Source organism: Bidens hawaiensis, unplaced genomic scaffold (assembly GCF_021521415.1).
Source record: "Bidens hawaiensis isolate Kalapana, Puna unplaced genomic scaffold, B.hawaiensis_p1.1 tig00024239_1, whole genome shotgun sequence".
In the NCBI taxonomy this organism is placed as follows: domain Eukaryota; kingdom Viridiplantae; phylum Streptophyta; class Magnoliopsida; order Asterales; family Asteraceae; genus Bidens; species Bidens hawaiensis.
Window position 1 is genome coordinate 75,438 of NW_027493813.1, and position 122,143 is coordinate 197,580.

At 37.7% G+C, this 122,143-nt stretch overlaps 7 protein-coding genes, 1 long non-coding RNA gene and 2 pseudogenes across 9 annotated transcripts; 7 read left to right on the forward strand and 3 right to left on the reverse strand.

Annotated features, from left to right (window-relative positions):
- Positions 1–8,086: 8,086 nt before the first annotated feature.
- On the forward strand, positions 8,087–14,592 carry LOC143568884 (two-component response regulator-like APRR3; annotated as a pseudogene). Its single transcript, XR_013141641.1, has 9 exons — positions 8,087–8,133; positions 9,215–9,680; positions 10,377–10,538; positions 10,649–10,782; positions 10,999–11,169; positions 11,363–11,486; positions 12,171–12,610; positions 12,968–13,223; positions 14,126–14,592. The product of XR_013141641.1 is annotated as a two-component response regulator-like APRR3 (transcript).
- Positions 14,593–15,795: 1,203 nt separating this feature from the next.
- On the forward strand, positions 15,796–19,556 carry LOC143568865 (CDP-diacylglycerol--glycerol-3-phosphate 3-phosphatidyltransferase 2-like). Its single transcript, XM_077054908.1, has 7 exons — positions 15,796–16,142; positions 17,223–17,320; positions 17,410–17,460; positions 17,554–17,667; positions 18,896–18,952; positions 19,054–19,139; positions 19,412–19,556. The coding sequence occupies exons 1-7, from the start codon at positions 15,866–15,868 to the stop codon at positions 19,533–19,535; spliced, it is 807 nt and encodes a 268-aa protein (XP_076911023.1). The 5' UTR covers positions 15,796–15,865; the 3' UTR covers positions 19,536–19,556.
- Positions 19,557–33,778: 14,222 nt separating this feature from the next.
- On the reverse strand, positions 33,779–39,431 carry LOC143568879 (uncharacterized). Its single transcript, XM_077054919.1, has 8 exons — positions 39,354–39,431; positions 36,945–38,418; positions 36,670–36,859; positions 36,046–36,149; positions 35,835–35,937; positions 35,423–35,730; positions 34,657–34,962; positions 33,779–34,210 (listed from the first exon to the last, which is right to left on the reverse strand). Exons 2-8 carry the CDS (start codon positions 38,400–38,402, stop codon positions 33,863–33,865), a joined length of 2,817 nt encoding a protein of 938 aa, XP_076911034.1. The 5' UTR covers positions 38,403–38,418; positions 39,354–39,431; the 3' UTR covers positions 33,779–33,862.
- A 1,453-nt stretch (positions 39,432–40,884) lies between these two features.
- Positions 40,885–43,166, reverse strand: LOC143568866 (ABC transporter G family member 16-like). Its single transcript, XM_077054909.1, has one exon. It carries the CDS (start codon positions 43,148–43,150, stop codon positions 40,970–40,972), a length of 2,181 nt encoding a protein of 726 aa, XP_076911024.1. The 5' UTR covers positions 43,151–43,166; the 3' UTR covers positions 40,885–40,969.
- A 15,243-nt stretch (positions 43,167–58,409) lies between these two features.
- LOC143568867 (LOB domain-containing protein 1-like) lies at positions 58,410–59,549 on the forward strand. The gene is made up of 2 exons (XM_077054910.1): positions 58,410–58,696; positions 59,032–59,549. The coding sequence occupies exons 1-2, from the start codon at positions 58,430–58,432 to the stop codon at positions 59,362–59,364; spliced, it is 600 nt and encodes a 199-aa protein (XP_076911025.1). The 5' UTR covers positions 58,410–58,429; the 3' UTR covers positions 59,365–59,549.
- A 9,708-nt stretch (positions 59,550–69,257) lies between these two features.
- On the forward strand, positions 69,258–70,389 carry LOC143568868 (LOB domain-containing protein 1-like). Its single transcript, XM_077054911.1, has 2 exons — positions 69,258–69,544; positions 69,872–70,389. Exons 1-2 carry the CDS (start codon positions 69,278–69,280, stop codon positions 70,202–70,204), a joined length of 600 nt encoding a protein of 199 aa, XP_076911026.1. The 5' UTR covers positions 69,258–69,277; the 3' UTR covers positions 70,205–70,389.
- Positions 70,390–74,799: 4,410 nt separating this feature from the next.
- Positions 74,800–78,127, reverse strand: LOC143568869 (protein IQ-DOMAIN 3-like). The gene is made up of 5 exons (XM_077054912.1): positions 77,976–78,127; positions 77,476–77,859; positions 76,591–76,818; positions 75,567–75,686; positions 74,800–75,491 (listed from the first exon to the last, which is right to left on the reverse strand). The coding sequence occupies exons 1-5, from the start codon at positions 78,054–78,056 to the stop codon at positions 74,913–74,915; spliced, it is 1,392 nt and encodes a 463-aa protein (XP_076911027.1). The 5' UTR covers positions 78,057–78,127; the 3' UTR covers positions 74,800–74,912.
- Positions 78,128–78,617: 490 nt separating this feature from the next.
- Positions 78,618–80,073, forward strand: LOC143568870 (uncharacterized). The gene is made up of 4 exons (XR_013141639.1): positions 78,618–78,785; positions 78,878–78,909; positions 79,546–79,644; positions 80,005–80,073. It is a non-coding gene; the product is annotated as an uncharacterized LOC143568870 (long non-coding RNA).
- A 116-nt stretch (positions 80,074–80,189) lies between these two features.
- LOC143568885 (THO complex subunit 6-like) lies at positions 80,190–81,383 on the forward strand (annotated as a pseudogene).
- A 35,885-nt stretch (positions 81,384–117,268) lies between these two features.
- On the forward strand, positions 117,269–121,046 carry LOC143568871 (serine carboxypeptidase-like 27). The gene is made up of 9 exons (XM_077054913.1): positions 117,269–117,785; positions 117,872–117,964; positions 118,099–118,191; positions 118,283–118,368; positions 118,695–118,940; positions 119,033–119,160; positions 119,331–119,426; positions 120,251–120,356; positions 120,802–121,046. The coding sequence occupies exons 1-9, from the start codon at positions 117,398–117,400 to the stop codon at positions 120,949–120,951; spliced, it is 1,386 nt and encodes a 461-aa protein (XP_076911028.1). The 5' UTR covers positions 117,269–117,397; the 3' UTR covers positions 120,952–121,046.
- The last annotated feature ends 1,097 nt before the right edge of the window (positions 121,047–122,143 follow it).

Sequence of the window (122,143 nt, forward strand, 5' to 3'; positions counted from 1 at the left end):
ATTAGCATAACAACATTATGCATGTGCTTTATAGCTTTATGAAGATTAGGATTAGTTATCCAATAATGCATAAGATTTACACGGTAATTGTTTTCCGAAAACAATATTCTCTTTGTTGTTTGTGTCCGAAAACCTTAGTATTTGCTTACATATTCATACAGTCAGTGATGCATCATCGATTGCGATCATAACCATAGAATCATAGATGATTTCCAACAAATCATGTAAAATTATAAAATAAAGAGATGAATATATAATCATTCGTTTCCAATCTTTTTTCAATTTTGTTAAATCTTAACATTGGATTGCCTACTGCTAGTTACTTCATGAAAATACGTTGAAGCCAACACAAGTACTAATACCTACCCTCACCAACCCTCCTAGTTAGATATATGTCATTGTTGTACATACCTACGCTTATCATAACTTATTCTATACTTTTTTAGTTTTTTAATTCCATAAATTATTATTTCTTTAATTTCAAAATACTTTATATTCAAAATTGCTTTTTAACAAAAATAAAATTAACAATAAGTTGATGGACAATCTATTAGTGAATGATCATAGAATCCGTTGGTAATTTATTGTTAATATGAGAATTCTGAAAGCTTAGAGCATTAATGGAGGTGTTGTTTAGATGTCTTAGCATTGTCTACTTGTCTACCTCACGAATGAATATGAACCCCTTCTCTCTCTCTCGTTTTTCATTTGTGGTGTTCATCTTCATAGATTTCTTCCACTCTTTGTCCGGATCCCTCCATCCCTCCCTGTATGGACCACGAATTCTCACAAGCGTCATGTTAGGAAGCTCTTAGTTCTTTTTGTAAACTTTTAATGCTAATATTGTCACACCCCGACCAAAGGCGGCGGAACATGCCGGGGTGCAACGATTGCTCATAAGCGCATAACACTATTTAAAGCGACAATATTTAACAAACTCATTTCATTTCACAACATCGAAAATGTCACATAACCAAATATTCATAACTCAAATACAACAAAATATAGCAAATCAAATATTGTTCATTTTTGCAAATATCCTAACGGTATTTGTGACGTTTTCTTCACCGAACTCCATAATCAACCTAGATGCAAACCTGTAACATTTCATAAAATAAAGTTTATCAACACAAAGGTTGGTGAGCAATTCATAAGTTTGAACAATAGATATATAGTATGAAAAGCCACAAAACTATTATACAAAAACCATAAATAATAGCTATAAACTTGGATAAATAGTTATTGCTAACAAGTTAGCGACAACCCAACTATAAGGGGTTGCCAAATAGTTTAGGATTTTATAGTTATCGTTAATTGCATTACGTTAACGACACCTTGCCATGAGGGGTTGTCAAATGGTCTAGGATTTATAGTTCCACCATCCAAAAGCGATAAACGCATAGTCAAATAAGCATAGAACACCAAATCGAGCAATTATTCAAGTAAGGTATACAACAACGTTTGTGGTTTAAAACCCAAGTATAAAACATTTAGTTTAGATAAGTTGAAATGTCACCCCCAAAATAAAAGATAGAAAACGGGGTATGAAGTTACTCACGTTCAAGTAATAAACTTGAAAGATTGATTATTTGGAGATTTGCCGGAACGACGAGTTTAACGTATAAAGCCTAAATAAAAGAAAGTCTTAGATTTAGAAAGGTTGTCTTGAAGATCTTTAAATAAAATAATTGTTGCAAAAACTAATCAATTAAAGTTCAAGGTTTAAAATGTAACTATTTAAAAATTTATAATAATAACCCTTTTAAAAAATGTAAGTTTGCTCAAAACCGGGTTAAAGTATATAACCTTAATATTTACTTAACCAATGTTAAGTAATAAGGTGGAGAAAATGCTAAAATGCAAATTCCATTAGGCTAAAGATACTAAAATGGGTTTTTAACGAATGTTCGGGTTGTCGGTTCGGGTCTTGACAAATGGTAAAACCCAAAGTCAACTTTCCAAAATATTAATTGTTATGTGATAACTCATTAAAACATACTAACACTTAACCAAGTATGTAGATCTATTGTTTAGAACTAACAACGCACGTTAAGCGAGTGTTCGGTTTTGTCGGTCCAAACTATGTTATGAGATCAAGTTGGATCCAACTATTCCAAGTACTTAAGAAAATAATTAAAATCAGTTTGTAAACTATTTTTTAAAGAAATATACAAGTCTTGATAGCTAAAAACACACTTGTGTGTCTTAAGCGAGTAAAAGTCGGTATAGTTCAGTTTGGTTCGGTCTCCATCTCACAAATAGTTCATAGATGGTTTCTACATGCCCAAATATCATAGAACTTGTATATTGGTTTATAAATGAAGAAAACTTAAATTTTACAACAAAAAAAGTTAACTACAAGTCTTTTAAGCAAAAGTTTCGGTTTAGTTCGGTTTCCATCTCCCAACGAGTTCATAGATGGATTCCATATGCTTAATATCAAAGAACTTGTAAAAATGATTTTTGAAACTCAAATCTAGCAATAAACATGTTTAAACAACTATTTTAACAAAACTAGTAAACAAAAGTTCGGTTTCCGGTTTGGACTAGTTTCGGTTAAACCGAGGTTAGTCTTATACAAACCCACACCATGGAACTTGTAAATAAGATGAACAAACTAAAGGGTTAGAAGTTAGTCATAAGTGATATGTATAATAAGTTATGTGTGTGTAAATATATATCAAGAACACAAAGTCCTCCATGACGCCTTGCCTTATGACATTCGAAACTTAACCAACCGTAACAAATAAAGGAAACAAGGGGTATGTATTATATATATGTTGTACCACCATATTCAATAGTTAGTAATGTTAGATGAACAAGTTAGAATGAAAGACTATAGTTAGTTTGACTTGAGAAGTCAAAACTTCAAGAATACATAAGAAATAACAACCTTGAATCTATGGAGCTTTGAGAGAGTTTTTGGAGATGTAGCAAGAGTAAAATGAAGAAGATGGGTGTGTATATATAGGGAAGGAGTGAAGGGTTGGGTATAAAGATTCTTTTATGGTTTGCAAAAAATGGGTATGTTTAAATGGTCAAACAATGCATAATATAAAAAAAACCAATATTTTTTATATTTTATATATTTTAAATGACAAGATCCAATATTTTATATATTTGAAATGTTCGGGTTACAAACAGGTTGGGTTTACATAACAAAAGTGACTCGAAATTAACGAATTTCACAAATACCATCGAATATTTACTTATTGTGCATGAAATCCGTCATAAATAACTTTTCAAATAATTCACCCTCTTTATATCAATTTTTTTTCTTCTCTTTCTTACATTAATTTTTTACTCACATCAATAAATTAAATAGTTTCTATCAATGTATCCACAAGTTCTCACATCATAAACCACTTATAAACGGATTATAAAGATGGTGCATACCCCATGAAGCCTCTCTTGTATGACTATCGCTTTGTTTCCGAGTTCAACTTAAGGAAGAAAAGGGATGAAAATAAAGGGAGACTTGTGTTCCTGAGTTTCATTTAAGGAATGAAAGAATAAAAATAGTGTTCCCGAGTTTCATTTAAAGAAGAAAAGGAAATGAAAAGAAAGTGGGGGCTTTTGTAGTGCAAATTCTTTCTTTCCTTTTTGGAAGGAATCGGATGGAAGGAAAGGAATGGAGAATCAGAAAGGAAAGGAAAATGAAAAGAACGGAAAGGAAATGAATAAAAATGTTTTCATTTCCTTGATTAAATGAGCTCGGGAACACAACGTATGTGTTGTGATTTGTGAAGGTGGTTCATTAATCAAAATGTGATGTCACGTCACTGTCACACAAGCAATGAAACATTAACCAACCAACCTAACAAAACAAGTGTGATTTATTTAACCAAGATATTTAAAAAAAAGGTAATTGACTTAATTGGGGGGGGGGGGGGGGAGGTGGACCTCACCTTTTTGAGCCCTCTTGGGCGTTACCCGGTTAGCGAGAGAAGGGATGCAGGTTTGGCATCTACATTGTGTTGTGGTATGGTGTGGAACATGGTTTTTGGCTGAGGTGGATGGGAAGTGGCATCCCCTCCACCTACACAACAACTAGTCTAATGTTAAATTGTTTTATCCAATCCTTTTCTCGTTATCGATATATTGCATATGTTTAGGCACAATATGTGGATGATTATTGGTTGACATGCAATACCTCTTAGTACGTTTAAGCGACCAATATGACTAGCCAGCACAACATGCATGGTTTACCTATGCACATGATGCAATGATAATTGAGATATAGCTAATGATAAATAATAAACAAGAGATGTGTAACATCAGGGATAAAATGAAAGTATTAACAATCATGGGCTCATGGCAGAGTTTTATGAAATTAACATCTTATATGGAGAAAGTGGTTCATGACATGTTACCTGTGTGGTTAACCGTTAATCTCACTTGACTTTCGTAGGTGGGGTGGTCACCTAGGAACCATGGCCATGCAAACACCACGCCACCCTCTCATTATGTGGCCGTAAATGAGTTCGTCGTGAAAATTTCCATGAGATTATATTATTTAAGGTGAAAGTGTTTTTTAAATATAACCTTTAATTTATAACATTCCTAGGAGCAATCAAAAGGTTACATGTTGTAGAATACCTTTTAACTTTAGGAAAATTGGATTTTAATAATCCCAACTTAATGCAGTTGGCTGATAATAATCCCAACTTTGAAAGTAATTGTTACTGGTCCCAACTTTCACACTATTTATTTTCATTAGACCTCCGTTAAAAAAACTTAACGACGTTATGTTTTTTTTTCCAAATTTCAAATTGATATTTTAGGGTTTTTGATCGGAATAAGAATACGAGTCGATTGATGTAAAACTTAAATCAAAACGACGCTTCAAACAACTTGATTTTTGTTAATTAAAAGTTTAAACACCGAAATTGAAGCTTCCTTTAGTCGTTTGGACCACCGTTTGGAAGTAAGTTTTACATCAATAGACTCGTATTCGCATTCCGATCAAAAGCCCTAAAATATCAATTTGAAATTTGGAAAAAAACATAACGTCGTTAAGTTTTTTTTAACGGAGGTCCAATGAAAATTAATAGTGTGAAAGTTGGGACCAGTGACAGCTACTTTCAAAATTAGGATTATTATCAGCCAACTGCATTAAGTTGGGATTATTAAAATCCAATTTTCCTTAACTTTATAATAATTTTTTGTTTAACATACTTTAGACTGAATTTTTTCAAATAGATTATGCTCGGTAATTATTAATGTAATAAAACACTTGCTACGTTGTCTTCATTATTATTAGGACTATTGGTTTTTATTGGTCCCAAGTATTTAATTTTTGTCGGCGCTGGTCCCAACTATCACTTTAACTGCCAACGGTCCCAACTTTCACACATGTGTCTGCCACCAGTCCACGACTAACCGAGTACTAACTCCGTTATGTTTTAGCTGACGTGTCCATCCTACGTGTTAAAAAACGTTGACGTGGCTGCCTGCGTGTATATTAATAACAAAAAGTCCTTCTCCTCCTTCACAAATCCACAAATCTGCAAATTAAAGTCAAAATCAAACTCATACCCACAAACCCTAGACTCCTTCGTACCATCACCTCAACACCGGACCTCCACAAACCCGAATCCGCAGCCGAACCGGATCTCCCGAAGCGGACACCGATTGCCGGAGCCAGGGTTGTCTCGAATTGGGGAAACTGCAGCCGGAGCCTCCGTGGTGCCTTTCCGACTCGAATTAACCGATCCTAAAGCTACCGAACTTGTTCCTAATCCACCGCCATGGTTTCCGGTAACCGAACCTGAGTTATTAACATTCTGAGCTTCAGTGGCGGTGGCGGTGTGTATCGATGTCTGTGAGGAGTTGTACGGTGGTGGATGATTGTTGGATCCGTCAGGAGATGAGGTATCGGATGATGATTGCATTGTGGTGCCGATGTCTGTGAGGAGTTGTACGGTGGTGGCAATTCGAGATTTGGTTGAAACTGTGGATTCTCGTTCTCTGTGCGACTTGCCGGGATTCGTAACCGCGGTGGTGAGGCCGACGTTCTGGAGCGGCGGCGACGGCGTGGTTATTAAGGTAGGCCGGAAACTGAAGCGACAGAGGGGGGGGGGCTGCTGTGGTTGCAGGTGGCCGGGGAGTGGGTGGCGGCGGCGGAGTGGTGGTGACGGTGAGTAAGAAACAGGAAGAAAGAAGGAAGGAGAAAGTTAGGTTGAATGGATTTGGTTTGGGGGGAAACTTGTATATAATAATAATAATAATATTGTTTTATTAGAAAAAGCCACGTCAGCAACAAAAATGACACGTCAACGTTTTTTAACACGTAGGATGGACACGTCAGCTAAAACATAACGGAGTTAGTACTCGGTTAGTCATGGACTGGTGGCAGACACATGTGTGAAAGTTGGGACCGTTGGCAGTTAAAGTGATAGTTGGGACCAGCGCCGGCAAAAATTAAATACTTGGGACCAATAAAAACCAATAGTCCTTATTATTATTATTATTATTATTATTATTTATTTTTGTAAACATTCCGATATAAATTTTTAGAAAACATTTTTTTTTCTTTTCTTAAAAATATTTTTGTAATGTAAGCGGTTTTGACACGTATATGAACTAACATTTCGGATGACAAATAACTGTTTAAAAATAATTAATTAAGTACATTAAGAAATAACCACTTACGTTTCGGTTTTCACTATCACTATTAGTAAGCATAACAAAAATACTGATACTAATAATGAAATAAATCTTGTCCATGTGACATTTACATGACATGGTTTTCATGTTGTCTGTCACTAACCATAGGTTTAATGTGGTGGTATGAATTCTTATGTGTATACTATCCTTTGTGAAAATGAAGTGACATTCAACATGTAATTCAAAAGAAGCGACGATTTTAATTCAATGTTTATTACGGGTCATTTGTCCATTACACATTTTTATATTACGATAATGTAAACGATTTAAGTCGAGTTTGTACATGATTATGCTCGAGTTAAGTTCGTTTAACTTAATATAGCTTGAGTTTGATGCATTTTGAACTTTATATATAAAGTTCAAGATTGACTGGTGAGCAATGATTTAACTTGAGTTGTTTTGGGGAGAACCACGACCAAACAAACGTCGTGCCACCCTCCCATTACGTGGCCGTAAATGAGTTCGTCGTGAAAATTTTCACGAGATTATTTGACATGAAACTGTTGTTTGAATAGTGATACTCAGATGAATGGTAGGGTTTGTTCTAACATTCATAGCTGAATGGCGGGTTAACCAAAGGTCGGTTATAACTTGGTTTTGGTTAACTACAGTTAATCATCCAATCTAATTAGTATTTCTTTGTTTCAGTTGAAAATGACTCTGTTATCGTGTTTTAAATTCAATTATAAAATTTCAAAGCTAAGAAATGATGGTTCCAAGCTTGGTTATGGCGTTTCAAGCTTTGTTATAAACATTTACAACATAAATTTAAACGTTCGAAGCTGAAAATGGAGATACAAATTTTGAAAATACACAAACATACAAGGTTCAGTTCGATTTCAGTTCACAAAACACATTAACCATAAGTTCATTATCATAGTTGAATGACCGGTTATTCTTATTCACTTAACCATAACCATCGCTTTTATTCGGGTATGATTAACTTCGATTAGCACATACATGCTCCTCATTTACTTTGAAAAACCACACTATTAACACAAACCGGGCTTGAACCGTTTGTTGTTAACTTCACCGGTCCAAGCCTAGATATTTTCATGCTGACATGTCAATTGTCAACACATCCGTTACAGCCAAGGGCATTTTCGTAAATAACATCTCACAATTTTCAGGTCCACAAATTAATAAAGCAAAAGACCTTTAACTGATCTCACAAGGCGCCACGTGTCCACCCAAATCGGATCTAAAACGATCCTACAATCCATCAGGATCCGCAATCCGCCCGAAACTAACTCTCAGCCCGTATATAGATCTCACACGTGTCAGTCCACGTGTCGTCCGACGTGTAGCCCCTTCCCGCCTTTGATATATCCACGTCAGCAAAACGAATAATAATATCTTGCTCTCTCTACGATCGGCAATAGATACGGTTATTATACGAAACTCCTTTTACTTCATATTCAGATTGTTTCATTTCATCGATGAATTCAATCGGATTAATTAACGGTCATGATTTGCTGCTGTGAGGTGACTTGAGTTTTGTGGATTTGAGCTTTGAGATTCCGAAATCCACGCTAATGTGATTATTGTTGACTAATGGAGTCTAATTGAAGTGTTGTGGACGTTTGATGAGCTGACAAGTGTTTAATTTGTGTTACTGCTTATAAACTGGTTGATTTTTTTAGGTTTGTGATGGATTTTGTTGAGTCTCAGATGAATATTAGGGCTTGTTTTGGAAGAAATATTGTTTTAATTGGTTATTACGAGTTTCATGAAAGTTTTTAAAGTTATATTCACAGGTTTTTTATTTGGAAAGTTTAACGTACAAATTAAATTAACGTGTTAATTGTGAGAATATGTAATTATATTTGCAAGTAGTGTAATTATGTAGTGTAATTACACTATGCTGTAATTATACTACACTATAATTACACTATGTTGTACAATATTCTCATAGTTTGCACATTAATTTAATTTGTATTTGATCCAAACCAATTTTTTTAACTAAGTTTGTAAAATAAAGGTTTTCAGTAAATTGAGATGTGTGTGAAACTGTGAATATTCAAGGGGGAAGCTTGTATTGTGGCCCGAGGTGGCTCCGGCCACCCCGTTTTTTTTTTTTTTTTGCTAAGGAGTGTAAATTCATGTGGTTTTGTCTGAAAGTTCTTATGTGCAGTGTAAATTTACCCATTTTCGTTTGAAACTTTTGAGCTTGGTGTCCCAGGTTTATGAAAGTTTTTATACGTATTGAGTCCGACCACCCCGGTGTTTTCGTCCAAGCTTCGCCACTGACTGCGAATATTAGAAAATCTGGTATTTATATGCCGTTTGAATGTTTGATGATGATATACGCATCCACTTGCTTTGGGCTTTGATTGGTTGATCTTGGCAATTTGTTAACGTTTATCATTAAATGACCTTCATGTCATCTGAGTTTTTGTTTTGTTTCGAGGAAGTTGTTGGATTTATTGTTTGATGATAAAATAAATCTATATGTTTATTTGATATGTTAATTATTTATTGCGGATTAGTCGTTATTGGCAAGTGTTTTTGGATGTCCTCTAACTCTCTCATGTTGTTTATGTAGGATTCTTTGAAGTATTTCTCAAAAAAGCTTTATGATTTGGAGAAAAACATTATGCTTCACATTTCAACCGAGAGAACTTGTTTTGATTTCCCAAAATCTATTTAAATATTGTTTATGAGGAGTGTTGGGATGAAAACACATGTTCAGGCATCTAAAGGGTTGGCAGAAGTTAACCACCATGACCGGGTTGACTTGAAGGAAGTGAGAAATGAAGCCCAGTTTGATGATGGGCAAGGAATCTATGTAGAAGACGAGTCAAGAACTAATGAGGATGTGAATAGTGTTAGGCCCGCAGAGTTGGGCCAGCCCAATGGTGCTTTACATGGACAACATCAGCAACCTCAAGGATCTGCGGTTCAGTGGGAGAGCTTTCTGCCTGTTAGGTCTCTCAAGGTTCTTCTAGTTGAAAATGATGATTCGACTCGTCATGTTGTTAGTGCTCTGCTTCGTAATTGCAGCTATGAAGGTTTATAACAATTTACCTTGCTAATAAATGCTTTTGCTACAATATAATAAATATGCACACTAAATGGAAAAACCTTTTATATTGTGGATGCAAATCATGATTTACTCACAGTCACAGAGTCACAGTGTCAGTTAAAAAATAAACTCATCACATGCATCATATCATCATATGTAGTTTGTTCAAATTTTTCTTTAGTTTAACATCTCGAGGGGCAAAATAGACAATTAGCCATATTCAATGTCAATATAAGCTATCAAACAGTCCTAATGATTTGTGTTAAGACCTCATATCATGCCTTTTAGTATTTAAAACCGGTATCATATCAAACAGTCAAAAGAGGTCTTTATAGTCAACCACCTCTATTTGACTTATTATGCAATCATTTTATCTTTCAAAACTTATGCAAGTCTTTCATTTCTTTGACATTTTGAGTGGCAAATGGACAAATGCTCATATTCAGATGTCGATATAAATGATCAAACTGTCCTAATGACTTGCATTAAGACCTCAGATCATGTCTCATAATATTCAAAAACTAATATTAATATCATCCTTTAACAGCCAAAGAAGGTCTATATAATTAACAACCTCTATTTGACTCATTATGCAATCATTTTATCTTCATAACTCATGCTTATGAGGTGAAACTAACAATTCTTACTAGATGCTAACTTTATTAACATATAAAATTTTCAGTTACAGCAGTAGCAAACGGTGTAGAAGCATGGAAACTGTTGATTGATCTAAACAAGCAAATTGATCTTGTTTTAACCGAGTTAGTGATGCCCTATTTATCCGGTATTGGTCTTTTATCCAAGATAAAGAACCATGTTACTCGCAAGAATATCCCAGTGATAAGTGAGTGTATCTTTCCCGTTCTTGAATTCCTTACAGTTTCTTCAAGAACTTTTAGTCTTTACAAGGTTCTCATATCTTTGAGTGTTGTGTTTAATGAGTTTAACATGCAGTGATGTCATCCGATGACTCAATGGGTATAGTCTTTAATTGTTTATCCAGTGGTGCAGTTGACTTTTTAGTCAAACCTATTAGAAAGAATGAGCTTAGAAATCTCTGGCAGCATGTCTGGAGGAAATGTCACAGTGTGAGTTAATTTAGTTTCTATGGTTTTATGTATCATAATAAACAGACCCGTTTTTGGACTTCAGCTTCAGGTGTGTCTGATTTCATATGTTAGACTTTTTTATATGCTGGAGTGATCTCCAAATGCTTATCTGTCCATGTCAAATTTGAGAAAAAACTTTCACTAATAATCTAAAAAATGTTCCTTTTGTTTTGCTTTAATTTCTCATATTTTCAGCAGTCTAGCGGTAGTGGGAGTGGGAGTGAGAGTGGTATACAGGATCATAAATCTACCAAATCAAGAAGCATTGAAGAGTCTGATGATGACAGTGACAACAGCGGTGAAGATGATGGAGTCAGCATAGAATTGAATGCTAAGGGCGGGAGCGATAATGGAAGTGAAACTCAGGTAATTTTTCAGTGTCTTTTATGATTATCAAAACTTTACTGTTACAATAATAATATAAGTCTTTAAAAGGTTACATGCATAGAACAGGCAACGTTTAACCCATTTGACCCATTCTCTTTCTAGCTAAACCTTAAATAGGAGATTCAAGTAGTTATGCGTTCAGTTAATTAACTGTTTTATTTGTGTTATTAAGAGTTCTTGGCCAAAGAGGGTTGTAGAAGTTGATAGCTCTCAAGCAAATATTTTGTGGGACCAAGTATCATATTCTCATGATATCACTTCTGCTCACGTTGCAAGGCCTGAAACATCTAAACTAGGTAATACATTAGTCTTTCTTTAATTTTAGCGTTAATTACCAGAAGGGCAAACAATTTGTAGGTCGTTTGTTGGTTTCTCAATATAAAAGTAACATTAGTTTATTTAAAAGTATACCCATCCCCATTAGCTAACTAAACTATTTTTCCAAAACATGACAGTGTTCAATAATATATAAGCATTATGGCACAATTATATTTTTATGGCCGATTTTGGTATAAGTATTTGATAAATTGTTTACACTTTTATCTACAACTGGAACCTATAAAGTTGTTACTCAAGTTAAATGCATAATAGTGTAGAGGTGGCACAATGAGCGAATTGAGCAATGTCAAAACAGGTTTGGGTCTGGGTCGGAGCCAGTAAATATCCGAGTTTCGGAAAATTCAAATTAGCCTATTAGCTAAACGTTTATGACTTTTACAGATTTTGACTTGTTAGTCGGTAAACGTAACCTATATCAGAGTATTCATAAGTAAATTGATGAAATTTGTCACCTCCAGAATACCAATATAGTTTTATGATTAAAAACTAGAGTTTAGGCCTCAAAAGGATAGTAGGAGAAAAAAACACAATAAAAAAAAATCTAATCTGTTTTAGAAAAATATATATGAGGTTGGCCTTTCTAGAGATTAAACATATTACCAGTTTACCACCTCTATAATTGTGTTAATATTTTCTTGTAGAAATTATTGAAATGGGAAAAGACTTGAAGATTGGAGTCCCTAAAAGTTCAAGTTTTGAGGATGAAGACACAGATAAGAATAAGAATGGCAATTGTGAGTCAAACATGAAGAAAGCGGGTGATAAGTTAGATATCGGTATGCAACTCGGTTGTGAAAATGGTGCACCGAGGATTGAACCGGTTGGTGCCACCAAGACAAGTAATGCTCACAAGGAAACCCCAAAATCAAAGCACTTGCTTAAAAACATTAATATTGAAGATAAATCTGTATATTATTCTAAGGAGTCACCCGCTCTTGAGCTCAGTTTGAAGAGGACCAGAGATGTGGATGATGCTGATGTTAGTACCCAAGGACGAAATATCTTGAGGCATTCCGGTCTTTCAGACTTCTCAAGGTATGTTATGGGTACATGTGTTGGGCGGGTCGGTCAAAATATTCGGGTCAGTAGATAGGTCAACGATTCAAGTCAAATTGGGCTAAAAGATTTGGGTCAAAACTATTCGAGTCAATATGATTCAAAAAGATTCAGGTTAAAATGGGTCAAAACAATTTGGGTCAAAATGGGTCAAAATGATTCGGATCAATCAATGGGTCAAAAACATTTGGGTCAAAATGGGTCAAAGTGATTCGGGTCAGTTAATGGGGCAAAAAGATTCAGGTCAAAATGGATCAAAACGATTTGGGTCAGCCAATTGCTGGCCTACAGGCTACAGCTTTCAGTTTATTTTTAGTAAGAGAAGAATTACATTACTAGAACTATATTACTACAAAAATAATACATATATGTATTAATAAAGCTGTTTAGGAGGTTACATATATTAAAATTAGTCTACCGTTTTGGTGGTAATTATGGTAGTGGGTCAGGAAGTAATAATAATAATAATAAGAGTAATGTTGAAAATGGAGGTAAGGTTGAGAATGAGAATGGTGTTGGTAAACGGTGGGGACGGGAGTGGAAGCGGGAGTGGTGTGGATCAAGAACGTTTGGCTCGGCGAGAGGCTGCGCTTAATAAGTTTCGACAGAAGAGAAAAGAAAGATGCTTTGAGAAAAAGGTATTCAATATTCATTTTCTTTCAAAATCATAGTCCAGGATTATAAAACGGGCATTTTTCATGAAGGCCACCGAGCTATTGAAACTACTTTATAGGCCACCAAAGTACACATTCAACTCTTTTATACCAAATCATGGGAAAAACAGGCTGGATGACATATAGCATCAAACCTTTTGAAAATCAAAAGATTTTTCTGTGTTGTAAAGTTAGATACATACTTGTGGCCTATAAATTAGTTAAGTAGTTGCTTTGCCTTTAGATAATCATTTTCTCTTTGTTATAATTTAAAACGAATGTTTTCTTAACCAGACCGGTCGTATGGTCAAACCAGTTTCAATAACTGGATTGCATCATAAATAGTTTAATAATCAAAAGTATATATACATAACTAATTTGAAACAAAATGTGGAACACGTTTATCTTTTTGTATGATTAACAATGTTTACAAAATAAGAAGCCTGTAATAAACAAATTGTGGAGCGTGAATTAGTGAGTGGGTAGGTAAAGCAGTGAAGGAGATTTTGGAAGGACAAGAAAAGAAAATAATATAAAATTTCAAATTCAGTCTAACTACTCAGTGTGATTCGCCAAGTGAACCATTCGGAATGGTTTAAATATAGGCGGATCAAATAGACTCAACAGCACTGGTTATGTAGGGTCCGATCTGAAAACGTTGTTCAAAACTCATTATTTGACCTCTAAATAATCAATAGGTACCGGATGTGACAATGTTGAGTTAATTTTCTTACCGATTTACTCTTTAAATTTGTCAAAGAACAATCTCTTCTATTAAATTTCCTCAAATTGAAAAATTTGGATGTGTGGTTGCTAGTCATCCCCAACATTTCAAAAGCATAATCTATTTATGCAAACACTAAAATCTAGTTTCTTTGGTTTTGAAGGTGAGGTACCAGAGCAAGAAGAAGCTAGCGCAACAAAGACCGCGCGTTCGTGGGCAATTTGTTAGACAAGCGGTCAACAATGAGGATGCGGATTCGTGACGTTGCCTTTGACTTTTAACTTTGACTTTGTTTCTGATGTTAAATAATTAAACAAAGAACTTGAAGGGTACATCTCAGGATACACAGGACTGCAACAAATGATTTTAGAAAGATGATTTTCAACGGAACTCGATTTAAAACGTAGTCCCGTGTTTCTAGCATTAAGGTTTTTTTTTTATAAATAATGTTTTGGCAGTTCTTGTTTGTACGCAGTTTGTTGCTTTGATGTTCTTGAACATTTGTCCAAGTTTATCTTTTATATGAGCAATTTGCCTTGATCATCTTATTACAAGTTTTTAAACTTTTGCTGTTTGAATTATTTAAATCAATGAGGTTCCAGGTTGACCCGTTTAGCAAGAGCTGACTTATGACCCATCCATTTATATTTGATCAAATATACATTCTTAAAGCTTAACCCACTGGTGCCGGGGTTGCATGGATGAACGAGATATAGAGAAGTGAAGACGGTACGTTTAGCATGACCCTAGTTATTTCATATAGCATCGTGTGCTCTTTTTATCAGGTTTCTATACATGGGTAATTTTGTTACTTTTATGACATTGTTTATAAGGCCATCCGTAGTGGTCGAATTGTTTGGGCGACGACGGGCTACAACACCGCCCGCCCGGGCGATTTTAGGGGGGGGGGGTTCTCGCCGTCTCTTCCTTTACTTTTATTATTATATTCATATGTGAGTGCTATATATATATATACATATATAGGCTACAACATCACTACACTCCTAAAACAAAAACTCACCTTTTGCTGACTGGGCGTCACATGACGCAAAACGTTCAATTTTGTAGCCTCTTCACTACACATAGCCTAATAAAACACGCTTTTATTTTTAACTATAAAATTAGAGCATTTGAAAAGGGTTAATCCTCAAACTGGACACATTTATGAGTCCATTAGAAATTAATGATGCATTAATTGACTAATTAATAATTTACTAAAGTCACTTTATTTGACAGTGGAGTTTTTTTTCCCAAACGGTGACTTTCTCAGTTAAGGGATATCACAACTCTTACGAGAGAAGCCCCGCCACCCCACTCAGGCCAGACTATGTTGTCTTAACCGGGCCACGCTGGCATCCGAGTTTGGTTTGGACGTGCCCGGTAAACCTGACAGCCCCAACCCGTCTTAAGACACGACAATCGAGTTAACAGTGGAGTTCATAATGAAACATATTTATGTACCATTTTTTAAAATGGATAATATCTTTTTTGTACACCAATTTAACACCATGTGATCAGAAAAGCTTCATTTTGTCTTTATTTTACTAAAAGTAAAAAAAATATGTATTAAATGAAAAATTATATATATAACAATGGTACTTGGCAGAAGAGATATTTTTTACAGTTTACTACGAGTACTATTTTAGCAACAAAAATGGTAACGTAAGCCGTGTAGGCTAGCTAACATGAACGATGGGTGCACATACATCCTATATAACCGTCCCACCAATCCATGCCTTTCAACCTCCTCAAACTAACCAACCATCATCATCGTCATCAATTCATCATATCTTATATTATTATTATTATTATATTTTTATTCGTTCACCTCCACCAACGGCGCCGGTACTGGTTGCTCGGCTCGGCTCGGCTCGGCGGGAGATCTAGGACGCCGCCGGCAGCAATGTGCTCGAGCTGGCGGAAGACAACAACAATAACCTGTACGGCCTCAGCGCACGATAACAATAACAATAATAATAATAACAGTAATAACGGACTAGGGTTTCGTGGCCACAAAAACAAAGCAGTGGCTATGGGATCCGTTAACGGAGACGAGAAATTGACGACGGATAATGACGGCGTTACGACGGAGCTGAAACCTCCTCCGGCGAATAAGTTGCTGACGTTGCCGACGATGTTAACAATCGGACGCGTTTTCGCCATACCTATTATTGTTACTAGTACGTCATTATTCATCTCTATGTGTTAATGTTGATTATTGTTCTGGACGTATTCTGAATTTTGTTTGATAGATATGCATATAGAATATAGATAGAAGCAATGTATGCGGAAATGTTATAGATTAAGAGGAATTGAGGCTGAACTGTGTGTGATTGTTATGTTTGATTTAGGTTTTGTAGGTTCGAATGATTGATTTATGTTTGTACATTCAGTCTGATACGAATAATTCGGTTATATGTTATAGAGTGGTTGTGATTGTGAGTGGAGGAAAGAGAATAAGTTACTGGTTATTAGTAAATTTGGTAAGACACCGTTGATACTCTATAATTTTTTAATATATATTTTTTATTTATGTTTGTACATTCAGTCTGATACGAATAATTAGGTTATATTCAGTCTAATGACTCTAATACGAATAATTCATCTATATATTATTGAGTGGTTGTGATTGTGAGTAGAGGAGAGAGAATAAGCTGCTGTTTATCAGTAAATTTGGTAAGACACTGTTGATATTCTATAATTTTTGTTATTTTGAAAGTGGTTGTGAGTGAATGAGAGAGAAAATGTGATGATAAAAGTATAAAAAAATTATCATTTAATTGAAAATGAGAGAAAAAATGTAGTGATTTTTAATGTAATTATAGAGATGGAGTGACTACCGGGAATGCCTCCTATAGATTATGCTGCATATATTTCACAATGTGTATGAAACTTATTACCCTAGTTTATGCAACTGGAGACATTTTGTGCAGTGTGCACCCTATTTTCTACGCATACATGGAACACTACATCATATTATTGTAGGAAAGACAGTAAACAGTTTAAGCTGCGGTATTCTTATAAGTGGTATGAATGTCTTACCTCTAAAACCTGGTATTCAAATTGATGCATGTTGTGACTTTCTATCAACTGTTTGCCTGCTCTGTTATTATAATTGAAATCGACATGGGGTATTTACATCACACATGTGGTTTTGTTGTGAGTGGAATAACAAGAAGGAACCCGAGATTATTGTTTATTACTTCTGTTATAGATTTATAGTGGATACTAACAGACCTTTTTTTTTTAATTTTTGTTAGCTTTTTATATGAATAGTCGGCTGGGGACAGCTGTTACCACATGCATCTTCATTGCTGCAGTAATTACAGATTGGCTTGATGGCTATCTTGCACGAAAAGTATGCAATTATATATTATGAAGTTTGAACATTTTTAAAGGCGTCAAATTTAGTTTCTAAATTTATTTTTCTCCTTTGATGCATTTTAGATGAACCTAGGGACTGCCTTTGGTGCTTTTTTAGATCCTGTGGCTGATAAGGTATATATAATTATATATACCTTTTAACAATATATTGTATTTTTATAACTATTGTTTTATCTTTGTTTAATTAATCATGCTTATTTGATGCAGCTTATGGTTGCTACTACCTTGGTGTTGTTATGTACAAAACCTCCTGAAGCTGCCATGCTTGGACAATGGCCGTGGTTATTGACTGTACCATCAATTGCAATGATTGGCAGAGAGGTAATTAACATATCATTCTTTTTAGCTTAAATGAATCGTTTTGGTTTGTTTTCTTTAAAAAAGCCTTCATCATCAGTTAATGAATTTAATGATGCAATATAAGACTATTAAGGTGAAATAAGACGTACATAAAAATCACTGGTAAAATTATCGTGATTAACACATTGTTGATGCAGTTATGGACTTTGGTACAGTGTAAACTTTTAATTGGAAGACATTTCTAGGTGTATAATTTGGTCATCTTTTTAATAATATCATTCACTTTTGTTTTCGGAAGCTTGTAAACCAGCTTGCAGTCAGATCACTAGCTAATTATAGACAGCTAACTTGGAATATATATACACAATTGTCTTACTTTGTAAGCATTAATGATGTTAGCTAGAAAGTGTGCTTTTAGCTCAAAGCTTCCAAACACAATGTGATTCCTTTTCTTTTCTTAGTAATTGTAATATGATACATTGATGTTTTCATGGTTCTTCTTTCGTTCTCTTTGAATTGATTGATGGGAGTTTAGCATTACAAAAATGAATTCTGGGTTAGGCTCTTATTTGTATATTGGTGCCAAAAGTTATGTTTTTAATAACAATACTTATCATTAGCATAAACAAATCATTTCCATCATGTATGCTTCTATATAAAACTCAATTTTGTCCAAACAACTTGTTGCATTCACTCGTTGCTTCTTCATTGGTTTTTCTTTTTTTGGCCATTTTGTGTTATGTTGACCTGTAGCAGGTCTTACGCTTTTACCAGCAGTTTTTCATTATCAACAATATAGCACTCAGTAATGTCTGAAGTTTTACACCTAGATGTTTTTGAATTTGGTGTTTTATTCTGTTTTCATTACTTGCTTGGTTAATGTCTCATTCCATTTGTTCATGAATTTTATATTCATTTATGAAATTCAATTTTATGGTGCTTTTTTGAGGGTATGTTGTCCCGCATTTTTTAAGCGACTCAGGCTACATAGTTCATTCAAGCATGCTTCCCTCGCTGTTATTTTTTTCATATTTTATACATTCTTTAGACTAGTAACTAATCATAGTTTTGTTGTTGCTTTCTTGATCTTAGGGTTAAAGGTATGCAATGTTCGACTTGACACGTAGTTTATAAACATGTGTGGCTATTGATCAAATGTCTAAAATGCTCCTTTATATGTGGACCAAAGTTACAGTAAAATTGTTATAAATGTGCAAGTATCTGATGAACAGTTTACATCCTTTTCCAGATAACAATGTCTGCAGTTAGAGAATGGGCTGCTTCACAGGGTAGTAAACTTTCAGGGGTATGCTGCTCTACACATCTCTTAAATTTTATTTTAGTTTTACATTTACTACTATTATCTTTATAAATTATTGTTATTTACATTATTGCTATTATTTTCAGGCTGTTGCTGTAAATAGTTTGGGAAAGTGGAAAACAGCAACACAAATGACTTCCTTAACCATCCTTCTCGCTATTAGAGATCCGAGGTTTGTATGCAATCATAGTTTTGACTTTCTGATCATCGTAGTTTGACTTTACAACTCAAAAGACGATTTTACTTTTAAACGGGTGTTTTTGTATCTATATCGGTCAAATACTAAGTAGCTAAAACGAGAACAGGCCATGAAACAGGCCACGATTTCCTTATAAATTATTCATTCAAAAATTCAATGTATTATCATTATAAGAAAATTGTAAAATCTGACAAAAAGTGCTTACAAGTGAAATGAAATGTTATTAACCGTGAACAAATATGCAGTTTTACAAAGGTAGGTATACTGGGAGCATCGGGTGTTGGTTTACTGTATGTGTCAGCCGGGCTAGCCGTATGGTCATTGCTTGTGTATATGAAGAAGATATCCAAAGTGCTACTTCTGGTGTAACAATTTTTTTCTATTTTTTTTTAAAAATGACAGCTATTTTTTGAGACATGAAACTGCCATTTTTTTGTTTTTAAATTTGTTGATACTATATATGCTATAGATTTCCTTTGGTAGTTCAACTATAGATCTGTCGTCCTCGTGTTTGTTTGTTGTACTGAGGAAAACATTACATGGACTGAATGAATGATAATTTGTTGTCTGGGACGTGAGGTTCACCGACCCTTTGATACATGTATAGAACCGGATTCTTCAGTTCTAGACTTTAGTTTCAAAGGAAAGTTTGTGAAGGTTTATGAAAGACAATAACAAACGAATGAACTCTGTTTTCAAATGAACATATATGATTCCTATGACATTGAAGAAACACTAACCGGACCCCGGGCAGATTATGGGTGATCTGGGGGCTAAGTAATGTTTCCCACGAAGGTTAGGTCCAGCAGAGTAAGTTGTACTTCAAGGAACCTGCAAAACAGACACCGTAAGCTCGTCACTGAGAAGGGGGGGGGGGGTTCCTCCTTGTGACCACCCTCCGGCGTGAGAATCAGTCTATATTGCTCTTTAGATATAAAAGTATATGAATACTATTAGAGCAATTATCAAGTAAGTTATACGAGATAGTAGATGATGAAATGATAATACCATTTGCTGTCTTTTATAGCCGAAGGTGGGTTTCCAAGGGGTTTAGCCGGCCCAACACGCTACCAACTGTAACCTATGCACGTGCCCTACCTGTGAGTGGTGGATAGGTAGCGGCTGACACAGAGCAGGCGTGCCGTGCACTCTTCGTCTTCTACCAACTGCAGGCTAGGCACGTGGTCTGGCAGGAGTTGGTGGGCAGGCGGCGGCTATTGGTCACAGTGCTGTGGCGTGCTGTCTGCCACGCTGCTGTCAGTGAGCTGTCGCATTCTTGGTCAGATCTTTTGTCTTTACCTCGTCAGGTATCACGCAAAAGATCCTCCATCATACAGACTGGCCCATTTTGGCGGGAGTTTTCCCCCTCCCGCCTCTGCTCATTCTTTCAGGTGACACTGAATATTTAAGTGTTAAGCCTTATGCGTGTAGCTATGCTGTGCGGGTAGCCTTCCCTGATGGCTTGTATCCGCAACTGCGGGAACAGGCGGGTTACTTTACCATTGGGAGGCTTTTCCCTGCGTATGCAGCTTGCATACTGCGCGTAGGCTTCTCTGAGCATGGTGGGTCCTGCGGGAGTAGATGGTCTTTGCGCAGACATCCCTGTTCAAGGTGAGTCATGCGGGACCAACTGAGCCCTGCTGGGACCTACCTCTTCAAGTCCCCCCAGTCCAATGTTCTTTTCACGAATGTCTAATAAAGTGAGGTGAACTTTTGGACTTAAGCAAAGGGTTTTGAAAAGGGGTTTTTGTAAGGTTTTCCATGGGGGTTCTTCCCGCGGAAGTCCTTGTCACTTGCAGAAATTCCCGAGTTTCCTGCTTGGTCTTTGGGTATGATGCGGGTAGGTCTGTAACCTCCTCGCAAGTCAGGAGCATTGAGTCTTAGTTGTGCGGATTCTCCCTGTGGTTCTGGTAGTTTTTTGAACATAGTGATCAATTATGTTTAAACCACCAATTCCATCTTGGAGCCTCAAACAACGTAGTACTCGATGTTCCCGCTATGCGGGGATATTATTTCCGTTTTCACAAGCATTGCCCAGAAGATCCTTCCTGGTTTCAATTCTCAGCGGGTGCTAGGTATGTGAAGGGTTTTGCCTTTACACTGTACCTGCATCCGTCTTATGGTTACTTTACTTCCAAGGTATTCCTGGCGTCCATTCCCTGCGGGTGCTAGGTATGTGGAGGGTTTTGCCTTTACACTGTACCCGCACCCGTCTTATGGTTACTTGGTTGCCAAATATTTTGGCTTCAATTCCCTGCGGGTGTTAGGTATGTGAAGGGTTTTGCCTTTACACTGTACCCACACCCGGCTTATGGTTACTTGTTTGCCAAGGTAAGGGGTATTTTCCCGCTTACTTTTTCGAACCTTAGTCTTCAAAAAAAATTTTTTAAATTTTGAAATTTGAAGAGTTGGTGGATGGATAACAACCCAATACCTCAAACGTCGTGCGACGGTTTCTTCTGACTGTGTCAGGACGTGTCAGAAGTTATGGCGACATGACATTATGTGGTCATTCCAGTTGCTTTTTCAGGCGCGTGGGCACGGGATTCCGGGCGCGTAGCCGCGAAATCTCTGGCACACGTCCTTTTGACAGCTGTTGCCAGCTTGCCTTTGCCACGTGTCATAGTTTCATTGCACCTTTGACTTCTCTCTCTTCCGTATTAAATTCACCGCATTAATTGCGATTAGTATATAAAGGGGGAGAGGGTTATTTGCAATTCACACTTTTCACTTTCATATCTTCTTCTCAAGTAATTTCCGGCGAATTTTTCTGTTCAGTAAAGCATTACCCTGAAATCTCTTTTCATCTTTCTTCCACCATGCCTTCTCATGATGCTGATGACCAGAAGACTGCTGGCGAATGCCAGTGCTCTCTTCCTGTCGATCTGTACCAGTATATTGTCAGGAAGTTCATGCTCGAGTCTCTCGAGCCTGAGTTTCCTGAACCCCACCATACTGTGTACGATGCCCCTAGTGGCAAGATCGGGGTTTATGCTGCATTCTTTGTCTACGGAAACCTTAGGTTTCCGTTGACAAAGTTTGTGTACCGTGTTCTGGAGAGGCACGGTGTGCACCTGACAGAGGTGCACCCCATGGCCATTGCCAAGGTCCGGCACTTTGAGTGGGTGTGCCGGATACTGGGCCTTGAGCCCCTCGTTGACCGTCTGATGACCTTCTACACTTGGAGGTGCATCCAGGGGTGGTACACTCTTACAACCCGTATCAAGGGTTTAAAGATTTGTACCACCGAGCGGAGTCTTCGCTCGTGGAGAAGAGAGTTCTTCTTCATATCCGCTCGCGCCATCCCCATCGCCATGAAGTTCAAGAATGGCCAGGCGCTTCCGAACCTTCCCGCCCTCAACTACGAGGAGGCGGAATGGTTCTCGAAGATATCCCGGGTCCAGTCCCCGGTTTTCCGTTTTCCGGAGTCGGCGATGGTGATGCTGGGGATGAGCCGGGTGTGGAAGGCGGCGAATGCGGATAAGGTTCCGATCGTCCTTGAATATGGTTCGAACTCTGTCCCTTATGGTACGTCTTGTTTCATTTTGCTGACTTCGATTTTTTCTAACTTTCTTGTTGATTTCAGAGGGGAACGATCTTCAGTCGCTCCTGAACCCGCGGGAGGAAGATGGTCCCGCGCGGATGGGTACTCGTGCTCTGGACGAGAACGAGTTGCCCATCTTAGAGCAGACCGCGGGTCGGTTCGTGGAGGTTTACCCGCCAGGCCAAGAGATCCTGAGCCACCGACGGCCAGGTAAGCCTATCTTCTACCCTGAACCTCTCAATGCTGTGCCTGCTGCTGGAGTTGACATTTCTTCTTCTGAGGAATCCGCAGAAGGTCCTCCACTGGTGCGGAAGAAAAAGGCTGCCGTCGGGAAAGGCAAGGAGAAGGTGGCCTCTACGGCCGACCCGGTAGTCCTATCTGACTCGGAGTCAGATAGTGCAGAGGTGGCGGGGGAGCCCGGTGGTGAGGAGACCACCGCTCCGGAGGCTGTAGCTGTTACCTCCGGGGAGGCAGCGACGACGACGGTTACCGGTGTCAAGAGGCCGGCTCCATCGGGTTCGCCCCCGCTCGTCCGTACGTTCAAGCTCAAGAAACCCCGTAAGTGCCCCCATAATTCTTGTCTAGATTTGTTGTTTCAAATAAATTTTTCTAACACTTTTGCTTGTGCAGGTGTGGATGTTGACGCATTCCAGGGTGGAGTTGGAGCAAGTATTCCCCCGCCAATGAGGGAAGGCTCGGTCAGCCTTCCCGAGGCGTCGACCCAGGCGTCTGTGCCTGCTTCCGCTGGTTCCAGCCTTCCTGAGGCTGTTCCAGCTGAGAAGTTGTCTCCGCCGGCCGTGAGTGCAATTTTTACAGCATCTTTCACGGAGCCGGCGGTTACTGTTGCTGAGGAGGTGGCGCCAACAATGGCTACCACAGCGGCTGCCACTATACCTGCGCCACCGGCACCGATGGCCGGACCATCAGGTACGCGCCGGGCTTCCCGCCGATCTATGCCACCTTCCCGTCTACCTGACCTGTTGGATGGATTTCCTTTAGGTTCAGGTGATGGGTTTGGCGGCTATCGGCCTGTTATTGACCCTACAGGTACGTAGGGTTCTTTTTCCTTTGTATATTTTTATCATCTTTTCCTAACTGCCTTTGTTTCTTTTGCAGTGTCGGATTCCAATGAAGTGTATGTTCCAAGATGGAACATACGCCGAGGAACAACCCTTCGTACCCCTGTGGAGTGCGTGGACTGGGCTCGCCACGCTGCTCCTCATGGTGCGTTGGGGGAAGCCATGGCTAGCTACCAAGAGGGTAGGCTAACCAATGAGCTTCGGGTTCTCCAGGCCCGGACGCAGCCCCGCGTCGAGCTGCTTTGTCGTGAAAACGACAAGTTAAAAGCAGCTCGCGCCAAAGATGTATCTGAAGCGCGGGCTCTTCGGGAGGAGAACCGGCAGTTGGCCGCTGCCGCAGCCGAGAAGGAGAAGGCATTCAAGGCCCTCGAGGTTGAGGTCCAGGCGCGACTCGAGGCCCGCTCCAAGGCTGCCCAAGCTGTGAATGAACAGCTTCGGCTGGCTAAGGAGACTGCGCGAAACTCAACTGAGAGGGCTGCCAAGGCTGAAGCTGTTGCTGAGCCGCTTCGCGAAGAGAATGAGCAGCTTAAATGCAAATTAAAGGCTCTTCAGCATGCTCATGACGCCTTGGCAATGGAAGATGCCAAGAAGCTGCAGGAGATCCTTGACCAGAGGGGGGTGCTTGACCGCACTGAAAGGAAACTCAAAAGCGTCGAAGAGGCTGCCGCCAAGGAAGTTCAACTTGCCAACCTTGATAAAAGCGGAGCCGAACGTGCTTACAAAGAAAGTCAAGCTACCCTCCAATGGCTGCTTCGAGAAGCGTTGCCTCAGGTATCTTTATCTTTTTCTTTACGCTTTCCGCTCGTAATTAGAAAATGTTCTAACTTGTATTCTTTTGTAGGTTGTGCGTCGGGTCCTTTCAGAGACCTCTTATGACGATGCGATGAGCGCAGCCCTCAACGCTTCTCATGAGGATGGGGAGAAGACTGGCTTCCTGCTTGGTCTAGGGTTTGCTGAGAGAGGCTTTCCGCCCTCCAACTTCCCTTTATTCAATGTTAATACTGAAGCTGCTTATGACCAAGCTGTGAACCAGTACGCTTCCTTCCCGCATCCAGTGGTGGAAAAGGTGAATGAAGCTGCTGCTGCTGATGATGGGCTAAACATCCTTAAGGCTTTCCTTGGGCAGCCGCGCTCTGACGGTGCTGGTCCAAGCGGAGGTGGCCCTGAAGCCTGATCCTGAAGATCTTTTCCCACTGCTAGGATAGACTTGGCTTTGTATAGATTTCTTTTAGGCGGGTAGTTACCCAGCCATTCTTGTAATAGATTGTGAAATATTAATCTTTTTGCGTATAAGATTGTTATTTCCTTCCTTGGGTTCCTTGCTTTATAAACTTATGACTTGCATACTTAGTTTGAATTAGCAATTTTCCAAGTGTTTAGAATAAGGACCTTTGAACGTGGTTGATGATGGGTTAAAGTTTTGCCTCCTCCTTCGTGATTGTGCGGGTAAAACCGTCACTTGCACTTGGTAGGATGGCTAATCTTTACCCTCTATCTGACCTGCGTGTAGGTTTTCCTTTTCGAAATTTCTAAGGCATTAAGTTAAACCTTTGAACGTGGTTGATAATGGACTAAAGTTTTCGCTTCCTCTTTCGTGATTGTGCGGGTGCAACCGTCACTTGCACTTAGTAGGATAGCTTTAACTTTAGACCTATATCTGACCTGCGTGTAGGTTTTTCTTATCCTTTTTTAAGTGTTCATAAGTTAACCTTTTAACGTGGTAGATGGTAAGTTAAGTTTGGCTTCCTTGTTTGTGATTGTGCGGGTAAGACCGTCACTTGCACTTACAAGGATGGCTAAACTTTACCTACATCTGACCTGCGTGTAGGTTTTCCTTAGAACTTTTTAACATTTTGGCGTTGTGTTTATGCGGGTATTGCCGCCTTCCACACGCAACTACTTCTTCCCGTAAGGAAAGTTCATAGGTTACAAGCTATCAATACATCATGAAAGGAGAATCATTTCCATTAGAAGTGGCTCTAGGCCTTTTCTTTACAAGTTGGAATTGATCTACATATAACATTTGCGTAATTGAGCTCCATTCCATGTTCTAGGGATGGGAGTGCCATCGAGCCTTTCGAGCCGGTATGCGCCCTTTCCCAGAACTTCTTTGATAACGTATGGCCCTTCCCAAATCGGGGCCAACTTTCCTGGGCGTTGTTGGTTCGAAGCCTCGTTGTTACGCAGTATGTAGTCTCCTTTATTGAAATTGCAGAGTTTTACCCGCGTGTTGTAGTATTTTTGCATTTGTCGTTTGTAGTTTTCTTCACGCACGGCGGCTAAGTCTCTGCGCTCTTCGGTTAGCATAAGGTCTAACCGTCTTTCCGCATCATTGTCTTCTGGTTGGATTAAGACCCTTGGTGAGGGTAAACCGATTTCGACTGGGATCATGGCTTCAGTGCCATAAGTGAGACTGAACGGGGTTTCTCCCGTACTGGTCTTCTTCAGCGTTCTGTTTGCCCAAAGGACGTGTGGAAGCTCGTCCACCCAACCGGATCTATGTTCCAAGAGTCTTCTCTTTATGCCTTCGACGATGCTCTTATTTGCTCTTTCCACCTCACCGTTACCTTGCGGGTGTGCCACTGAGGTAAAGGTGTGGGTGATTTGAAGTTCTTTCAGCCACTGCTGTAGCTTCTTGTCAGCAAAGTTGGTGCCATTATCGCTTACCAAATTCTGTAGAAGTCCAAAACGACAAATAATAAATTCCCAAATAAATTTTTTGATATGCTTTGCGGTTGTTTGGGCTAAAGGTTTCGCTTCTATCCATTTGGTGAAGTAGTCAATGGCTACCACTAGGAACTGAACATTCCCAGCTGCTGTAGGAAATGGGCCTGTCACGTCAATGGCCCACTTCTGAAATTGCCACGAGGAAGTGACAGGAACAAGTTCATTTTTCGGGCGATGCGTGTTGGGTGCGTAAAGCTGGCAAGATCTGCATTTTCTGATGTATGCCAACGCGTCCATATGCATCCCCGGCCAGAAGTATCCCGCGTTGTTTAGCTTGGCTACCACAGCGCGGGGGCCTGCGTGTACTCCACAGATGCCTTCGTGAACCTCCCTTAGGAGGTAGTCGGCATCTTGGTTGTCCACGCATCTTAACAATGGGCCAAGAAAGTTACGTCTGTAAAGGATGTCATTGACCAGCTGATAATTCAGTGCTTTACAGCGTAGTTTTCTTGCCTGTGACTTCGACTCTGGTAACGTTCCTGCTTCAAGGTATTTTATTATTGGGGTCATCCATGTTTCTGTACCGGTTTGGATGACACAGATTTCCTTGTGCGGGACTGATGGTGTTTCGAGGAGTTCCACGCGGATGTCCTTTCCCAAGTGGGTGAAGGCCAGTGATGCAAGCTTGCTTAACGCATCCGCAGATTTGTTTTCGCTGCGCTTGACGTGTATCACTTTACAATCATTAAAATCGCGCATGATGGCTTTGGCCTGGGCAAGGTACAGGGCCATTGTGTCGTTCACAGCCGTGTACGTCCCGTTTATTTGGTTTGCCACTAGCATGGAATCTACATGGGCTTCCAAATTTTTTACACCCATTTTACGCGCAATCCTCAATCCGGCCAGGAATGCTTCATATTCAGCCTCGTTATTCGTACTTGGAAAATCCAGCCGAATAGCATAAGTATATTCCTGGCCTGCTGGATTTGTTAATTTTAACCCTGCGCCTGAACCCTCGTTACTAGCTGCTCCATCAGTGTAGAGTCGCCAGACCTTATTGATTTCGTGTGCTGGGGAGGGTTGAACCTCCTCCTGGCACTCTTTCTCCCGTGAAGCGGGGACTTCTGCAATAAAATCAGCCAGGACCTGGCCTTTAATGGCTGGTCTCGGCTTGTATTGAATCGCATATTCTCCCAATTCAATTGCCCACTTGGCTAGACGTCCCGATAACTCGGGTTTGCCTAGAACATTTGAGAGTTTGAAGTTGGTGAGAATAGTGATTGGGTGACCCTGGAAATATCGTCTCAACCTGCGTGAAGCGTGAATAAGTGCCAAGACCAGTTTTTCCAGGGTAGAGTACCGGGTTTCCGCGTCTGCCAGCACGCGGCTAACATAATAGATTGGCATCTGGATGCCTTTTCGTTCTACAAGCAGGACTGCCCCGGTTGCTCTATCTGTTGCGGATAGGTATAGGATTAACTCCTCCCCCGCTTGTGGTGCTGTGAGTGTTGGGAGTTCGATCAGGCGTGATCGAATCTCCTGAAAAGCTGCTTCCGCTTCTGGTGTCCAGCGGAAGTGCGTTTTCTTTAAACAATTTCTTAGTGTTGACACAAATGGGAACGACCTATCCGCATGGTTTGCCAAAAAGCGGTTAAGCGCGACTAGTCGTCCATTCAGTGTTTGAGCCTGTTTTATGGTGGTAGGTGATTCCATTTTGACAATGGCTTCGACCTTTTCAGGGTTCGCTCTGAAGCCATCTTTAGTAATAATGACTCCCAAGAACTTCCCTTCTTCCACCCCAAATGAACACTTGCTCGGGTTGAGCTTCATGTTTATCTTTCTAAGTGTGTTGAAAGTTTCCTCAATGTCTTTCAACATCGCCTCTGGCTCGGGGCTTTTGATGACCAAATCATCCATATAGACTTCCAAGTTTCTCCCAATTTGGGCGTGAAACTCTTTGTCCATTAGTCGTTGGTACGTGGATCCCGCGTTCTTAAGTCCGAATGGCATCATTTTATAACAAAATGTGCCATCGGGCGTCCGAAAGGCGGTTTTGTCCTGGTCATCTACAGCCATGTGGATTTGATGGTACCCCTTATACGCATCCAAGAAGCATTTAAGGCGAAATGGTGCCACCGAATCCACCTTGAGATCAATTTCTGGCAACGGATAACAATCTTTGGGGCATGCTTTATTCAAATCTTTGAAATCTATGCACATGCGCCATTGTTTGTTATTCTTCGGTACCATTACGGGATTTGCAACCCACGTTTGATATTTGCTAACGCGCACGATGCCCGCATCAAGGAGTTCCTTGACTTGGGTTCTGCACGCGTTGGTTTGCTCGGGCCCCATTACTCTGCGCTTTTGTACGATCGGCGTAACGGCCGGATCGCATTTGAGCTTATGCTCTGCCTTACCCCGGGGTACACCAGTCATGTCGGCTGGTGTCCACGCGAAGATGTCTGCGTTTCGCTGCAGTAAGCGCTTGAGTAAGGTGCGTGTTGGATCAACAATTGTCGGGCCAATGGTAACGGCCTGATCGGGATATTTCCCATTGAATGCCCACTGTTCAGGTTCAGTGATGGTTTGTTTGGCCATCTTCGGTTTGGGTTTAGAGGAGACAGATGCGATGCATACCTGGGGAATGCCCGTGATCATCGCTACGCCTTCAGTTGTTGGCCATCCCATCATGCCGTGGACTGAGGATACCATGGCGTTGAATCTTGCCATCCCGTCTCTCCCGAATAGGATGTCATACGTATGATGTGGTTTTTTCATTACAACAAAATCCACATCCTCCGTGCGTGAATAATTCCCATCGGTGAGAGTGACGGGGAAAGATAGGATGCCCAAGGGAGTGTTCATGCTGCCGTCAAACCCTTCCATTGAAGCGTAGACCGTCTCCAGGCGTTCCTTGTCTTCATCGTCGAGCTTGTCGAAGAACTGCCTGTACATCACTGTCGACGATGCGCCATTGTCAACGAGGGTGCGGGAGGTGATGTAGTGCCCCAGCTGGCTTTTAATGACAATGGGGCCTTCTTTGTTTGGGCCTCCCGGCACTCGCGGGAAGCGCACTTCTGCTTCCTTCCATGCGCATGGTTCGGTTATCGGTCTCTTTCTTCCTCTGACCTTACCATGGACCATGTTGATGCTAATGTCGACGGGCTTTCGTCCGTTACCCCTGTACCTGTTGTCGTTCCTTCCTCCCTTCTTGATAGATGCCACGAGGTGTGCGAGCCTCCCATCCTTGACGAATGTCTCGACGATGTCCCTCAAGGATGTGCACTCCTCAGTGCTATGGCCCTTTGTCCCATGGAAGTCACAAGACTTGCTTTGATCCGCATTGGGTTTCTGTCGGATCGCTGGGGCTTTTGGCCACGGCAGTTTTTCCGTGGCAAATATCTCCGTGACGCTCTTGGTGAGTGGCGTCCAACGGTTTTTCCGGTTCGAAGGGTGCGTGTTGTCCCTTCCGCCAACCAGAGGGCGAGAGCTTGAGGGGGTGTCAAAGTTTATCCTTGACTGCCAAATACCTTGCCGCCTCTTTTTGTTTAGCCGGGCGGTTCTCACATTGTTCTCCCTTGTCCTCTGCGTGTAGAGGTTTGTATTCTGGGGGAGATCTCTTCCCAGCTGTTTCTCCGTTTCGGCAAAGCGCTTGGCTGCCGTCATTATGGCATCCCACGTGGATGGCATGCCGTCTTTACCCGTCAGAGTGCGGATGAGTTCTGGGTATTCAGCGCCCTGAATGAAAGCGGCGCGAACGAGGTCTTCACTGATGTTGCCCAGACTCAGCTTCTTGGAGTTGAAGCGGGTGATGAAGTCCAGTAAGGATTCATCCTCTTCTCTCACACAGTTGAGGATCGTCCACTGCTCCTCAGTGTGCTTCCTCTGTTGACTAAACTGTTGACTGAACTTGTTCTGGAAGTCTGCCCAGTCATAAATGTGGTGGACCGGTAAACGGTCGAACCATGCTCTGGCTGCTCCTACCAGAGTCATCTGGAACATGTAGCACCACGTGGGTTCCGTCCAGTTACTGACGGTTGCCCCCGCAATGAACCTGTTCAGATGGTCATCTGGGTCGGATATACCATCGTATGTGCCAATATTGGACATTTGTTTGGCACTCCTCGGGGCGATTGCTTCTGCAATGTCCCTTGCAAATTTTGACCTTCCTGCGTTTGTGGCAGTAGGTCTAAAGGCCTTGGAGAAGTCACGCGAGCTTTTTTCCGTGACTGGTTGGAATGCTTCCCCAAAATTCCTTTTTGGCTGGGGATCCGTTTCCTTACGCTTCCCTTTCGCCCTATGGCGAGGGTTCGCGTCGGTGTCGGAGTCTTCCCTCTCGGCGTCTGAGTACTCGTACTCACTACTCATGTTGAGGTGCTGGCGAGTACTACCGAATTCCTCAGCTTGTTGGACTGAACGCAAGCGTTCGTCCAACTCAGCCTGAAATTCTCTTTGACGTGCCTCGGCCCATGCCTTCACTTGATCAAGTGTTTGGCGAGGGGCTCGAGTTCGTTTTTCCAGCTGGGCATCAGTGAATCCCAGTGGAATATTTACTCCACTTGCCCCTACATGAGTGACTGGGGTAGTGTTCGTAAAATGTACTTCACTTGCCCCAGCTTGGGTGGCTGGGGTAGTGTTTGTAAACATTGTGTTGCCGGTGTTTACCCCAGTGGCTGGGGTTGTGGTTACCGGAATTTCTCTAGTCATCTTGGAAGTTTTGAAAAACTGGAGAAAGATGTAGTTCTAGCTTTACCCACGGATGGCGCCAATGAAGAAACACTAACCGGACCCCGGGCAGATTATGGGTGATCTGGGGGCTAAGTAATGTTTCCCACGAAGGTTAGGTCCAGCAGAGTAAGTTGTACTTCAAGGAACCTGCAAAACAGACACCGTAAGCTCGTCACTGAGAAGGGGGGGGGTTCCTCCTTGTGACCACCCTCCGGCGTGAGAATCAGTCTATATTGCTCTTTAGATATAAAAGTATATGAATACTATTAGAGCAATTATCAAGTAAGTTATACGAGATAGTAGATGATGAAATGATAATACCATTTGCTGTCTTTTATAGCCGAAGGTGGGTTTCCAAGGGGTTTAGCCGGCCCAACACGCTACCAACTGTAACCTATGCACGTGCCCTACCTGTGAGTGGTGGATAGGTAGCGGCTGACACAGAGCAGGCGTGCCGTGCACTCTTCGTCTTCTACCAACTGCAGGCTAGGCACGTGGTCTGGCAGGAGTTGGTGGGCAGGCGGCGGCTATTGGTCACAGTGCTGTGGCGTGCTGTCTGCCACGCTGCTGTCAGTGAGCTGTCGCATTCTTGGTCAGATCTTTTGTCTTTACCTCGTCAGGTATCACGCAAAAGATCCTCCATCATACAGACTGGCCCATTTTGGCGGGAGTTTTCCCCCTCCCGCCTCTGCTCATTCTTTCAGGTGACACTGAATATTTAAGTGTTAAGCCTTATGCGTGTAGCTATGCTGTGCGGGTAGCCTTCCCTGATGGCTTGTATCCGCAACTGCGGGAACAGGCGGGTTACTTTACCATTGGGAGGCTTTTCCCTGCGTATGCAGCTTGCATACTGCGCGTAGGCTTCTCTGAGCATGGTGGGTCCTGCGGGAGTAGATGGTCTTTGCGCAGACATCCCTGTTCAAGGTGAGTCATGCGGGACCAACTGAGCCCTGCTGGGACCTACCTCTTCAGACATGAAAAAACGAGGTTTTCAAAAATGAATGATAATGAGCTGGGTTTTTTTGGTAAGGTTAATTTCAAACTCGGTTTTATTAATGTTAACAAACGCCACAGCTACATTATAAGCTCTAATAAACCACACATTTACACTCTAATTTAAATAAAACTAGTAAACTTCCCCGCGCATTGCGGCGGATCTAACAACTTTCGAATAGTTACTTACATCAGTTACTGTTTGTTTCTGATGTTTCAAATTGCTTTGGTCCGTTCATTGACGTCTTGCTGCCTTCAGTGCTGCCTCTTTTACGCCTCATTAACAGTTATAAGACTTTTATAGCGGCAGTAAGGGCGTTAACGGTACGACTTTGACGATTTTTAAGTCAAACTATGAGTGAAACCGTTAGTACCAGTTTTCTACTACCGTAAACCAAATCGAAACATTACAAATAGTTTGGTTCCGGTTTAATTTACGGTTTTAAAAAATCCTACTACAAATCCTCAAATTCTGGTTTGGTTTCCTTGATAATGGTAAAAGTAGAGATAAAAGTCTCCTTTAAATTAAAAAATTTTACATGTACTTAAATCTCACAGTCCGGTTCGGTTTACGGCCGGTTTTTTGTATAGATCGTAAACTAAATCATTCGCTACGGTCTGGTAATTTTGAAACCAATGGACCGAATGTAAGAACCGCGAAAGCACATCAATGACCGGTTTAAACGGTTTTATACTTTTAGGTAGACTCTAAACACCTATAAGTTATGGCACTTTGAATTTTCATTATGGTTCCAAATCATATATATCAAGAATTAGACAATAACACTATAGTTCTTTATATATTACCAATAATTATTTAACTATATCTGATTTAAACTTAGTAAAAATTCAAAACTAAAAATTCTAATTAATTCATCACATATGTTAGCATAACACTAATGGCTAAAAGCAAGGTGCATCTTCCTTCCGGCTACAATTTTTATTATATAAATATTATTGCTTTGCCGAAGGATTTGAAAAATGACATTCTTTGTGCATCTTTTTTCTTAATTGTTCGATCTGGTTTAATTTTATCGTGATGCCATCCTTCCGTGGCTCATCCGCATCAACACCATCGTCATTGATGCTAGATGTTGACGGATCTGCTACTCTGCGAAATCAAATAACTCCATCACGAACGTAAAGTTAGGGTCTCTGCTTAGAACTGAAAGTGACGTGGGGATGAGAGGAAGGAGATGGCGGTTGTGAGTGAAGGGGTGTTGGTTGCCGGCAGCGTAGATGGCCGGAGTTCTGTTTTAATTTTGTAATTTTGTAATCTATATATATATATATGTAGAAAAGCTGCACAGTAATAATAACTACCAGTACCAGCTATGAAAATCGTGATGGTTTGCACATGTGTTGTGTCAAAAGGTAATTCGATAAACTAATGAATAGTAGGCTTCTGTGAGACAACGGCAATCTGCCTTTTAACACATATAATATAGTTTGCCGTAAAAACATCGAGCTTATGAACAAGACAAACTAACATTCTGATAAATTAAAAGAAAACATCTATAATCTCCAAGACACATTAAACACTTAAAACAAAATCATTACAAAAGATGCTTGATTAAAACGAATCAAGCGAAAGTTATCTAACCACAAACAACAATAATCCTGAAACCAACTCTTAAACAAAAACACCATCTTTCACATAACCGCGGTTTAGAACCAAAAACCTAGCGTCGTCTTCTGCGCTTGCTGCTCTTATGATCACTTTCACTCTCGCTACTTTCACTTGAACTCTCGCTTTCATCAGAGCTTGATGACTCAGATCCCGAGCTGGAAGAATCTGAACCGTCCGATTCAGAAGCAGGCTTTAGTTGCATAATAAGACGAGGCATGTTCTTCAAGTATTCTCTTAAGTTTTCAGTTATTCCACCAAGACCGATTGATGTAAAGAAGTTGATTGAAAACCGAGTGTTTTTAGGGTTGTCTCGAGGGAATATGGATTCAAAATCTGCTTGCATGCTCGGGTCACTGAGACGCTCGTTCAAGAGCCGAATGCCAAGATGTTCAGATAACTCCTGTTAAACAGAATTTTAAACACAACTTTAGCGCCTTGCAACAATAAGTTTATTAACACACCTAAATATGGCCCGGGCTCGCCGCATTAACAAACAAGCCAAGGCGAGCCTGGCTTTCTTATCTTAACTAGCTGAAATGTTGAGCTTGGGCTCAGCTCGGCTCTTCAAAAATTCGAGCCAGCTTGTGGCTCTTTTTTTTTTAGTTTATTCTATTTTCAATACTTCATTAACAAATGTCACAATACATATATAAAAAACTTGGGCTTAAATTTAAACAAGCCGAGCTGACCTTGGCTTGGGCTGGCTCGTTTACATACCAAACCAGCTCAGGATGGCTCGTTTATAAACCAGCCGATTCCGAGCAAGCCACGAGCTTTTTGAACAACCATAAGCCATGGTGATAACGATAAAACAGTAAGAGATTTATGTTAAAAAAAACAAGTTACCTGGAAGAGAATCTTTATGAAGATTCTAGAAGATGAAGTCGTATCCTCCTCAGTCAATCGAATATAAGCCAAAACATGCCAAGGCAAAGCATCAGTCCCGAGCAGATGCGCAAAAAACTTGGCCACATTACGCAGCTTATTCGTTTCCAGCCGATGGATCATCGAGTACTGCTGCACAAAGCATTTCTCGAAGTTTTCTTGATGGACTTTATTAATCATGCAAAACCTCTGGCCCAAAAGCCCATAATAGCGAAGGTAAGTTCTCTCTTGACTGCAGCACTCCAACAACATTATGCACAGCTCCATCTGCATGATGCAAAATCGCTCATTAACTTTAAAAATGCTTAAATATTATATAAGATTAATTTCATATATACCTAATCAAAATATTATATACTAACATATCCAACTTTAATGAATTTGTACTTAATGACCATTCTACCCCTTTCCATTATATTTGTTTAAACTCTACTTTTTATTCAGAGTTTACATCAATGATTTATTTTGAGAAAACTATTGCTTTCGGGTACTAAAAAAAGTAAGCTAAAATGAGCATATATGAAATTTAAGTTTTAGAAAAATAAGGACAAATTGTCATTTATTAACTTGTTTTTAATGAATTGATTTATTTGATATATTAACTACTTTGTAAAAACATGTGTGATACTTTTAGTATTGCATGGGTATATATGATACTTTTCAAGTTTGTAGGGGTATATATGAAAAATCTCCCTATTATTTGAATGTTTAATATAGTTTTTAATACCTCTTGTCCTGGCTCTAGTTTAATCTTGAGGAGTTTATGACCGGCTTCTTCAAAGTCAACACTAGACATGATAGTTAAGTAAATGGTTCTTCTGAGGTTAACTAAATTTGTTTCAGTTTCATCTCTTATTCTCATTTGTTCTTCATCTTCTTCCTCAGAAGATTCATCATCATCATCATCGTCATCACCAGATTCGTCACCGTCTCCGTCTTCTTCTTCTTCAGAAGGTTCGTCACCGAGAATTGTTTTCTTTACATCTTCATATCGTTTTTCGTTCTCGAGATAATCAGGATCCATCTTGAAAATATCTGAAAGTGCCAATAATAAATGTTACACATATTCACATGTAAAAACCGCTTGAAATTAATATAAATAGTTAAAAGGTAAATACTATAGATATATCTATATATACCTAAAGAAATTTCAGGGTCGATGTTATCAAGAAGGGATATTTCATGTGTTAGTTGATCTTCCAGCTCAACAAGGTCTAACTCTGGACGAATGGCTGAGTGGCCCTGTATAAGTGAGAACATGATTGTTAAGCATAAGTAAAAAACGGGGAAAAAATATATTTCTCAAAAACAATAACAGAGTATAACATGTCTATAAAAATAAAAATTAACCTGAAACTTGGCTTTTCTTAGTGCAAATAGACCTTCAATCAAGAACTGCACCCTTTTATCTATCTCTCCCTCATGAAGAATTCCACGGAAACGCTCAAATATACCTGATAAAACATAAAACATGAGTCATAAATGTCAATAAAAAAACAGAAATTGATGCAGTAACAAAACAAGGTTCGGATCCAAGCACCAACAAAAAAATGATAAATTTATAACTACAATAATAAGGCAGAAAACAAAGATAATATTTTAATAGAATCACAATAAACAGAATCAAACACAAATTTAATATCATTAAAGATCAACTTTTGAGACCCTGATATAAATGTAAATAATACAAACAGTCAAGAAATATAATTTTATTAACACGTTAGAAATGTATTAAATAAATAAATAAACAATAAAGATAACATATAACGCGTTATGATCAAATACAGATAAGTGAAAAAACAACATAGAACCAGATAAGTAGTTTATTAAGCCAGCTGAACACAACTAAATCCAACAACGCAGATAAGTGATAAACATCATAGAACCAGATTATTATCGTATTGAAACAAATGAAGTGAATAGATGACAACAAGCTTGTACTATTAGAAGACAAGGGTAAAAAAAGTCACTCACCATGCAAGCCTTTAGGAGATAGATCCTGAAGTATCGATCCACATTCAGTAACAAACCCCACAGCAACCTCCACACTATCATCAGTTGGATTCTCTAACAAAAGAGTCAGTAGTTCAAGAGCAATAAGTTCATGAACCACCTGCTGGTTGACCAAATGAGCTATAAACTTAACCGCAGCAAGCAATTGATGCTGTAAAAAACAAATCAACTGAATCATACATTTAAACAAACATAAAATACCAAAATTAAAACTGAAGGATGGATGTAATACGCACCTTGTCATTTCGCTTATACGCCCTTTGAAGCTGCAAAATAATCCTTTTAAGCAGAAGCTCGCCGACTTCAGGAAGTTTGGTATTTACAACAGCAACGAGTGCAGCAAATACATCTGTGAAACCAGGAGAGGCCATTTGGGACTTCATACATGAACGACAAAAGAGACCTCGTCCCCTGATCAAATTCTCAGCAAACAACTCTGGGATAATGTTCTTAATATTTGTTGCATTGACCTTGTTGACCAGCCCGTTTATACTCTTCCTTAAAGCATCCCATGTCATCCTTTGATATTCCATGCTACTTTTATCTTCTACAGCGCTCATCATACGAGCTAACTTAAACGGTGGGATATACACACCTCCACTCTTCCCTAAATTAGTCATGCCTTCTTGCATTTCAGCTAACTTTTGGAACCTTGGCCCTTCATCCAGATTTTCTGTGTCCCCATTTTTATCAGTTTTCTTATTCGCAATGCCATCACTTCTTTTTCTATCTTTATGGTCACCATTGCTTCTCCTATCCCTTTTACCATCTCTTCTTTTCTTATATTTATCATCCTCATCGTCACTCCGGTTCTTGTACCGATCCCTTCTCCTCCTATCTTTATGATTGTCTTCATCGTCACTTCTATCTTTCCCCTTTCTCCCTCTCTTTCTAACTTTACCATCTTCCTCGTCACTCTGATCATGCCGACCACTTCTATTGACATCTTTTCTCTTCCTATAGGTATCATCCTCGTCATCACTCATATTCTTATTATTATCATTATTATCCCTTCTCCTCCTGTCTTTACGATCATCTTCATCATCGCTTATATCCTTACCCTTTGTCCCTCTTTTCCTGATTTCACCATCTTCATCATCACTTCCATCGTCATGTTTTCCTTTTCTATCCGTCTTTTTGATTTCACCATCTTCCTCATCACTCTTCTCACGCTTTTTACCAGATTTCCTAATATCACCAACTTCTTCATCAATCTTTCTCCTCATATATTCATCATCACCCGTTGAAACCCTGCTCCTACCTCTTCTTGTGTCATCATCATCTTTCTTTTGATCTCTCCTTTTATCACTACCATCTTCATCATCAGATGATTCAACCCTTTTTCTATCATTCACATATTCATCATCATTCCTTCTGTCCCTCTTCCTGTCTCTTCTTCTCCTATCATTAGCATCTTCATCATCAGATGTTTCAACCTTTTTTCTATCATTAGAATATGCATCGGCATTCCTTCTATCCCTATTCCTTTCTCTTCTCCTATCAGTCACATCTTCATCATCACTTCTGTTTCTATCTCTTCTGTCATTAGCATATTCACGATCAGATCTGTGTCTATCTCGACCCCTTCTATCTCCATCATCACGTTCACTCCTAAACTTATCACCATCTCTTCTCCTTCTGTATCTATCTTCATCATCACTCCTATCTCCATTTCTTTCTCTTTGATGCTCCATTACTTAATCAAAGCCCCTGTCACAAACAACAGGGGAAAGATATTCAGCGTAAACTCAAAACTCCTTAGGCATTAGATTAAAAAATGCAATATTAAAGTTACTCAAAAACAAATTCAAAAACATGCAAATTGTCCTAAGATTAAAACTCAATAAAAAGTCACTTACATTCCTATCTAGAAAAAAAACAAAACCTAATTTCAAATCTGGTGTACAAACTTTCTATAAAACCCTAACTCTAAAAACATAAAGTCCACCTCTAACCTGATATTTAAATGCATCTGGCAAAAAATCATAAAACCAGATATTCGAGTTTGTTATTTAGTTTGGTTTAATTTTGAGATCTATACCTCTCAATGACGAAAGTTTTCCCTGACATCAGCCAGTAACCAAAAAATAAATAAATAAAACTTGTAAATATTCAAAAAACCGAAAAACGAAAATCAAAACACGTAAACAGTCCTAAAAATTCAATTCAATTTAAAGTCTACGCAAATCTATTAATCATTCACTTACATTCATATCATTAAAAACAAAACTTAATTTCAACTTCACTGCACAAGTTATGAATACAGCCCTAGCTACAGGTTTATACTTGTATAAATATAAAAACATATAGGAAACCCTAACTACAGGTTTTTACTTGTATAAATAATTAAAACATATAGAAAACCCTAATTACAGGTTTATACTTGTATAAATAACTAAAACATACAGGATACCCTAACTACAGGTTTTTACTTGTATAACTAATTAAAACATATAGGAAACCCTAGCTACAGGTTTTTACTTGTATAATTAAAAAATATACAGGATGTAACGAATATTAAATAGCAATTGAAACAAATCTCGATTCAACCATTGGTAAATAGTTACACTAAACAGTATAATAAATCGAAAACCTAGATACGTTATAGACCGATTAAAAGCGAAGGTTTGGTTTCGATAACTTACCGACGGATGAATTCCGGCGTACAGGATACGACGGAGGCGCAACGAATCGGTGAATTCGCAAGGTATGATTTGGGATTGTGTTAAGGTGGAAAATAATATAATGCCCGACGTTTTATGAGTTTTGGGGTTTTAAATTGATTGAATGATTCGGTAAATCCCGAAATCCATGAAGCAAACAGGCCCAATCCAATACTTGATTTACAAATACGGGCCTTATAGTTTTCTTAACTATTTAAATTTCATCATATACTTGCACAAATCGGGTATTTTTTAAACCCGGAACTGGGTAGGAACCGGTTCCGGGTATGGATTGTTCAATAAAAGTCAAACCGGGTTCTGGTAGGAACCGGTTCCGGGTATGGTCGGGTATTTGACCGGTTCCTCCGGTTTTTTTCGGGTTTTGATCGTGTATTTTTGGTTCCGAGTTGGTTCTGGTTCCGGTTCCGGGTACTACTCCGGAAAAAAATCCTATACCTACTCCTACCCGCGGGTAGGGTACGGGTAGGAACCGGTTCTGGGTCGGGTCCAGACCCGACTTTTTTGTGCACCTCTACTTGCGTGCACGAGTTTAGGTATATATCGATATAGGGGCGTAGACAGATAAAGGGAAATGGTTCTGCCGAATTTGTACAACATTTTTAGTGTTATATATTTGTGTACTCTGACATCGTACTCATAGAGATTTCAACATTAAACCCGTATAAACCTTGACAATGAACCTTAACCCACATTTCAATTAAAAATACTTACTTGTTAAGAAACCTTTGTTATTTTTATTACGTGACTCAACCCAAGCCGCTTAACCAGATTGGATAGATTAACCCGACGGTTAGTGATAGACGATCGGTCGTCCATCCCTCAAAAAATTTCGAACTTGGAGGAAATTAATTTTTTATTTTTTTATTTTTGCTACGCCACTGGATATGGGTATGGACACAATTGCAAGAAGTCATTAGTTTAGGTGTTCAACAAATCAAATTTAGAATGCGTGAATTATTCGAATTTTGAAAATTTGAATTTGAATTCGAATTCGTTCTAGATTTCAAAGTTGCACTTATTCAAATGTATTAAGTCTACACCATTAACAGGACGGGTTTGTTACGTGTATTGATAATCTCTTTCTCATATTCGACTGTAAAATCGTATTCGTTCCACAACCGAGGAATTTTTTATACCTAATGATTCAAACCTGGTCCAATACCTAAATATCCGTCCCTAATATTTTGAGCTATCGGATTGCCGGTCAGCTTCTAGTTCATTTGACATCCCTACCTTCTTGCACATACAAAAACTTTTATATAAAGTGTAATGTGTTTGCTATCATTATTCATTAAGTTTGGTGTCACATTCATATAGTACATAACTTGAGTATATTCAGTAATTTGTTTTCTACTCAACTTATTATCTCATATCCTCATTATCCTACCCATCACATAAAAAGCAACTTAAAGTCCCGCACGAATCATAAAACTTTATAAATCAATAACTTACAAGACTCGTATAGCCGGATATAGTTATTGTAAGAGCCTCCTTACATTTTCAAACCACTTCATAAAAACAAATAATAATATATAAAGAGTTACACAACAACCCTCCAACATTTCACCTTTCACACTTTACCTCCTCTTATTCTTGCTTCCAAGCAACAAACAAAAGTAAAACAATATCCTGAAGAAGAACCCCCAAGCTACCGTGACCCACAAGCAACCCCATTTGCTCAAATCAGTGATACCTTGCTGCTTAAGTATGTCAACTCCAGTGGTCAAGCAAGTGGTTCCACTGATACTAACCCCTAGTGATCGGCTCATACTGTTTAACAGCCTCGATTTCACGGTCTCATCGATTGCGGTTAGCGGGCTGTTATCGAAAATTTGAGTTCCTCTAACGAAACATTTAATCGGGTCATCGAATTCGTTCTGTAAAACCGCTTCGTACGGGAATTTCACGAGTGATAAGTAGTGAAACCAAATCCAGTAGTTCGGGATTCGGTCGCGGGTAATGAAGAACCCGCTGAATAAGAGAAAGTATGCGAGAATCGCGACCACGATTGTGTACCCGAGCATTACTTGCGGGACTACACCCGAAAGGAATGTAACGAATGAGCTACCCGCCCAGAAGGACGCTAGAATTACGAAGAAGTAGAAAATGAAACCCGAAAAGCCACCCGCGAGTCCCACCGCGAAGAATGTGATGGCGGCGAATGCGAGTGAGAGGAAGATTAGGGACGGGATTGCGACGAGCGAGTGCGAGAGGACGTATGAGGATCTACGGTACGCGTTGTACGCGGTTTCCCGCATGAATATGTACCGTTCTTGGAGGAACACGGGTAACGCGTCCGCGCATGTGTAGAATGTTGTAGACATGGCGAACGCGAAGAACCCGAGGCGCTCTTGCACGCCTCGAGGGGAGTTGTCGAGGTTCCAGAACACCGTTGCGAGGATGAACCCCGTGACGGTGACTGCGGCTAAGCGGACCCCGAATAGTTCTGGCATTCGCCAGGAGTTTTTGAATGACCGTTTTGATAAAACGGTCATTTCGATCCATCGTGGATTGGCGAATGTGGGGACCATTGAGGCCGGGTTGGTCCCGTTGTTGGCCCCGGCCCCCGAGACTAGTTTGCCTCGGGAGATGCTGGCGCTGATCGCTTCTTTTAGGGTTAGACCATGAGTAGGGGTTTCGTTACCCGTGGTCGTGGCATCGCGAGATTGTTTAAGGATTTGCCATGATTTGTTGAACTCGACTAAGCGTTTCGTTCCTCCGGGAGTTCCTTCGAGTTCTCGGATCAAGTCGAGAGCGAATTCCGTCCGATTCTCTTTATCAGGAATCGGATGACCAAAGTCAGAGAAAAATAAGGGGAGATCTGATGGGGATCCGTTGAAAACCGGTTGTCCGCGGGAGAGGAACAACATCCGGTCGAGTAATCCCAGCAAGCGGTAGCTCGGTTGATGTATCGACATCATCACGATACTACCGCTTTGCGCGATCCTTTGCAACACTTTGACCACCATGTACGCGCTAGTGGAATCGAGCCCTGACGTCGGCTCGTCCAAAAACAAAATAATCGGGTCATGAATAATGTCAATTCCAATGGAGACACGACGACGTTCTCCACCAGAAACGCCTCTATGACCTTCATCTCCTATGACGGTCTTAGCAGCGTTTCTAAGCCCTAATTGGTCAATTAGGGCTTGAACTCTGAGTTTCTTCTTTGACTTTGAAAAAGTCCTAGGAAGACGAAACTCAGCAGCGAACATCAGCGTTTCCTCGACCGTTAACATCGGAAACAACAAATCGTCTTGCATCACATAAGCCGAAATCACCTTCAATAACCTCGATTCCAATTGCTCGCCGTTCAACGTCACCGTTCCTTTCAAACTTCCCTTCGCAATTCGATTCGCTAAAGCGTCAATTAACGTCGACTTCCCCGATCCACTCGCTCCTAACACCGCCACCAACTCGCCATCCCTCGCCTCACCCGAAATATCATTCAACAAAACCTTAGTCCCCGAAAAAGCCGGATCACCGCCACCGAACAAATTCGGGACCGCGATCTTCCTTCGCACTTTAACACTATAAGTTAAGTTACTAAACTTCAAAACAAACGGTAACGGCCTCTGCTCGCTACTAGTTTCACTAATCATCTCCAAAACATGATGCGTGGGGGTCTCGTCGCCATTCCCGTCCTTCCGAATATCACCAACGTACTTCAAAAGCTCCCCGAGAGACGGGGAAGGCGCGACCTGTCCCCGTTGATCATAAAACCCATCCTTCACATTCTCCGCAACTACACGAGGCATGGTCGCAAACACCGCGGTCACGGATGTAACAATGCAAAGAGAGATCAAATGATGAAAGATTGAAGAAATTGTTTAGAGAGGATTATTGTTGTGTTGTTGAGAATGAGAGTGCATGGAGTGTGTGTTTATTATGATCAATTTATGGTGTGTGTGGGTGACCAACGATGCCTAATATATAAAAGTCTACACGATATGTACATATTAGGAAATTAGTAACATGGGCACGTGGACGTTGTTTGGGTGGTTTTACTAAGTTAGCAACGACTTAAATCAATATAATAGTATTATGTGATTTATAGTTGACTCTTTCTTCACATAATTATATTTTCGTTTTGGAATTGTGAAATTTTGGTAAATAATATTATATTAAAGTAAAGCTAACATATGTCATGTCACTTTTTCGTTCTATTTCGCCACTAACATATTGCAACACTAAAGCTAGTATAACATAATGTCATGGTGAATCGTATAATGTCCTATAACTTGTGATTTCACACCATCAATGGAGTCCACAAACGGTCAAACCAATCGTTATGATAAAAACAAAGTCATAATGCAAAGGCTTCCCCGATTGATAGAACTTCTTGGACCATGTTTAGGCTTATCGGATTAGGCTGCTGGAAAGGCTTAGACGATAGACTTAGATTCATCAGTTTTAGAGAGGACTACAGGCCACTTTCTCTCACTCAATAGATCTATCTGGTCAGTAACCCCTTGAAATCCTTACTTCGGGTGAGGGTTGTGCTCTAAGAGACGAGCTAGACCTCGATAGCTTTAATGGATGGCTCCATGATGTCAAATCCAATTTTGAGAGCGGATCCAAATAAGAGAGGCGTCGGGCGAACCCCCGAGAAAGAATTCTATGTTGGGCCTCATTCACTCCAGTTATTGTATCGCCGATCTACTCGTTCGAGGGGGCAAGCAACTTTGAAAAATTATTGGTTAGAACAGTCGATTAAACAGTATTCGGACGACTGTTCTAACCAGAAGGGGGGGGGGGTCAAAGTTTGAAATTATCGGTCAGAACGACTATTTGACATTTATCCGAACGACCATTCTGACTATAGACGGTCAAACTTTGAAAATTATTGGTCAGATTATCGGTCAAACTGCTTGACCGAATCATATAGATCCCAAACCAGTTAAACTAATTGTTTTACAGTTTTACTTAAGTTTTGATGATTCGGTTGGCTTAAACGGTTTATAAACAACCCTAACTTTTATCACGCACCTAGGGTGAATGTGAATGTGAATGTGAATGTGAATGTGAATGTGAATGTGAATGTGAATGTGAATGTGAATGTGTAAAGAGTAATTGATTAATCTTGGTTAATAATTATACTTTCCTTGGCATGAAATTAAATTATACTTTTTACGAATATAAAAAAAAATTCCTAAATAAAGATATAGCCGGAGAGAAATGTACGTTTTTTTAATATTTATTTGAAAACTTGCGGTTAAAACCTCTTTCATAGTTTCAACGATAACTTATTAAAATATTACATTGATAAACGGCTTGATATACTCTAATATTCTAGAATTAAAACTACTTTGGCATGAAAAATAAAATAAGATAATAATGTTTATTGTGTTGTGAAAACTGGAATTAGGTGTGGGTGGTAAACTACTTTGTGCAATAGTGCATACGTATTTTGGTCGATAGGGCGGTTTGGATTTTGCAGGTTTACAACTACATACTCAAAGTCAACACTTTTGTAGCTAGGTTGCATAAAGCCTGGAATGACGAATATCACTCCCCAAACGTATGGTCATTAATTACTTGCCAATTACATAATATATCCCATTAATGTATTTATGACCAAAACTTGGCATTAAGAACAAGTTTCAGCTAATTACATAATATTATATCCTAATAATATATGTGTAGCCGAAACTTGGCTTATAGAATAATTTTCTTGAGTGGTCACTATATACTACTTACAAAGCTTACAAAAGCTTATGTTACACTCAAGTTTGTCCAAGTTAGTTGAACATTATCGAGCTCTCTAGAATGACAAAGGACAGGTAATATCGGTATAAGATTAATATTGACAATCTTAGTCTCCTGTCTAATTAAAAATTGTGTCTCATACTCGGAAATACTCGTTACTCAATACCCGTGGGGTTCACGGGAGACTCATGCACCGCACGAGCCGAAATTATAGAAAAATGAAGATATATTAATAGATGCTTATATATTTGAATGATATGTAAATTTTAACGTAGTATGAATGGACGATTGTACATAAATCTTATGGCTTGTTATTAAAAATAAAGCAAAAACATGAAATTCATGACAAGAATAATAATATTATGAAATGAATCAACTTACCGCCTGCTAATAGATTGATTAGTAGGCGTATAAGATTAGCATATGAAATAGTCATTTTAAGTAACAAAAAAAATGATAAATGAGCAAGAAAATTCTTTACAATACTATACAAATTCACTAAATTGAAATTACAAAAACCTTCATAAATCATAACCCTCTATATAAATCCTTGTAGACAACGTTTGTTGTTATATTTATAACGTTACCATATCTATCTACAACAAGTAGTTTGAGTTCATCTTTAATCTTCACTCTTGATAACGCTACATACAATTGCTCATGTATAAACTATAAATATTGGGTCTTTCAAGTACAAGTCTACTCTCAGTAACTGTCCTTGATTTTGATGGTTAAATTATGGCCATGACCCAAAATTTCAATCTCAAACTGTGGAAATATATGTATGTTTCAACTTTCAATTCAATGTCAAACAAATGTTAAATGATTTTTCTATATTAATAACTGGTTATCTTGTTTTTGTAATTCAATTCAATATTTCTTTACTTGGTTAGTTGCTAATATAGTTGTTTGTTTATGCATGTGAGTTGTAACATCTAAACAATAAACGGACCATGGGCTTTTATGCTGACGGGCTTGTAGCTGGGCTATGTACGTTGACTAGTAACTATTGGAGCTAAGAAGACTTTGTGGGTCAGGCACTCAGGCCCAGATTCATTTACAACCTGGCTCTCCATTGTTCATATGAATATCCCTCGGAAAAGTTAGTGACTCCACATAGAGGTGTAAAAAAATCGGGACCGGTTTTAGGCAAATCAAACCGAACCGGTTTGCGTTTAAAACCGGTTGTACTCAAACCGATCCAAACCGCCAGTTTCAAGATCGGTTCCCCTTAGAATATACCAAACCGGTTTTAAAACCGAACCGGTTTGAGAAAAACCGGGTTAAAGTAGATTAAACCGGTTTATGGTTTATAAACCAAACCGAACCGACATGACCAGACCGGCCTATCTTGCTTCTAAACAGGTTTATAAACCGAACCGGTTTGAGTCAAACCGATTTTGACCAGCCGTTGACCAAACCGGTTCGGTTTGGGTTTAAAACTGGTTTTGTACATGTGGCTAGACCCACGCACCGAACCGACATGACCAGGCCGGCCTATCTTGCTTATTATGCTATACTTTTTGTACATGTGGCTCCACCAAGTGGCTAGCCCACATTAACCTCTTAAGGACAACTCTACCTTGATCATTTATCACACGTGTGATTAAATCATGTTTCGTATATAAACTATATAACTATGTCATTTTGATAAACGAATCATAAACGTGTCGTGCCAAACCATTTAACACAACACATTGAACATGTTATGAATGTTGTAAACGAGGAGACATGTTTTATTATGTTAACCTTTTATAACCTGGATCCCTTTACCACAACCACTAACATGATTTAAACCGTGTCATAAATTTACAAATAGTAACTTACCAATCATAGTTTGTCACTTTAGTTTGACACATTATTTCGTCACTTGGTAACAGTTTCCCTTTAAGGTCGTCACAAGGAGAGTACAAATTTCTCGTATCCTGATCGGAAGATTTAGCTTTTTTAACTGTTGATGGTATTATATATTACCTCTTACCATTACACTTTTTATACATTGTTTCGGTTATTGACAGCCTAGTATGCTATACTTTTATTACCATTACACATATATTGCCTGTGGTGTTTAGGAATAGATGTATAATCTGCCTACATTCCATTATTATTATTATTCCCAAACCCTACCATTCTACCAATTAAGAATGGGCATTTGGTATCGAATATCGCTATCAATATTGTGCCAATAGATTCAATACAGTATTTAATATCCACTTTTCAAGCAATTCAGTATCCGTATTTTTGGTAGCGATACCATACATAGATAAACATTTGGTTCCAAAAGCTGGCACCATTTTACCGGGTTTGGTTATCGTTTTTAGGGATGAGACTGATACCGTACCGTTATCGATTCCGAAATCACGATCCCGTAAATCGCAATTTTTGGTACAAGGACTTGTATGGTACTGGTATCGAATGTAAAATTAAGGAAATACAGTACCAATACCGTATCCAACTCAAAACTTTAATACCGATTCGATACTAATTTCAATATTGATACCGAATTTGCTCATTCTTAATTGTTTTTGTAACATTGTTCACTATACTATTCCATTAATGGAAAATTCAAAATTTTCCTTAACTTCTTCCTCTTTATATTTCAAAACTTGCAACCCTCGCCGCTTCTCAAAAAACCATCTTCAAGGCATAAACAAAAACAAGGTACAACACACTGCCTCCGATCCTAGGGTTTCGTTTATATTATTCTCGATTACTTACAAACCTAGGGTTTTAAATGGTTAATTGTTTGTTTCTTAATCTTCTTTACCAGATACAAAATTATGTATACACATTGCTAGTTAGTTATCAACTTATCACTGAATATAATAGTTTATTAGTTTATCTACTCGCATTAAACCCTAAAACATGAACGATCATACGGATGCTAGTATAGGATTAGAGGACATTGATGTGGTGGTTGTAGACGAGCCTTTCGAAGTTAAACCCGAGCCTCGGGATGATGTTTCCTTGGAACTGAGTTTGTTAGTCAACTCCGGCGCACCCGAGGTTGACCCGAACGTTAAAATCGAGTCACAGTTTTTATTTGAAGAGTCTCATATGATGGACATTGATGAAGTCTTCAGTTGGAAAGACGAGAGTCACGAAACGGATATACCGTTCGTGGACCACGCTAGTCTCTCCGACGTTGAGAACAATCGCGTGTCGTTGTACCAGCTGCGGTATATCCACGCACCGGAGAGTGCAGGCTCGTTTGAGCCTGGTAAACTTGTGGACTATGTGAGGTTGTTGGCAACGGGTCGGGCTAGTGAAAGTGATGAAACGGAAATCACGTTGGTTAAGTCTCAGTTAATGTCGTATGGTCGGTTTAAAGGATATCGACAGCTTGCAGAGTTTCAGTTGTTTGGACAGTTGTTGGATGGTGAACAAGTAATTAAAGGTCATCCGAAAGCTGTTTCGATGAAGCCTAGGAAGAGAAAAACGTTAAACGGACGCGACGGGTTTGAGTTTGATGATGTTAAGGATTCGTATTGGACGGACCGGATTATTCAGAACCTTCCGGAAGAGCAAGGACAAGGGCAAGGAAAAGAAAAGGCGTATGTGAAACCGGCGCGAAGGTCAAGTAAGAAGCGGTTTTTTAACGTTGATCATGAAATAATGGAGAGTGAACAAACGGAGATAATGAAAAGGAGGAAACAAAATTTGGCAACGGAAGTTTTGATGAGGTTTGGAGACGGGGTTTGTTTTCCTTCGGAAATACATTTGAATAAAATGTTTAGAAGGTTCGGGCCGTTGATGGAGTCGGAAACTGAAGTTGATAGGCAGAGTGGTCGGGCTCGGGTGGTGTTTAAGAAGTGTTCTGATGCGGAAGTTGCTCATGATAGTGCTGGAAGGTTTAATATTTTTGGTTCGGTTAGGGTTGATTATGAGATTAATTATGCCCCATTGATCTCGTATAAGCTGTTGCCACTTTCGCTAGCGCAAGATCCGCCACTCGCATGGTAATTCTTTTGTTCTGGTTGTTAATGTTGTTTTGTTTTTAGACAACTGAAGAAAATAATATCGAATGTACTCGTTAAAGGCATTTGAAAGTTTCACAGTTATCCGTTTTATAAAATATAATTCAGAAACCACTGAAACCGACTGAACACCCAAACTGTAGCAAGTTGGTCGGTTTGAAATCCAAACGGTTCGGTTCATGGCTCGATTTTGTGCTTTGGCATGTTTTTTAACCATTCGATCCGGTTTGAGACTTGGAATATGTAGTTGTGTATATCTTTTTTATTTTTGGAATATGTGGTTGTGTTACTTGTGTATATGTATTCTATTAACGGATCATTTTTAGCATTTTAAAATTATTAATACAAACTAATGATTTTCTAAAACTTGAAACAAAAAAATTGGTTCATACTGTCAAACCATCCACCCAACTAGACTGGTTTGGTTTGTCGTTTTGGAATTGTCGTTAGCGGTTCATACTGTCGCTCACAAATTTTGCAAAATCAGCTGAACGGGTCCTTGAACACCCTTATGGCCATTATACCCTTCTCTATCTCATTACACTCCAAATATCATATCCTGACATAAGTTTTAAGGGCAGGGTACAGATGTCATAAATTTGAAAATGTGTATAATTTATATTATGATTCTTTGTTAGGGAACATATAACATTATCCCCTATTTTCGTTTAATTTTTCTTATGGGGCCATATATCTTGACTTCTTGTGTTAACATTCAGCGAATTATATATAATGTGAACTAATTTACTTTTCAGCTGATGAAAACAAGATCAACAAGGGTATAAGTTTTGATTCATACATAGGCTGCAGGTAAAACGGGAACCGGTAGATTTGCAAGAGATACATTCAAAGGCAAGTATTTGTTTTTGTACTAACGTACCTTGTTTGGATTAGTAAATTACAGAGGCGGTACTTATTCTAGATTAGCTTTAGCACACATTGTTTTCTTATAACTAGTTGATTGTTATTTTGCTAAATCACATGCGATTATTGCTCTGATATATAGCGTTTTATGTGACAATAGACGTGCTTGAGCAGGGATGCGAAATGGGCTGATCAGGTGGGTAGGATAACGGATTATAAAATCAACGATTATGATAAAAGATAATCTATTTATACGCCCGATGGGTTTGTTTGGGTTTTCTGAATAAGAGGTTGTTTAAACAGCATTTCAAATCTAGAATCTGTAGGTTTTGTGAAGTGCTTTTTACCAACCATACTAAGAGAATGTTGGTGTCATACCGTGGGATACAATAATTAAGTATTACATTTAGACAGTCTATACGAGTTAACAAGTGACCCAAACAAGTGAGCTAATGAACAAGGCTAGGGTTAGATCGAGCTTGGATCGTTAACAAACTGATCTGATATCGAAGGAGTGAGTTTCGAACCGCGAGTTATTTAGACAAACCTTTTTTTTAGGTGGGTAGGTGGGTTCAAAGTCTCAAATTCATAAGTCTTTTTACTTATTTTTTACCAACCAACTTAATCTCTATAATCATATGCCTAAATCACCTTTGTCCATCATGGGACTTGACATTACAAAAATCAATGAAAATGCGCTATAGTTAGATAACCTCAAACGAAGGCTCAATATCCGTATGATAATATAAGACATCAGAGTTTTTGATTTCCCTTGATAATAAGGCATCAATATCCATTTCGCTCGCCATTCATGCATATCAAACGCTATCTAAGGAAATGTTGGTATTAATGTGTTGGATACATAATTAAGGAATTACACTTAGAAAGATTATTTGAGCTAACGGACGAGAGAAACAAGTGAGTTAACTAAGCAAGCAAGCAGGGCTACAGCAAGCTTGGTTCGTTAACATACCGGTCTAATTTCAAACGAGTGAGTTTCAAACTACGATCTATTGAAAAACATTATTTTTGATGGGTAAATAGGCTAAAAGTTCAAATTCATCTGGATTGTTTGGTAATCTCAAATATCTTTACTTTTTTCTACCATATAATTCACACAATCTCTATAATCCAACTTCTAAATCTATACATTTATCCATTATGAGAGTTAAGCCTCATAGGGAGGGACACATTTCCATCACACCTTGATATTGATATTAATTCTACCAACTGTGGGCTACGCACGTGCCATGCTGGTGGTTGGTGGGTAGGCAGCGGCTGATAGTGACATGGCCGGCTGTGTACTATTCCTTTTCCACCAACTGCAGGCTATGTACGTGCCACGATGAGGGTTGGTGAGTAGGCAGCGCCTGATAGTGACATTTTGTACTAGAGCGTGCTCCTCGTCGTACTGTTGTCAGTGAGTTGTCACCCTGTGATGGGCTGCTTTGGTCAGATCTTGTCTATTTTGTCCATACCTTGGCAGGTATAGTACAAAAGATCCTCCAGAAGCGTACGGACTGGCTCATTTGGGCGGGAGTATTCCCGGCTTGCTCATTCCTTCTTCAGGTGACATTACTGAATTATTGAGAGTTAGTGCCTTGTGCGTGTAGCCTTACTATTAGTGCGGGTAGCCTTCCCTGATGGCTTGTATCCGCAGCTGCGGGAACAGGCGGGGTACTTCACCATTGAGAGGCTTTTCCTGCGGGAACAGGCGGGTTACTTCACCAACTGGTTCCGCAGGACCCACCATGCTCAGAGAGATGAAGACCTTACGCGCAGTACGCCAGCTGTTCCCGCAGGAAAAGCCTCCCAATGGTGAAGTACCCCGCCTGTTCCCGCAGCTGCGGATACAAGCCATCAGGGAAGGCTACCCGCACTAATAGTAAGGCTACACGCACAAGGCACTAACTCTCAATAATTCAGTAATGTCACCTGAAGAAGGAATGAGCAAGGCGGGAATACTCTCGCCCAAATGAGCCAGTCCGTACGCTACTGGAGGATCTTTTGTACTATACCTGCCAATGTATGGACAAAATAGACAAGATTTGACCAAAGCAGCCCATCACAGGGTGACAGCTCACTGACAACAGTACGACGAGGAGCACGCTCTAGTACAAAATGTCACTATCAGCCGCTGCCTACTCACCAACCCTCATCATGGCATGTATATAGCCTGCAGTTGGTGGAAAAGGAATAGTACACAGCCGGCCATGTCACTATCAGCCGCTGCCTACCCACCAACCACCAGCATGGCACGTGCGTAGCCCACAGTTGGTAGAAAAGGAATATTATACAGCTGGCTGTACCTGCTTGGAAACCTACCTTCGGCTATAAATACTCCAACACCTTGGAACGGTATGATTATCTTGTATCATCATATACTCTCATATATCATCTGATACCATCACATATCTTATCTGCTCTAGTTATTTCTCTTAATATACACTTATATTCAGAGCAATCTAGTCTGATTCTCACGCCGGAGGGTGGTCACAAGGAGGTACCCCCCCTTCTCAGTGACGAGCTCACGGTGTCTGTTTTGCAGGTCATCAGAAGAATAACCATCTTTGCCGGACCTAACCCTCGTGGGAAACATCTACTTGACCCCAAGATTATCCGTAATCTGCCGGGGTCGATTAGTGTTTCTTCAATAGACTAGAAGTCCTTTGATTTAAATCTTATTATTTGAAACTCAAAATCACTTGAAACTTTTGATTGACCGGCTAACGAGTAACGATTGCATTTCTCAGTTGACACAATCTCAATGATTCAAGAGAAACTTCATGTCATTCACGTCGCCAAACATTTTGCATGATCACCCAGTCAGAAAATTCAAGCTGTTCACGCAGCCGACCTCCTGCCCTCTTGACCACTCAGTTGCTCACACCTCTTCTGACGGTCTGACTTCATTGCTCATGATGTGTAAATCGACTTGTCTTTATCATCCAAATTCCCTTATTTCTTGGATAGGAGTTAGATTATGAGCTTTGTTAAGAATCATTGCATTGGCTTCTAGATTTGTTTCTTTTATGTGGCTACACTTTTGTTTTTCTATTAAATATTAGGATGGATTTGAATTAACAAATGAGCTCGAATTCGAACCTTGAAATTCAAATTCTATTCCGATTCATAATTGAATTAAGTTTTAAAATTTTCAAACTCGAATAACTCGATACAAATAATAGAATAACCCAAAATCCCAATGGACATCTCTAATTCTCTAGTGATAAAGACATTATATTGTTTAATAAATAAATAGAAGGACAATGACTAAAGGCTAATTATGCATTAGGTAGGAGTAGGGGGAGTAGGGGTAGGAGAATGTAGCTTTGTCTCCAACAATGGAATCTAGATGTAATCAACACAAATTCTATCTACCGTCTTTCAAAAGTCAACTTTTCTTAAAACAAACTAACCCTAATACTTAAAGAAGTGATCTCTATGCTAATTGCATGCTAATACTTTCTTTTTTTAAGACAATATAATCCATTGTGTTGTAAAAACCACAAATAAACGGGTTGGTTTGGAGGCGCATCTCCTATGCTAGATCCCATAATATTGACATACAAGAATTTTAAGCTAATGTGCGTATTATTGGTTTAGGGTATTAGTATCGAGCCTAAGAACCTTGTTTATCTATATATATTGTTATTGTAACACTCTAGAATGGAATCAAAATAGTCGTTTACCATCTTACATGATATCAGAGCCACCTTAAGCTCTGTACCACCTCTGCTACGCTAGATTCACATGCACATGTAGATAAAACAAAACCGAGCCCTTTTGGATCATGTAGAGCTTCATTGTCCTTCCACCCATCCTGTAATAAACTCAAATTTAACCTTATAGAAAAGGGTTAAACTATTAAGTATAATGAATCTCTACTAACCATCCAAAGTATTTTCTAAAAATAATAATGGTTAAGTTAGTCAAATAACTTAATAAGTTTCACCCTTTACACTATTGTGGTCATTGGTCAACCATACAGGAGTGGTTAACTACTATTTGTACAAAAACTGAAATGATGATTATGGTTTAAACTAATAATGAAAATGGGGCCATTAGTGTTGAATAGGTGAAAACAGTTGGATTTTTTATGATGGACAAGAACATGGAACAAATTAAAAGTGATGGTTACAAGTTGGTATCAATTCAAGATTGGATGACATGTTATGTGTTTGTGTTTTGGGGAATACACCTCTCAAATCAATCAACTAAACAATCATATTTAGCACTTAATTTAGTTTCTTTATGAATATGCTAAACATGACTAAAGCTCTACATGAACCGCATATTTAGCAAACTGTTCATGAGTGAAGTCATAACAAAATAGAAACTTCTTATTTTTGTTCATTTATTTAGACTAACAAAAGTGAAAAGGGGTTTGTTTGTTTATGTAACTTGATGAATGGTCAGTTAATTAAAATAGTTTTTTTTCCTGTGCTCGGTTGTCTCTTAACTTGATATCCGAATTGTTGGGTTGGGTTAAGTGAGTAAAATAAGTAATGACAACTTGCATTTGCAACCAATGTTGTAAAAGTAGGTCTACAAGACCGAGTACTCTCCGAGTACTCGCTACAAGGTATGGTGCATGCCGAGGAGAGTTTCTTATACTTCGCATAGTTACTAAAAATTGTTCGTAGGTGGTCAACATCAGCCAGAAATACATCTAGTCGGTTAATTTGGGCCTATTTTAACTTAAAAATACAACATAATTCTTTATTTCTATAGCATTAAAGAACGAATATCATTTTTTTTAATTAATGATTAACAATTTTTAGAATAATTTAGTATTTAAAAATGTATTTCTCTTATTTATATTGATATTCACTTATTTTGTTATAAATATTAGTAAACTTATAATATTTGAAATATATATATTACCCAAAAATTGATTTTCCTTATATTTATCATGTCCGAGTATTCCCCGAGTACTCCCTCCAAGGGGGTCGGCCGCCTAGGGACCGCCTAGCGACTTTTGCAACATTGTTTGCAACTAATAAGCTAAGAGCTACATTGCTACAATAAGCATCTAATCGATTCTAATACTTAATTTGTTTTTCTTTTTTCACGTTGTTTTCTCAAATGCAACATTCTAGGTAAGTTATAAAATTTGGAGGGCAAGGTATATCACATATGAAAAGAAAAAAAAACCCTACTAGGTCAGTCCATATATTCGGTAATATGTTTGTTAAGCTTTGCCTATGTTTATACGTATACATTCAGTTATACAATGTTGCCCTTGCTATACCAAGTATCTTTGTATACTAACATGCGATGCATACTAGGATTTGAATGTGTGTGGTATTGTGTTTGAACTTTGAACTTTGAACTTTGATTTGGTGTTATTTGACAATCAACTATAATGGTCATTGCTAGGCACATGCAACAGGGCATATATGGTCAATATGAAACGTTTTTCTCATATTTAAAGTTTTAACACCTCTAGCCCCTCGTGGATGACTCAAACTAAGTTGATCAATTCGTCTTCGTTTGGTAGATTAACTTAAACTTGATCGAGTAACGTAATAGTTAAATACCATATGAGATTGATAACGATTCATGTCATGTATAATTTGATGCCTCTAAGCTCTAACAAAAGGTTATGTAATTAGACGCAAGTGTATCCTGCTCATAAATCACAAGAACACAAGCCGCAAATTACTCTTAGAATAATAAATCTTTTAACTCACATTATTGCATTTTAAAGTCTCAATTATTAGAATTCTTTAAACGAAAAAGTTATATATCTTTAGTGCCTTCAACTATACTCCACCGGACCACCACTTAATAAACGTTGTGATATTTATTTTATAACCTATGGTGAGTACTTTCATTGCCTAATAATGATACAATAGTATTGATGGACCTCTGAATACCCGATTAGATTCAATGATTCATGAATATCTAATTTATTAACAGAGCGGTAGTTCGCAAAGGTCGACCTCGGAACCCACTTCCAGTTAGGACTGTAAGCGAATAGGACCTACAAAGGTTTGTTCATGTTCACCAGTTAAGCTTTGTTCATGTTCACCAGTTAAGCTTTTAGCAGACAAGCAAACACTTCATGAACACCTAACCGAATAAAAGTTTTTGTTCGTGGTCAATTATTTAGAAAATAAACTTGTTCGTGAACGGTTCATCAACATAAACGATACACAGTTTTATTTGATTTGGTTAACCGAGAATTGTCAGTGTTACTGGTTTCGTCCAGCTATGAAGTTTGTATTGGTTTATATTGTATTTTATTTTATATTTTCAGCATTATATTCATGTTATTATACATATAAGTTAATCACATAATAACCATATATTTGTATTTTGTAGATTATAACTTTGCTTAAATCCATATGATAAGATTATAAAAGTAACTAAAACAATATAAAAAATATTTAATGAACAAACATAAAAGAATATCAATAAACATAAATGTGCATGTTGAAATTAGTTGTACACATAAATGAATAGTTAATACTCCCATAATGAATTTACATTCAAATACTGAATAAAAGTTCCAATTACAAACGGAGTTGAGTAAACGTAAAACAAGCTACACCGTCGCTCCATTTTAAATGACAAACACATATGGGACTCGAATTTAACCTCATAGGGAGAGCAACATTTTACGCAACATTATATCACGAGGCTAGAAGCCTTTTCGTAATAGATGTTTAATAGTAAACAACTTTTTAATTTCTATCTAAATAGAAAGTCCTAAAATATTTATTTAGAAAACAGTTATAAAACAATACTCATTTGAATCAAAATAGCAGACAAAATGAAACAAAGGAAACTGTCTGTTATGACTTATGAGATAAAAACTCATTTGAATCATAGGACTTTTGTTAACACGCATTTGAAATTTGTTGTTGAAGTTTATCGGAGACAACTTTTTGTAATTATTAATATATACAAATATAAAATCGAAACAACACACTTTCAATGCATGATAATTAAAATAAGAACAATATGAAATTTGAGACAAGTTAACACTTGACTACTTGAGAAACACTGTTACTATATTAAAAGTTAAAACAATACGTGTATATCTCACATCGTGCAACATCTAAGAGTTGTTTTTGTATTTTTCAGAGAAGACAAAACTTACCTCCCAAGTCATGTTGTACTGTAAATTCGAGTTTTCTTCTCTCTTTGTGATTTATAGAATAGAAATAACAATGAAAGAAAACAAATTACAATAGACTCTTTAAATATTTAATTTAAACCGTTTAATATATAGTGATATTTTTAAAGAACAACGACTTTGTTGTGTTTAATATATTGGTTAATACGATAACAATTCAATTCCTTTTTTCATTAAAGAAAAACAATGGTTAAAAGGTCATCCTATCTAGCTACACTAATACCCCTTTTGATTTAACAACATTACATGTAGGGGGCACAAACAAGCCGATGTGCTCGTGAGTTAATCGAGCTTCAATCGATAAAAAGCTTGAAACGAGCTGAGTTTTTCCGACCCTGAGCCGAGCTTGAGTCTAAAATAAAGCTTGTTTAGTTATTGAGCCCAAGCTCGAGTTTTGTATGGGAAACACGTTTAGACTTGTCGAGCTTTAACTAGCCTTGTGTATTTTTAAATTTTACCAATGTGTACTATATATTAATTTTATACTCCCATCGTTTAAGGTACTACACAAGCTCGAGCTGAGCTTAGGCTCATTTATAGTTTTCTCATTATATATGAAAATAATTAAAAGCATATATAAATTAATTAATAAATAACAAACGAGCTGAGTCTGAGCTTGAAAAAACAACTCAATAGCCGAGTCTGAGCTTTAGATAAAGAGCTCGAAACAAGCCGACCTTGAGCTCCATCCCTCGTAAGTAAAAATGAGCCGACTGGAGCCTAATTGAGCTCGGGCTCAGCCACTTATACGACCATCCACACCACACTAAACAGTTATTTTGATAAAAAAAAGTCATATTTTTTAAAAATTATTTGACCATCCATCTCTATCAGGACAGTTGTTTGAAACACGACTGTAGGATTAAAAGTGTGTATAGATGATGACCCATTGTTAAATTTAGTATTGGAGCCAATATGATCAACTTACTCAGTTAAGATTACATAACTTAATTTGTCATGCATGCTTGGGTTTATGTATTTTTATTAATATAATGTACTCAGGTTCTTATCGTGCTTAGTTTAATATAAACGTTTGAAACTATAAATCCAAAAAAGTGAAAAACACACACACACATACATATTTAACAACCCAAATTTAGCATTTAAATTTTCCATACAAAAAGGTGTGAAATTGTAACTAGGTTTGACGTCCGTTCATTTATTTTTCCATCATGTAGGGTCCTTCGTGTTGACTTTGAACATCTACAAACGCATCCAATGAACGTTATCTGACGTCACCACAACCACCATGCATTCACCTTATATATATAAATATACCCACTTCTTATTTTTCCAAATCAAACCCATAAACCCTATTTTCTCTCTAGCTAGAACAAAACATGGAAAGAAGTTGCATGAAGACAATATTGGTAGAAGAATGTGACTACTCTCATTCACCATCATTGTCTCAACGAAGCCCCACCAGTGTTCTCGTTCCTCCACCCCGTCACCCGGTGGTCCTCAGCCCTTGTGCCGCCTGCAAGATCCTTCGAAGGCGGTGTATCGAAAAGTGCATGTTGGCACCTTACTTTCCTCCCACTGATCCACACAAGTTCACCATTGCACATAGAGTGTTCGGAGCTAGCAACATTATTAAATTGTTACAGGTATAGTTTTCAGTATTAAATTACAACACAACTTGTTGTCCGTTTAACACACTTATTGTGTTATTGTAATATGAAATGAATAAATTTATTTTATAAAGTAACTTATTTTAATCATAGCTTTATAAATAAAAGTTCAAATAGATATCCTTGCTTTTATAGTTGTTTTCTTTAGACAATAAATAAAGGTGTTGCATGAAGGGGTTACACATTTAAACAACTAACTTTCTTTTATAAAAGTTATTCAACTAATTGAGGATGAATAATTAACAAAGTAACATACTAACAATATGTTTTTGTTTTGTAATGTCATTCACATTACTATGATAATTTTATAGGAACTTCCGGAGTCTCGTAGAGCAGATGCTGTTAGCAGTATGGTGTATGAAGCGAATGCAAGACTCAGGGATCCTGTTTACGGTTGCGCTGGCACAATTTGCCAGCTTCAGAAACAAGTTAGCGACCTCCAAGCCGAGCTAGCTAAGGCACAAGCAGAGATGGTCAACTTGCATTGTCGACATTCCAATATTTTAACTCTAATTCGTATGCAAATGGAAAAACTACCGTCACTACCACTCTCACCACCGTCTCCACAACAAAACCTTTCCGAAAGTTTAACCTTCTTTGACGATGATGCCAACCTCGCAAGTCTTGATCTGCTTTGGACTTGAACTCAAGAGTTAATTGATCGATCTTGTGCAAAAGCCATAATGATCAAGAGTCACGAGATATTGATCTACAAAAGATTGAAATGTAGTGTATGATATTCTATTAAACTTATTTAGAACGTACGTGTAAATCCCATAGATGGGAAAATAAAGAACACCATACGTGATGTTCATAAATTCATTGTATTTAAGTATTTAACTATAATTTAGTTTCTATATTATTAGTTAAAGCCTTAAAAATCCTATATTTGGATATGCCCTTCAGATGTGTTTTATTTATTTTTGTCTTCTATTCAAAAGTCGACTATGTTGTTTAACTAAAGCTAATTCATGACCAAACTTTTGGTTGATCGATTAATCTTATTAGTTTTTCATAACTTTTTGTTGGTTTTTCATTTTTGGCAAACTCATTATTGGTTTGATGTGGGGCTGTTCAAAACCGGATTGTTAAAATGAGAAAGTCTTTAAATGCAAAATATTTGACGGGATCAAGAGTCATCATTTCCCAGTTTAGACCGATTTATTCATAGCAACATAGCAGCTAAGGACCAGCCATGATTTCAGCAAAATTAATTGTGTTTCCTTGGTTATATAGTTGTCTTCTTTTATAAACTGTAACAAGTTCTGTATTTTTAACATACAAGTGATATAAAACAATTAAAATCAGCCTCTATACCGTTTATTATGGTATCAAAGCAGTGTCTACGATCTTAGGATTGTTACCTGCTCATCATCTACCACCAGTGACCAACCATGTCAGACACAGATGATGAAAAGCCCTGTATATTTTTCATCTGTATTTTCTGGAGGATCTTTGGTCAAATGGTCTAAAAAGGCTTTCGATTCCCCCCCTATGGCGACTCGTATCATTCGAGCCCATAGAGGGTAGTTTTGGCTTGTGAGATTTAGGCTGATTTTCAGGTTATCAGAGGGATTTGGTTTGGGGTTCTGGGTTTGAGTTTGGATACTGTTCTTAACAATCCTCTTAACAAAAGCCCTGTATATTTTGTAAATGGTGTAGCATTGATTTCAAAATTTTGAAAATAAGATTGGGTTTGGAATATAGGGATTGGCCATGGAAGAAGATGAAATCTGATTCTTTTTTCTAATTTCCGATGTGTTTTGAAGCCGGGGGAGGGGACGTTATAACGGTATTAGGGAGAATGGAGACGAGTTGTAGGTTTCCGACGTGATGCTGCCGGAGAAGAAGGTCCACGTCAGCAATTCACTAACGAAGTTAACATCCGTTAGTCACGATCCGTTAAAAACAAATACCCCATTAGTTGGGACGTCACCAGCCAAGTTTCAAGTTAAGACTGTTATTTACCAATATGACATTGTTGAGATTATATAAAACTAATATTCCTTTTTTTATAATATTATTAGTGTAAAAATTCTGTAACACAGAAATATTTTCCAACCGATATTAAAGAATTTAATGAGTCCGGTCATTGTCGTGAATTCTTTGATAATAAGTTAGGAGGCTTTCATTGTTAGGAGACAAGAGAATCCATATTGAACATGGTCCTAAACGTGTGTTTTTGTTTTTATGCAAGATTTAGTCAAACTATCAAATAACATATAAGACTGAAGTCGTTTTATGTAGTGGGAAAACATGGAAAACAGAAAGAGTACAATTGGACCGAATTTATTAGCCAAATATATTTTGGATTTTAGACAAGATAATATGTTGCGCCGTCTTTGCCCATTGACATTTATTCTTGTTTTCTTACTTCAAACTTTAGGTTTTCTTTTCCACTCTCTTTTTATTTGTTGGATAGGGGGAATTAAGAGGTGGTTGTTAAAATATGTTATTTTTCTTTGTTCACATTGTCCCGACACTTGAACGTGTGATGTGTGTTTTCTATGGGGAAGGAATAAAGTGGTTTTAACATTTAAATGGTATGGATGTTGACTCAGACGTATCAAACAACCGAATCAAATAAAGGAACAAACAAACACGAGATATTAGGGTGACAACCCGTGACTCTTTTCATATAATTAAACGAACTTAACAAACGAATATAACATCACGGACATACAAGGAGAAGAGACTTCTCTTTACTCTCTCAAATAAAACTAATCATCTAGACCATATTAATAGACCTACTAAACTTGTAATCCAAGACAAAATCTTATTCCAGAATAATCCATAATATTCTTACCATACTAAACAATACTATATAAAACTTAACAAAACAAACCCCGAACTTTAATCACTTAACAAATCAAGATTAAATCTTCATTGACCCCCTTAATCTTAATTGTATTTCTTCTCGCATTTGTTCCTCCTTTTCAACTGGCTATAGCATACTTGCTTCACTGATTCTTCAAGCTTAGCATACGTTCCTTCAATACTTAACTTTGAAGTCACATTGCCATTTTCTTTCTCAACTCACTTTTTCTCATCAACTCGTTCTTGACCAATACTTTCAGGAACTTCAAACCGAATTTCCTTCACTTTCATAATCGGTTTCACATCATGACTTACTTTCTTTTTAACTTCAAAGCTATTATGGTTACAACATACCTGAAGCTAGATGTTGTACGTCATATTCGGATTTCTCTGAACCCTCATCAACAGTCTTCCTTTCTGATAACGTAGCCTCAAAATCCAATTGGCTATTTCAATCTTACATCATTCTTCATCCAACTTTCCCAAGCTAAGAAGATTGGCCTTCAACTTAGGCATACAGAAAACATCACAAAACGTTTTCTTTTCACCAATCTTACTTAACACAGTCACATTACCTTTACCTTTGATTTCGATCTCGGATCCATCACCAAACTTCACTTGACCCGAAACTTGTTCATCTAAGGTAGTAAAATACTCTTTCTTTTCTTACATATGATGACTTGCACCATTGTCTAAGTACCACGTTCCTTCATTATGTTCATCATTTTCAAACACACCAGGGATAACTCTACTTTCTTTATTGAACAAATTGACATGAACAAAGAAGGATCAATATCATATTCTTTCTTTGTCAAATTCACTTCTTCATTCCCTTTGCTTGGTTCTTTACATTCGTTCGAGTAGTGCCCAATATTATCACAGTTGTAGCACGTTACATACTTCCTTCTATCTTCCTATTCTTCAGGCTTCTTTTTCCGTTATTCACCCCTTTCATCATTCTTACGTTCACCATTCCATCTTGGGTTCCCTCTTCCTCGTCCATTGTATCTTCCACGGTCTCTACCACGTCCTCAGTAGTTTTAAACTTTCTTTTCGGTTTGGGTGAACATGAGCTGACTTTGGGATGTTATTCCATTCACATTCTTGAACTTTTCTTTCTTCATATGCCTTTAAACGTCCAACCACATCTTCAAACGACATTGTTTGGATATCTACGAGTAGCTCCATTGAAGAAACAACATGTAAATATTTATCCGACACAGAGTTCAAGAATTTTCTTACCAAAACCTCTTCTTCAAGTACCGCTCCCAAGCTCTTGTACTTTGATTGTACTCCACCCAACTTTGCTACATAATCATCAATACTTTCTCTCCCCATACGTGCATATTAAAAACATAACACATATTAAAAAAAGAACCATAATGTTACCCACCCGTGTATGACTTGTCTTGGGTATGTCATTTAGGATACCACGTCAACCACTATATCATATAATGGAGCACCTTAATCAGGAACTACAACTTGTTGCCACATCACCTTCATCAAGTTAATTATTAATTACCTTGTTAATTCTCCTATGCACTATGAAGAAAACAAATCATTAGACTATATAATATACAATATTTTAGACATTATTAATTAACAAAAAAGAACTAAGTTTACATATTGTTATCATTAATCATATACACCTTTGAATCGAAGAAGTCTGGGCGTTTTTGAGTTCAAGCCAATATACAATTTAGGTTTGGCATTACAATCTTTATATAATGAATATGCTATAGTAGATGTTTATTTTGGCTATAATGAAAATATTCATTTTAATAAAGTTCAAAGACTTTAGTAATAAAATTAAGTAACTTTTTCACATAAAGAGAAGACGCAAGTTTGACTTTTCGTGACATTAACCCGATATAGGTTAAGAATATAGGTTGTATATATGGAGTCATGGCTTATTACTCATTTTTATCAGTTATTTATATGTAAAAGAATTTGAACCTGACAATTAAAATCAGAAGCCTGAAATATTTGACACAAGTATGTGATCAACTTTATAATTTATGAGTTTGATTGTCTAAGATGGTTATGGCATTAGATTATACCCATTTGATATCCTGAAATCATGTTTATTAGTTTATGTTCTATACAGTGGCGAAGCTTGGACTAAGGCACCGGGAGGGCCAAGCTTAAAATGTATACAAAATTTCATAAACGAGGAGGGCCGAGTTCAAATTTTTGACCGAAAAAGACTAAACTTACACTACGTATAAAAATTTTCGGCCGAAAACGAGTAAATTTACACTACTGTGCAAAAAAACAGGGGGGCGGGCCCACCCCGGGCCTCAATGAAGCTTCGCCCATGGTTCTATAAACGTTTTTAGTGAAAGTATACTAACACAAACAATTATTTATCTTTCTGATTATTAATATATTTGTGTGTAAAAATCAAATGATCATTATTATATAAAGATATATTTGTTTAGATAAAAGAAGTATAATGATTCGTCCTTTGCAATATGATAACTGAGATGGTGCCGTACTCTATGGGTGCAATAAGCGCGATGTAGGACGTAGTAGTTAGTTGGACTGGGCATGGTGGACCTACATGTTATGATGCCCAGTCAATAGTGCCTATGTGGTTGTATACTGTCGGCAAACCAGACAGTTATATTCTCACCACTCAATCTTCCACTTGGCATTCTCTTTAACATTTCCTAAAACCATATCCTAACTCCGAAGCACTTTTGATATTATTGGGCGACCGCGGGAGAGTCTAGCACGAGAAAACTTACGTGTGAAATGTTAGTTATTAAAAACGATTTACAATTTAAGTTATAAAAGGAAAATCCCTAACAGGCTTCACATAACGGTGCGTCTGTGCCCATCGTGTAACTGCAGAGTCTAGCAAGTCCGGATATCGAATCTATAGACATGTACGGCGGTTCTTGATACTAAACCTCTATCGAGTAATAAATTGATAAATTTTATAAAAAAAACTAATTTCTAATTAATAAAACTACTAAATTAAGATAAATAACTAGACGGATGGAAACTCGAACCAACGACGAACAAACACACAAAGATATCAGAGACAGAGAAACGACTACCTAGGCTAGAAATCCTATTGACAGTTTAACTAATACTGAAATTAATTAATCAAAAAACATCCGAATATATATATATAAACCAACTAAAACACGCTAACCATAATGAATCTAAGATAATAAAATAAACGCACTGGGATAACGATCACTAAGGTTACCTTAGTGATTGTTGTCATTATGGTACCTTAGTAAGGTACCCTAATGACGCATCTTCTCTCGGCTCAACGACAATAGAAGGGTAGCAATATTTAACCCGATCTAGGTCACATATCCACACATAATTCTAAACCGAATAGACTAAAACTCGCCTTTTACGCAATTTTAACTTAAACGAATGAAGATACAAGACGAACCGCTCTCTACACGTGCTTTCTTCCCGTCTTCTTTTTCTTCTTTTCTACGTGGCGATGAAACAAAATAAAAATAAAAATACATATTATATACCACTGCAAGCCGTCTACCTAATTTCTTGTTACCAAAGCCGTTTCTTTCATTCGGTGGGCCAACACTTCTTTTCCTTCATTTCTGAGCCCAAAATGATTGTTACTTCAACCAGAATACTATCAAGTTTAAAATTGCATCATCATATATATGTTAAATTAAAAATTAACATCAACCATTCACTATTATTTAGCATTTTAGCTTACATTAGTTTTAATTATAATGTGTTGTTTTAATTTACCATTAACACAAAATAAATAAAAAGAATATATATCTTAGAACATGCTGGAAAATTTAATAAATGAATCATTCAAATATGAGTACACATATAAACCGACCAATAGTTATCACTATTAAGTTGATTTACTCGTTTTCTCCTTAAAAAGACCAAAAATCCAAGTATGTACCAATTAGAGTACATTTTAATAAAAACTAACTTAAAAGTAATTTAAATTTTAAAGTGTAGAACATATTTATATAGTTTATATATAATAACACACATCATACTCGGCGAACTAAGTTCATGGGCAATTACATGTGCAGGTAGCACGATTGTGCGGCGGACGAGTTAGGTATACATAGACTTGCTATATATTCCAGTTATCATGTATATCTGCAAGTCTCTTTTCATTGCCCTAAGTTTTATCCCTCACAGGATATTGAAAGTTGAGTAACCTAACCTAACTGAGACAAAATTGAAAGCCGAGTAACTGTTGTTTACATCTTAATGGAACCATTCAGATGTAAATATCTGATTCATTCAGATTTCAGACTGTTCGGTTACAAACAGAAAAACATCTGAATGGTTAAAATTAGGTCTGAATTATTCAGACTTGTTGTTATTGCTGAATGAAACAGAGGCTCATTCAGGCCTTACTCATTCAGATCTGAATGAACCAAACAACCCCTAACTTAATTAACAAAAAAAAAAAAAACAAGTGTTTTAATTAAAATAAACTAGAAACTTAGCTACTATTATACAATGTTGCCCTTGCTATACCAAGTATCTTTGTATACTAACATGCGATGCATACTAGGATTTGAATGTGTGTGGTATTGTGTTTGAACTTTGAACTTTGAACTTTGAACTTTGAACTTTGATTTGGTGTTATTTGACAATCAACTATAATGGTCATTGCTAGGCACATGCAACAGGGCATATATGGTCAATATGAAACGTTTTTCTCATATTTAAAGTTTTAACACCTCTAGCCCCTCGTGGATGACTCAAACTAAGTTGATCAATTCGTCTTCGTTTGGTAGATTAACTTAAACTTGATCGAGTAACGTAATAGTTAAATACCATATGAGATTGATAACGATTCATGTCATGTATAATTTGATGCCTCTAAGCTCTAACAAAAGGTTATGTAATTAGACGCAAGTGTATCCTGCTCATAAATCACAAGAACACAAGCCGCAAATTATAATAAATCTTTTAACTCACATTATTGCATTTTAAAGTCTCAATTATTAGAATTCTTTAAACGAAAAAGTTACATATCTTTAGTGCCTTCAACTATACTCCACCGGACCACCACTTAATAAACGTTGTGATATTTATTTTATAACCTATGGTGAGTACTTTCATTGCCTAATAATGATACAATAGTATTGATGGACCTCTGAATACCCGATTAGATTCAATGATTCATGAATATCTAATTTATTAACAGAGCGGTAGTTCGCAAAGGTCGACCTCGGAACCCACTTCCAGTTAGGACTGTAAGCGAATAGGACCTACAAAGGTTTGTTCATGTTCACCAGTTAAGCTTTTAGCAGACAAGCAAACACTTCATGAACACCTAACCGAATAAAAGTTTTTGCTCGTGGTCAATTATTTAGAAAATAAACTTGTTCGTGAACAGTTCATCAACATAAACGATACACAGTTTTATTTGATTTGGTTAACCGAGAATGGTCAGTGTTGCTGGTTTCGTCCAGCTATGAAGTTTGTATTGGTTTATATTGTATTTTATTTTATATTTTCAGCATTATATTCATGTTATTATACATATAAGTTAATCACATAATAACCATATATTTGTATTTTGTAGTTTATAACTTTGCTTAAATCCATATGATAAGATTATAAAAGTAACTAAAACAATATAAAAAATATTTAATGAACAAACATAAAAGAATATCAATAAACATAAATGGGCATGTTGAAATTAGTTGTACACATAAATGAATAGTTAATACTCCCATAATGAATTTACATTCAAATACTGAATAAAAGTTCCAATTACAAACGGAGTTGAGTAAACGTAAAACAAGCTACACCGTCGCTCCATTTTAAATGACAAACACATATGGGACTCGAATTTAACCTCATAGGGAGAGCAACATTTTACGCAACATTATATCACGAGGCTAGAAGCCTTTTCGTAATAGATGTTTAATAGTAAACAACTTTTTAATTTCTATCTAAATAGAAAGTCCTAAAATATTTATTTAGAAAACAGTTATAAAACAATACTCATTTGAATCAAAATAGCAGACAAAATGAAACAAAGGAAACTGTCTGTTATGACTTATGAGATAAAAACTCATTTGAATCATAGGACTTTTGTTAACACGCATTTGAAATTTGTTGTTGAAGTTTATCGGAGACAACTTTTTGTAATTATTAATATATACAAATATAAAATCGAAACAACACACTTTCAATGCATGATAATTAAAATAAGAACAATATGAAATTTGAGACAAGTTAACACTTGACTACTTGAGAAACACTGTTACTATATTAAAAGTTAAAACAGTACGTGTATATCTCACATCGTGCAACATCTAAGAGTTGTTTTTGTATTTTTCAGAGAAGACAAAACTTACCTCCCAAGTCATGTTGTACTGTAAATTCGAGTTTTCTTCTCTCTTTGTGATTTATAGAATAGAAATAACAGTGAAAGAAAACAAATTACAATAGACTCTTTAAATATTTAATTTAAACCGTTTAATATATAGTGATATTTTTAACGAACAACGACTTTGTTGTGTTTAATATATTGGTTAATACGATAACAATTCAATTCCTTTTTTCATTAAAGAAAAACAATGGTTAAAAGGTCATCCTATCTAGCTACACTAATACCCCTTTTGATTTAACAACATTACATGTAGGGGGCACAAACAAGCCGATGTGCTCGTGAGTTTTGTATGGGAAACACGTTGAGTTTTTCCGACCCTGAGCTTGAAAAGCTTGAAACGAGCTGAGTTTTTCCGACCCTGAGCCGAGCTTGAGTCTAAAATAAAGCTTGTTTAGTTATTGAGCCCAAGCTCGAGTTTTGTATGGGAAACACGTTTAGACTTGTCGAGCTTTAACTAGCCTTGTGTATTTTTAAATTTTACCAATGTGTACTATATATTAATTTTATACTCCCATCGTTTAAGATACTACACAAGCTCGAGTTGAGCTTAGGCTCATTTATAGTTTTCTCATTATATATGAAAATAATTAAAAGCATATATAAATTAATTAATAAATAACAAACGAGCTGAGTCTGAGCTTGAAAAAACAACTCAATAGCCGAGTCTGAGCTTTAGATAAAGAGCTCGAAACAAGCCGACCTTGAGCTCCATCCCTCGTAAGTAAAAATGAGCCGACTGGAGCCTAATTGAGCTCGGGCTCAGCCACTTATACGACCATCCACACCACACTAAACAGTTATTTTGATAAAAAAAAAGTCATATTTTTTAAAAATTATTTGACCATCCATCTCTATCAGGACAGTTGTTTGAAACACGACTGTAGGATTAAAAGTGTGTATAGATGATGACCCATTGTTAAATTTAGTATTGGAGCCAATATGATCAACTTACTCAGTTAAGATTACATAACTTAATTTGTCATGCATGCTTGGGTTTATGTATTTTTATTAATATAATGTACTCAGGTTCTTATCGTGCTTAGTTTAATATAAACGTTTGAAACTATAAATCCAAAAAAGTGAAAAACACACACACACATACATATTTAACAACCCAAATTTAGCATTTAAATTTTCCATACAAAAAGGTGTGAAATTGTAACTAGGTTTGACGTCCGTTCATTTATTTTTCCATCATGTAGGGTCCTTCGTGTTGACTTTGAACATCTACAAACGCATCCAATGAACGTTATCTGACGTCACCACAACCACCATGCATTCACCTTATATATATAAATATACCCACTTCTTATTTTTCCAAATCAAACCCATAAACCCTATTTTCTCTCTAGCTAGAACAAAACATGGAAAGAAGTTGCATGAAGACAATATTGGTAGAAGAATGTGACTACTCTCATTCACCATCATTGTCTCAACGAAGCCCCACCAGTGTTCTCGTTCCTCCACCCCGTCACCCGGTGGTCCTCAGCCCTTGTGCCGCCTGCAAGATCCTTCGAAGGCGGTGTATCGAAAAGTGCATGTTGGCACCTTACTTTCCTCCCACTGATCCACACAAGTTCACCATTGCACATAGAGTGTTCGGAGCTAGCAACATTATTAAATTGTTACAGGTATAGTTTTCAGTATTAAATTACAACACAACTTGTTGTCCGTTTAACACACTTATTGTGTTATTGTATGAATAAATTTATTTTATAAAGTAACTTATTTTAATCATAGCTTTATAAATAAAAGTTCAAATAGATATCCTTGCTTTTATAGTTGTTTTCTTTAGACAATAAATAAAGGTGTTGCATGAAGGGGTTACACATTTAAACAACTAACTTTCTTTTATAAAAGTTATTCAACTAATTGAGGATGAATAATTAACAAAGTAACATACTAACAATATGTTTTTGTTTTGTAATGTCATTCACATTACTATGATAATTTTATAGGAACTTCCGGAGTCTCGTAGAGCAGATGCTGTTAGCAGTATGGTGTATGAAGCGAATGCAAGACTCAGGGATCCTGTTTACGGTTGCGCTGGCACAATTTGCCAGCTTCAGAAACAAGTTAGCGACCTCCAAGCCGAGCTAGCTAAGGCACAAGCCGAGATGGTCAACTTGCAATGTCGACATTCCAATATTTTAACTCTAATTCGTATGCAAATGGAAAAACTACCGTCACTACCACTCTCACCACCGTCTCCACAACAAAACCTTTCCGAAAGTTTAACCTTCTTTGACGATGATGCCAACCTCGCAAGTCTTGATCTGCTTTGGACTTGAACTCAGGAGTTAATTGATCGATCTTGTGCAAAAGCCATAATGATCAAGAGTCACGAGATATTGATCTACAAAAGATTGAAATGTAGTGTATGATATTCTATTAAACTTATTTAGAACGTACGTGTAAATCCCATAGATGGGAAAATAAAGAACACCATACGTGATGTTCATAAATTCATTGTATTTAAGTATTTAACTATAATTTAGTTTCTATATTATTAGTTAAAGCCTTAAAAATCCTATATTTGGATATGCCCTTCAGATGTGTTTTATTTATTTTTGTCTTCTATTCAAAAGTCGACTATGTTGTTTAACTAAAGCTAATTCATGACCAAACTTTTGGTTGATCGATTAATCTTATTAGTTTTTCATAACTTTTTGTTGGTTTTTCATTTTTGGCAAACTCATTATTGGTTTGATGTGCGTGTGTCTAGGGCTGTTCAAAACCGGATTGTTAAAATGAGAAAGTCTTTAAATGCAAAATATTTGACGGGATCAAGAGTCATCATTTCCCAGTTTAGACCGATTTATTCATAGCAACATAGCAGCTAAGGACCAGCCATGATTTCAGCAAAATTAATTGTGTTTCCTTGGTTATATAGTTGTCTTCTTTTATAAACTGTAACAAGTTCTGTATTTTTAACATACAAGTGATATAAAACAATTAAAATCAGCCTCTATACCGTTTATTATGGTATCAAAGCAGTGTCTACTATCTTAGGATTGTTACCTGCTCATCATCTACCACCAGTGACCAACCATGTCAGACACAGATGATGAAAAGCCCTGTATATTTTTCATCTGTATTTTCTGGAGGATCTTTGGTCAAATGGTCTAAAAAGGCTTTCGATTCCCCCCCTATGGCGACTCGTATCATTCGAGCCCATAGAGGGTAGTTTTGGCTTGTGAGATTTAGGCTGATTTTCAGGTTATCAGAGGGATTTGGTTTGGGGTTCTGGGTTTGAGTTTGGATATTGTTCTTAACAATCCTCTTAACAAAAGCCCTGTATATTTTGTAAATAGTGTAGCATTGATTTCAAAATTTTGAAAATAAGATTGGGTTTGGAATATAGGGATTGGCCATGGAAGAAGATGAAATTTGATTCTTTTTTCTAATTTCCGATGTGTTTTGAAGCCGGGGGAGGGGACGTTGTAACGGTATTAGGGAGAATGGAGGCGAGTTGTAGGTTTCCGACGTGATGCTGCCGGAGAAGAAGGTCCACGTCAGCAATTCACTAACGAAGTTAACATCCGTTAGTCACGATCCGTTAAAAACAAATACCCCATTAGTTGGGACGTCACCAGCCAAGTTTCAAATTAAGACTGTTATTTACCAATATGACATTGTTGAGATTATATAAAACTAGTATTCCTTTTTTTATAATATTATTAGTGTAAAAATTCTGTAACACAGAAATATTTTCCAACCGATATTAAAGAATTTAATGAGTCCGGTCATTGTCGTGAATTCTTTGATAATAAGTTAGGAGGCTTTCATTGTTAGGAGACAAGAGAATCCATATTGAACATGGTCCTAAACGTGTGTTTTTGTTTTTATGCAAGATTTAGTCAAACTATCAAATAACATATAAGACTGAAGTCGTTTTATGTAGTGGGAAAACATGGAAAACAGAAAGAGTACAATTGGACCGAATTTATTAGCCAAATATATTTTGGATTTTAGACAAGATAATATGTTGCGCCGTCTTTGCCCATTGACATTTATTCTTGTTTTCTTACTTCAAACTTTAGGTTTTCTTTTCCACTCTCTTTTTATTTATTGGATAGGGGGAATTAAGAGGTGGTTGTTAAAATATGTTATTTTTCTTTGTTCACATTGTCCCGACACTTAAACGTGTGATGTGTGTTTTCTATGGGGAAGGAATAAAGTGGTTTTAACATTTAAATGGTATGGATGTTGACTCAGACGTATCAAACAACCGAATCAAATAAAGGAACAAACAAACACGAGATATTAGGGTGACAACCCGTGACTCTTTTCATATAATTAAACGAACTTAACAAACGAATATAACATCACGAACATACAAGGAGAAGAGACTTCTCTTTACTCTCTCAAATAAAACTAATCATCTAGACCATATTAATAAACCTACTAAACTTGTAATCCAAGACAAAATCTTATTCCAGAATAACCATAACATTCTTACCATACTAAACAATACTATATAAAACTTAACAAAACAAACCCCGAACTTTAATCACTTAACAAATCAAGATTAAATCTTCATTGACCCCCTTAATCTTAATTGTATTTCTTCTCGCATTTGTTCCTCCTTTTCAACTGGCTATAGCATACTTGCTTCACCGATTCTTCAAGCTTAGCATACGTTCCTTCAATACTTAACTTTGAAGTCACATTGCCATTTTCTTTCTCAACTCACTTTTTCTCATCAACTCGTTCTTGACCAATACTTTCAGGAACTTCAAACCGAATTTCCTTCACTTTCATAATCGGTTTCACATCATGACTTACTTTCTTTTTAACTTCAAAGCTATTATGGTTACAACATACCTGAAGCTACATGTTGTACGTCATATTCGGATTTCTCTGAACCCTCATCAACAGTCTTCCTTTCTGATAACGTAGCCTCAAAATCCAATTGGCTATTTCAATCTTACATCATTCTTCATCCAACTTTCCCAAGCTAAGAAGATTGGCCTTCAACTTAGGCATACAGAAAACATCACAAAACGTTTTCTTTTCACCAATCTTACTTAACACAGTCACATTACCTTCACCTTTGATTTCAATCTCGGATCCATCACCAAACTTCACTTGACCCGAAACTTGTTCATCTAAGGTAGTAAAATACTCTTTCTTTTCTTACATATGATGACTTGTACCATTGTCTAAGTACCACGTTCCTTCATTATGTTCATCATTTTCAAACACACCAGGGATAACTCTACTTTCTTTATTGAACAAATTGACATGAACAAAGAAGGATCAATATCATATTCTTTCTTTGTCAAATTCACTTCTTCATTCCCTTTGCTTGGTTCTTTACATTCGTTCGAGTAGTGCCCAATATTATCACAGTTGTAGCACGTTACATACTTCCTTCTATCTTCCTATTCTTCAGGGTTCTTTTTCCGTTATTCACCCCTTTCATCATTCTTACGTTCACCATTCCATCTTGGGTTCCCTCTTCCTCGTCCATTGTATCTTCCACGGTCTCTACCACGTCCTCAGTAGTTTTAAACTTTCTTTTCGGTTTGGGTGAACATGAGCTGACTTTGGGATGTTATTCCATTCACATTCTTGAACTTTTCTTTCTTCATATGCCTTTAAACGTCCAACCACATCTTCAAACGACATTGTTTGGATATCTACGAGTAGCTCCATTGAAGAAACAACATGTAAATATTTATCCGACACAGAGTTCAAGAATTTTCTTACCAAAACCTCTTCTTCAAGTACCGCTCCCAAGCTCTTGTACTTTGATTGTACTCCACCCAACTTTGCTACATAATCATCAATACTTTCTCTCCCCATACGTGCATATTAAAAACATAACACATATTAAAAAAAGAACCATAATGTTACCCACCCGTGTATGACTTGTCTTGGGTATGTCATTTAGGATACCACGTCAACTACTATATCATATAATGGAGCACCTTAATCAGGAACTACAACTTGTTGCCACATCACCTTCATCAAGTTAATTATTAATTACCTTGTTAATTCTCCTATGCACTATGAAGAAAACAAATCATTAGACTATATAATATACAATATTTTAGACATTATTAATTAACAAAAAAGAACTAAGTTTACATATTGTTATCATTAATCATATACACCTTTGAATCGAAGAAGTCTGGGCGTTTTTGAGTTCAAGCCAATATACAATTTAGGTTTGGCATTACTATCTTTATATACGAATCTTTATAACGGGACATTACATGATCCAATAGCCTTAACCACAAATATAGTTCGTTTTGTTATTGAGTCCGAGCTTAAACCTTATATGGGAAGCTCATTTAGGCTTATCGAACATTGTGTATTATTAAGTTTTACCTCTTTTGGAAATTTATGTATTAAGTTTACACTTCACAATCGAGCTCAAGCCGAGCAATTGCTTGTTTAAAGTACTAATTGAACTTGAGCCGAGCTTAGGCTCGTTTAAGTTTATTCCCAAATCCCAACATATATAAAAATTGTAAAAAATATGTATAAAAACGGATTAATACATAATAAACGAGCCGAGCCAAAGTTTGAAAAAAACAACTCTCAAACCGAGCTCGAGCCCTTGTTGGTCAATAGTTGGCGGGCGGTGGTGATGTGTGGTGGCGGTGGTGGGCAGCGGGCAGTAATGTTGGTTGGTGATGGTGGCAATGGTTGGTTGCGGCTGGCGGTAAATCGGTAATGGAGGTTAGTGCGACAGCAATGGTGGGGGCGAATGCTAACTAAGCCTTCATTTAGTCGTGAATTCAATATATTAGTGCTTGACTCAACTCAATAGATGTATTTACTTGATAATCACTTATACATAATGCTAACAAGATACAGTGTGATAAATGTATTTTCTAACAAAAATTCCAAGTTGCAAGACAATATATACGATTATTATCAAACAATAATAACCACACTATACATATTACAAACATCTTATATACATTAAATGCATGTACATTGTAATTCATCACTTGCAAAAACCGAACACTTACAAAAAATTCTTTAACGAGCACCCGAACCCCCCTTACGACGACCACCACCACCAGATAATGACATTCGCTTGTTGACCGTCCCTGCAGTTGACTTCTTTTCCACAGTCCCTTTCTTTCCCAACCCCAACGGACTCGGGCTCACACTATGGCCTGGGCTCTGACCCTGACTTGGGGTTGGAACCATGGACTTGGTCTTAGTCGAGCGTGGTGAGTTAACTCGGGGTGAGTTAGCACGCGGTGAGCTAACAGTAGCTGTAGAATCGTCACGGAACGAGGAAACTGAAATGCTATGCCTCCGGTTTCGAGGTGACGATGTAGGGTCGTTTTTCGGGCTTGATGGTCCAGGCCGCCTGTTGATCACAGATGGGGACCGTGGTGATGACATGGAGGGTGACTGGTCAAGGCTTTTGATAATGTCACCCGAAGATGATCGGGTTAGTTTTTCACTTGGTTGCTCGATATCGGTTGCGGTTTGGGATTCCCATGGTCGAGCAGCCATCCACCGGTCTAACCAACTCCAGCCCCATTGCGGGTTGTTGGGGTCCATGAATGTTGGGTTTCCGGACTTTGATGGGTTCCTCCATAATTGCTGTTTGTATAAGAAAAAACATGTATTCACGGGCCCACCAATACTATGCTAACTAGTGAGACCAGATAAATTTACCTGCTGAATTTGTGCATAAGCGAGTGCACGTTCTCTTCGTGCGGTGGCCTCTTCTTTGTTTTGTATGCTTGCTTCAAGTTGTTGTTTTGATTTTCGAGAATTATCCCATCCATTTCCCAACTAATCAAACATTTAAACCAGGAATTTCGATTATTAAACAAGAACACTAGGTTAAACAAAGTGAAAAGGAAAAAGAAAAACGTTTCTTGAATCATGAATGTAAGGTTGAAGCAATATAGAACTAAATATGAAAAAGTGATATGGAGCTGATTCAAGAATTAACAGACTCAGACAAATGGGCCGAAAATAGCTCAACTTAATATGTTTGGAGTTACAGACCCATGAGTGGTTTGTCCAACTGTAAGACCTGAATTCCATCATCTTCAATACAGACAATTTTCCATTTGTTAGTAATTTTAATAAATTTCCTTTTATATGTAAAACACGTGAATTATTTTGAGTAATTCACACGTCTATTTAGTAAGTCAGCGTCTTAGTTAGGCGGTCAAGTTCATTTTTCAATTTTGGCTCTACCCGCCATATTAAAAGATACTATAAAAAGTGACTTGATGTAACTGTTTATCAAAAGCTGTTCGATTTTGGTTTTCACTGTGGGTTCGGTTCAGGTTTTTAGTTTAACCATCTGGCTTTAAGATTCTAGACAGAAAAAAGTGGACCAAAATGATGAATTTGGCGTAAATTTTTAATTGTTAATCATTTATTTATTGAGTATTACACATTTGAACCTAAAATTTTTGGTACATCTTTTATTAATTTCTTATAAATTACTTAAAACCAGCTTTTTGGTTCCGTTCCAATTGATTTGATTTGGCCTTTTTGGTTTTAAGTTGATAGCAAAACCAAAACCAAAACCAAAACCGAACCGAAATTTCGATTTTTGAAAAGACATGAAGCCAAAGCCCAAACCACCAGTTTTTTTATTGGGTTCAGTGAACTCGGTTATGGATTGGCTATTTAGGTTACATGCACTTTTCAAGATATTTGGTGTGTATCTAAAACTTACATGGGATTTCATGTTGTCGAGCTCTTTCTCACGTTTCTGCATAAGCTGTCTTTGAAGGGCTTGGTTTTCTTCAGACATTCGGATCCTCCTGGCTCGAACCTGAGACTGTACACGGGCCAGGGTTTGCATGCATCTTAAGGTGGTCAATGCTTGTCGTTTGACCGATTGGCTCTGAACCAACACTTTTAGCCTCACAAGCCCTTTCAAAGCGCGTAACTTTTTCCTTGCCTTTAAATATCAAACACCCGACAACCAGAATCTTTGTATTAGTGTGTTTACGAATCAATAATAAACAAATGGTTTACGTATGGGTGGCAACTTTTTAACCCCGAACACGGCACAAAAATATTTAGGTTTTGGGTTGATATATAACATGTTTAAATATACGGATAGTGTTTGGGTTGACTTGTTTAATTAAACGGGTTGTGTTCAGACGGGCCTGTTTAGCCCGTTTAGTTAAACAGGTAGACGCAGCAACCTGTTTGGTTAAATAGGTCAACTCACTAACCAGTTTATAACTCGCCTAACCCATTTCTTTTTACAACCCACCAACTCGATTAACACATTGACAGCTTGGTTACCAATGGTTGATCTGTTTAATCAAACAGACCGGTTCGGGTAGATTTGTTTAGTTAAACGGGTCGTGTTCAGGTTGATCTGTTTAACCCGTTTAGTTAAGCAGGTCAACCAGCCAACCTGTTTAGTTAACAGGTCGACGCACTAACCTTGTCCCGACCCACTAAACAGGTTGCACGAATTTAAGTATGCTAGTTACACTTGATGTTTTTGACACAAATAAAGATACATGTCAAGTTCAAGTCGAACAATTCAACCCACCAACTCAACGCTATTGATTTTAAGCGGAAGTCACACAGTAAACATTACCAAGAAACGCCTAAAACACGCCTGCACTTTAATGGCCGCCACTTCCTCCTTAGATTTCCCCAAAAACCGTCTAAAAGATGCCGCCGCCGCTGCCGCCTTAGCAGCATAGGCCATTGTATGCACAGGTTTGCTCTGCTCATTATCCGGTTTTACAGGTTTCTTCGGCTCAATCTCGGGTTTCGTGGGTTTGCTTGGCTCGGGTTCTGGTTCAACGGGTTTGCTTGGCTCGGCCTGGGGCTCTGCAAATTTAATGTCGTCCTCGGGTTCGGGTGGAGGCGAATGAAATGCAGGGGTGGCAAATGCGGATTCGGTTTGTGAAGAATCGGATTCGATGTGCTTTTGCTTCCCAAACCATGATTTCTTAGAACTAGTTTTCTGAGTTCTCTATAATAACATATAATAATAACAATTAACAAGTGTTTTAACCCACATTGGCATTTCATCAAACACCTTGTGTGCATTAACAACAAATAATATTATTAAGAGCAAAAATGAAAAACCTTTTCTTTCTTTTCTTTGGATTCATTACCGGAATTAAAAACCTTCTTAACTGCAGAAAACCAACCACCCTTTTTCCCCATTAGCGGATTGAATCATCTTCAAAATAATAACAAATGTGGGTAAAATTAATTAGACAGACAGAGACACATAAATTTATTACATGATAAATCAAATTAAAGGGTATTAATAATACCTGCAACAGAGGAACATGAAGATTGAAACGATGGATTGTTGTTGAAAATAATAATAATTATAACAATGATAACAGGCTTTCTGCTGAGAGAAATGATTAGAGGCGGGAATAATAATAATAATAATAATAATCGTTTTGAAGGGGTTTTCGCTATTTTGGGTAACGGGCAGTTAAGGATTCATTTTTCATATATAAATAAACGAAACATTAAGGGGGTGTTTGGTAGAGGGAATTGAGGGGTGAGAAATGGAATTGGAAAGAATTCTCTTGTTTGTTTATGAAAGAAAGAGGTGAGAAATGGAAATAAACCATTTCCATTTCTCTGATTTTGTTTCTCTAAAAAAAGCGGAGAATTGGATTTCTCTGCTTTCATTTCTCCCATTTTCCTCCTTCATTTCTCCCATCTTTCATTCAGTCTCAACTCCTCCACGGCCATTTTTAAGATGCCTACAGAGACAGCATACTAGATGACCTGGAATCCAGTTCACTCACCATCTTCCGTACGGTCTTCTCTCCTCCGTCTACTACTGATGACCGAAACCCTAATTACATCGTCGCCGCCTCTAGCGACGGTTCAATCGCATCGTATTCGCTATCCTCTCTAATATCCTCCGTCGTATGTTGTAGTTACATCAATCTGCTATTACTCTCTAATTTTTTTATACTTCCCAACCAATTTTATATGCATTTATTTGCTTTTGTTTACAGTCACCAGCTGTTGGGAGTTCTAGGGCTCAAAAGTAAGTAATTTATATTTTATGATTGTTTATTTATGAATTAAGTAGTGAATGCGGATAAATATCGGATATCGGTCAAGGATTGATATTTGAGATATCGATCATCGCGATGGGATTTCGCTAATTCTAATATCATGTAAAATTCAATATATTCTCTTACGATTAACAGATTAACCTTTTGCAACTGCCAAAACACTAACCATTGTGGCAAGTAGGAACTAATTAAGACTTAAAATACTAACATTGAGCACTAAAAATGGATAATGAAGAATTTAAACACTGATATAGGGAATATCGGTGATATATCAATCAATATCGCCGATATAATCGGTACTAATATTCTGGCCAATATTTTACCAAGGGACCGATAACTGATATAGGTGATATATCACCTATATCGACTGCATAGTTTATGAATTGAAAGTGATTATACAAAGCCTTTTGAGGATGCATTTAGATTGTGTTTGTTGAATATGTGATTATTATTATTGTTACAGCTTCATGTTCCATGATCATGATTGAGTATCTGATTTTGATTAGTCCTTACACATGATCACTTTCAAATTTTAAAATTGTGATTCCAAACACCCCCTTAATGAGGGTGTGTATTTGCGGCTTGCTTATGGTAGTTTTCTTTAGTTTATTTGTAGCTGAACCAGATTGTTTAATTAATGGACACGATGGGCCTACTTATGATGTCAAGTTCTATGGCGATGCTGAAGATTCCTTGCTGTTGAGGTAAACATCTAATGATGCTTGCTAGTTATATACTTATTATGTGTCGGCAATTCCTTTTTGTTTGCTTGTTTGTTTAGACTTGTTTAGTTTTCATAGTATCCATTCAACAATCGAGTCTAGTTTGTAAGAAAAAGTATAACTATTTTACTTTGAGAACAATACAAACTATTATTTCCTAAAGTGGACCATATTCCCGGATTGATGATATGTTCCCTTGGTCGGAAAAGATAAATTGATGAACGCTGTAGAATTACTTAGAACTAGTTGTTATTAAGATAATGTCTTTCTCATGCTCGTTCCGTAAACAATTTATGTTGGATTAACATCGTCTTATATCTGTTAACTTATGTTTTTATTTAGTTGTGGTGATGATGGTCGGATTCGAGGATGGAAGTGGATGGATATGTTTGAAGCAAAGCAGAATGGTTTGTCACGCGAAATTCTATTCATTATCATTTTATTAAGTTTTGAGTTACAGTCCAATAAATGTGATATATTCGTTCTTTGACAAAATCTTGATACACTTTTTATTCACTCTACACATTATTCTTGCAGGTGGCCTTTTGAAGCTGCAACTTGACTTAGCAAATCCTCAACATAAGTTAGTCACATAAACTTAAAACGATGATAAATTATAAGTGTGTTAGTTTAGTTCTAAGTAATGTTTTTTTCTTCTCCTCAGAGGTCCTTGGGGTGCACTTTCTCCTATCCCTGAAACTAATGCTATTGCTGTTGATACTCAGGTCTGTAAGCTTTTCCTTAACAAAAACATTTGTCGGCATTCAGGAGAAATCTAAAATCAAACTGACTTTCAAAGGGCATTCTGGTTATCTACATTCTGTTGTTGCCCGAAATTCTTGTAATCAGGTATATGCTGATACGTTTTTTTTTCTCTTCTCACTTAATTTTGTTTTCAGTTAATGTATTCTGTTAGTTAATCTTGTTTTCCACTGCTCTGTTTGTAGATTATAACTGGCTCAGAGGATGGAACAGCCAGAATTTGGGGTACGTATCCCAAAACACTTTGGTTAAATAATTAGATTGCTATTTTTTATAGTTTCTGCAATCGAATTATAGGTATTAGTTATCGACCGGCCAACTCTTAATTTGGTTAGTTTATTGCAGATTGCAGAAGTGGAAAGTGTACTAATGTTATTGAGCCAGGAAAAGATAAGAAATCTAAAGAGTTCTTTTCATATGTCAGTTGCATTGCTCTTGATGCTAATGAAAAGTGGCTGGTAAGGCAACAATCTTTATATATATTCTAGTTTTTTGTGACCACATGCCTTCACATGTGTTTCTGTTTTAGTTTTTAAGTAATACTGAACATATATTTGTAGGCATGTGGGTCTGGGCGAAATTTATCAGTGTGGAATCTTTCAGCTTCTGAAAGAATTTCAGGGATCACGACACGTGCTTGCATCCAAGATATATGCTTTGATGATAATCAAGTAACTACTTTTATTTATTTTAGTTTGTGGGCCATATACTCTATGTGAAAGTTATCTTCCCTTTGTTTATTTTACTTATGTTGTTTCGATCATTTCCAGATTTTAGCTGTGGGTGCAGAACCAGTTTTGAGTCGTTATGACATAAACGGTGTTATGCTGTCTCAGATACAATGCGTACCTCGGTCAACATTTTCTGTTTCCTTGCATTTATCGGGTGTATGTTCCTCGTTTCTAGTTCCTTTTTTGTATTTAACTCCGAAAAGATTTTTAACTATTTTTAACCATTGAGATGGTCGAGTTGTATACCGATGGTTCAATGGGATAGTTGTGTATGGTTGAAGTATGTTTTGTATGTGAATTGGTTTTAACTATGGTTGATGTTTTTTGCTTAAAAACTATGTTTTGTATGTGAATTGGTTTGATCAATGCATATTTTGGTTGGAATTTATGCATCTTTTTATATGTTTTTTATTTTTTAATAAATATTTGTTATGAAAAAAATACTTGTGCTAATGATAAAGTTAATATAATTCTCTGTTTATTTTCTATGTACCAAACAAGAGAAATGATTTTCAGCTATATTTCTCTACTGAAATCTCTGTACTACCAAACAGAACAGTCAATTCTCATTCTCCAGACCAATTCCCTTTCTCTGCAATTCCATTTCTCTACAATTCCATTCTATGTACCAAACACCCCCTAACTATCCTTTGTTTTGAAGAACCGGTACTTGTGGTCCTTTTACTTTGATATATTTATAAATTTTTAGTATTGCAGTCTACAAACATATGTGGAAGAAAATGTGGACAAAACATCTACGGTCTGCAAGAAGAAGACTCTTTGTTTTTAACGTCTATTAACTGCTAAAATAAGATGATGGTTGTGTACGAACGGTGGTAGTGGGTGGTGGACAGTGGTGCTAGACGGTAATAGTGGTAGCGGACGGTGGTGATGGTGGACGGTGGTGGGTAGTGGTGGAAAGCGGTGGGTGGTGGTGGTGGACAGTGGGTGTTGGTAGGTGGTGGTGTTTAACCTTCTGCAGACCTTAGAAGATCTTTGAAGTGAACGAGCAAAGTTTGCACAAAGAAGAGCTCGCGCACACGTTTTTTTTAATAAAGCGTTTTCGGAAAACAAACAGTCTCCATATGACAATAACTACACATGGTCTGCGAGGCGCAAACAAAATAGTCTACACAAACCTTTTAAAAAACAAACATCACTTATTCACTTAAGTCGCAACTTGTTAGGTAAGTATGATATCATGCACATTATTAATTCTCATACGCTGGCACAAGGTTTTGTTGGAGGTCAACAAAGCAAACACTTGCATCAGCATCATCATGCGCTTGAGATCGATGATACAACAAATGTGAAAAGGAAATGTGTTTTGACAATGTTTTTCTCAACTTATGATTATGTATAGGATATTGGTTTTTAACACTCTCAACTTTCACTCATTGGTAGATAACACACACCACTCCCAACTTGTAACTTGTTTTCTTCTGTCACTCCCGAACTTAACGGGCCCTAACTCCGTTAGATTTATTAATGACGTGGCATTTTTTAATAATAAAAATCATATTGTGGACCCACACCTAAGGCTAAATCTCTCTCTCCCTCTACATATGTTCTTCACCATCACCATGTCAGCCTGCTGCAACCCTACCAGAGCACCCACCATTGATTCATACCAACACTTCTATCGAGAGTTGAAAGGGGCACCGGCCTCGGCGAGCTATAATTGGGTTTGATATTTTGGCAGAGCGATGCTGTGGTGGTGGTGCCACAATGGTGATGGTGTGGTGGTAGTTGTGTATAGAGAGAGAGAAGAGTAGAGACTAGAGAGGGGATGAAGAAATCGAGTTGCAGCTTATGTGGAGAGAGAATCTATTTAATTTAAAAATAAATTATTAAAAAATGCCACGTCATTAATAAATGTAACGGAGTTAGAGCCCGTTAAGTTCGGGAGTGACAGAAGAAAACAAGTTACAAGTTGGGAGTGGTGTGTGTTATCTACCAATGAGTGAAAGTTGAGAGTATTAAAAACCAATATTCCTTATGTATAAAGACTAGATCGTCATATCAAGTTAAGCAATTATCACATAAAGCTGGACACTACACACTGAAAGATGCAAGTTAAATTGAAGGGAAGTATTTTACATGTTTTTGTCAGAAAACATATAAGGGAGGAGCTATGATGGGTGTTAGTGTGGAACAAAGGGGAATATGGATTTGTAGATGTCTCAAAAGATGCAAAAGGAAGGAATTGGTGGTTATTGAGTGTATTGTAGGAAACATGCCATGCCATGCCATGGATTGGATAGTGATGATCAAGGATGTGTTAGGTAAACGATGTGATGTGTTAACGGCTAATATAATTAATTTAGTTAAGGACTTAAGGTGCAAATCATAAATATAAGCTAATGGTGTAACGAAAGACCAAACATATAAATAAGTTTATCGATAATTTAATAAGTTAATAACTATATGTATCGAGTAACATTTTTGTTTATCTCGGTAAACATGATAAAAAGGAGAAAATGATTTAAATGTATTGAATATGAACTTCGCGTGACTTATTTTAATGCTGGATAAAATTTAACCAAAAATGGGCATTTGGTCTAGTGGTATGATTCTCGAATCTCGCTTAGGGTGCGAGAGGTCCTGAGTTCAATTCTCGGAATAGCCCGTTGTTGATTTTTTATTCTTTTATAGCATTTTGTACATGTCATATATGGTCTCTTTTTTCTTTTTCATACATAGCATTCAACCTCCATCCCTCGAGTTTTAAATACGCTGAAGACCAACTTTCTTTTTTTCATTTGGGCTTTTGTTTTTCTGTGACTATTATATTTGCCATATCTCAGGGCCGGCTCCGAAACGAAAAAAAAAAAATTAGGGTCAAAGACGAACATTTTTTTGGGTCTTAAGTAAAGAAACATTTTGTTAGATTTAAACAATTTAATTATAAATTAGCTTGTTTGATTATGATTTAAGTTGTTTAAAAAACTTTTGTATAAAAATAAGTTTAAAATTGTCTCAAACAAGACTAGAACCCACAACCTTTTGGTTAGATGACATACCCCTTTACCTTAGACCAAGCTAGTGGTTATGTAATTTTGTTGAAACATTGATTATACAAATGTTTTGATAAAAATACATATAAACCTTTTTTTGAAAAAAAAAATTTCGGGTCTAGCGGGGTGTCGGGTCTGTGGCCGTCGACTACCCTGCCATGCCTCAAAGACGGCCCTGATCATATCTTTTTATTAGTATAAGTGTAACACCCCAACCCGGAACAGGCTGGCGTGTCACCATTACATATATCATAAACCAAACACGATCCATTTAAAAGAAAGAAATAGAATCCAAGGACATCCAACAAGTTAAAAACAACCAAAATAAATTCCTAAGTCAAAAAATATTAAATCTTGAAATAAACGAAATAGTCTTTATTCCCGAAATTCATTTTACTCTCATCACTGATTCCCCTAATTTCCCGAATTACCTGTAAACAAATAAGAAAAACACAGACAAAGAAAACACGGCTGAGCCAAAAATTGCCCAGTAACGAATAGAACAATAGTTTATGTAAAGACGGGCATACGTAAAGAAAATATACATACTGAACTGAAACTGAACTAAGTTGACACCAAAAACTGATTCGAATATAAACTCGGAACCAACACCAAATCAGAAACAGACGCTTACCAAAAATCCGATACACGATCGGAACATAATTAGAGGTATATATATAAACATATTAAACATATCAGAACTATAACAGAAACACCCAGAGCCAGAAACAGAAACAGAGGGGTACACAGTTAGCTAATCTATGCACCAATGAGATGGCATGTGTGGCGTACACGCGTTGTTCCATCCCCCAGAAATCAGAAGTCAGAAATCAGAACAGAACTAAGATCGATTCATACGCCCCTAAGTGGCCCTAATACTTCACAAGTACTAGTTAGAGACGCCGTGAACTTTAATTACGTAATGTCACGATAAGTGCCATGTCGTTGACGCCCCAACGACAAGTCAGAAATTGCTCGGGTAACTGAGTACAAAAGCTAAAACCATATAACCAAACATATTCAAACCGAAACATGCAATAAAGAGTACAAAATAATAATCTATCGCATGCTACAAAAATATATTATATAATATAACTGAACTCAAAATATAACCGACGCGTAACGAAAATCCGTACTACAAAGCAACGGATCAGAATTTATATTATAAGTAAACGAAAACAGAAACCGCACTACGAAGTAACGAAATATAATTTATACTATGCGTGACAAAAACCAGAAACCGTACAACAAAGTAACAGACTATAATTAATACTAAAAGTAACAAAAACAGAAACAGTACCTTAATAGTCGAGGAGCAAACAAGTAAAATCGAGTTGCGTTAAGTTGTACTAACACCTACATTTTATTTATTTCCCAATTAAACTTTACAAACTTAGATCCGTTGGTTAAATAATTTCCGGCGACAAGGACTTTTAGGATTTGTTGATTAATATTAGACTCTTAATATCATATGAACCTTGTATTAATCATCCATTAAAATACATAAAACATAACAAATTTCACTTGCATAATATATATAATGAAACTAAATGGTGGATATAATAAATATTTCTTAATAACAGGGGTCATTATTTCCGTTTATTAAAAGTGGACGTAAACCTTTAGTAACTTTATTTTGATCTTTATTAAATAATAATAATAATAATAATAATAATAATAATAATAATAATAATAATAAATTCGATGAACTGTGAACTCAACAAAAAGAAAAAGAAAAAGAAAACCCATAAAGTCTCATTCAATTAGACGTACAGTGACTCCTATTAATAATTCATGTATTAATTCTTGTGACATGGTATCATATCACCAATCACTTTAGAAAACAGATTGTGAGTTTAACGATCTTATATATAAAACTAGGTTATAACCCGTATATTACATGAGACGAGGTACCAAACATTTTAAAATTAAGAATAATTTGTAATAAGTACATACAAACTATATTAAACATTGTTTCATTTACACTTACATATTATTCAACTTGAGCATTCATGTACTTTTAAACACTCATTTAAGACTTAAAATAGTAACGATTTATAACTGCATGATACAATTAATACCTTTTAGTCTTCAACTGTAATCAAATCATAAAAGTAGTAGCCAATTTTAAGTGTGAGCTTACATTGTCGAATCATCAATGCTCATTTTAAGCATATATATTAAAGTCTAGCTATAAATATCATTCGAATATTAACCATTCTCAAACGGGCTTGGCTCTGCAAATTATTAAAAATTGATTACTTGGATTGCTCCTTTTTGTATACATTTAATTGCCTCCATCATATTCCAATAATTTACATTTATAAACCGAATTTAGGTTCCTTTAGTTTCTCCTAAGGCTCTTCAACACCATATCTTCTCATCACCTACAATTTTTATAGAAATTAAGGCATAGGCTTTAGGTTCATATACTTGAATATAAACTATAAAGGAGTAAATGTATGAAAATACCTGTTAACGCGAAATAGGCAATGTCATGCTCAAATGGTCTAAAATTACATTACCAATCCCAAGATTGCCTTCATTGTTTTGAGTCTATGGGGTTGACTTTGTGAGGAATTGCTGATGACATTATTTCACCAGCATTAGCATTAGTACCTACAAAACACAAGTGTTTGCAATGCCAAGAGCAATAGTAACTGTTAAGAATTATTTACTTATGAAAACTATCACAAAATACAAATTGAAAGTGCATCATATATCTTTATCAAAAACAAGTAAGATGTTATAAAATTGGATGAATGAATGAAAAAGGTTCAAACCCTTTCAAAAAGGAAAAAGAGAATGAAAAATTTTAGCCATGTAGTCATGAGACTCAAACTGTAGTGACTCCTCATGTAAATTCATACAAACTAAGTTAAGATATACATACCCAAAAAACTCATAAGCAGAGAACCCTCCTTACCTTGAATCTGCAAAATTGAATAAAATAATTATTACGTCTATTTCCATAAGAATTGCATATCATTTAGATGCCCATAGAGAGCAAAAGTTTATACTAATACAAGATGTAAGGCCCCGTTACCGGTAGCCATACTTTCGTGTTGGATTTACTCATAAACGCAGTTTTAAATATCAGAGTTAATTAAAACATTCGCGGAATATAAAAACTTTAATAAAACATTTCATAGCAATCCAAAACCTGTTTTAAACAACCAACTTGTCTTTCAAAATAAACAAAACATTAACTTAAACGTCTTGAGTCTTCCGATGCCAGCCTCTTATTCAGTGCCACGTGTCCCCTCAAGCGAGCTGCCTCATCCTACTCACCTGCGTGCATACTAAAAGTCAGCTACGCTGAGTGAGTTCTAGTTAAACATACATTATAAAATACACACAAACTTATACTCTTTCATTCATACTTTCATACTTTCTTTTGAACTAACTTGCTTTCATATCTTACGTTATAAAGAGCATTATGCCCTACATTCCTCGAGTATTATTAGGGCTCGGTACCCTCCTTCCTCGAGTATTATTAGGGCTCGGTACCCTCCTTCATCGAGTATTATTAGGGCTCGATACCCTCTTTCCTCGAGTATTGTTAGGGCTCGGTACCCTCTTTCCTCGAATATTAGTAGGGTTCGGTCCCCTAGTTCTCGAATATTAGTAGGGTTCGATTCCCTCTTCATTACCATACAACCATACATCATACCTCGAGTATTATTAGGGCTCGGTACCCTTTTCGTAACCATACAACCATCCTTTCCTTCTTTTATTTACTTTATCACATTCATACACATAAGCATACATATCATACTTACCTTATACATAGCGTTACAACCTGACAGTACGTGCAATATCCGAAGATCGTTCACGTACCATCAAGCAATCATTCATACATTCCACATTATTCACATAAGGCATACACTTATCTCTTAGGATAAGCGTATTAACAAACATATTGAGTATGCACACAGCCCCGAAAACATAACACATAAATGGGGCTAGAAACTCACCTGAATCCTGTTACGCTCTCCGTTTATCGTTATTCCCTTCTTGAGCTGTGCACGGCTAACTGTATAATATTTACATGTATCAACTAACTACTACTACTCGTGTAGTATTTCTATCTTTATATAACCCACAACGAACGGGGTCCGGGGGCAGCGCCCCTGGCAGCGGGGTCTAGGGGCGGCAGCCCCTAGCAGGGTCCAAGGGGCAGAGCCCCTAGCTAGGGTTGAGCTGCCAGGTCAGCTTGGAAAAATTTTATTTCCATTAATTGTCTTAACACATTTTTCATTAGGTTTTTAATTTATTTTTCAAATTTGCTAACTCCAGCGAACTTATCATTAAGCGAACTTAACATTAAGCGAACTTAGTGTTAAGCAAACTTGTCACCAGGCGAAGTTATGGCTTGGCGAACATACTAGGCGAACTTGCTTGGCGAAGTTAGTAGCAGGCGAAGTTAGTTGCAGGCGAAGTTGCCTACCATGAACCTGCTTACAGCGAAGTTATCCAGTGACGGCCACTGGTTTGGTTTTAACTCCGCTAATCGGCTATATTTCAACGTATAAACCGTTAACCGTCCTCGTAAACATTCCCATAGCCAACCTCGGACAAGACTTGACTCGGATAAGTGTAAAGTTTGGACCTTTAAGCTTGAACGTTTAACACTAGATCTTAGGGTTCCATTTTAACGAGCCGTTTATGTTCTTGGGTTCGTTCGGTTCGTTTTAACATCAAGTTTATAACTTTACATTTTGTTTACACTCGATCTATCTCCGTTCTAAGTTTCGAGGCTAACCGATCCTAAAAACATAAACTTTAAGGTAAAGGCTTACCTTTATGCGATCGATGCGGTAGCGGTTGGCTTGGTATATTGTATCTAGCTCGTATAGTGAAGATCCAATAATGGTTGGCTTGATCTTCGGACTCGAATCCGCTCTCTCTCTCTCTCGGCCGTAGGAGGTGGTGTGTGTGTTTGGAGTATTTAGAGAATAAGATGGAAATAATGAGGGTTTAGGGTTTAAAGGTGTTTTAAGGAAGTATTTATACTTTTCAAGGCCCATGGACCTAAGGCCCATTACTCCTAATCCATCTTAATTAAATCCAAGTCCATGATCATTTCTTCCTTAAACGCTCAATCATTTAACGAAGTCTTTATTTATTCAATATTATAAAATTTAGGATGTTACACAGGGTGTCCTTAATATATGTACAACTTGTAACTTCATAAGTTCAGTTCTATATAAAGTAATAACAAAACTTAAAAAGAAAAGGTAAATGCAAAGAAAACTATACCCACATACAAGAATAAGTCAAATAACAAATACATCATTTAGCTAGTAATGAATTCTCAAGATGGAACTTGCCTAAGAAAGATCATCGTCCACCTACAAGTCAATGAGATTAGATCTTGGCATCTTGTCTTAGTTGATTACATTGCAAAACACTAAATGATATATTAGGGATACATTCAGTTTATGCTTTTTAGCTTATACTCAAGAAAGTAAAATGGATAATCCATCAAGATAGGTAAAAAAAAGACAGGTCAAACTCGTTGAAAGTCGATGGAATTGTAGTTTTAGTGTATAAATCCTCCTAAATCATTTTGTTCACTAAATTAGATTATAGCTTAGTAATATAATTCTTGCAGTCAAACTATTCGATTTTTGGAAAAAAAAATTAGTTTTAAGTGTTTAGCCAATCCAACCCACAAATTTTGACCCAACCCATCTGACCCACCCGTTTTTGCCACTTCTAATTAGGAGAATGAAATAATTATTTTGAAAAACCCTCCAAACCAGAATCTGCAGAGAATAACAAAAAACCAATAGTTAAGTATCAAATCCTGGCATAACTTATTATGAATCTTATCATGGCCAAACTGGTAATTAAGTCACCTTTCTCCAACACGATTATTTAGGCATCGTAAAATAAATGGATTTGACGTTTGAGCTTCTTCAGCCCAACATTTCTGAAACCTACACTCAGTTACGACAAAATCATTTTAGGTAACCTCCTAAAGAATGGATAAAAATATTTAAATCACAAACTTTTTACTCAATGGATCACTCCGGTCACACATATCTAATTAACACCCAGGCATCTTTTCTTTATAGATTTTCGATAGCCCTCCTGCATAAGAGGAGTCATCCATCCAAAATATATTCCTACCACAACAATGATGCACCAATTATTCTTAATATTTTGAACGTGTTTCAGCCGGAATGTCTTGTTGCGATATTTAATAAAGACACTTACTTGAAAAGATGTTTGCATGGCTCTCGGTACTTAATGTTATCATGAGGATCGGTTTTAAGTGGGATGTGACCTATGTAGCTATCCAAATTTGGTACATAACCATGAAGAAGTAATCCAAATAAAGCCTAATAAAGCCTGCATCACACCAAAAACATATATGCTTGGATTTTTTTTCCTCTAATCATGCTATAATAGCATAGATACAAAACAAACCTGGCATAACAACGAACTAATGTACACATAGAGTATGTATTTCCATTTCCATAAGAAATATAGTTGTGAATATTAGAGGTATTATACATGGCTTATTATGAAATAGCAAACACCAAAATATGAATCCTGGTTGACTTACCCCATAAAAACAAAGATATTACATTACAATATTTCCTTTTTACATCTTCTGGAGATGAATCAAATGGTAAATTAAATAACACAAATGCGAATAACATCCTATCCCAACAAAACTCATATAAACCTTAAAAACTGAAAACCTAAAATGCGTCTAAATGCTAAATTCAACTTTTTTAAATTTACAAATTTATAAAATATGTACCTGGGTGAATGATTCCATTCATATCCAAGTACAAATGATCAAATTATGTTAGAACTGAAAAAAGAAAAAAATATATATAACAATTATAATATATGTCGTTCATCATAAACAATGATAAAAACAAAATTTAGTAACCCAATATATATATATATATATATATATATTAATTACCTTACCTTTATGGTATATTTAGTTTGGGTGAAAAAGGGGACTCGACAGCCCCTAACGCCATAAACAACAAACGTGCTACAAAATTACTCGATTACCATCTATGAATAATAAAAACAAAAATGAACTGTAAATATATAACTGGAAGTAAAAATGAGAGATTAAGAGGATGTTGATTATCTGTAAATGATGTCGCGCAATAATTGAAGATATCGATGGATAATGAGTGGCGCGGGTGCACAAAATTAGGTTCCCAAATCAGCATACAACAGCAGAAGTAAACTGTAGATATATCTATGATTGGAATTTGGATCTTGAAGAGGTAGGTCCCAGCAGAGCCCAGTTGGTCCCGCAAGACTCACCTTGAACAGGGACGTCTGCGCAAAGGCCATCTGCTCCCGCAGGACCCACCATGCTCAGAGAACCTTACGCGCAGTATGCAAGCTGTACACGCAGGGAAAGCCTCCCAATGGTGAAGTACCCCGCCTGTTCCCGCAGTTGCGGGTACAAGCCATCAGGGAAGGCTACCCGCAGACAGCAGGGCTACACGCACAAGACAATAGATACTTCAGTAGTCACATGAAGGAATGAGCAAGGCGGGAACAATCCCGCCAAAGTGAGCCAGTCCGTATGATTCTGAAAGATCTTTTGTACTATACCTACCAAGGTATGGATAGGACAGACAATCTGACCAGAACAGCCCATGAGCCAATCACAGGGTGACAGCTCACCGACAACAGTACGAGGAGGAACACCCTCTAGTACTGTTTGTCACTATTAGCCGCTGCCTACTCACCAACTCTTACTGAGGGGCGTGCGCAGCCTACAGTTGGTGAAATAGTGTTACTATTGGCCGTAACCTATTCACCAACCAGCATGGCCTGTGTATAATCCACAGTAGGTGGGACGTGCATAATCTACAGTTGGTGGAATAGTACAGCCGACTTTGTTACTGTTGGCCGTAACCTATCCACCAACCAGTATGCCCTGTGCACAGTCCACTGTTGGTAGAACAGGAATACTATTCAGCCGGCTGTACCTTCTAGGAAACCTACCTTCGGCTATAAATACTCCAACATCTTGGAATGGTAAGATCATCTGCTATCCTGTTATCTAGCAATCTCTTAATATACACTTATATTCAGAGCAATCTAGTCTGATTCTCACGCCGGAGGGTGGTCACAAGGAGGAACCCCCCCCTTCTCAGTGACGAGCTTACGGTGTCTGTTTTGCAGGTCTCCTGAAGAACAACCTTCTCAGCTAGATCTCATCCGTGGGAAACATTACTTAACCCCCAGATTATCTATAATCTGTCCAGGGTTCACTTAGTGTTTCTTCATTGGCGCCATCCGTGCATAAAAGCTAGAACTAATTTAGTTTTTTTGAATTTTCTGAAGAAATGGTTAACGTTACTCCGGTCCAAAAGCCAGTAACCGACCAAGAAACCCCGGTAACAACCCCAGCAACTGGGGGGAACACCGGCGGTTATACAATCCTTACGAACACTACCCCGACTACCCAAGCCGGGGCAAGTGCAGTAAATATTCCACTGGGGTTCACCGATACCCAGCTGGAAAAACGAACGAGGGTCCCTCGCCAAACACTAGATCAAGTGAAGGCGTGGGCCGAAGAACGTCAGAAAGAGTTCCAAGCTGAGTTGGACGAACGCTTGCGTTCAGTTCAACAGGCTGACGAATTCGGCAGTACTCGCCAACACCTCATTATGAACAGCGAGGGCGAGTACTCAGACGACGAGAGGGAGGAGTCCGATACCGACGCAAACCCTCGCCATAAGGCGAAAGGGAAGCGTAAGGAAACGGACTCCCAGCCAAAAAGGAATTTTGGGGAAGCCTTTAAACCAACAAATGTGGAGAGAAACCCGCGTGACTTCTCCAAAACCTTTAGACCAACTGCTACGAATGCAGGAAAGTCAAAATTTGCGAGGGACATTGCGGAAGCAATCGCCCCAAGAAGTGCCAAACAAATGTCCAACATTGGCACTTATGATGGTCTATCCGACCCAGACGACCATTTGAACAGGTTCATTGCGGGGGCTACCGTCAGTAACTGGACGGAACCCACGTGGTGTTACATGTTCCAGATGACTCTGGTCGGAGCAGCCAGGGCATGGTTCGATCGTTTACCGGTCCACCACATATATGACTGGGCGGACTTTCAGAACAAGTTCAGCCAGCACTTCAGCCAGCAGAGGAAGTATACTGAAGAGCAGTGGACGATCCTCAACTGCGTTAGAGAGGAGGATGAATCTTTACTAGACTTCATCACCCGCTTCAACTCCAAGAAGCTGAGTCTGGGCAACATAAGTGAAGATCTTGTTCGCGCCGCTTTCATCCAGGGCGCCGAGTACCCAGAGCTTATCCGCACATTGACGGGTAAGGACGGCATGCCATCGACATGGGATGCCATCATGACGGCAGCCAAGCGCTTTGCCGAGACGGAGAAGCAGCTGGGAAGAGATCTTCCCCAGAGTACACACCTCTACACGCAGAGGACAAGGGAGAACAACGTTAGGACCGCCCGGCAGAACAAAAAGAGGCGGCTAGGTATTTGGCAGTCAAGGGTAAACTTTGACACCTCATCCAGCTCTCGCCCTCTTGTTGGCGGAAGGGACAACACACACCCTTCAAACCGAAAACACCGGTGGACGCCACTCACCAAGAGCGTCACGGAGATATTTGCCACGGAAAAATTGCCATGGCCAAAAGCCCCATTGATCCGGCAGAAACCTAATGCGGATCAAAGCAAATCCTGTGATTTCCACGGGACAAAGGGTCATGGTACTGAAGAGTGCACATCCTTGAAAGACATTGTTGAAGCATTTGTCAAGGATGGAAGACTTGCACATCTCGTGGCATCAATCAGGAAGGGAGGAAGGAATGACAACCGGTACAGAGGTAACGGACGAAAGCCCGTCGACATCAGCATCAACATGGTTCACGGCAAGGTCGGAGGAAGAAAAAGACGAGTGACAGAACCATGCGCGTGGAAGGAAGCTGAGGTGCGCTTCCCGCGAGTGCCAGGAGGCCCCAGCAAAGAAGGCCCCATCGTCATCAAAAGCCAGCTGGGGCATTACATCACTTCCCGCACTCTTGTTGACAACGGCGCTTCGTCAACAGTGATGTACAGGCAGTTCTTTGACAAGCTGGATGATGAAGACAAAGAACGCTTGGAAACGGTCTACGCTTCAATGGAAGGGTTTGACGGCAGTACAGAAACCCCCCTGGGTATCCTATCTTTCCCCGTCACTCTTACAGATGGAAAACACTCCCGCACAGAGGATGTGGACTTTGTCGTGATGAGGAAGCCACACCACACGTACGACATTCTCTTCGGGAGAGACGGGATGGCAAGATTCAACGCCGTGGTATCTTCAGTCCACGGCATGATGGGATGGCCAACAGCTGAGGGTGTAGCGATGATCACGGGCATTCCCCAGGTATGCATCGCATCTGTCTCATCTAAACCCAAACCGAAAATGGCTAAACCAACCATCACCGAACCGGAAAAATGGGCCTTCAATGGCAAATACCCCGACCAGGCCGTTACCATTGGACCAACAATCGTTGATCCCACACACACCTTGCTCAAACGCTTACTGCAGAAAAACGCTGATATCTTTGCGTGGGCACCAGCTGACATGACTGGTGTACCCCGAAGTAAGGCGGAGCATAAGCTCAAGTGCGATCCGGCTGTTACGCCGGTCGTACAAAAGCGCAGAGTAATGGGGCCTGAACAAACTAACGCGTGTAGAACCCAAGTCAAGGAACTCCTTGACGCAGGCATCGTACGCGTTAGTAGATATCAAACATGGGTTGCAAATCCCGTAATGGTACCGAAGAATGACAAACAATGGCGCATGTGCATAGATTTCAAAGATTTGAACAAAGCATGCCCCAAAGATTGTTATCCGTTACCAGAAATTGATCTTAAGGTGGATTCGTTGGCACCATTTCGCCTTAAATGCTTCCTGGATGCGTATAAGGGGTACCATCAAATCCACATGGCCGTAGATGACCAGGACAAAACCGCATTTCGGACGCCCGATGGTACATTTTGTTATAAAATGATGCCATTCGGACTTAAGAATGCAGGGTCCACGTACCAACGACTGATGGACAAAGAGTTTCATGCCCAAATCGGGAGAAACTTGGAAGTCTATATGGATGATTTGGTCATCAAAAGCCCCGAGCCAGAAGCGATGTTGAAAGACATTGAAGAAACTTTCAACACGCTCAGAAAGATAAACATGAAGCTCAACCCGAGCAAGTGTTCATTTGGGATGGAAGAAGGGAAGTTCTTGGGAGTCATTGTTACTAAAGATGGCTTCAGAGCGAACCCTGAAAAGGTCGAAGCCATTGTTAAAATGGAATCACCTACCACCATCAAACAGGCTCAGACACTGAATGGACGACTAGTCGCACTTAATCGTTTTTTGGCAAACCATGCGGATAAGTCGTTTCCTTTCGTGTCAACATTAAGAAACTGCTTAAAGAAAACGCACTTCCGCTGGACACCAGAAGCGGAAGCAGCTTTTCAGGAGATTCGGTCACGCCTGATCGAACTCCCAACACTTACAGCACCACAAGCGGGAGAGGAGTTAATCCTATACCTTTCCGCAACAGATAGAGCAACCGGGGCAGTCCTGCTAATAGAACGAAAAGGCATCCAGATGCCAATCTATTATGTTAGCCGTGTACTAACAGACGTAGAAACCCGGTACTCTACCCTCGAAAAATTAGTCTTAGCACTTATACACGCTTCACGCAGGTTAAGACGATATTTCCAGGGCCACCCAATCACCATTCTCACCAACTTCAAACTCTCAAACGTTCTAAGCAAACCCGAATTATCGGGACGTCTAGCCAAATGGGCAATTGAATTGGGAGAATATGCAATTAAGTACAAGCCAATACCAGCCATAAAAGGCCAGGTCCTGGCCGATTTTATTGCAGAAGTCCCCGCTTCGCGGGAGAAAGAGTGCCAGGAGGAGGCTCAACCCTCCCCAGCACAGGACATCAATGATGTCTGGCGACTCTACACTGATGGAGCCGCCAGTAACGAGGGTTCAGGCGCAGGGTTAAAATTAACCAACCCAGCAGGCCAAGAATATACTTACGCTATTCGGTTGGATTTTCCAAGTACGAATAACGAAGCCGAATATGAAGCATTCTTGGCCGGATTGAGAATTGCGCGTAAGATGGGAGTGAAAAACTTGGAAGCCCACGTGGATTCCATGCTGGTGGCCAACCAAATAAATGGGACGTACACGGCTGTGAACGACACAATGGCCCTGTACCTCGCCCAGGCAAAAACCCTTATGCGTGATTTTAATGATTGTAAAGTCATACATGTCAAGCGCAGCGAAAACAAATCTGCGGATGCGTTAAGCAAGCTTGCATCACTAGCCTTCACCCACTTGGGAAAGGACATCCGCATTGAACTCCTCGAAGCACCATCAGTCCCGCACAAGGAAATTTGTGTCATCCAAATCGGTATAGAAACGTGGATGACACCAATAATAAATTACCTTGCAGCAGGAACACTACCAGAATCAAAAACACAGGCAAGAAAACTACGCTGTAAAGCACTGAATTATCAACTTGTCAATGACATCCTTTACAGACGTAACTTTCTTGGCCCACTCTTAAGATGCGTGGACAACCAAGATGCTGACTACCTCCTAAGGGAACTACACGAAGGCATCTGTGGAGTACACGCAGGTCCCCGCGCTGTTGTAGCCAAGCTAAACAACGCGGGATACTTTTGGCCGGGGATGCATACGGATGCACTGGCATACATCAGAAAATGCAGGTCTTGCCAGCTTTACGCACCCAACACGCACCGCCCGAAGAATGAACTTGTTCCAGTCACTTCTTCATGGCCATTTCAGAAGTGGGCTATCGATGTGACAGGCCCATTTCCTACAGCAGCAGGAAATGTTCAGTTCCTAGTGGTAGCCATCGACTACTTCACCAAGTGGATAGAAGCAAAACCTTTAGCCCAAACAACCGCGAAACATATCAAAAAATTTATTTGGGAATTTATTATTTGTCGTTTTGGACTTCCACAGAATTTGGTGAGCGATAATGGCACCAACTTTGCTGACAAGAAGCTACAACAGTGGCTAAAAGAACTTCAAATCACCCACACCTTTACCTCAGTGGCACACCCGCAAGGTAATGGTGAGGTGGAAAGAGCAAATAAGAGCATCGTCGAAGGCATCAAGAAGAGACTATCGGAACACAGATCCGGCTGGGTGGACGAGCTTCCGCACGTCCTTTGGGCAAACAGAACGCTGAAAAAGGCCAGTACGGGAGAAACCCCGTTCAGCCTCACTTATGGCACTGAAGCCATGGTCCCGGTCGAAATTGGTCTACCCTCACCAAGGGTCTTGAGTCAGCCAGAAGACAATGATGCGGAAAGACGGTTGGATCTTATGCTAACCGAGGAACGCAGAGACTTAGCCGCAGTGCGTGAAGAGAACTACAAACGACAAATGCAAAAGTACTACAACACGCGGGTAAAACTCTGCAACTTCAGTCTAGGAGACTACATACTGCGTAACAACGAGGCTTCAAACCAAGAGCGCCCAGGAAAGCTGGCCCCGGTCTGGGAAGGGCCATACATTATCAAAGAAGTCCTGGGAAAAGGCGCATACCGGCTTGAAAGGCTCGATGGTACTCCCATCCCAAGAACATGGAATGGAGCTCAATTACGCAAATGTTATATGTAGATCAATTCCAAACTTGTAAAGAAAATGCCTAGAGCCACTTCTAATGGAAATGATTCTCCTTTCACAATGTATTGATAGCCTTACCTTAACTTATGAACTTCCCATGTGCCGGTATTCACCGCATCAATGTGTGAAGTAGTTGCGTGTGGAAGGCGGCAAGACCCGCATAAACAACGCTAAAAATAATAAGGAAAACCTACACGCAGGTCAGATGTAAGTAAAGTTTAGCCATCCTTGTAAGTGCAAGTGACGGTCTTACCCGCACAATCACGAACAAGGAAGCAAAACTTCAACCTATCATCTACCACGTTCAAAGGTTAACTTATACTAAAAAATAATAAGGAAAACCTACACGCAGGTCAGATGTAAGTAAAGTTTAGCCATCCTTGTAAGTGCAAGTGACGGTCTTACCCGCACAATCACGAACAAGGAAGCAAAACTTCAACCTATCATCTACCACGTTCAAAGGTTAACTTATACTAAAAAATAATAAGGAAAACCTACACGCAGGTCAGATGTAAGTAAAGTTTAGCCATCCTTGTAAGTGCAAGTGACGGTCTTACCCGCACAATCACGAACAAGGAAGCAAAACTTCAACCTATCATCTACCACGTTCAAAGGTTAACTTATACTAAAAAAGGATAAAGAAAACCTACACGCAGGTCAGATGTAAGTAAAAGTTTAGCCATCCTTGTAAGTGAAAGTGACGGTCTTACCCGCACAATCACGAACAAGGAAGCAAAACTTCAACCTATCTAGCACGTTCAAAGGTTAACTTATTCTAAAACACTTGGAAAATTGCTAATTTAAAGTATGCAAGTCATATAAAGCAAGGAATCCAATGAAAGAAGCGGTCTTAGCCGCACAAAGATTTATATTTCATAATTGTTCGTTACAAGAATGGCCGGGTAACTACCCGCCTACAAAGAATCTATACAAAGTCTATCCTAGCAGCGGGAAGGGATCTTCAGAATCAAGCTTCAGGACCACTTCCACTTGGACCCGCCCCATCAGTAGAGCGTGGCGGTTCAAGGAAAGCCTTGAGGATAGCAAGTCCATCATCAGCAGCAGTGACTTCCTTCACCTTCTCCACCACCGGATGCGGAAAGGCGGCATATTGGTTCACCGCTTGGTCATATGCAGCTTCGGTGTCCACATCGAACAAAGGGAAGTTGGAAGGCGGGAAGCCTCTCTCAACGAACCCTAGACCAAGCAGGAAGCCGGCCTTTTCCCCATCCTCATGAGAAGCGTTGAGGGCTGCGCTCATGGCATCATCGTAGGTAGTCTCTGAGAAGACCCGACGCACAACCTACAAAAAAATATACAAGTGTCAAAACACCTTTTCTATGAACAAAGGAAAGCGTGAAGACGTAAAGATAAACATACCTGAGACAACGCTTCTCGAAGAAGCCATTCCTTGGCAACCAGAGCTTCTTTAAGGGCGGCTTGAGCTTGGGTGCAGGCGCGTTCGGCTTCGCTTTTGTTAAGGTTGGCAAGTAGCACTTCCTTTGCAGCAGCCTCTTCGACGCCCTTAAGCTTCCGCTCAGTATGGTCAAGCACACCCCTCTGGTCCAAGATCTCCTGGAGCTTCTTGGCATCTTCCATCGCCAAGGCATCATGAGCACGTTGGAGAGCCTCTAATTTGGCCTTGAGCTCCTCGTTCTCCATGCGTAAAGGCTCAGCAACGGCTTCAGCCTTGGTGGCCCTCTCGGTCGCGTTCCTCGCAGTCTCCTTAGCTAGCCGAAGCTGTTCGTTAACAGCTTGGGCAGCCTTGGAGCGGGCCTCGAGTCGCGCTTGAACCTCAACCTCAAGGGCCTTGAAGGCCTTCTCCTTCTCCGCAGCAGCTGCGGACAGTTGTTGGTTCTCCTCCCGAAGAGCCCGCGCTTGAGATACGTCCTTGGCGCGAGCTGCTTTCAACTTGTCGTTTTCACGACAAAGCAGCTCGACGCGCGGCTGCATCCGGGCCTGGAGAACCCGAAGCTCATTGGTTAGCCTACCCTCCTGGTAGCTAGCCATGGCTTCCCCCAACGCACCATGGGGAGCAGCGTGGCGAGCCCATTCCACGCACTCCACAGGGGTACGAAGGGTTGTTCCTCGGCGGATGTTCCATCGCGGAACATACACTTCATTGGAATCCGACACTGCAAAAGAAACAAAGCAGTTAGGAAAAGATGAAGAAAAAAATATAAAAGCCAAAAGAACCCTACGCACCTGTAGGGTCGATCACAGGCCGATAGCCACCGAACCCATCGCCTGAACCTAAGGGAAATCCATCCAAAAGGTCGGGCAGATGGGAAGGTGGCAAAGATTGGCGAGAAGCCCTGCGCGTACCTGATGGGCCGGCCGTCGTTGCCAGTGGCGGAGGCATAGTAGTGGCCGCCGTGGTCGCCGTCGGGGTCGCCGCCGCAGAATCTGCAGCAATCGTAAACGCCGGCTCGGTGAAAGATGCTGTAAAAATCGCACTTACCACCGGCGGTGACGTCATCTCGGCTGGAACAGTCGGCTCAAAGGAGTGAGCAACTGATCCAGCGGAAGCAGGCGCAGGCGCCTGGGTCGTCGCCTCAGGTAGGCTGACCGAGCCTACCGTCATCGGCGGAGAGGTACTCCTCTGCGCTCCACCCTGGAATGCGTCAACATCCACGCCTGCACAAGAAGATAAGTGTCAAATAAATTTATAAAGTGAAATCTACAAAGATAAGGATGTTTGTACTTACGGGTTTTCTTGAGCTTGAACGTACGGACGAGCGGGGACGAATCCGATGGAGCCGGTCTCTTGACGCCGGCCACCGTCGTCGCCATTGGTACTCCGGAGGTAGCAGTCGTAGCCTCCGGAACAGTGGTCTTCTCGCCACCGGGGTTCCCCGCCACCTCTTCATTATCTGACTCACTGTCAGATAGGACCACTGGATCGGCTGTGGAGGCCACCTTCTCCTTCCCTTTCCCACCGGCAGCCCTCTTCTTCCGCACCAACGGAGGACCATCTGCGGATTCCTCAGAAGAAGACAGGATGTCAGGAATTCCAGCAGCGGGTACAGCATTGAGAGGGGGAGGATAGAATAACGCCTTACCTGGCCGCCGGTGGCTCAGGATCTCGTGGCCCAGCGGATAGACCTCCACAAACCGATCCGCTGTTTGCTCCAGGATGGGCAACTCGTTCTCGTCTAGAGCACGAGTACCCACCCGCACGGGACCGTCAGCTTCCCGCGGGTACAGGAGCGACTCCAAATTGTTCCCCTCTGTAAGAAAAGAAACAGTTAGAAGACAAACTCAAATCAGCAAAAAAGACAAGACATACCATAAGGAATAGAATTCAAACCGTATTCGAGAAGGATGGGGAACCGAGACGCCTCCTTCCATACCCGGCTCATCCCCAGCATTACCATCCCGGACTCCGGAAACCGGTAAACCGGAGATTGGACAAGAGATATCTTCGCGAACCATTCCGCCTCCTGGTAGCTGGAAGCGTGAAGGCTCGGAAGCGCTTGCCCCTTCTTAAACTTCATGGCAATGGGGATGGCGCGGGCAAAAATGTAGAAGAACTCCCGCTTCCACGATCGGAGACTGCGCTCGGTCGCGCAAATCTTCAAACCCTTGATCCGGGTTGTCAGGGTGTACCACCCCTGGTAGCACCTCCAAGTATAGAAGGTCATCAGGCGGTCCACATAGGGCTCAATGCCCAGAATTCGGCACACCCACTCGAAGTGCCGAACCTTGGCAATCGCTATCGGATGCACCTCGGTCAGGTGCACACCGTGCCTCTCCAGGACACGGTACACAAACTTTGTCAATGGGAACCTAAGGTTCCCATAAACAAAGAATGCAGCATATACCCCGATCTTGCCACTGGGGGCATCGTACACAGTCTGATGAGGTTCAGGAAACTCAGGCTCAAGAGACTCAAGCATGAATTTCCTGACAACATACTGGTACAGATCGATAGGTAGAGCACACTGGCACTCGCCAGCAGTACTCCTATCGTCGACTACAGCTTCAGCATCATGAGAAGACATTGCAGAAGAAGAAACGATTTCGGAGGAATGCTCAATTAAATAAGAGAGTATTCACCAGAAATCGCCTTAGAGATGAAGAGAAGTGAAGATGTGAATTACAAAGGACCTCTCCCCCTTTATATACTAATCGCAATTAATGCGATGAATTTAATGCGGAGGAGAGAGAAATCGAAGGTGCAATGAAACTATGACACGTGGCAAAAAGCAGGCTGGCAACAGCTGTTGACAGGACGCGTACCATTAATTTCGCGGCCACGCGCCCGAAAAACAGCGCCCACGCGCCTGAAAAAGCGTCTGGAATGACCATGTACTGTCACGTCACCATAACTTCCTGCACGTCCTGACACAGTCAGAAGAAACCGTCGCACGACGTTTCAGATGTTTGGACTGTTCCTATCTTTCCACCAACTCTTCGAATTTCGAAATTCAAAATTCAAAAAAGATTCAAAAGTAAGCGGGAAAACACCCCTTACCTTGGCAACCAAGTAACCATAAGCCGGGTGCGGGTACAGTGTTAAGGCAAAACCCTTCACAAACCTAGCACCCGCAGGGAATTGAAGCCAAGAATACCTTGGAAGTAAAGCCAAGAATACCTTGGAAGTAAAGTAACCGTAAGACGAGCGCGGGTAGTGTTAAGGCAAAACCCTTCACATACCTAGCGCCCCGCAGAAAATTGAAACCAAGAAGGATCTTCTGGGCAATGCTTGCGGATAGAGGAGTAACATCCCCGCATAATGGGAACGTCGAGAATTATATTGTTTGAAACTCCGTGATGGAATTGGTGGTCTTAGCATAATTGATCACTATGTTGAAAACCACCAAGACCCCATGGAGACTATATACAAGTAAGACTCAACGCTCCTGACTTGCGAGAAGGTTACATACCTACCCGCATCATACCCAAAGATCAAGCAAAAAAATCGGGAATTTTTGCTAGTGACATTAGGAAACCCGCGGGAAGAATCCCCACGGAGAACCTTAAAACTAAAAACCTTTTCAAAACCCCTTGCTTAAAGTCCAAAAGTTCACCTCACTTTATTGAACATTCATGAGAAGAACATTGGACTGGGGGGACTTGAAAAGGTAGGTCCCAGCAGAGCCCAGTTGGTCCCGCAAGACTCACCTTGAACAGGGACGTCTGCGCAAAGGCCATCTGCTCCCGCAGGACCCACCATGCTCAGAGAACCTTACGCGCAGTATGCAAGCTGTACACGCAGGGAAAGCCTCCCAATGGTGAAGTACCCCGCCTGTTCCCGCAGTTGCGGGTACAAGCCATCAGGGAAGGCTACCCGCAGACAGCAGGGCTACACGCACAAGACAATAGATACTTCAGTAGTCACATGAAGGAATGAGCAAGGCGGGAACAATCCCGCCAAAGTGAGCCAGTCCGTATGATTCTGAAAGATCTTTTGTACTATACCTACCAAGGTATGGATAGGACAGACAATCTGACCAGAACAGCCCATGAGCCAATCACAGGGTGACAGCTCACCGACAACAGTACGAGGAGGAACACCCTCTAGTACTGTTTGTCACTATTAGCCGCTGCCTACTCACCAACTCTTACTGAGGGGCGTGCGCAGCCTACAGTTGGTGAAATAGTGTTACTATTGGCCGTAACCTATTCACCAACCAGCATGGCCTGTGTATAATCCACAGTAGGTGGGACGTGCATAATCTACAGTTGGTGGAATAGTACAGCCGACTTTGTTACTGTTGGCCGTAACCTATCCACCAACCAGTATGGCCTGTGCACAGTCCACTGTTGGTAGAACAGGAATACTATTCAGCCGGCTGTACCTTCTAGGAAACCTACCTTCGGCTATAAATACTCCAACATCTTGGAATGGTAAGATCATCTGCTATCCTGTTATCTAGCAATCTCTTAATATACACTTATATTCAGAGCAATCTAGTCTGATTCTCACGCCGGAGGGTGGTCACAAGGAGGAACCCCCCCTTCTCAGTGACGAGCTTACGGTGTCTGTTTTGCAGGTCTCCTGAAGAACAACCTTCTCAGCTAGATCTCATCCGTGGGAAACATTACTTAACCCCAAGATTATCTATAATCTGTCCAGGGTTCACTTAGTGTTTCTTCAGATCTATAAATGAAAAATTAACAGGAGATGGATAATCAGTAATAGATGACGACGAATAAGCAAAGCAAAAACTGAAGATATCCGGCACAATCGATGGTGACGATTTAATATAGGCTGAGAATTATCCTTCACGTTTTGTTAACCGTTTAATCGTTCAATTGCAGGTTGTGGGAAGGAAGCTTGGAAATTTAGAATTGCTAAAACCGTAATACGTAACTGTCTAAATCCTAATTGTGGTGAGGCCAGGTGTCAAATTTAGATGAGGTGAAAATAAAAGAGGAGGCTGGTTATAAAGAAGACACCTGTTATAAAAAGCTTGTTTTATTATAATAGTAGATTGGCACACATGCATGACCTTAATGGAGCAGTGTACATGATCAAAATTTGTAATCTTAGTCGCCGGAATCAAATCGGAACTCAAGAGCATGAAAGGTGAACAAGAGCATAACTATTACCTCCAGAGCCGAACAAAACTACATGTATCTAAAAGCGAGGGCGGTGGAAGTAAACGGACGCGTGACGGTGGCTGCGTATTTAACCGAATGAATTACAACTTTTGTCACGTAAATATGATATCAAAAGAACGAAACCGAATCGCGATGGTACCTGTCTCTTACTAAATCCGAGAGATCAATATGGCAGCGGCGGAAAACTGGCGTGATGGTGATGGTTATCTCGGTAACAATTGATAGCGTTGGCCGCGTATTTTCGGTAAAGTTGCAAAACGGCGGTTGTTGTGGTGAATACGGCAGAGTGGAATGAAGGGGTTTTAAGGTGGATTGATACGTGAACGACAAGAGAATTAAACTCCCAATTTATTTCAAAATTTGTTGAAGAAGATAAAGCTTGGAATCATATCCTATCTCATTAATTTAATTCATTTGAAATTGTTTTGTGTATGAAAAGTCCTACACGAATATACATCTAGATATTCTTTTTGTTTACTTAACAGATTAAAACTCAAATAATAAAAAAAATTTAAGGATTCGGATATAAGTATGACTCTGGAACTATTATAATTAGGGGAATGTTCATGTACATTTTGATCTTAACATGAGTACGTAGAAAATAATGCCAATTTATTTAAAAATGCGAACGTAAGAAACAATATCAACTACAATACCAATCTACATAAACAGTGACTTATAATAATAAAGAAAAAACCTAAAAACTACAAGAAAAGAATCAAAATCAAGAACTAAATAATAACAGCATATACCAGCAAATACTTATAACAGCAAAAGAAAACATCTAATAATAACAACAAAATATAAATAAGCAAATACTTATAACGTCTCACAATCGAAAATTAGCAAATACGAACAAAAAATAGCAGCAAACACCTATAAAAATAAACCTAATCATAACAACAAATTGGTTCTCACCGTTTTCATGTTAAGAATAAAATGTATTTGATCTTGTTTCATTATAATTATTATATATTTATCTTTAACTAAAAAAAATACGGGTTATTACAATAAGTGTAAATAAACAAAATGAACAAAATGTTAGTTTCTGTTTCTGTCCAAAGTTATAGTACTAAATATCATCAAATCAAGTTGTGATGATTGGAAAAACGAGTTTTTTTGTATTACAAGTTTGCGAGATGGAATGAGTATTTTTTTTTTCAAAGACAACTCATTTTTAACATGGATTGCGGTGAGTATTTTCTTGATATTAGTATTTATGTCACCAAATTTATTTATCATTTGCAAGTTGACTTATTTTTGCAACCTACTTAAACATAATTGACATCAACTTGATGATATTTTTATGCATTTGTATGATTAAAAATAGTTTTTGTAGCTATCACTGGATCCCGAAGAACGAAGGCTAAATTAAAACGAAAAGGATGCGAAATCGGATTGAATGGCTACGGAAGTACGGGAACACCGTTCCGGGAGTGTTGGTACCAAAATAAAGATATGAAGAAGAACGGTACCGATGTACACCACTCCGTCTAGCCACACCCTTAGGGTTTTGAAGTCTCTTAAATATTAATCATGCGTTTCTTTAGTTTATTTTTTTAGAACAAATCCTAATCTACTCATATTAACCACTTATATTTTTTTATATAGGATTTAAAACTTCGACTTCTTTGTTAGAAAGAAGACACCTTACCATCAAGATATCCTTTGAAACATTCGTTTTGTTTAATAATTGGTGCTTTTTAATGGATGGAATAGAATTGAAGTATGAAAGTCTCACCACTGTATTTAGGCTTGGAATACGGCAAGTTAAATGGCACTACATATCTTACTATTCAAGCAAGCTAGACTCAAATTCAACTTAACATCCACTTAGTTTTAATAATTCATTATTAATATTTCACGTTAGTTTTTTTTAAAGCGAAATATTACTCTGTAATGATAGAGTCTTCGATCTCCTATTCTATATTTTGACCATCTTATCATCCCGTTAAAGTGAGAATGACTATTGCACGTTAGTTGTAATATATGCATGAAAACACTGTATATTCTTTTATTTCTCTCTCTTTTTTATTATTATGTTATTAAATGTTTGTTATTTAAAGTGAAAACAATAATTCTAAAAACAACTTTTTTTGGTAAACAAATTATATATTTTTCTTTGGATGTTAAACATGACAACAAACACTGTATATTCTTTTATTTCTCTCTCTCTTTTTTATTATTATGTTATTAAATGTTTGTTATTTAAAGTGAAAACAATAATTCTAAAAACAACTTTTTTTGGTAAACAAATTATATATTTTTCTTTGGATGTTAAACATGACAACAAACATTTTTGGTATGCGATATTTTTGAAGATACGATACTAATGTTTAACTTCATTTAATTTTGAAGTGAACTTTAGTGAAAAAACATCCTTAAAAATATATTAATCCTTTGTTTTTATTCCCGGATTTGAAAACTAACAAGTTAAACATTTTTAGGGACCTTAATATGGGCCCAATGCATCTTGGTGGGTTATAAGGTGCTTGCTCTTTTGAAGGTCGAGAATTCGATCCATTGATAGATTAGGAGCATATTAGATTGTCGTTCATAACTAAAATCAGGGTCCAATGTTTAGTAGGCTCTACCCAAGGTTTAGTAGGCTATCTTTTTATAGTTGATTTTAAATACTATAAAGTAACTAGTTAGAAGTCAATTTTGTTACTTTTGAAAACAAAAAAGAAACTACGTTATTGGTGATTTACTTGATCGAATGTTTAGATAGCATAAATAAAAAATATTCATGCATAAATATATTGACAACCTGTGAGGATATTTCTAAGTTTTCTTATTTCATAAGTGATGCTAATATTGAACATGTAAAAAAAATTAAAAAAATCCCAGATATGGAGGCGTTAGATAAGACGGACAGAGAAGACACAGGTTTTATCTATTTTGTGAAATTTTTATATCACGTGCCAACTTGTTAAGTAATAATATATAACTTGAGATTGGCACATGCGATACGGCGGAGATATGTACGTGTACATTCATAATCTGACCAATATATTTAGCAATAAGAATTTTTCTCATGCGATGTACTGGAAGCTTATATATATACATATATATGTATATATAGTAGTCTAAAATAAAAAGAGATAGTTTTCTAGAAAGAGTAAGAATAAATCTTAGCCATTAGATCATGTTAATCAATGGTTGAGATTTAAAATTACCAAAAACCGTCATAGTTTCCTAGAATTAATCTTCCACCTCTATAACCGACATAGTTTCCTAGAATTGTTCTTTCACCATATGTTGTATTGCCACATGTCAAAAATCTATTGGTTCTTATTATTCTTAGGAAACTCTTTATTTTTATTTGAACCCTTTTTATATATATATAGAAAATGGTTCAAATAAGAATAACGAGTTTCCTAAGAATGGTAAGAACCAACAAATTTTTGACATTTGGCATTACAAATGGTGGTGAAAGAACAATTCTAGGAAACTATGTCGGTTATAGTGATGAAAGAGTAATTTTAGGAAACTATCTCGGTTATTGATGATTTTCAATCTCAACCATTGATTAACATGATCCAATGGCTATGATTTATTCTTAGTCTTCCTAGGAATATATATATATAGGGGTAAGTTAAAATAAAAAGAGATAGTTTTCTAAGAAGAGTAAGAATAGATCTAGACCATTGAATTTAAAATCTAGTGGTTGAGATTGTTAGTTTCTAAAATACCAAATAGTTTCTTATGATATAGGATTTAGGCTACATAGTTTTCTAACTTCAAATTTTATTTCCTTTTTACCATTCTTAGGAAACTGCTTATTTTTATTTTAACCATTTTCTATATATATATAGAAATGGTTATAATAAAAAGACATAGTTTTGTAGGAAGAGTAGGAATGATATAAAATTTATAGTTAGGAAACTATGTGCCTAAATCATAGATCTTAGGATACTATTTGGTAGTTTAAAAACTACTAATCTCAACCACTAGATCATAGATCCAAGGGTTTAAATTTATTCTTACTATTCATAGGAAACTATCTCTTTTTATTATAACCCACCCCTATATATATATATATATATATATATATAGATAAATGATCCAATACAATAATCCCTAATCGTACATTACGTACGCGACTCGCATCCCCGTCGATTTCAAATAACACGCGGTGGCAATATTGTAATATTCATCAAATCGTTGCTCCCATCGATTTCATCCACTTTCAACATGACCGTTCAGCAATCCGTCACCATCAAACGATCCTGTCCACCATCCACCATCCAATGATTCCGTCCACCGTACACCATCTTCCTCCGTCACGACCTGTTGATAAAATTGACCAATTGAAATTGAAATTGTTGAACTAATTGACCAATTAAACTTTGAAATTGGTCCAATTAATCATCAATTTGAAGTTTCAGTTGATCAATTTTGAGTTTTAAGTGATGGGTTTTAACTGAACGTTTAAAGTTTTAAGCGCCATTTGCATAAAACCAGTTGCAGAGTTCCATATTTTGTTCATATGATCGAATCAATGATCATATTAACGGTCGATTGACGATTATTTGATGATTATGAGATTATATGAAGTGATTTCAGTGTTCAATTTCATGTTTACAGGTGTTTAATTTTTTTCTGTTAGTTTTAGAAGTTTTGAACACCCAGAACTTCTTAGAACTCTAAACTTTATCAGACTCTTTAAACTTTTTTAACACCCAGAACTTCTTAGAACTTCTAAACTTTATCAGAACTTATAAACTTTTTTTAACAACATGAACTTCTTACAACGTATTAGAAAGTTTCAAAGATGTTCATTGTTTTTTGAACACCCAGAACTTCATTGAACGTTTTAGAACGTTTAAATATGCTCTTTTTTGGTCAGAACGTTTAAAGGTCTTCAGTTTTGTTTCAGAACGTTTAAACATAATATTTTGAACCCTAATCAGAGCTCGATTGAGTGTGTTATTTATGCAAATCCATAATCGATTGATGATTCTAAAGCCTCTTACACATCAATTCGATTGATTAAATCATCAATTTTGGTGTTTATTTTGGTCAGAACGTTTAAACTTTGAGCAGAACGTTTAAACATGAACCCTAATCATAGCTCAATTAAGTGTATTAATTTGTATTTTTATAATCGACTGATGATTCTAAGCCACTTACACATCAATTCGATTGATTAAATCATCAATTTTTGATCAATTTGAAGATTTTTAATGTTCAGGGAAGTTCTATTTCAATTTTGGTTTTTAACTTTAGAGATTTCATACTTTAAGCTGTGATTAGAGTTTAGAAATTGGATTAGATTGAGCGACAAGTTCCGAATTTGGATCAGAGTTGATTTGTAATCGACGAATTTTGATCGCGAACTACTGTTGGGTTATTTACGAAATTGCCACCGCGCGTTTTTTAATCAAACGCTCTGGAATGTCGCGTACCTAATGTATGATAAGCCATTATTGTACGTTAACCCACCCCTATATATATATATATATATATATAGGGTAATGATCCTAAGAGAACCCTTTGCAAATTGAGAACTTTGAGAACCATTTTGTACCACTAAAAACACCTTTAAAAAAATATTTAAAAAAATCATAAAACAAAAAATAATAAAAATTTAAAAAAATAAAAAAACCGAAATTCTTATATTTCATTCCGGTTTTATAAAAAAATAGAAAAAAACAAAAAAAAACATTGTATTATACACATATGCATAATTTTATTTAATCTCTAGTTACGTAATATACACATATGTACAACATCATTTATCTTAAATTATACACATGTGTACAAAAAACATGTAAATGTACATCTATGTATATAGTATACATATGTGTATATAATTTAGCTAAACCGAGTTTTTTTTATTTTTATGAAACCGGGATGATAAAAATAAGAATTTTGGTTTTTTTTTACTTTTTTGATTTTTGTGTTTTATTTTATTTTATGATTTTTTTTATTTTTGGGTTTTATGTGGTCCAAAATGGTTCTCATAGTTCTCAATTTCAAAAAGGTTCTCTCATGATCCTGATCATATATATATATATATATATATGGTTGGTATCATTTAAAAACTCTAAAAAAATTAAGAACTCTAAACAACCAACCGTTTTTTTAATTTTTTTGATGTATTAACATTAGTTAATAGTAGCTTTATCATATTTTATATAAGAAGTTTTGATTACATATGTTAATTACAAGTTTACTTATGTGTAAAATTTATAAATAACAAATTTACATAGGTGTAAAAAAAAGCATATATATCTATAAAAACTAATTTTTAAAATTGTAATTGTAAATATAGATATAGAAAAATGATAAAACTACACTCAATTAACATTGACATACAAAATTTTTTATAAAAAACGTTAGTTTTCAAGGGTTCCTTTAAGTTCTTAAATAATTTAACAGTTCTGTAATGATACTAACTATCTATCTATATAGTTAGTATATATATATACTAACTATATATATATATATATATATATATATGTATCTAACTATCTATATAATTGTCTACCACAAAATCCTATGTGTCGCTCTCACATTGCTCCCCATCCTCTTTAGAGCCACTAGCTTGCTTGATTTCTAAATTGTGAGTTCTCATTCATTTAACCCGGTTTAGACCCATTTAAGCTTATTTCGCGGGTCATGGGTCTCACCACGGGTCATAACATATTGCCTTACCCCATCGCTGGATTTGTAAACCCTAAGGGTATGTTTGGTATGGGGTAATGGAATGAACGAGGGAATGGAATGGACAAAGGAATGAAATGAATCATTACTATTCCATTGTCTTGTTTGGTTACCACATAGGAATGAAATGAATAATCACTTTATTAATTTTTTTTAATTAAATAGTAAACTATTCAATCATAATATTTTTTATCAATTAATAAAACGGTTATAAGATAATGCGATATAGTAATAAAAGTATAATAACAATTATAATTTGATAAAATTTATACTATAATAAAATAATAATGATGATGATAAATAGCAATAATAATAGTAGGAGTAATAATAATAACAAATAATAATAATTATTTTTATTATTAATTATTATTATCATCATCATCATCATCATCATTATCAATATTATTATTATTGTTATTATTATTGATCATTTTCCATTTAATTCCTAGAATGAATTAAAGAAAAACCACCGGAATGGAAAATGTTATATATGGAATGGTTTACATTCCTTAGGAATGATTCATTCCATTAATGAATGGTAACAAAACATGTTTTCTTTCATTCATTTGAAATGAGTCATTTCATTCCACCTCTTATTACTTCATACCAAACACTAACTAAGACCTGCTACCTTCAGCCGTTTCTATTCACTGCCTCTCCCGGTAAGTGTCACCTTCTCATCCTCATCCTCTACACGTCCATCGTTTATAATCTCTGAATGAGAAACCCTAACAGCGCTCTGCTTACTCTCTACCTCAGTTCGTACTACCCGATCGATGTCGTGTATTGGGTTTAGGTTCAAGAAACAAAATCGATTATAACAGGGTGTTGCATCAAATGGAATTTTCTGCTCTTGTGATCGAGCTCCCTGTTTATTCACACACGCAAGAACCTTCCATGATATGTAGGTGTTGATCTGATAACTTATTTTCTTGAATTTAGGGTTTCAACTGGTTTTAAATTGATTTTTGAATCACTATATGGGTACCCCATCATCTACATTGTTTTTAACTTAGGTCATTGATGTTGTCCGATACATCAAACAAACAAAATTTCTTGTAGTTTTGCATTCTGGTATCTATACGATCCATAAACATATAAGTTTTCATGCTTACAGTTTTTGTTTCAGTTAAGGAGGTTTATGCATTGATATACTTGTCTAGGTGGGTAATTAAACATATAAAAAACACTTATTTCCACTGCCGAGTTTTGAAGCATCTTCCATCATCGTGGCGGTGTGTAGATCTGAGGGGCAGATTAAGTGGTTTTGAGTGTTTAAAAGGAGTTTTGGATTGCTTTTAGCTCTGATGTTATAAGGTTTTAGGGCTGTAACCGAACTGAATGAACACTAACAAGTGCATGTTTGTATCGTTTATTTAACTTTAAACGAAAACAAATATTTAATGAAACAATTTTTTGTTCATGCTCATTCGTTTAAAACCGAACGTGTTTGTGTTTGTTTATGTTCGTTCGTAAGAAATTTAAGCGAACCGTTCTCAAACGTAAGCAAACATAACTTCATTACATATAATTGTCTGAATTTGTGAAGTTTTTACCAAATAAGGGTACTCTTTTTTAAGTTATTGAATTAGTTATGAATTATTCGTTTCTTAAAAGTTGTCAAAACCCGTATTTATGAGTAATATTGGTTTAATTACATTTTCACAACGTTAGCCCATTTAAAATAGGTTTTAGGAAGCTATATGTCAACCCATCTGAAATAAACTTCATTTGTATGGTTGGACATAATTGGCCTAAATAAACATGGATGACATAAATAATTTGTGGTGCACACTGTGATTACCCTTTTAATTCAAGTTATCTAAATATTGTTTCATCTGCACTAATTGTGTGGATCTTTCAACGCCTGATTAGGAGTCATCAGTTCAACTATAGAAGGTATTGGGTAAAGTGTAGTGTGGTTAACAAATTTGGAGTTATATTTTGAATTTGGTTTACGTGTACGCGGAGATAGGGGTGACTATGTAGAATCTGAGGATATATCAGAGGTGTTAGAATGGTTGTAGATGGGTTAGAATACAGTAACGGGATGTGTCTCACATAAGTGAATGGATTGGAATGGGCTGCAATGGATGACGAGGATGGTAGGGGATTTTGGATGTCTTGGACAGTTGTGACCCTGGATTCTAGCACCCTTCATGTTGCATTTGTTGATGGGTGCAAAGGTATTGTGTGCTTATTAAATTTATAATAACAACTTATGAGGTTTCATGATTTAGATCTAAAAAGCTTTTAAAAGTTATTGATAACTTGTGTTACTCTTACATGTAGATGTTTAAAGTAGATAAGATGTTATCCGTTCGGAGGCCGACCGCTGATGTGATGCAGACAATGGCATCCTTAACAGGGGTGTGCAAATGACTTTTTTTTTCTTTAGACCCGTTTAGACACGACTCGTGATCCGATAACTCATCTCCAGCAGACCTGGATGTGGAACCGACTAAAAGTATATGATTCGTGTCTTAATAGGGTCCGACGGTTCCGGTTCCATGGTTGCCACAAATCTGTTGACAAAAGTTTGGTCAAACAGTATCTTTGAGCCTTTAATTGTAAGAAGTGAGATTAAATTTATTTATTTGATTTTAGAGTTTAGAATATTAATGAATTATTCTTACAAGTTTCGTCTAGGTATTCAAATTGATTGATGAACTGATCCATTCTTCAACTAATACAATTTTGACCGTTATTGAAATCCTCAATTTGACTTTGATATGTCAATGGCCGCATGAAACTATTATGTTGCTTGAATAAATATTATTGCTTTTGTATAAAGTTTCAAGAATACGATCCATTTCATTTTCATGGCACTCCTAAGAACAAAACTAACCCCCAAAATAATTTGTTATTTTTCATGGCACACCTAAGAACAAACTAAATTTCAGGATGATCATCTAAATTCAAATAACCATGCTATAAACTTCAACTCCAACAAAGAGCTCAAACATAAAAAAAATGATTAACGGAACAAACTAATATATATTAAAAACAAAAGCCTAAATAAACCCGCGTATCACGCGGGCTAAAAGCTAGTATATATATATATATTAAGTTACATATTTACACGTTAACATATATGTATATACCGGAAAAAAAAGATTTACTCTTCATCGTCGTCGGTTAGTGAAATGTGTGATTATATTGTACCAAAGTTGCCGGCTCATGCATGTGTGAAAGGTGTTTACGTACTTTACCAGAAGAAAAGTTTATTTGACGAAACATTAATATAAAGCAAATAAAATATAGATCTACTCTTCATCGTCTTAGGCTAATTGGCCGAAATTACCTATCCAAACATTTGCGGAAAGCGATTAAGATAAAAGAAGGTGGTTTATTTTACTGAACATCTTTTACTGAACATCAACGTAAAAGGAACAAAATATCTAATCTTTATATTCCTTTGGTTTATTTAACTCCCCCCCCCCTAAATTTATAGGGGAATGTTGAAAAAAATAAATATATTTAATATATACTTTTCATCGTTGTTGAGTAATCAAAGCGTGTAATTAAATTCCACTGAAGTTACAAGCTCAAAAGCTTGTGGAAGCTGTTTACAATGCCAAAAATACTTTGTTTTAAATAAAAGTACTTTTTCTACTAAGTTTATACGGGAATTTTGTAAAAAAATAATATATATATATATATATATATATATATATCACTACAAGGTTTCAGAGTAATAACATCAACAATTGTTGCTGCTTTTAACCTAGAAACTAGGAAATATCGTTGTTTCTCATCGGCTAAAAGTAATAATTATTGGAGACACATGACACAATTCTAAGTCTCATCAAACCGTGTTATCTTATTTCTCTTCCTATTCAATAATGATACTAAAACAATATTTTTTTTAGATATTTGATATAAATTTAGGTGATTGGCGAATTAGGGCCTCTAGGTCATGCGGAGTGGGTTGACACCCCAAGCAAACTCCCCTTTTTAATATTCGCCAAAGCTCAGTAAACCAAATGGCATGGTCGTCAGTCGTCACGGGCATTCAGTCCCTATGGGCGCCACCTTGTAAACAGGCTCGAGAGCTTGGGGCCACACTTTTATCCAACCTATCAAACCATCTAACTTCTCTTTTTACATAAAAAAAAGATTAATAAATAATACATTTTTAGTTAAACAATTACACATTTTAAAAGAAAAGGTTAATAAGGGCCCCTGGTCTCTACAACTACGTGATAATTATTTATTAATTTTTTTTATCTTTTAGTTAAATCACTATACATTTCTTACCGGAATATCAAACAATATATTCTTAATTTCATAAGTTAATATAAATACAAGAAGAATATTTCCTGAAACAACCAATTATATATAATATAAATTATATGAATGATGATTGGTGGTGAGGTAAGGGGTTTTCCCTTAGGGAAATCCCTAAGGATTTTTTTAACGACCAAATATATGAATGATTGTTTTGCTATCAGACTTCTGGTTTACCGGTCATTAAACATTCCTTTAGAATTTCTTTCGAGAAGGTCTCAAGTTTGATTTTCTAAAGTGTTAAAAATTTGGTATGATCAAAATTTTGTTAGTAGCATACTAATCATTCAAATTTTAGATTACCTTTTAACCATTAAAAAAATTATGAAGCATTAAGAAGTAGCATTTTAATGGTCATTAAAAGACTACCAAACAACCCAAACAGATCCACTCGATTATTATTACATTTACGTGTAAATAACATTTAAATTTATAGATACTAAAGAATAATAATTGCGTACACACATGGTCAAAGGAGGTGGGATCTTGTACCGTGCCTAGTGTCCATTTTCTTTTTCTCGAGATCTATATTTTTAAATATTCTCTCATTCTTCAAAAGGTTTATTTTATTTAGTTGCAGAATTTGCTTCTGTATTACATACGTTAAATCCAGAAATAATTGACCAGATTAATAACGTAGCTTTTATAGTTACTAGTTGCGTGCCTGCGCGATGCGGCGATGTTGCACTCAAATATGATATCGGATGCGTAACCGGTGTTACTGTTTTTGTATGTGCGTGACTTAACAATAGTATGCGCGTAACACGACTATAGTATGCTCATATTGCGGCATTGGAATCTTAACCGGTGTTAGTAAGCACGTCACACAACGATTGTGCACGCTCATCCAGGTGTTGGTGCGCACGTAACGCTAGATTGAACTCGTCTTGACTCGCAACCCGTTCCGCTTGACAATGTTCTAGCCGAAATTCGTTATGACTTGACCCCATTCAACCCAAACCCGTCCCGACCCAAACCAAATTAACCTTTTTGTATCGACTAATTCCAATCTTAACCTTTTAGACCCATGACCCGAACGACCAAAACCGCCCGATTCGTTTGTCGGTCTTTAATGGTAATCACGTAACACGATAAGTTTTTAAAATGAAAAAACTATAGCAATACCATACTCAAATTAAAGAGAATAAATACTCGTTTTTATGGTATAATGTTTTTAAAAAAAATATTAACGTGTGAAAAAGTTATAAACGTTTAAACGTCGTCGGGGTAGTTGGTTTAAAATAAGGGGTATATATGTAAGTATTATATAAATTAACAAAATGTGATTAAAGTTAATGGACCAAACTTGTAATTATTTTTTAATAAATTAAAAATAAAACATGATTTTGGTTATGCTAAAAGACAAAATTGTCAAAATACAAAATTGCCCCTAAACTGTCTTAATCTTGTGCATTATAGTTTGTACTAAAAACAACAAGTTTGATACCTCTTAAAAATTAAGAGGTCCCTCACTCATGCTTTATATATATTTATATATAGTATAGATATAAAAACAAATAAAATGGCATTCCATCCACTCTATTACATATTATAATCTTTTAAAATATGTCAATCTTATATCTTTTAACATATATATAAGAAGTCCCATTATATTTATTTGAATGCAATTAAGATGCTTCAAAGTTTTGGGTGTAATGTATTTCTATATTGATAGTGATTAATGATCATATAATTAACATTTTAAACTGTAGTACACTTTTTAATATTGAAAAAAAGTTAAAAAAAATTAAAACACACACATAAAACTGTAGTACACTTTTTAATATTGAAAAAAAGTTAAAAAAAATTTAAAAAACACACATAATTTTCGTATTGCATATACATAAGAAAATAAGATACAAAGGTTAAATTTTGTTTAAAGCAAACTCTCTCATATCTTAAGCAATACTCAAATTGCATATTCCATTCATCATATAACTTCACAAAATCCCAAAACATATGCAAAGATCAAGGCATTTGAGCAGTTATGAAAGGTCACACTTATTCATTTATTTTTGTGTTGGCCCTCATCACCCTCCTCAGGTCCACCACTGCGGCTACTGCGGCAGCTAGTCGCCAGCATCGATACCAACGCTTCAATGACAAGATCCGTAACTTGCCCGGGCAACCCACAAATGTGACATTTAATCAGTATTCAGGATATGTTACCGTTGATAAGAAGCTAGGACGAGCTCTTTTCTATTGGTTGATCGAGGCCAGTAATGGTCCCGCTTCATCAAAGCCTCTTGTGCTCTGGCTCAACGGTGGGCCAGGGTGCTCATCTATAGCCTATGGAGCATTTGAGGAAGTGGGACCCTTTCGGGTAAATCCTGATGGGAAAACTCTTTCCCTAAATCCATATGCATGGAACAAAGGCAATATTTTTTAACCATAGTATATTACACATGTATTTAATCACTTCTTGTTTTGTACTAACCTGATATTTGTGGTTTAAAAGCAGAGGCAAACTTGCTTTTTGTTGATTCTCCGGCTGGGGTCGGGTTTTCGTATACAAATACTTCGTTCGATCAAATCACTGGCGATCAGAGAACAGGTTTTCCTCTATTTTTAAATATTCATCATGAGTATATCTACACCAAAAGACACAACTATACACACACACACAAATTAATGGTTATTTTATGATGAATCTATGATTAAATTTCGTGTAAACCGTGACATTTTCAGCGAAAGACGCCTATGTATTTCTTACTAAATGGCTTCTGAGATTTCCTCAATATAAACATAGGCCATTCTATATTGCTGGTGAAAGCTATGCAGGTCTGTGTCACAAATTTATATTATTACATTGGTGTTTGCTATTTAGTGAATGAATTTCAAATGAAATCACTAACCTTGATTTAAATTTCAGGTCACTATGTTCCTCAACTATCTCAGATCATAGTTAGATTAAACAAAGGTGTCAAGAATCCTGAGATCAACTTCAAAGGTTTCTTGGTAGGCAAATTATTAATCTTTAAACTTAACTATTTTCTTTTTTCAAATTTTGCTGATTAAATTGTGACCGAAATTTATTTTTGATTTTAGTTTACTTATTTCACGTCTTTAGACCGATTTGCGGCTACAAATTAAATTAAACTTTTTATATTACTACGATTTAATTTACTAATTTTTCGACTGATTTGATATCGGCCGCAAACAAGTTGCTATCTTAGCAACTGATTTTCAGCTTGTAGTAAGTGCACATCCATGATTTACTAAAGAACAAACATTGTATTATTTTCAACTACTAAGATTTTAATTTCAAAACATTTTTATGTCAGTTGGGGAACCCTTTACTTGACGATTACTACGATAACATTGGGACATTCGAGTTCTGGTGGAACCACGGCTTAATATCAGACACCACATACCAAATACTAAACGAGTCATGCCCCTACGACTCGTTCTTGTTCCCAAGTGGAGATTGTTACAAATATTTGCTACGCGCTTATTCTGAATTCGGTGACATCAACTTCTATGGCATTTACGATCCCCCTTGTCATGAATTGGGCACCACCCTACCTATGGTAACACTTACTTGCAATACAAGTTACCTGTTTAATTAATAAAGTTCTTTTATATATTGTTACTGATTTAGGTTTTATTCTTTTGGTTTCAGCCATGGATGTTTAGAGGCAACAATAACTGCATTATAAAGTATACAAAAAAGTATATGAATAGGCCGGATGTACAAAAGGCTTTTCATGCTAATGTTACACGATTACCTTATCCTTGGATCACATGCAGGTACGTGATATTCAAGACAAATAAGTATTTTTTTTTTCTTTATTTAACCACGGAGTTTAAACTCTCACCTTTTAGAAAGACAACTGCCTTTTTAATGCTATTACGCTAAAGATCCTTTGTTATTCAAGATAAATAGTTTAATCGTTTATTAATAAACTTACATTTAACAGTGACATTGTTCAGGGAAGTTGGACGGATTCGCCACGGACAATGCTTCCAATTTTCAAGGAACTCATCAAGGCCAACATTCGCATATGGGTATTTAGGTAACCACAACTGCATTTATAATTTTGAATTTTAATTTATTTTATTCATCCATTCAAAAATAAAAGAAGTTATCTTCATATTTTGTGCGACAATTTTGTGACTAAAAAAAATTATATTTAACTTTAAATTATTTTATTTTTAATATTTTGCCTCTGGTATCTATAATTTCATTTCAATCAGTTATTTCCATAATGTTCTTCGCAACCCGTTATGATTTTGCAACTAGATCTAGTTCGCTTGCTAACGATCGGTACGAATTTGGTCACAAACTAGTCGTTACTTTCACTACTAGAAAAATAGATGTTTTTCTACAACTGAATTCATAGGAAATTTGTTGGGAAATCCAGTTTCTAACAGTTTTCCAACAAAAAAGTTATGTTGGAAAAACACATGCGTGAAAATCATTTTTAACTGTTTTCCAACAACTTTTCTTACAAAATTACTACAAAAACATATGGTTGCAAACTTCCTACAACTTTTTTACAAAAACTATTTTGACTTAACATAATGTTTATTAGATAGTATTGTAGCGAAGTTGGAGCTTAATTTTTTGTTGGAAATCTGTTGGAATTACTTGACGTAGGAAATTTGAAGGAATTTTTTGTCGGAAAATGACTTGTTTTATAGTAGTGTTTTTCAACTGCTCATATTTTGGTCACAAATGTTTCATTTGGTCACAAATGTCGTCTTTTGTATTAGTGTTTTATTGTTTCAATGGTGAAAAACTGAAGTAATGAAGACAAAATAGAAGTTGTTATTCATATACAAAAGCTAATATTTGATCTAATTTTTCTGTTGTTTCGAAACAATGGGAATGAAACAGTGGTGACACCGATGCCGTACTGCCATTGACGGGTACCCGTTACTCTATCAAAGCATTGAAATTGAAAACTCTAGATGACTGGCATGCCTGGTCTGACAAGGAAAAGGTATACAAAGTTACAAACATGTTTTTAAAGTATTTTTTTTAATTTATTTTTGCTTATTTTTCAAATAATACTAACGTGTAGTTTAAATTTATAATCTTGTAAGTTCATTTTTTTCTTTTCTTTTATGATGGATGCCCCACCAAGAAATCAAGATTAATAATTCTGGCTTAAGTCCAAAGCTTTTGGTAAATTTTAAAATTGACTAGCAATTGACTAGCGACACAGTTTGTTGCCTATATGCCTTTTTATTTCGATGATTATAAGATCATTGTTTTTGTCTTTTAAGAAAATATTGGGACCTAAATTTCAAGTTAATTAAAGTCCATTGTAACAGATAGTTTTCTATAAATTTTATCTGTCTCTATTAATTATTTCTTTTCTTTGCTTTATAAACCCATCAAGGCAATGAATCAGGAATAAACTTATGATTCAATACATTGTACAGGTTGGTGGATGGAGCCAAATCTACGAGGGGATGACATATTTGACAGTAAAGGGGGCCGGTCATGAGGTTCCGATGGATCGCCCTAGGCTCGCTCTTACCGTATTTGCTCATTTCTTGAAGAGCATTGCCTTACCATCTTCTGCACATTAGTTTGATATAAATTCATGTCTTATTTCCATTTGCTTATTTAAATTTCCTTTTATTCGTAACGTTTGTCGCGGCATATTTGCATAGAAAAACGATTTGTGTGTATTATGTATCCCTTATTGGACAATGTTCATTGCTTTCATAGTTGACTTGTTTTAACGTAAATTAATATCTATAATGACTACGTACATTAGATGTACACTGTAAAATTCCACTTATAGCAATAGTGGCCTATACAAGTTAGTATAAGTCACAAATGGTGTACAGATATCTTGTGTCCAAATATCGTATGTCATCCTAATACTTGCTTAGGGGTGTTGAATACATAAAACAAAGAAGAAAGATTTTTTATTACAAATATTGCATTTTGCCATGAAAGTTGAGAAGTATCTCGAGCACTTGTGGACATCCCTAGATCCCCCCTGTTGACACGTAATGCGTCTGGTAACTTCGTACCATGGATTGAACACACTCTGTAGAACGAATAACCTAAGTAGGTTATTTGCGACCGCAACGATGGTCTCAGTATGGTCTCAGTATGGTCGCAATGGGCAATAGAGCAACTGTGACCATCGTTTTTTCCATCACGTTTTCGGTTGCAAAATGGTCGCAACAGGGAAATTGTGTTTCATGCTCTATTTAGTTATGCATAATAAATTATATTATTAGTTATTTTATCAATTATTTAGAATTAGTGTGTCAAAGTAATTGGTAGTTTCTCCATTATCTATACTATATATAAAGAGAATGGCAAAGACTCTTAACTTTTTAAGAGGTCCAATATTAAATGCTTAGTGTACAATCAATAATGCATTAACATTTAAAAATCTAGGGATAATATGGTATTTGGCAATATGATGTACGGTTGGTTAAATGGTTACCTATTTAGTTTCAAAAATAATAATAATATTGGTCCTTCAACTTTAACTATTTTTTGTTAATTTGTAATATAGTTACACATTTACCTCTTATTCTAAATCAACTACCCCCCATGACCTTTTAACGGCCATAAATTTTCACACTTTAATACTTTTTAACAACAAAATATACCATAAAAACGGACATTGTATTCTCTTTAATTTTAGTATGGTATTGCTATACTTTTTAATTTTAAAAACTAACATGTTACGAAATTATGCGTTAGGACCGGCAGATATGGTCCAGTTTAAGACTGTATTAGGGTGGAAACGGGTTG

Bases quoted from the DNA above. Each gene is read 5' to 3' on its own strand.
- LOC143568865 (XM_077054908.1), top strand. From the start codon at position 15,866: ATGTGCTCGAGCTGGCGGAAGACAACAACAATAACCTGTACGGCCTCA. The intron at 16,143-17,222 runs GTACGTCATTAT...AATTTTTGTTAG, and splicing joins CATACCTATTATTGTTACTA to CTTTTTATATGAATAGTCGG. The intron at 17,668-18,895 runs GTAATTAACATA...ATCCTTTTCCAG, and splicing joins TTGCAATGATTGGCAGAGAG to ATAACAATGTCTGCAGTTAG.
- LOC143568879 (XM_077054919.1), bottom strand. From the start codon at position 38,402: ATGGAGCATCAAAGAGAAAGAAATGGAGATAGGAGTGATGATGAAGAT. The intron at 36,150-36,669 runs GTGAGTGACTTT...ATGTTTTATCAG, and splicing joins ATCTCCTAAAGGCTTGCATG to GTATATTTGAGCGTTTCCGT. The intron at 34,211-34,656 runs GTAACTTGTTTT...TCTGTTTAACAG, and splicing joins TCATAAAGATTCTCTTCCAG to GAGTTATCTGAACATCTTGG.
- LOC143568866 (XM_077054909.1), bottom strand. From the start codon at position 43,150: ATGCCTCGTGTAGTTGCGGAGAATGTGAAGGATGGGTTTTATGATCAA.
- LOC143568867 (XM_077054910.1), top strand. From the start codon at position 58,430: ATGGAAAGAAGTTGCATGAAGACAATATTGGTAGAAGAATGTGACTAC. The intron at 58,697-59,031 runs GTATAGTTTTCA...ATAATTTTATAG, and splicing joins ACATTATTAAATTGTTACAG to GAACTTCCGGAGTCTCGTAG.
- LOC143568868 (XM_077054911.1), top strand. From the start codon at position 69,278: ATGGAAAGAAGTTGCATGAAGACAATATTGGTAGAAGAATGTGACTAC. The intron at 69,545-69,871 runs GTATAGTTTTCA...ATAATTTTATAG, and splicing joins ACATTATTAAATTGTTACAG to GAACTTCCGGAGTCTCGTAG.
- LOC143568869 (XM_077054912.1), bottom strand. From the start codon at position 78,056: ATGGGGAAAAAGGGTGGTTGGTTTTCTGCAGTTAAGAAGGTTTTTAAT. The intron at 75,687-76,590 runs GTAAGTTTTAGA...ATGTTTGATTAG, and splicing joins TCGACAACATGAAATCCCAT to TTGGGAAATGGATGGGATAA. The intron at 75,492-75,566 runs GTAAATTTATCT...TTATACAAACAG, and splicing joins CTTATGCACAAATTCAGCAG to CAATTATGGAGGAACCCATC.
- LOC143568871 (XM_077054913.1), top strand. From the start codon at position 117,398: ATGAAAGGTCACACTTATTCATTTATTTTTGTGTTGGCCCTCATCACC. The intron at 117,965-118,098 runs GTTTTCCTCTAT...TGACATTTTCAG, and splicing joins CACTGGCGATCAGAGAACAG to CGAAAGACGCCTATGTATTT. The intron at 118,369-118,694 runs GTAGGCAAATTA...TTTTTATGTCAG, and splicing joins TCAACTTCAAAGGTTTCTTG to TTGGGGAACCCTTTACTTGA.